Here is a 114568-nt window from a genome sequence, read left to right on the forward strand (position 1 = left end):
CAAAAAACGGTTTATCTCTGTGTCAGTTAGAAATGTCAGACTTAAAAATTATTTCTTCAAAGTATCTTTGAAGTACTGTTTTAGGTAACTATGTTCTCTAGGTACTGTGTGTGTTGTTTGCATGCACATTTTCCAAAGTTGAGAAACCCTAGGAGTACAAGGGATTTTCCTCTATTTTCACAAAGCATCAGGCATCAAATTAAGCTTTACAGATATAGGACTAGCAATTATCTTTCTTTGGGAATAAGTCAAGAAAATATGAATTTGAAATTTCAAAACATCCCTTATTTGCTGACAATTGGAGAAAATCTTATTAGAGAAAACCAAACACATCTTGGAGATTCCGGATCACTGCAGTACAGCAACACCACGTTCTATGTCTGTCCTTCACATGGAAAAGTTGGGTCTGCTAGACAAGCCTGTTAACATGCAGAGGCATTGTGTCTAATAAAACATGCACACATTAAAGTGTTTCATTCTTTAAAATTCTAACAACCTCTAGCATATTAGTAAAAATACTAATAAAAAAAAAACAGTATAGCTTAATGGCACAGCCCATGCTCAGCAGTGGATGGCTAACAAAAAAATCAACTCAATGGTGTTTTGGGAAGATTTTTGTCTCAGAATGCCCTGTCTGGGCCTTTTCTTTTTCTTTTTTTAAAAAAAGGCTTATTTAATTTATATGAACACCTTGTGCCACTGTCACTGTCTTCAGATCACATTAAAGATGGCTGTGAGCCACCATGTGGCTGCAGGGAATTGAGCTCAGGACCTCTGGAAGAGCAGTCAGTGCTCTTAACCACTGAGCCATCTCTCCAGTCCACTTTTTTTTTTTTTAAACCTTACTAGTCTTTTGCTTATATGATTATGATCTCCATTTGCTTATGGGATTTCTCTGTGTTAATGTATGGGTTCACTTTATGATTCTTGTGCTTTTTCTTTTGGCTCCTTTTTTTCTGTTTGTTTTGTCATATTTTGCTTTGTTTTTATCATTAATATTTTCTAATGATAGAAAGAGTGTGGATTTGAGTGGGTGAGAAGGTAGGGAGGAGGGTCTTGGAGGGGCTAAGGGAGGCAATTAGAATATATTTTATGAAAAAAATGTTTTCAGTAAAAATTTAAAAAGAAAACTGGTGACTGTATTTGCCTAAAAGAGTTACAGCCTTCAACTGGAAAATGCAGTACCTTTAAATTGCAATAAAATCAGGTATGGAGTACATCTGCACGTCACTGTGAGGCATGTCGTAATCATACTGAGAGAGTGGGTACATTTGAACTAGCTCAACAATTCACTGCATTTCCTGCACTGAATTCAGTTGTACTGCTATTATTAAAATGCCACTCAAAATGCAGCCTAGAAAATTGGCCCAAGCTTTCACTCTGTACTTACCTCATAATTTACTGTTCCCCAATAATTTCCTGCACCCTCTTTAAAATGCAAATTCTAGAGAGGCAGAAATCTGGATTGGGATATTGGACAATTTTAAGAATGCTTACAACATCGACACCTAGGAGCACTAGATATTTACTCATTGAGAACCTTGTGGGGGAAAAAAAAAGAGGTCAGCTGAGGTAACAGGACATAACTGGGGAACAGTCTAGCAGTTTTTGGGGGCTTAAGCTCTGAGTGAAAAGGGAATCCAATCTAGGATATATGATGTCTGTGACAAATTTTGAGAGGACCATGCTGGCTGCTCTACTAGAGATGCTATGGTAAGCAGGGATAGAAGGCAAGAGATGTGAGAGCATGGGTCAGGGCTCAAACTGTAAATATCTTGAAGTGGCTGCACTTTGGATTATTTAGGGAGAGCAAATCACATTTCTTGATAGGCTGGGTGTACACAGGCTGAGAGAATGAAGAGTGGCATAGTTGTTTGGCTTAAGCAGCTGTCACCAACTGATGAAAGACTGTGGAAGACCGGCAGGCGAGGGAAGGTTAATTCAGTGGTGGACATGAGTTATAAGATATTTTCTAGGGTAATCATGGTTAACGTCTGAGTGGTGTCCCAGATAGGACACATAAAATGAAAAGGTCACTCACTGTATGTCAATGGAACCTAAAGTAAACAGAAAACAGAAGCAATGCCTGTTGGTGGTTAAGGGCTTTCTAAGGAGTGGAGTGTACAGAAATGGAAAGAATCTCATGCTCTTCTCAGGAAATTAAATGCTCTGAAGTGAGGAAGAAAATTATCAGGTATTATTTTGTAAAAGACAGATTAAAAACAAGCAAATTATAAACATAATTTAAAGATAGAATTTATTCTCTGATGGTTTAGTCATGCAAACTGTACATAAAAGAAAATAGTACAGTTTGTGTAACATTGCAAATATAAGGACTCAAAATGCTAGGTACAGAAGTAGTGTGACATCCTGGAATTCAAAATGTAATTTTTGTGTGTTTATACAACTAATATTGATTTTTATTTGCTGAGTACAGACTGATTTAAAACGAGCGCTGTCCACCGTGGAAGGTCATTCCCCGTCACATGACTTCTCACATCTATGCACTTCTACTTTACAATTGCAAGGATCTGTTACCAAAGAACTGAAGCTTGCACAAATCAGAAGATGAAAGAAAAATGTTGAGAGGGTGCAGAGGGTGACACATGGAGGCTCTGACCAACCTTATCCATCTACAACAAAAAGCTTGCATGGGGAATTCATGTTTTGTGCCTTTGAGATCAACTCCTTAGCATAACTATGACAAAATTGTGATTTAAACTGATTAAATATGAGATCAGGTGAAAGTAATAGATACAAAGTAGAATCAGCAACCAAAATGCTCTCATTTTTAATAAGCCATGTAATAAAATTCCTATTATCTTCATACTCAAAAGTCGTGAAATGTCATTTATATAATTTGCATGTTTCCCAGATTGGAACTTAGGAGGCAGGTGGGGTGGGTGTTCCCCTGAACTCTCAAGGGCATTCCATACGGCTTTGGAAACGTCAATCTCTTTAAGAGATGACACTGAGACCATAGCAATAATGTAGTATGGATGCAGAACAGACTACACAACTTATTATAAACACATTACAGGTATTTACAGAATGGAATCCTGCTTGAACGCCAGAAGTTGCTACTGGGTAGGACTCATAACTATTTTACAAAGTTTTCTTACACACATCTACTACTTTTTTTTTAATTTTTATGTTTAACAATTTAGTCTATTTAAAATATTGTACTGTATTTTTAACGTAACTGCAGAATAAAAATAGATAATGGCACATTAGAAAACTCAGTATTCCACAGATGACTGGAGAATGAGCAAAGTGTAACTACAATCATTTCATCAGAACAAGCTACATCATGGAATGTTAGTTATCCAAGCCTGCACAGTAATGGCATCTGAAACTGCAGTCATCTATTGCCAGCATCACACTGAAGGCATCGTTAAACATTCAAGCAATATCGCTGGCATAAACTAGTGGAAGATGCACACACACGCGCGCGCGCGCACACACACACACACACACACACACACACACACACACACACACACATACACATACTCATTCTCTCACTCACATTCCCACGTTATAATTACATTGTTCTAAAGATAGATACTGATTTTTTTCCACGAGAAACATTATCAAAATTGGCTACTAAAAGATGACAGTGCTTTCACAAGAATAAGTACAAGTTAGCTCGCAAGTACAAGTACGACAATGGGGGAAACAGTCTTAACGTTTCTAAGTCATAATTTTAGGCTTTTCTGGCAACCACATCACACTTCTTTATGCATAAGCGTCTCACTTTGTTACCTGAAATCTGCAAAACAAAACAAAACAAATCACACACAACAAAATCCCAAACAAAACAAATCCCAAATGACAAGAGCAAATTTTAAAAATTACTATCTGATAACCCTGTATCATACATTATATAATTTCATAGTTTTCAGCCTCAAGAACACAGGTTTAAAATACTGAATTTAAGACTTAAAAAATCAAGTCATTTTTTGAAATGCTCAAGATTCCAAAATTTTTGTTTACTTAATCTTAAAAACATTGCAGGGCGATGGATGACCTTGATTAGTCTAAGAAGTGCACAAAGCACTAACCGTCTTACCATACTTTCACTCACTTAAAAAAAAGTGTTTCTAATATTCTTCCTTTTGCATAATGTGCAAAATAAAAGGCAAAAAGATTAAAAGGAACTTTCCGTCTTTCTTTCTCTTCCCTAGTGTCTTACAACTTTGTCCATCTTACACAGACAATAGGGACTCTGCAGAACTTTGGTATAAATGATAACAAGACTACCATCACATCTCAGGGTGAAGGGGTGGGCAAAGAAATGGAAGTGGGAAGAGTGATTCAGTAACACCCCCATTTATTAAGATGCCACTAAATCAAAGTGAAATCAACCACAATGAGTTATGATACAATTTACACATTGAGCACAGGAAAATTAATAAATCTTAACAATATGTATAAAAAAGGAAAATCAGTCTTCCAGAGACTAAAAACATATTCAGTCTGATCATCAACTGCTGCTATACCAACTCCAGAGACAAATTTAACTTCAAGTAAAAAAAAAAAAATTTACAACCACAGATTTCGCATAAATGCAAACTGGTCTTTCCTTGATTTCCCTTTGAAGTCACTAATCAGTATCTAAAACTGTTGCACTGCAGGTTTTAATCAACTTCCTGAGGGCTGTGCCTGGGAGGGAGGAGCCATGACAATCTGTGAAAGTGCAGGCTCCGTGCTCTGGTCCGCCATCTGGGTGAGGACTGAAGTGGCTACAGCTTCTGCTTTTGATGTTGAACTGACTCCATTGGATGTGCTGACAGAGCTGTGCTGGATCGCTTCTGTATGTGGACTGCTTGGCACAGAAAGGTCTTCTGAACTGTCATCTTTATCAGCAGCTGAGTGGTAAAAAGAAAAACACAAGTATTGACCAAAAAGCCTTATTGAGGTGAATCCATACACAAAGCTGAAAGGTGTTTTAAAGCACTGATTACTCAGGACAAGCTGTACAAATGAAATAAACTGAATAGTGGCTCCAGTCAGGAAGTAGCCAACTGTGTCTGAGATAGGCTAAATGAAGTCACAGGTGTGTACCATGGGGTCATGAGGGTGTGCATACTTGCTAAATAGGGTCAAAGAAAATGAGGCAGAGCCAGATGTGTTGGTGTAAGCCTTTAATCCCAGCACTCAACGGGTAGAAGCAGGTAGATCTCTAAGTTCAAGGCCAATCTGGGCTATATAATGAGACCCTGCCAAAAAAGAAAAGCACACACAAAAACCAACAAAAAAAAAGAGGCAGGATGAGGTGGCAGTACACATCCACAATCTCAGGACTCTCCAGAGGCAGAGACAGAGAGACTGCAAATTTGAGGACAATCTGGGCTATTTAGAGTTTTAGGCTAGTGTGAGCTACAGAGCAAGATCAGGCCTTAATACAACAACAAAGTGAGGTAGGCCTTTGGAATATAGCTGTTCACAGATAGTTGCTCAAGAATATACTGAGCAACACATTTACAAAAGCTACTCTATTTGCCTACCTGTCACCCTTATTAAAATATAAAAAATAATTTATAACCACATGCATAAACAAAATGAATCATATATACAAATTATATTTTCAATGATTCCCTCTGCATTTGCCAGAACTGTATTTTTTTCTGCCTGAATTTCCATCTACGGCAGTCATGGATGATTATGACACCAGAGTCTAATGATGCATACACATGAGAAGTAATATTCAAAGACTAAATGTCACCAGCTGCTAGAGCTATTCAAATATATATCCATACAAAACTTAAGATATTGAAACTGAAGAGACCTTCAGAAAAGGGGATTCTAAATATTTATGGAAACAAATTTACAATATTTAGACCTGAACAACAAAATCTCTTATATCTTTATTTCAGTAGAATAGAATTTTATTTGGTAAAAAAATTTAATACTCCACAGAGATAAATATTTGTTAAATCTGCAAGTTCTAGGCACCATGACAACACACACAATGTGGTCCCAGCATTCATATTCATTGAGAACACTGTCAATGATACTGTTTTTTTTCCTTTTTCACATGCAGTTACTCTTTGGATATTTCTTTAGATTTAGATCAAAATGGTATGTAATCTCTAAATGATACAGCTTAGTCTTGTCTGCTGTTACACAACATAAAATACCATTATACTAGACATTCTTATTTTTCTTTCTTCTTTTAGGTTTTGAAACAGGGTCTTAATGTGTAGCACAGGAGGACCTTAAACTCATGGCCAATCATCTGCCTCAGCCTCCTGGGTGCTGGGATTACAGGTATGTAATGACATGTCCAACTTGAATGCTTTCTTTTCCATGTGACTTGTTTCACTTGGCATTAAAAATAAGTTTTATTTAAAAATAAAAAGTAATTAAAATTAATAATGTTTAGAAAGTATGCAGGCTTTCTAGTAATGTGAGGATACCGACCAGTCTATTTACTGATGGGCAGACGCCATGATCTGTTATGTAGAGGCTGGGCAGTGGGTATCTTGTGGAGGGGAAAATACTTGGCAACTATAATGAGTATAAATAAAATTCCTTATTTTGAGAATTTCTGAAATACAGTAGTTCTTACAGAATTTATACATTAGCCTCAAATCCATGTATTTTTGAAAACCAGACTTTAAAATAGATTAGTGAGATGAAATTCTATCTTTTCCATAATGTGCTCTAAGAGCAAAAAATGCTTCCCTGAATCAAATCTGACCTCAAACTACAACTTAAATAAAATCTCAATCAGAAATCTAAAAAGAATATAAGAATCAGAAAAAATATTTTGAGCAACAATGAATATTGTAACATCCTTATAATACTACTCTTTTGCCAATGTAACAATCATATTTGAAGAAAACAATGCCAATGACAATTCAAATGGAGAGGATACTAAAGAGCTGTTATTTTGCTACTATTCCTCAGCAAAACAAGCAGCTAACCTTTGTCTGAATTGTTAGGTTCTCTAAAAACATCAGACAGGAAGGCTGGCTGGTAGTATAAGACAAGATACAAATACATAGGAGAGCATGATTCACAATGAAACACAGAAGGAGTGCTTAGACTCACAGAAGGCAGTACAAATTATCAGTTATAAATTAGGTAATTATAATTCACGTACATAAAATAACTTTACAATGAGTTATATTTGAACATATGTCTAGTTCTTGTAGCTGAGGGGAGAAAATGACCAGAATAATTAAAACACTAGAAAACACATGCTGCACTCAAAAGAAGCACTTTTAGCTTAAAGCACTTCCAATGTTTGAGAATTCAACCCTCTCCCTCTCTGATGCGTGAGTACACATTACAAGACAAGATACCCTGTTTTCAGAAGGTGGAAGGAGAAAACCAAATGTAACTAACTACTTTCCAAACAAAAATCTCTTTCTTGCATTTTCATAAGAGAAGTTTACTAAGAAGTTATGAATGTAGGTTTTCAACCTATTCAACAACAGATACATTAACACTTCTGTATGCTTAAAATTATATAAAACAATCATTAATCACTGGTTTGCATATAATATCTACATAATAATTAAAAGTTAGGATTATCCAATTAGTAATAAGATTTTAAAATTGTAGATTATTGTCAATTAGATACAATGTAAGAGTTAATTTTTTTCTAATTTTAACAAAATCATCACATATTTCCTTTTAAGCCATCACAATCCAGTGCAGCTTTCTTGCATAATGTTGAACTCAGTAGCATCTACAGGAAATTAAGCTAAGTCAGATGGGAACCATAGTGGACTAATCCCTACAGCAATCACTGATATATAAATCCCAAGCATATTTCTGTATGGTTCCAATTTATTCCACAGTGTGTTTCACTGTCCTGTCAAAATGACTAGATATCAAATAACAGAGACTTATATACTCAAAACAGACAAAAATAAGTATTCTAAATAGATATGGCAATTGAGAATAGCTATGTCTACAGAATTTTTTAAATTAAAAAATATTGCTCATTTTGATGAAACTGCTTACAATAGACTACAAGTAAAGATGGTGGCCATTAAGTTTTATTGTAAGTACCTGAGGAGCTGTTTGCATCTAACACAAAATGTTTCCTTCTTTTGAATTACTGACATTGGCAAATTAAAATGAAGTGGTTACATATGGTTGAAACAATCTTCACATTTACAAATATCCTGAAATATCACTAAATCATAAAAAAGAAAACAAGGCCGTGGGTTATGTATTATGAATGTAGCCTAATGCATCCCCAGCTCTTTTATTTGTTATGAATTTGTGTGTGACCGACAAACTTGGCCATTTACTCAGGAGTAACAGCTGGTTCCCAAACTGTGCATCTTGTCAAGAAGGACATCAGAGAATGAAAAAGCACAACTAACCTCTACCAAGCTCACAGAAGAACCTCATTTTAGGAGAGGAACACATTTACAAAGGAATTTATAAGCAAATCATTTCAATACAGTTCTGCTTTAGCATTTTTATGGCTGTGACAATACCACATAAAAGCTCAAAACCACACAAATACAGTCCAATGCTGACATTATCTAAAAAGGATATGATACTAGAAATGGAAAGTATATGGTTGGATGAAGATATTGATTAAAAAGTTCTCCTCAGTACTAAATGGGGCCAGGAAGGGAAGAGCTGGCTCTGGTAATGCAAGACAACATGGTACCCTGTGAGATGAATGACCACTGACAGTAAACAGTGCACTTAAAATACGTTTAGCTACCAACCTGTGAGCCATACTAATGCCTAGAAAAAAAAAAAAAGCTAGAAATAGGAAAACTTTTCTTCCTATCCCAGACTATAATAATCTTGCATAAATTCTGATATTTAATCTTATGTACTAGAACTGCAGCTTGCACATTTTTCTTTTTACTGGTAGCTCAGCTCACTCTGGCAGTCTGTCACTGATGTAGCCTACAGCTGTAGGTAATGGAACATTACTCACTATGATAGCCAGACTTCTTCTGCATGGCAGTTACAGGGCAATCTTTATGAGCCAGAAGAAGCTGTTTCAGCTGGGCCACTTCATTTCTCAGCAGGGTGACTTCGCTCTGGAGAAGAAACAACTCACATGCTTTAGCAGCATTAGATAGACACATATTTTACTATTTAAAGAAAGCAAGGCTTACAGGATGAAAACTGGATCTCTTTGGCAGAACAATAAGGGACATATGCTGTTTAAATAAATTTAATCAGTATACACTGGTTTGCTTAAGCATCTATGTAAGTCTTTTAGTTTAAAAACTAAAATCATATGAATACCATAACTGGGTAGCCTTGCTCACTACTTGCCACGGGAATCGTATGCATTATAGGTTACTCACTGAAGAGCTCTTTTGTACATATGTCATATGCTCTTCTGATTATTTGAAAACTTAAAAATATCAATAATCAATGAATTTTCATTGATTCCATTCACCTTTTAAAAATTAAAAATGTATCCTGGAAATGTAATCATGCAAGTTCATACTTTAAAAAAAGAAATTACACTTATTCAAGACTCACGGGTCTTTATACTTATTGCTGAGCACTGTGCTAGGCACCAGAACCAGTGACAGTGCTGTTAAATGGGTTTGTTGCCTGTGATATAGGCATCTAAATTTTAATATCAGTGCTGCTCTGTCTTATTCCTTACAATAGAATGACTATTTTACCAACATTCATGAGTTAAGAAATACTATGGACCTAATAAATTAGTAACATTAAAAAAGTCACTATGAATATTTCTTCTCATTTAGATTTACATTAACTATAACCATCTAGGTTTCACCCATGAAACCCAAAGTATTAACAAATGCAAATATTTAAGAAGCTGGCATACATAAAATTGTAGGCACACAGTCTACTGACATCTCACTTTTTGAGACAGGGTATCAGTGCATCCCAGGTTTGCCTCTAAACTGTAGCAATCCTCCTGCCCTAGACCCAAGTGCTGGGATTATAATTCAGTGTGCATCACCAAACCCAACCTCTACCCTACCTCTTAAACTAGAAAGCTGAATGTGCTTTTAGCAAATTAGTGTTTAGGCCTTCCTAAAGACAAAACCACGAAAAAAAAAAAAGTCAAGCAATCTAAAAAATCAAGTACAAATAGTTTTCTACAGCCCAACAAAACTAGCAACACTGTATTAAAGCACAGAACACAATTTATGCTAGCATATCCCTAATCAGTAAGAGGTTAAAGAATCCTTAGACTACTGTACTTCAAAATTGATGGTAAGAGCTGGAGAGATGGCTTAGTAGTTAAGAGCACTGGTTGCTCTTTCAGAGGACGAGGGTTCAATTCTCAGCATCCACATAGCAGCTCACAACTGCATGTAACTCCAAGTCCAGGGTGATCTAACACTCTCTCATAGACAATATATGCAGGCAAAACACCAATGCACATAAAAAAAAAAGTATAGGTGGTTGTAGAATTCTCTCCAATAACCATGAATTCACTAGCACCGAGCTAGGTTGCCAGTACCTCTTGATCTCCCTCTTAAGTCTTAAGTCAAATTAGAGAGTAGTTGGTTACTACCAAAGTATGCATGTCACTACTGCATGATCAGGGTTATTGTGTCATGCTGTGGTACACAGGTATCACAGCTGGGTAAATTGTTGGTTGCCTCCTTCCTTTGGCAGCATGCATGGCGATTTCTGATATGAAAGCTAGTCTTCAGGGAAGGGGCACAGGTCAGTCCAAGCTGAGGGATCTCTGGGCCTTACTTCTTTTTTTTGTTTGTTTGTTTTTATGAATTATGTATGTGTGTGTGTGTAAATGTATACACACACACACACACAAACACACACACACACACACACACACACACACACTGTAGCTGTCTTCAGACACACCAGAAGAGGGCATTAGATCTCATTACAGATGGTTGTGAGCCACTATGTGGTTGCTGGGAAGTGAACTGAGGACTTCTGGAACAGCAGCAGTCAGTGCTCTTAACCACTCAGCCATCTCTCCAGCCCTACTTCTAAAGTGCACGGTGTCTTAGCAATACAAACTTACCTTCTACCTCTGGGGGCTTATCAAGGGCAACAGCAATAGATTGTATGTTTTGTGAGTCTCTTGGACAACAACTAAAAAGAGAGTATCTCATGTCTGGCATTGGAGGTTTTGTTAGGTGGTCTTTGGCTCTTGGAAGAAGCTTCGTCTGCCCAGATGAGAAAGGTTCATTAAAAGTGTATGTATATTCATGCATGGAATATTATAGTTTTTTAAGTTAAATTTTGGAAATAGATAATAGTATGACCAGTTGTGGCTTTTTCAGACATCTTTGTTATTTTACCCACCTTTCTTCTTTTGTATAGACCTGCCTCCCCTTTACTAAAGAGCATCCCTTTCCCACTTCCCCATCAGACAGCTTGTACACTGCTTTTTCCTTTCCCCTCCTCCTCTCCACCCGTTCTTCTGTATCAACCTCTCTGCCTCTCCTTAAGGAGCCCCCTTCTCTTTTTCATTTCCCTGATCAGATAGTTCACCTGTACTCTACTAATTCCTTCTCTTATCCATAAAGTCTCACCAACATGATTTTGTCCAAATGTGAGCTGAACAGGAATGACACCAATGAACATGCCAAACTAGATGGCTTGACCCCAAGGCCACAACCCTATATACACCAAGAACTACAGGTAACTGAGGTAAACTGGGAATGGGAGAGATGGTGTTCCTCAGGGAAGAATATGCCAACTGGTTGTCTAGTGTCAAAGAGTCAGTCTCAGCTGGGTGTGGTAGCGCACGCCTTTAATCCCAGCACTCGGGAGGCAGAGGCAGAGGCAGAGGCAGGCGTATTTCTGAGTTCGAGGCCAGCCTGATCTACAAAGTGAGTTCCAGGACAGCCAGGGCTATACAGAGAAACTCTTGTCTCGAAAAACCAAAAAAAAAAAAAAAAAGTCAGTCTCGAAACATACATACAGGTAGTATTAGACAGACTCAATAGGTTATATTTAGGAACATCTATGCATATACATATATGCATGAAGTAGTAATTTGTTGAAACAAAAAAAAGGTCATGAATTTGAAGGAGAGTTGGAAAGGGCATTATTCTGGATTTGGAGGGAGAAAAGGGAGAGCAAAGTATAAATAAATTATAATTTCAAAAAATTTTTAAAAAAGTTTTATTAGTTAAGAACAATAAAAAGAAACATTTAAATCACTTTGTTGATATGTAAGTAATAGTAATTGATATTCTATCAGGTTTGCAAAGAATAGTTTTCATGGTCTACACATAAATCAGTATATGTACAATGTTTCATTTCACTTAAATGAGAAATGAATTTTATTCTAAGTTTTTTAGTAAATTCATTTGTTAGGATGATAACGATAAAATTTGTAACTAAATTCTAGTATATATTTGAAGTTTATGTTGTTTAGTAAGTCATGAATAATCATTTTTTCATATTATAAGTTAGATGGCTAAAAATAAGTTTTGTAAGAGGCAATCAGTTCGTCTTAAAATAACCAAAACAATATGCAAAATGCAACAAAGGCTTCTAAGAATGTCTGTCTCACATATGAAAACTTGCTATAAAATTTAGTTTGGGTAAGTGCGATACAGGATGTTAAAAAGAGCTTTCTAAGTATTTTAACAATTTTATTTGTGACACTTTTAAGATAGATTTAAGAAACAAGTGCCCTGTTGTGGATAGCCCTGGGGGTAATTATATTTGATGTTAATCCCATTCTCCTGTAGAGGGGCTAAGAACAAGAAACAGGTCAGCACTCAGGTGATTTCCTGTAAACCTGCTTCCCGCCTTAATTTGTAAAATAAAGGAGAGTTGATGGTTGGGCAGATAAAAGGGAAGGTGAGGAGAAAAAGAAGAAGAAAATGGAAGAGGGAGAGGACGCAGAGGAGGAGGAAGAAGAAAAGTAGAGCAGAAGCACATGGCCTGGAGAAATCTCAAGTTCTAAGGAGTCTCATAGACGTGGAAGATGGAGGGTAGTGGTAGATCTGCCTAATCTAGGCGCACAGCATATATTCATAATAACTGAGTTTTGTTTTCACTGGAAATGGGTAATTCAAAAGATTGATCTACTCATATGTTCACAATACCAGCTACTTGGAAAGCTGAGACCGGAAGATCTTGAGTTTGAAGCAAGTTTGGGCAATTTAGCTCCCTATGCTAAAACTCAAAATTACTAAAGGAGGCACTAGTGGTAGACCACTGAAGCCCCAATTTCAACTTCTAGTCCTGTTGTTAAACACACAAAAACTTGACCTATATTAATAAACAACTACAATTTATTAATTTCTAGTTACTTGTTAGTTCAAAAGCTACTACTGGAGAATATTCACAATGTCAAAAGCAAAATGATGAAAACAGAATGAAAGAGATAAAGGAAGGAGGAAAGAAAGAAGGAGAGAAGGAAGGAAAGAAACACATTTGATGCTACCTTAATACTTTTATTAAAAATCTTACCCAAGACTTGAATGGAGCCTTAAAATCTTTATAACACATGAGATCCTAAGAAATGTATTTGAGGCACATCGGCAGGGCAGTATGAAATAATTTGTTATGCCACTGGCCGAATATTACCTATTTTGTGGATAATTAGAATCCTTCAGTTTCCAAAGCTGTCAATCTGGCTCCTTTCACATGTGCTAGTTACTTAAGAAAGAACAACAGAATTGTAATTCAAAGAAAGAAAGTAAAAAACTGCCATTGGAACAACTTTATGGTTAATATAAAGGTAAAATGACAAATAAACAGAACAAATAAACAAAAAATAGCGATTTTTAAAAAAAGTTTTGAACTTTATAAAGTTCAAGCAAGGTTATTACAGTATTTCTGTACCACACAACTAAACAGTTACACATAAAATTTCTTCATTGTGTCAGGGTTGAAAGTTTGGTATCACTTCAGGTCAGAATTCACAAGGTTTAGGAAACCATGGCTTACTACAGAGTCTACATATGTGTCGTATATATCATGTCCTAAAATACTTGCAGGATCATCTAGAAAAAACTATGTTCCTAGTCAGACAGCAGTGGTGCACACCTTTAATCCCAGCATTCAGGAGGCAGAGGCAGGAGAATCTCTGAGTTCGAGGCCAGCCTAGTCTACAGAGTGAGTTCCAGGACAACCAGGGCTACACAGAGAAACCCTGTCTTGCAAAGCTACACACAAAAAACCAAACCAAACCAAACCAAACCAAACCAACAAACCAAGCAACACCTATGTTGCTAACTAATAAATAGAAGCAAACTGCTTGTGCCCATACCTGCAGCTGGCCATTTAGTGAACTCAAGTCTTCTGCTTTCTTCTCTAAGGACTGAACCCACACTTTCCTTTTTTGTCGGCATCTTGAAGCTGCTGCTCTATTTCGTTCTAGAAACTTCCTCCTTTTCTCATCAGGATCTTCATTAGCTGCTCTTCTTCGACGGCCACTTGTATTTTGGGTCTGAGGAGTTGTGTGAGCTGGAGAAGCCTATGACAATATGGAGAGAGCTTGCCTGTGAGTGTGGAATGAGTAAATTGACAGGTGCAAGACACAGTATTAAAAGGGAGGGTTGCTAACTTCATGATATATGCCTTAATGACATCAGCACTCTGGAACAAAATTCACCCTATGGCTGAATCCCTTTTAAATAACTGTGTGATAGTGAAATGATCAATGCAATAAACAGTGAATGTCTTCCATAAAATATGTGTATTTTTAGTGTCTTGTTAAAGAAATTCTACTATATTCATAGATGCCTTTTTCAGTCATTATCAGACAAGCTTCCTTCTGCAGCAGATGGGGAAAAAATAGAGAAATAATAGCTAAACAATAAAAGGAAAAAAGAGTATGTGTATTTTGATAAACTATTTTTACAAATGTTATTTTTAACTGATTTTATATCATTAATTCTTTGAAAACTAATCTCTATAAGTTTATAACTTTTTAGCCCGGTGTGGTGGTGCACGCCTTTAATCCCAGCACTTGGAAGGCAGAGGCAGGTAGATTTATGAGTTCGAGGCCAGCCTGGTCTATAAAGTGAGTTCCAGGACAGCCAGGGCTACCCTGTCTCAAAAAACCAAAAAAAAAAAAAGTTTATAACTTTTTTCAATTTTGTTTTGAAGAAAAATTTATTAAATATGCCAGTTGCACTAAAATAGTTACTTCTATAATATTTATTTTTCAGGTAAGGAGAGCCCCGTAGGGGCCTTGGTTTTCATTAATGGATCAGTTTGGTTATCTTTATTAAGCCCAGGACAAATCTTATTCATTAATCAGACTGCCCAATGTTAGGTACCCTCTTAGTCTTACAAATCCCAAACCGTGCCATAAAATATGGCAGTGTGGGAGACAAAACAAAACCAAACAAAGCTCTTGGAAGTGATGCTGAGGAACAACAACTTCTGACTACTAGCATGGGTTCCAAAGGATAAACTTGAAAAATTATTCCTTATCAACACAAAACAAATATCAAATTAAGATGGCTATATTTATACTCTATAAGCCTATAGGTTATAATTATATAAAGAAGTCACATAAGCTACACTGTATTTTCTTCTTAAGGATGACCAGAGTGATGAATAATGAAAGCAACACACATACCGGAGTTTCTGTAGTGGAGGTGGCTGGCTGCTGCAAGGACTGTGGGCGAGACTCTTCTGACTGAGTCCTAACCAATCCACTGCCATGGCCTTTTACAGTATCACCATTGGTAACTGGAGGGTGTTGCTGGGTCAAAGCAGCTTTTAATCTCTGAAATGCAAACGCCATTAAAAAAAAAAAAGGTCCCTATGTTATATACAATTTAATTCTCAAAGTACTCTTTGTTTAACCCAAAGACAGTGCTTGCCAAGGAACACTAAGTACATTGGCCTTTCCATTGCTTTCATTTACTTTATTTCACTGGATTACAGTAAACATCAACATGACAACCTGAGGTTTGGAAAGCTTCTCCGATGCGCTATCTGGTACAACTGTAGGACTTTATACTTTGTGTACTTATTTCTAAGAAGACCTAAAAAATGAAAATACAGTATCTGAACATAGCTAGCCTTGTTAAACTAAAAGATGTAATGTTAACTACTATGTATGTTTTGATGCGTACCCTAAGCCCATACCTCTTATCAGGCTTTGCCCAGATTCGACTTGGCTTTATCTGACCTCTACTTTCATGTTTTTAATGTCTACTTGTATGATAACTTCATGTTCCACTTTAAAACTTATTTTATTTATTTTGTGTGTGTGTACTTGTCATATAACTCAGAAGGAACAGGTTTCCTCCTTTCACCATAGATTCCAAAGTTGAAAACACTTTAACCAGATGAGCTATCATAGCAATTTGATGCCGCATTTTTTAGGCTACCATTAGAATCTGTCATACTGAAGAACTTAAAAATTTAAATCTATGGTCTTCCTCTTTTCTACTAGGAAGACCACTCCCTCTATCCTTTAGGATTTATTTATGTGTGTGTGTGTGCACACATGCCTGTATGTATGTACATGATGTTGTGTGCCTAGTACTCATGAAGGACAGAAGAGGGCATTGGATCCCCTGTAATGGAGTTACAGGCTAGTTGTAAGCTGCCATGTGGTTGATGGAAACCAATCTAGGTCCTCTAAAAGAGAAGCAAGTGTTCTTAACCACTAAGTCATCTCCCTAACTCTGGAAAATCTTTCCTTCTACTTTATTTTGCCAGTAACTGAATTAGACCTCATGAACATTGATAGTATGACAAATCCAGTATTATTGATACATTCTTTATAAAGATACAACGTGAACTAGGCTAGGTAGTACATGCCTTTGATCACTAGGGAGAGTCAGAGACAGTTAAATTTCAAGGCCTCCCTCGCTTCACACACACACACACACACACACACACACACACACACACACACACGCACGCGAGCATACACACCACCAATGAATGAATGAATGAATGAAATTTGAATGAAGTTTATTCTATAGTTGCATGCCATCATTTTATCTACTAATCAGATAATAAGCTCTTTAAAGCAAGGGTTATCTGTATCCTTTAAAACAAACTAGTTCAATGATTAATAGAAACATGATTATATATATATGGTGACCTCAGAGACTTGGAGCCATTTTTGCTGACATTGTTCTCAGTAACTGCAATCTAGATAAGCCTCAAATATCTGAATCAGAGATATTTTTACTATCCCTCACTCCCTTCCTCCCCCCAAAAAATAAATCCAGGGCTTTATGAATGCTACATGTCCATTCTACCACTGAGCCCCACCTCAGTTTCTACATTTTTCTTAAGAAACTTAATGCATGTATTTGAAGAAAAAGAGTTCTTTATATACATGTGGATCTGTGTGTAAGAGTCATGTAGTTGATCTAGTGCTTTACAAACTTGCTAGATGTAAATATAACTGTATAGGATGTTAAATGTTAAACAGATCATTGGCAACTATTACTCAGTGCTCTCTCTGAGGATCCAGGCATAGATGCTCAAGGAGAGCTTTTCAAAGAGGTTCCTAAATAATTCAAGAATTGTTTTCATTTTTTCCAACTAACACAACTTATAAAATTCTACAAAGATCCAAAACTTAGCAATTTCTTCGTTATATATGGACCATAATCCATAATAACAGATATATAAAATGTCACCAGACTTCACCTGAGATCATTATATATGTATTTTAGTAGGCATTTCCTCTTTAGTTGGATACCAGTCCCACTTTTACAGATTAGATAACTAACCATCATTTGACTCAAGGTCATATAGCCACTAAGTTCAATTACTAGGTCTCAACAGACCTAGTACACCATGTTATACCGTCCTCAGTATCACTAGAAAACACAGAGAACAGAAAAGATCACCTGAGACTACATAGTTTAATTATTCAAATAAAAACATTGGGGACTGAGAATGACAAGCATTAACACTGCCAACTGCTGAACCACATCACCCAGATCAAGTGTGTTTCTTTCTCTTTCCTGGCTGATTTAATGAATGTCAAAAGCACAATGTTGCAAGGTTCCAGCATCTTCATTGGTCAGCACATATAATAATGTATTATACAACAAAACCACAAATTTATATTTAACTCCCTCAAACTACAACCTTATGCAAATCATCAATCTTTTAAGTCTTAAATATCTTCAATTAGAAAATTAGTGATAATTTACTTGTAGGAATTGAAGCAAAAATTAATTATAATATGCAAAATTAGCTGACCTACAACTGGATTTCTTAAATTATTATTTCCTTATTTCTTTTATTATTAAAATTATGTTTATTTATTTTGTGTGTATGCACATCCATACCATCGGAGCACAGATGAAGGTCAGAAGACCACTTGTGGGAATTGGCTCTCTCTTTCTAGTAAGTGGATCCTTGGCATCAAACTCAAGTGGTCAGGCTCAGTATTAGGTGCCTTTATCCACTGAGCTACCTCATTAGCAGGTTTCCTTATTTCTTATAAATAAATAAATAATAAATAAATAAAGCTACAGAAGTCTGCAGGTTCTCAGCATAGGGGCAAAGAATTGGGAGAGTTGAGTTTATACAAATGTTTGTTTTCCAATGTACTTGGAGATCATCGGAAGCACTGGTCTGGCCTAACAGTCTGCACATAAATAATGTCCAAACCATGAATCTAGCTGTGATCACTGGTCCCCTCCCTCTTCTAAGCAAACTGAAATAACATTAATAACAAATACACAAAAATAAAACTAATAACAGGCAGGATAATGCTAAGTGGATGGATTAAAACAAAGCAGATAACTAACCAAATTAGTAACGGACAGAAGTGTTACAAATTAGTAACACTTAGGAAAATGTTCAAGAACACAAGGCAGAAAGATAAAAGCTGGAAAACAGCAGTGTAGGTTACATCACATAAACAGAGCAGAGAAGACTCTGGGGAGATGGTCAATCTTCAGATTTATGCCTTGCAACAGAATATTAGACATTAAAACATAAATATGAGTAAATAGTCTAATTTATGCTGGAGCTTCATTTCTGGATATAAAATGTATAATGTATTCAGAGGTTGAGCTTACTACTAGATTTTGTAATGGCAAAACATTTTTAAAGTCCTTAGGTAGAAAACATCATAGAATTTAAGAGCATTTAAAGTTTTATAGTGAAGAGCTTAACTCAGAATTAATGAAATACAGTAACTACACATAGGGGAGTGTGAAGTACATAAACACCACTCTCTTGAATAATCTTTAGTAGGGCAAGTTACTGCCATCTGAGCATTTACAGCAGCATCAGTATTCATTCATTATCCTCTCTGACTGCCCTAGGGTATACAGTACTCATCCAGTGAGGAAGCACTAATGTTTGCTCCATGCTGTTACATTGATTACAATGGGACTGACTTATAAAGTGTGCCATTGGGTATAGAATACAAAAAAGAGATTTAAGGGTTAATTAACATTGCTCTCAACTGTCGATTTTTAAAATTACACAAAAGTGCATGTAAGCTTAAAAAAATAGATTAAGCAAGGTGATGAAAGTAGTCAGTAAACTTTCACACCAACTGACAGAGATATCTAAAATTTACCCATATTCAATTGTTTTGATATTTTAAAGGCCAAATACCTTTGCTAAAAAAATTAATGCAAATCTAAATATAATGGACATTTGATTTACAAACAGACCTTTGGGATGGGCAGAGATACAGAAATTAATCATCATAATAAAAGTGAAAAAACTTCCTGAAGACTGAAGTTTCTTCTCAAAAAATCACTGACTGAGTTAGGATAGAGATAAAAGGAGAAATTCCATTGACTGGCAATTCAGTATTTTAAACAAGAGCTTTGCAAAAAGAATTTTAGCCTAGTATTAAGTATTCAAAGTATATCTGCAATCAATTAAGTTTCACATACTGCTAAGTACATACTAAGATCACTATTTCTCTCAAAAGAGAAGCTTAATATAAGTAAATAAAAAGTGAGTATCTAAAGAAATAAAGGTTGATCACTTAAATAAGATTTAAAATTCTTATAATCTCCAATATGTGCAATAAAACCAGGGTATAGTTTTAATTTTAAGGTAAAGGTATTCACTGTTTCAAAGAATAAAACATTTTTAAGAAGCAAACAAATGTGTGTTTACAGTTAACTTTTCATGATATAAATTTCGATTGCTATACTTAAAAGTTTTTTTCCTTAAGAGACAGATTAGACCAATTAAAGGACAAATAGCTTGCTGCACAGACCCACCTATTTTACACACTCATTCAGAGGTGTCTGCTTTAAAAAAAAAGTTATTTATGTTCTATGTTTATGTAGCACCTGAAAATAAATGTTATCACATCTGTCAGAATTCAAAAGGAACAAACTCCATCATAGTTCAAAGAAAAAAGATAATGTGCTCTCGGAACAATGTATGAACAAGTCAGATCCATATTTCACAAGTGCCATAGAAGCTCATCAGAGTGATAACCCTCCTCCTCTAGGGTGTTATCCTACCATCTGCTGCTGTATTACTTATCTTTATTTTGCAACTAATTAACAGCATAATCTTCTAAATTCAGCAAGTTAATTATCATTATTGTAGTCTTTGCAGTATCATCAGTCCTCATGAAGTCTTGTCTTCCTACCCCTAGAGAACACATGAAAATGAAGTCGGTAGGGAGAGGGTCTGTTTCTTCAGTGTGGGCTCATTAGGTGTTTGCTGATTAGCTCTGCATGCAGAGACAGGTCAGAAGAATTCTGCTGAACATGAGGTTCCATGCAGGGCCCAGCTAAGTTTATGTAGGTTTCTGAACATTTGCCAAGATGCCCTCTGTCAGCTTTTAGTAGAAACCCCCTGCAGAAAAACCACTGTGTGCAAAGATATTTCTTGGTTTGTCACACAAGTCTTAAAGAAAACACAGTGGAAGAACTCACTTTATAAAACCTGAACAGAACTCGAAGGTGATTAACATCTTACTCTAAGGAGTGTTTTTTTTTTCTTTTTAAATTATAAACATTCAGGAAAGTTACATTTATTAAAAGAGTAATATAAAAATAATTATTTATGGTTTATGGAGTTAGTGATAAATCCCTTAAGCCTAAATTTCATGAGACCTAGTTTAATTTTGTAGAAATTCATAGATTCTGAGGATTCTTCTACAGTGTTTAAAAGTACTAGATAAACATAGATATTTGTGAGTCTCTACTTATTTCTATATCACATTTTTAGTTTGCTAGAAGACAAGAAGCTTACTAAACTGGAGACTGAAATTTATGCTTTAAGAAAAATTATTACATTTATTTACTTATTGTCTTTGTGTGTACATATGGATGTGTGGAGGTCAGAGCTGGCTCTGTCCTTCTCCTAGGTAAGTCTCAGGGATCAAACTCAGGTTATCAGTTTTGATGGCAAACACTTGAGTCACCTGACTGGCCTCTGTGGTCCTTGAAAAGTTAATTTCAGAAGGGCTTGGTGGCACACACCTTTAATCCCAGCACTCTTGAGGCAGAGGCAGGAGGATCTCTGAATTGAAAGCCAGCTTAGACAAGCCAAGGCTGAATTCCAGGACAGCCAAGGCTACACAGAGAACCCATATCTTAAAACACACACACATACACACACACACACACACACACACACACACACACACACACCCCGGAAATTTCAAATAGGCAAATTATACTTTTTTGGTATCACTGAGAACCAGGCTATCCTTGAATTTTTTTCCTTTCTTTGCTTCACATTTGGCTACTGTGGGATTTCAGGTTAAAATGTTTAGACCTAAGACCGATTTAGTTGTATTATTTTATTGTCAGCATTAAGACAATTTTAATTAAGCTTTAAAATGATACTAGGATTTTTAAGAAAAATCAAGCCTTGCTATGTTGAGCAGAAATTAGAGAACTTAGGAAAGTTTCTCAGATAACTAAAGTAAAACATACTGAGTTTATAGAAGTACACTAAGTTTTAAATTAATTACATTTTAAAATGCAGTCATGACATAATTGTGCTTGGAAGTTACTTTGAGAACTTTTAGAACTGTTTTCAAAATAATGCAAACTGTTTTACTGTATCTTAGTATAAATTGTTTTTAGTCCCTCAATAATTTTTGTGCATAAAAGTCATCACTAAGTAGTAGCAACACACACCTTTAATCCCAGTGTTCAGGAGGCAAAAGGCAGATGTCTGTGAGTTCAAGGACAGCCTGATGTACAGAGCAAGTTCCAGGACAGCTAAAGGTACTCAGAAAAACCCAGTCTCAACCAACCACCAACCAACCAACCAACCAAATACTTACCTGAATATAACAAAACAACAAAATCCAAATATCTGATTCATAGAATATAAGTCTAATGCTCTGGGTTTTGAAAACAAATCAAAATTCCATTCTAGAAGACAGACCTCTTGACTGTCTCATTATTACCAGAAATATATCCAAGAAAAAAATTTTCATAATTTATGATCTTCCTAGATGAATGTCTTAGTACCTATAAAATGTTTGTTACATAAATAGTAAAGGACAGAAATTGCTGTAAATCAAATGTCTGAAGTTCTCACAACAAAATGGGAAGTTCTCACACCATGATCAGAATAGGAATCAGTAAGAATTAAGTTGGAGGTCCCCAAATATTTGAAAATTACATAATATATTTCCACTTGTCAAAGAAATCAAAGTGAAAATTAGAAGATTCATCATGATGAAAATGTAGTAAATCAAACTTGGTGAATACAAGAAAATGTATAGCTATAAGTGCCTATAGTAAAAAGTAAAACATTTTCAATAAATGACATAGGCTTCTACTGTAAGAAGCGAGAACAGAAGAAAAACTTAAAAGAATATAAATATAGCTTTATGAAAAATAAAGTGAGCAGCTCACACTAGTGTCTGGTGTCAAAGGTAGAGACTGCTTCAAGTTTGAGGTCAACTTGCATTTTAGGCCAGCCTGGTGAGAACTTATCTCAAAAAATTCAAGCTGTAGATTAATAGAAAAACATTTTTTAAATGGATGGGATGGAGCTCAGTTTGTAGAGTGTTTGCCTTACATGCATGACGTTCTAGGAATGATTCTTGGCACCATATAAAGAACATGATTGCTTTTCTAGTGCTGGAATAATGTTTATATGTACTGTGTGAAGATATGTTTTCCTTGCCTGCCTAAGGCACCTTCCGATTGGTCAAAATATAAAGTCTATGGCCTATAGCCTATAGCCTATAGCAACAGGCAAAATAGTAATGTGGGACTTTTGGACAAAGCGAGGAACTCTGGGAAAGTCAGGTGTGGCAGGATTCACCATCGAGATGAGGAGGAAGACGGACATGTGAAACTGAGGAGAGGTAACTCTTCATGTGGCAGAACCTAGATTAATATAAATGGATAATTAAGTCATGAGCTAGTTGGGAGCCAGACTAGCTTAAGGCCTAGGTATTCATAAATAAAAACCAGTTTTTGTGTCATTATTCAGAGCATGGGCAGGCATAGAAAAGCCCTTATGGTCACATTGAACACTTAGGTGGTAGAGGTATGAGGATTAGAAATTCAAGGTCATCCTCACCACATAAAACCAGGAAAGAGTAAATGTGTATCAGACTCAGCAATTGTGTTCTTCAGGTATTTTGTTCACTAAGCATTTGTGAGGCAGTGGATTCATTTTCTACCACTACAGATTATATTTCAAGACAAGAAAACAACAAAAGTTTACTCATAATAGCTCAACACTGGAAACTAAATGTACATCACTGAAAAAATGGACAAAAAAATTGTAATACGATCACACAATGAAATATTACTCTGCAATAAGATGAAGTTATGATATGTTTATCAACATGGATAAATCTCAGATATATATATATATATATATATATATATATATATATATATATGCTGAGCTACAAACGAAACAGTAAATAATTGAGTCTATTTATACTAAATTAGAATTTTTGGTGCCAAACCACAAAACAGAGATAATTAGAAAACTTTCTGGGGGCTGGGGAGATGGCTCAGTGGGTAAGAGCACCCGACTGCTCTTCCGAAGGTCAGGAGTTCAAATCCCAGCAACCACATGGTGGCTCATAACCATCCGTAATGAGATCTGACTCTCTCTTCTGAAGTGTCTGAGGACAGCTACAGTGTACTTACATATAATAAATAAATAAATAAAAATCTTTAAAAAAAAAAAAAACAAAGAAAACTTTCTGGGTATATGTTCATGGTCTATATGATAACAAAAGCATATATTATACAAATGGACATATTTATCAGAACTTTGTAGTTACAAGTCACTTATTTGAATATATACAAAATTTGCATTAAAATTATGAAACAATTAAGTGGAGGTTAGGTACAGGTAAAACCTAAATGACAGTATATAACAAATGAAGCTGGGTGAAAGGTACATGCTAGTCTATTATATTTCTTGCTCACTTTTATATATCTTGCATATACAAAAATTTCCATCAATAAAAATGTAAAAACCAGGCTAGAGATATGGCTCAGCAATTAAGAGCATGCAATGTATGTTTTCCCATAAGATAATTTTCAGCACCCAAATCAGGTGGCTCACTAGCATCTGTAACTCTAGCTCTAGGGGATCTGGTGCCTCTGACCTCCAAGGCATCTGCACAAACACATACACAGACAGACACATACACACAATTAAAAACTAAATAAATACTAAAAAAAAAAAATTAAAGCAGGAGTAGTGGGGGAATGCACTAACGAGATGGTTCGGTGGATAAAGTACTTGCCAGCGCCTATAAATCCAGGCTGGGGCTGTGGGAATAGGTGGACTCCAGGGCTTGTTGGCTACTAGTCTAGCTCAAACACCCAACTCCAGATCTAGTGAGAGGTCTTGTCTAAAAACAAGTGTGGTGGAGAGACACAGGACATGCTCTCTGGCCTCCACACATGCATGTGTGCATGGGCACACACATCTACTTATATGTGAGCATACATAAAACTTAAAAATAATTTTTAAAAAAATTTAATCAAAATTAAGGGTATACGTAAATAAAAGCATATTTACTTTTCCAACGAAAATTCTAGTAAGAAATTTAATTGGATTGTTAAATTTCAGTGGGTCATTCTGCCTCCCCCAATTTTTAACTAATGATTTACTGTTAACTTTAACAGACGACAGAATTATAGTCTAATAGCCAAAAGAATTTCTTTTAGTGTCGGGTTCCTCTTGGATCAGTTTGTGGGATAAAAGCTGCACTGATTGTGTGCATGTGAGCATGTCCTGATACATGCACCTCAACAGACCCTTTATTCCTATTCTACACAACTTTTATTTTCTGCATGCATGGCAAATTAAACACACTTTCTCATCATTAACACTCCATATTTAAGTAGAAAACACATAACAGAACACAAACAGAATACATCCCCAGTGAAGGTCTTCTGTCATTAAATACAAAAGATTTAACTCAGTAATTTAACAGGATTGACCTAAATGTTCTAAAAATGTGAAAACTTTTGTCTCTTCAGCTTTTGATTTCTTCTCTCAGCACAATCAGTATCTAGATCATTTATGAACCTCAATCATCCTTTATCCTTGTAATATACAAGTTTTACAGAAAAGTTATCATGTGCAAATTTCAGATGATTTGAATGAACAAATAGCATATAAAAAAACTAAGCTGTATAACAAGAAATATTCTTATGTGTGCAAATTGTTATTACCATAGTACTTAACAAAGAATTGAAGTAAATAAGAATCTAGCAATGGGCTGGGCAGTGGTGGTGCACACCTTTAATCCCAGCACTCGGGAGGCAGAGGCAGACGGATTTCTGAGTTTGAGGCCAGCCTGGTCTACAAAGTGAGTTCCAGGACTGCCAAGGCCACACAGAGAAACCCTGTCTTGAAAAACCAAAACCAAAAAAAGAATCTAGCAATGGTTATCTATTATTTACTAAGATGTATTAATTGATATTAAGAAAAATTATCACTGAATCATTAATAGACTACAGATCGTCTATCACACTGATTTAGATAAATATGAGACATTTTTTTATGCCCCCCTCAAGAATGTTAAGACAGTTTATGGGATCTGAATTAAGAAAAAATTCTAGGAATGAAAGCTTATTAATCGTTTTACTTTACAGATAAGAAAACTGAATTTCAGAAAAGTCCAAGCCATGCTGGGCCTAGTAATACAGACCTAAGTTGAGGCAAGAGGATCCCAAGTTCAAAGCCTATATAGGCAACAGAGTGAGGTCAAAGCCAGCCAGGGAAACTTAGTGAGACCCTGTCTCAAAACAAAACAAAAAGTCGGGGGTTAAGATGTAGCTAAGTAGCAGAGTACTTGCCTAGCCTGTATGAGGGAAAAGAACCAAAGGATGGCAAATACAGAATTAGGATTAAAATAAAAACTTATCTGATTTCTAATCTATAGCTCTTTTTTAAAAAAATATTTTATGATTTAATTATTTTATGCATTCTGATGTTTTGTCTAAATGCATGTCTGTGTTAAGGTGTTAGATCTTCTGGAGCTGGAATTACAGACAGTTGTGAGGTACCTTGTGGGAACTGGGAACTTAACTTGGGTTCTCCCTCCATGACCTCTGCATTAGCTCCTTTCCCTTGCCCTGCTTGAGTTCCAGTCCTGACTTCTTTGGTGATGAACAGCAGTATGGAAGTGTAAGCCGAATAAACCCTTTCCTCCCCAACTTGTTTCTTGATGTTTGTGCAGGAATAGAGACCCTGACTAAGACAAACTGGTACCAGCAGAGTGGGGTATTCCTCTGACAACCTGACCATATTTTGGGGAGGACTGTGGAAGGACTTTGGAACTTTGGCCCAGAAGATCCATTTGCTGTTAAGAGCTCTGTGAGATGTTGTGTAGGAGCTTGGAAGATAATGTTGACAACAGTGCAGAAAAATGGAGGCCTGGTTTGTGAAATTTCAGAGGGAAAATTAGAAACTCTTTTCAGGGCCATTGCTATTTTGGATTGTGAAGATTCTGTGGTTCTGGTTAGCTGGGGCTGAAGAATCAGCTGTGATTAACAAGATACCAGAATGTGTTCCAGAGATAGCCAAGGTTGTACTCCTGCTGCAGCGGGGCTTGGTAATATGTAAGGGTAACCCAGGGGGTACTGGCTTTAAAGGCATGAAGGGGTCGGGTCATGCAGAGCAGCTGAGGCTCGGCACTGTGAGAGGCCATGGAAGGCCATTGGTGAAGGTGCAGCCTCAGTTGCAATTGAGGGCCCAGGACTGAAGGGGTCATGCAGTGTTTTAGAGATGCCAGTACCATGAGATGACCACCAAGAACAGCAGCAGTGGAATACAGGCATCTGGAGCCTAGAGGAGGACGCGTGTGCTACAAAGGGCATGGCTGGAGAAGTGACCCAAGCCCTTGGAGGTGCCCAGAAGATTGTGAGTTGGATCCCAGACATTGGATGGTTGGAGATTGATTTTTGCTTTTGATTGTGACTGTGCCCTGATATTTTCACTCTTGAAGGAAGAAACTATTTTTGTGAACCCCACAGTTAAGAGACTTTTAATTGTAAAAAGACTTTGGATTTTAAAAGAGATGGATATTTTAAAGAGATTGAAATTTTAAGACTAAGTAAAGACTGTGGGACTTTTAATGTTATTCAGAGCCAGTGCCTTAACCAGTTAACCATCTTTCCAACTCCTTTTTTTGTTTGTTTTTTGTTTTTGTTTTTCGAGATAGAATTCTCTGTATAGCCCTGGCTGATCTGGAACTTACTCTGTAGAATAGGCTGGCCTAGAACTCAGAAATCCGCCTGCCTCTGCCTCCCAAGTGCTGGATTAAAGGTGCGTGCCACCACCGCCCGGTTTGGCCTAACTTTTTAAAGAATACAAATACCATAATGTTGAAAGCACAAAAGAAAAATAAGGTTTTCCTTTTAATTGCATGTATGTTTTCTAACTGGCATACTAGTTAGAGAACTTTGTGTAAGTGCTCAGCACTGCTATCAGAGCGCCTGCTTAACTTCAGCTGTAGTATTTATTTAGAACCTCCACCAGGAGTTTAACGCATAGACCAAACCACAAGCAACAGACACTAGAATTTTATTTCCAGCTCACCCTTTATACTTAAAGTATCATAAGCCAGTCACTACTCTAATGGAAGCTTTTCTTTTCCAAATTTCTGGTTCTTCTATAGTGAAATATAGCCCACAACTTTATAAAATGGTGGCCTTAATTTAAAAAAAAAGAAAAAAAAGAGAGAGACTCAATAAATGTTCAATAAAAAATCTGCTTACCATTTTTGCTTCTGACTGGACTGGTTGAGGAGAGGAAGGGCCTGGGATTCCTGGAACACTAGGCACCATGGTGACTGGCCGAACAAGCTGTGAAAAACATATTTAAAATAACTTTGATTCAGTATTTATAAAACAAGATGTACCTTTTTTATTACATATGACTCTTAATTTGTAACTTTGGATTTAGAAAATTTATCTTTCAAAAGTTGTCAATTTCTCTGAAATAATAATCTCCATGTTTTAACCTTTCTCAAAGGATTGTATTCTCCTTCCCAATCTACCTGCAAGGATCAAAACCAAGGTCTTGGGCATATGAGTCAAGTGCTCTATTATAAAGCTCTATCACTACCCACTTTTGTTTTTTTGAGATGGGATTTCATAAAGTTATTTTGGATGGCTTTGCACCCACTCTGTAGTCCAGGTTAGCTTGTCGTCTTAGCCTGTTAAGTAACTGGGGTAAGAGGCCTGTGTCAGTTGGCCTGGCTTTAACTTCCTTTTTATAAACCCATAATATTCAAAGTGACTGATACAAAAATGTGTAGATTATCTTTTACATTCCAATTTTGCAATTAAAAGGACTACCAAATCTGTGACAATAAAAATTAAAATAATTTCAACACAAACTGTAATTTATTAAAATAAGTACATGAATTTTCTAAAATGTATGTGCACTGATGTATTAATGTACTGTGTACTAACATAGAAGCCGGTGCCCCCTGATAATGCCTCAGGTGATACTTTAACAGGGTTTGCCACTTTCGCTTTTCACTTTAGAAGAGTAAGGTTAATTAATCTCTTTTTTTCATTACAAGTTGCCGTTAATACAGGCACATTCAAAAGGATAATCATTTTATCTCAAATACAAAGCAAGAATGTTTCCTGCTTTAAAAATATCTTCAAAAAAGAGAAAGCAAACCTTTCCCCGAGTCTTCACTAAGACTTTTAAGTAATGCAATTTGAATAACACGGTTCTGTTTAAAGAAGAAAAATATTTTGGAAATACCTCAATCAATGATAATTTGGACATTTAGATTACTTAAAAATTCCAGCACTCATGTGGAGAGGCAGGTGGATCTCTGTGAGTTCAAGGCCAGCCTGGTCTACATAGTTCCAGACCAGCCAGTGCTATATAGTGGGATCCTGCTTCAAAACTGGAAGAAAGGAAGGAAGGAAGGTAGGAAGGTAGGTTGGAAGGTTTTTTAAATAAACTTAATACTTAATATGTTACTAATTTTGTTGAGGAGCATATCCAAACCACAAATTTTAGAATGTTGCTACAAGTAAGCTTTAAAAAATAATCTCAAAAAGCTATATACTGGGCTGGTGAGATGGCTCAGTGGGTAAGAGCACCCGACTGCTCTTCCGAAGGTCCGGAGTTCAAATCCCAGCAACCACATGGCGGCTCACAACCATCCGTAATGAGATCTGACACCCTCTTCTGGAGTGTCTGAAGACAGCTACAGTGTACTTACATATAACCAATAAATAAATTTAAAAAAAAAAAAAAAAAAAAAAAAAAAAAAAGCTATATACTAAAGGATTATACCACATGAATCAACACTATTTATCCATGTAATAATAAAATTTTTACATTTCTTTACTTTGCATATATGTTTCCACATACATGTCATGGCACACATATGGAGGTCAGAGGACAATTGCTGGCATTGGTTCTCTTCTTTTGCCATGTGGGACATGGAGACTGGAACAAAGGTTGTCAAACTTGGTGACAAGTATCTTTATCCACTGACACATCTCACTAGTCCCGGGGGGGGGGAAAAAAACAACAACAAAACCCTCCAACTATATTCATTACATGAATGACTAAGGCTTAAAGTATTCTTTAAGAAAGTTTCAAATTATATATGTATCATAAATAATTTAGGGAAAATGAAAATAGTATGTTTTAGACAACTTTGCTAGATATCTAAAAGTTCTTTTCAGGATGAAAATGTAAAATGTTGGAAGACTAATTTGAAAGTATGAATAAAACTATTTTTGTGAAATATGATATGAAAAAGAAAATTTTCATCATTTCAAATACAGTGCTTTTACATAACAATTTAATCTTTCCAATTGTGTGTACATGTATTTATCTATGGGTGGGCATGTGTGCCAAGTTCTCACATCTTCTATGGCAGGAGCAATAGTCAGTTGTGAGCCATCTGCAATGGGTGCTGGGAACTGAACTCATGTCCTCTGCAACAACAGTGCAAGCTCTTAACCACACAGCTCCAGCATTTTTTTTTTTTTTGGTTTTTTCAAGACAGGGTTTCTCTGTATAGCCCTGGCTATCCTGGAACTCACTCTGTAGACCAGGCTGGCCTTGAACTCAGAAGTCCACCTGCCTCTGCCTCCCAAGCACTGGGATTAAAGGCGTGCGCCACCACCGCCTGGCCCAACATTATGTTTTTAAATGTTCACTAGACAACTCAATATAGTTAATTACTTTTTCTTTATTTCCCAAAATTTGAGTATTTAGTGTGTTTCTCATAAAACTTTTTTTTTTGGATTTTCTCACAACAGTAACCCAGGCTGGCCTAAAATGTATTATTTAGCTGAGGCTAGCTATGACCTTCTTCTGACCCTATCTTTATCTGTTGACTATTGGGATTCCTGGCATGTGTCATCAGGCCAAGATATGAATGTTTGGACTTTAACATGCCTGGGCCACTAAACTTCATGTAACCATAAAGGACAAGTGTGTTTTTTGAAGAATTTTTATAACTATAAACACCATAGCTATTTGCCAGCATTCCAAAACAAGTATCTTAAGAAATATTTGAATTTCATAAACCTAGTCAAACTGGAGTGAGGTGAATCAAGAAATAATGCAATAAGAATACAGAAAACAAGAGTGGGCTGGGGGTAAAGAAAGGTTTCAATCCAATTATGTTTGCCTAGAATATTATAGTCGATTACAGGTAATGATGAATAAATACTACTCCCAATTAATAAACACTTGATAAATTCCATTTTGTAAGCCAATCAAGCAGTTCAAATATATTTTCTGGTTATTTTACCCAGACCAGTTTAGATACAAAGACTTAAATTTAAATGGTCTAACTTTCCAACTTACTGGGACTGCAGCTGGAACATGCACATTAGAACTTGTAATTGATGCAGGAATAGCAACGGGCATGGTTTGTCCATTAGGAAGATGTAAGAGAAGAGGAAATGGGCCTGGTACAGGACTAAGAAAAACAAAACAAGGGAAAAATGTAAAGATCCATACCAACCACCTCTGCAAAGTAACAGTCTTTTCCCTCCTATTGCTTAAAAATAAGTTTTCTAACCTTAAAAGGGCAAATTACAAAACTTAGATATTTTTAATTGCATCTTAAATGCATAATCTATGTAAGAGTGTTTTTTTTAAAAAGCCTGGGGAAAAATCATGGATTTCCAATTTGTGAAATGAGAAAATTTCTCATCAGAAAGGTCTTGGGAGTTACTTTTAAGAACTGAGACAAATGTCATCTTGAAATGGAATAGCTTTGTTTTGTGTCAAAAACCATAAAAGTAAGACCATCTTAAACTTATAGTCTATTTTCATTATTTTAGCTAAGATTTAGATATTTATTGTCCAATGTGTTAGATAATATTATTTTTAAAATATTAAAAGTTTCCAAAACCCAAGACAGACAGATCTCTTTCTCCTTTTTTCTCTCGTGTAGCGCGCGCGCGCACACACACACACACACACACACACACACACACACACACACACACGTTTTAATTCAAGTAATTAAATATCCTAGGGAAAACCATAAAAAAACAAAACAAAACAAAAAACCCTAACAACTCATGTACAGTCAGTGAGTGACTGGAATCACTTACACAATTGGCCTGTTAGAGGATGGTGCCTGGGTGATTACAGTACTTGAGGTTGGTGAAGGTACTGCTTGTTGAATAATTACACTTGAGTCAGAACTTGTGAGCAGCACATTGGGAACCTGTAATGATGCTGGACGAACGATAGCTGATGTGGGCTGTGCAGTTTGTGCCAATGGTACTTCCTATTTAATTTTAAGATAAATAAAGGGTAGTATTTAAAAACGCAAGTTAATTCATGTATCCCAGTGAACAGAATGTAACACATTTATGAAAGCAACCACTAGATAATACTTAATGCCTCTACAAGTAAATTAATATCTAAAGTTAATTGAAAATATCTAAGCAGTTGTAAAGTTCAAATGTAATTCTTAAAATTTAAAAAAAAAAACCCCAAATCTGTGTTTTTGGTTCAATGTGTTTATTACTCTAAAATAAATTAGGCTGGGCTACTTGGCAATGTTTCTGTGAGAATTTCAGTAAGAAATACAAATACAATTTACTGTCAGTAATCAAAAATCAAAACCTGCAAGGGATTGTCCTATCCTATTTGCTTATTGTATTACAAAATCAAGAAACTGATCCAGCAAGATAGTGCTATGACTTAAACAATTTGGTGTTCAGATGTGGTGGTGATGCACGTCTTTGATCCCAAGGAGACAGAGGCAGGTGGATCTCTGAGTTTGAGGCCAGCCTGGACTATAGAGCAAGTTCCAGGACAGCCAAAGCTACACAGAGAAGTTCTGTCTCAAAAAAACAAAACAAAACAAACAAACAAACAGAAATGTTTTAAGACATTTTAAATTAAGAAAAAAAAAAGTCTGCTAATCTCAGGTAGTTTTTCATTTGGTAACATTAATTTTCTAGTATCAAAAGACCAAGTGAGTCATACAAAATTAGCAGGTAGAGCTGAGAGCTTTCCAAACTAAAGAGAAATAGAATTTATGAATCAGCCAGGATGATTGTTAAAATATTTCCTATTTTTTCAGATTACAAAAGAGATGAGGGCCTTACCCAGAACTCCCTAACTATTGTATCCTTTTGAACTGGCCTTTATATAGCTACTTTCAGTTGGAGTCTTAGTAAGATACTAGGAAGGAGAAATTAGTAGCATTGTAACTACAGTTTTCAGCACATCTAAAAACTTCCAACTCAAGAACTAGTGAGCAGAATGACAATGAGTAAAACCATCACAGAAACTTCCTACCAGAAAGGACATTAAACATTCTACAATAAATAATGATTTAGCAGAGGGTAAGGTAGAGCTGGGCACTGTAATAGTGAGGAAGAAAACCTTGCAAAAAGAAATCTGATCTGATATTGAAAGAATCAAGAAGAGGCAGGCTATAGAGAAGGGGGAATGCTAGGCAGGAAAACCTTACAATATTTGATGGATAGAGAGAGCAGGAAACGAGGATGGATGAGTAGACAGTCAAATCAATGAGGCTTTTCCTAAGGAATAAATATAAATTATCTTCAAGAGCAAATTGCTAGAAGATTTTCAGCAGAGAAGAATGACTCAATAAATTTTTAAGTTCCCACACTTAGAACTAAGAGAAGCAGATCAAAAATAGAAGCAGGTTTGAAAGGAAATTTAGCCTGGTATGGTTGGCATGCATACAGTCCCAGCAACCTGGGGAAACTCACACAGAGGATTATTAATATGAAACTAGCTTGGGAAACATAAAGAAACTTTGTGTTTTGCAAGAAAAATAGAGGGAAGGGGAACCCTCAGTAGTCTTAAGTGCGTGCTTGGGGCTCTCATGCCATTCTCAGCACTGGAGTAGGGAGAGAGAGAGAAGCCGGGTAGTAGTGGTACAACTGATAGATGACAGCTAAGACAATTACACTGAACACAAAAGTGGTATGAACCTTATTCAAAACATGCTTGGTAAATGAAGATTTGCTATTGGTTTCAAAGTCAAGGTAGAAAATATAGAACTAAAGGTGACACCTAAATGCTTTGCTTAAATAAGTAGATAGATGCACATTTCCCTTTCTTTTTTTTGTTGGAAGGTGCAGGAAGGGTATTGGAAATGAGAGGCAGGTCTTGCTACATAGCCCAGAAAGTTTTAGCAGTACAGGCTAGCCTTGAATGTGCAATACTCCTGACACTACCTTCCTAGTGCAGGAATTACAAGGACATACTACCACCATGCATGGGTAGAGAAAATTTTCTCAGAGGAGAAAAATGAGGACAGAATTAAGGGCTTAGTTTCAGACATACTGAGATGTTCCCTAGACAAAGTAAAGGAGATGACAACAGAGAAACTGTATTCAGCAATCAGGAGAGATACCTTGGCTGATGTAAATTTGGGAATTACTAATTTATAGTTTCTATTACAATTCTTGATGGAAATCCCTAAAAAGAAAATTAGAACAGAGGAGGTCCCGAACTGATTTTCCACAACTTAGTGGATCTATGTACTACCTAAAAGAAATTAATGACTAAGGAATGCAGAAGCAGCACCCCTAGAAGGTGATAAACTAGCCACAAGAATGAAAACTGGAAAATATAAAGGGAAAGGGATGCTCTGCAGGGAAATAAGGCTGTTCTCAGGATCCTTAATAACTATAATAAATGTGGAAATGACCGTATGTTAAGAAATAAGGGGATAATTAAATATATCTAAGGCAATAATCAAGTATAACCATTAAAAATTGTGATTTTGGGAAATCTAATGAAAGGGAGTATGTGCCTTTGCTTCCAAGAATTCTACCTGCCCAGAATTTCAATTCTCAATATTGGGAGAAAGAGTAGTATAGAATAAGGATAAAATAAAGTATTATTATATTCTTATACCATCTATTTGTGATTTAAAATAAATGTTATTAGAGATGAAGTTAAAAAATGAACTTTATAAAAGTTACAATAAGCCAGATTAATTTGTTACTGGAAGAACTGAAAAGAAACATTTAGTATTGTCTACATATAGTGTATAGCCAAGAGCAGTATAAAGTCATGTCCCAGGCCTTCACACTCACTTGACACTCATTCACTTAGTCCTGAAGTATAAAACTCCACTCTGTAAGCTTTACTCATGGTTGGTGTCCTTTAAAGTATACCCTGTATAAATGTTTATACTGGTGGTCAGTCAGGCGGTCTGTCTGTCTCTCTTTCTCTGTGATTTGAGTATACCTGTATGTGTACATGTTTGTGTGTGGGGATGCAGGCATGCACATATAGAAGCCAGAGGACAATCTTTGGGTATGAGTCTTTACCTTTCTATCTTGTTTGACACAAAGTTTTCTTGCCACTGTGTAAACTAGGTACCAGACCTAGGATTTCTGGAGATTTTCCTCCTCCTCCTCCTTTCATCTCCCCTTAAGAGCATGAAGGGATTACAGGCACTAGTGCTACGGCATCTGGTTCTTATGTGGGTTTTGGGGAATCAAAACTCAAGTTGTCAGGCTTATGAAGCAAGTTTTACTCAATGAACCATCCTCCCAGCCTGCATTTTTAATTGTGCCTTTTCTATGTTTAAATACCTGTGTGCTATAATTACCTACATGGTCAATATAGTAGTATCAAGTAGTACAGGTTTAATCTAGGAATAATAGCTTGTAACATACTAAGTATATAGTAGGCTACATTGTCTACATTTGTGTAGATACACTCTGCTTTGGAAAGAATGATGAGATTGCTTACTGAGACTTTTTTTTAAAAAAAAGATATATTCCTGTCAACAATAAATGACTATATTCTCATTGTAGAAATCTATTCATCTTATGATTTTATAATAACATTAAAAAGGAACACTATCACTGTCTCTTTATGTATAGACATAGTGCTCCTATATAAATTTGCTCATTTTATGTGTTTTTCAAGTGAATATGTGATGAAGTACACATCATGATGTAACTTAACACTTAACAATAGCCCAGAAAACCTAAGTTAATGTACTTAAGGAAATATCATTCACCGTTGATATCAAATATATACTGGAGTAATAATTACTCATTCTTAGACATCCTGTTTCAGCTGTATACATTTCCATATCTTCAAATAACACCTTTTCTAAATAAGTTGTTCTCTCTTTTAATATCCAGTTTAATAAAAATAATTATGAAGATGGAATTTTCCTAAAGTATTTACACGGGTTTTTGTATATAAAACCTATAATCTTCTATTGGATTATGTAAAATGTCATACCTTAATGTTTCCTTCAGATTAAAACTAACCAAGTTTGGGACAGTGAAACAGCACAGCAGATAAGGTGCTTACACCAAGCCTGAAAATCTGAGCTCGATACCTCAGGCCTATATAGCGTGAGAAGAAAACTGGCACCTACAAGTTGTCCTCTGACCATCACATGCCATGCATACCCACAAATTAAACAATAAGGCATTAAATTAAAAAAATTAAATTTCCTGAAGTATCTTTTTCATAGTTCTAACCTTTTCATCACTGGTAGTCGACTCGGGGTGAGGTAAAGGGCTGTCCTGGTGAGTTGTTTCTACAACAGAAGGCTCCTCAATTTTGCTTCTTATGATGGGTGTTGCAAGAGGGGACAAATCTAGAGGCATCTAATACAAATGATAAAAAAAAAAAAACTTTGTAAAAAGTTTATAAAAAACAGCCAAGCAAAATGTTTAAGAAACCAGGAAGTGAAAAGCATCATTGTATTCCTAATAGAAGTATTCTTTTTATAATTTCATGGTTAACAACATACTTTTTTAATGTCATCTTCGGAAGCCTTCTTGAATTCATTTTCAAATGGACTTGCCAACTCATTGAACAAACCCACTTCTTCACAGTTTTTTAGGAATCTTGTTGGCGTTGGAGTCTGATCTGAAATAAATGCCAAGAAGTACTAAGCATACAAATGCAAATGATCATGTGAAGATTCTAAAACGCTGCTAGGAATGAACAGGTCAGTGGCACTGCTCAGTCAATGTTATTTCTCTCTTTAAAGAGATGCTTTTCTTTAAAACAAACAAAATTTGATTAAGCTCTATTTTATATCAAGATATTTTGTCAACTTCACCAAAGTTCTTTTATACTTAGTGTACTACTCTGAGTAAAATAAGCATACTTTGGAGAAATAATTACTATTCTATAACAAAGTGTTAAGAATTTTTCAAAGTTACATCATTAAAAATTCTGATTGTTAGATGCATACAATTTTAGGGAAAACTAATGAGAGCAAATACATATTTTAACTTTGTACATTCACTATCTGTTCATAAAAGTATTATGAAGTCAAGCTTAATATACATTTTTACATCAAAATAATGAAAGGGGGAAAAAAGTGAAAGCAAAATTTTCCCACCCCCTAAAAGAAGTGGTTTAGCCTAATTTAATAATGATGTGAACTCAACTTTCTTACAACCTAACTATTTCAACGATATCTCAATATATATATATATACTCAATGACATGTATATTAGCATTATACTGAATATTCATGTATTGTATGCAGAACAAATGAATGAATGACACAAACCTTACAAGTCTTTCCAATTTAGTTTTATTATTTTGAGGGATATTTGTTTATATTAGAGTTGGTAGTACATTAAATATTTATTCACATTTTATGCATTTTAGGGCAGCAATTTTAGAAGTTATACACAGAATCTAGTCTACTTAGTACAGCACTGGTTTAAGATAAAATCTGTTTAGCTGATAGTCAGATATCTGTTAATTACTGAGTTTCTACAGTGGGTATTTTAATTTTATCTTTGCCCTCACATGTACTACTTACAAATATTTTTAGCAAAAATAATTCACTTATCATTCACGCTAGACAGAAGGTAGGCTTGTCTCAGACAGTGAAAACAGTGTCAGAATTACTGCAGGGTCCACTTACGTCATAATCTTACCCATTATTTAATCTTTAACTTATACCCTCATTTTTAGACCCAAAGACTTTCAAAATAATATTTTAATATGGGTTTTAAGTATACATATCAGCTTAAGTCTATTTTAATTCAAATTAGTCAAATATAAATGTGAATACTGTTCACACCCAAAGGATTTTTCTAAGCTGATCATGGATGAACACAACTGACATTAGAGAGGAAAACATCCAGAGATGTACAAGCCCACATCAGTTTTATTGATGATTACTACTGGTACCATCAGATTCGAGAAAAGTCATCACAGGCACAACTGGTTAACATGCAGATTGCTTAAGGCTGCTGATCATCATGCATTCTATTTACAGTTATATTAAACTATTTCAATGTTAGTAAAAATGCTGTGGTTGAATGTGCTCTATTTTTATATATACTGTACTAAAAGTAACATCTAGGAACCAAACTAAAAACATTCTTGAGATCAAAGTTTATAGAGACTGTCTTAGACAGTAAGTATCAAGGAAACAAAGATCTTCATACCCAGGAAAACACTTTCTAGGTAGTTTATAGTTTTCCTTAATTACTGTTCTTTACTTTTTTTATTGTGGTTCTCCTTGTTATTTACACATTCCAAGAAGTGCATACTTCACTCTGTTCCATGTCCCTTTTTCTTACAGTACTGAAGACTGTTGAAAGTTCCCCTCCATAAGTTGTTTTCAATAAATCACCAACTTTTTGCTCCCTCTCATTTATTCATTACAAAAATTACAGTACTAAAAGCACAGAAGGAACCATCTGATACTGCCTTAACACCTCTCCAAAGCACTGCACATGGTGTTTAGACTAAGTTATAATTTAAAAGTACTACCAGTATTCTAGTTAAATTCTAGAATTATAGATAGGATAACAAGTTTCACTTAATAAAGGACTCTAGACTCTATATTTATGACATGCATATTTGTAGTTCTGACAGAGAGCTAAAATTCTGACACAGAACTTATCACAATGTTTATTTAGAAAAGAAACAAATATACTTAAATTATACATCGTATATATTATTCAAGTACATAGCTTATGTGTTATAAAAAAATAAAAGAAAACAGCTAATATGGGATAGGGTGAGAGTAAGCTAACATATGAACTGGGTTCCTCTGTTTACATATGAAAAATAATAATCTGCTCAGGGTGATTCCATATGGTTATAGGGTATGCACACACACACAAGCACACACAAATACACACATACTAACTGAACTTAGGTTTTCTTTATGAAGAACATTTTGTTTTATTTTGCAGTGCTGGGGATTAAAACCTTAGTCTTGTGAATGTCAGGCAAGCATTGTACTATTGATCTACATCCCAGCTTTAGAGTATTTTGTTAATAAAACATTTCATTTGAGACATTTTTAAACAAAATTATAATGACCAAGTTTAGGGAGTGCTTGATCATTTTCTATCTTCACAACGTTTTGAAAACTAGGTGTATGATAACTGAAAGAAACACTAAATACCAATGAGTTCAGTTATCAGTTAAACATACTCTGTAGAAGTCATGAATGCTCCAAGGAGTCTAATTAATTTCCATAAAACCGACTTCAAATGGGTATTCGAAAAGCACACAAAAAAGTGAAATGAATGATCAAAAGAACATATAGAAATGTAATGGGTAAATACATGTTGCTAACATTTACTGTAAATGAAGCAATTGGACTATCACCAGACTATAGTATTTACAGAGAATACACAAAATTGTGCACATTCTGGGTGAAATATTATATAAGCCATTAATAAAAGCATATACTAACCAGCCACAATGACACTGTCATTACGTGCTGGACCAAATTTCAGTGTCATCTCATGTTTATGTTTATGGACAGCCAAATGATCCTCGTTGGTAAAACGCTGTGGCAAAAAGTTTTAAAATATAGTTAAGATTTTCAATTTGATCAAAGAAAACTGATAAAGGATATCAATTTCCACAACATGTAAAACCACCATTAGCAGTGAAACACCAGCTTATACTATAAGACAATCAATCTACTGTTAGCACACAAAGACACAGTAGTTTTCAAATAATCAGAGAAACCCACTATTAAAGGATAAGAAATGATAGTATATAACTCATCTGAGCGACCTGAAAATAAAACCTGAGGCAAGTAAAATAATAAAATGGACTACTATTCTTTTATTATGTCAGAGAAATATGTACTCTACAGTTCAAAGACTTTAAGAAAATACTGTATTTACTTAGATGTAAGGTTACTTACCACTTTTTAACTGAGAATATTCTAAAAATGACTCCTGTACAAATTAAGAAATTAATCTGAGGCTAGGCGTGGTGGTGCACACTTTTAATCCCAATACTAGGGAGACAGATACCTGTAAATTTGAGGCTAGCCTGATCTACATAGAGATTCCAGGTCAACCAGGGCTATAAAGTAAGATCCTGTCTCAGAGAGAGAGAGAAGAAAAGAGAGGAGAGGAGAGGAGAGGAGAGGAGAGGAGAGGAGAGGAGAGGAGAGGAGAGGAGAGGGGAGGGGAGGGGAGGGGAGGGGAGGGGAGGGGAGGGGAGGGGAGGGGAGGGGAGGGGAGGGGAGGGGAGGGGAGGGGAGGAGAGGAGAGGAGAGAAGGAGGGAGAGAAGAGAGAGGGAGAGAGAAAGAGAGAAAGAGAGAGAAGGAAAGAAGTAAGTAAAGTCTGGCTTTATATTACAATAGTAAAGAATATCTGTGTTATAATCCAGCAAAGAATCAGTAATCACAATATAATTTATTTTAAACTGTTTTAACCTAAAAAATTGATTTTTAAAATCATAACTCATGTTAAAATGAATATATGTGTAAAGCTATTTATCAAGCCTCTGCTCACCTTACACTGTAAGTACCACATGCGACCGGTGATACTTATGACTGTGACAAACACACTCGTGTTTAAAGTCTTACTGGAAATCAGCCTTAGGAAGAGCTCCTTCTCAAGAACCACACTATTCCCCAAATAGGAAACCACTCATTTATTTTGCCTGTTTCCTAGTTTAGAAGTTAAGTTAACCCTTACTCATTTCCACTACTTTACAATCGGGGTGTTAACATTTTAGTGTAACTGTTAAAGTCTTATACCTAGTACCTACTAGCATCCCATGTCCAGCACAAGAATCCCAGCTTCATATTTTATTTTATTTTTTTATTTATTATTGTTATTTATTTATTTTGGTTTTTCGAGACAGGGTTTCTCTGTGTAGTGATGGCTGTCCTGGAACTCACTCTGTAGACCAGGCTGGCCTCGAACTCAGAAATTCGCCTGCCTTTGCCTCACAAGTGCTGGGATTAAAGGCATGCGCCATCACTGCCCGGCCCAACTTCATATTTTAAAAAAGATTTTATTTTTATTTATGCTCATGTGTGTGTCTATGGATGCTTAGAAAATCAAGAATACTGGAGTCCACAAAGTTGTGAGTCACTCGACGTGTGTGCTGGGAACCAAACTCCAGTCTTCTGGTAGAGCACAATCCCTCTTAACTACTTGAGCCCTCTCTCTGGCCCTCCAGCTTCAAGTTAAAAGACCTCCCATCAGTGTCCATGGTACTCTGAAGGCTCCTTATTGAGCCTATTGACTATTATCTTCATGTCTACCCTCCCAAGTAAGCTGAACACCCATGACCTTCAAATCTGCTGTAAGCATTACATAAAGACTAATGGGGGAAAAAATGAACTCCTTAAATTAACAATTGATTCTTAAAATCTGTAAAAGGCAAAAGAAAATCATGCTTTACTTTATTTACAGACACCAATAGAAAGTAAACCACTATTTTATGAGAATAACAAGTACTTCTTCAGAGCCTGTTTGTATCTTCATAATGAGGAACTGTCAGTGCTTCTGCCCCTTGGTTTACTCCATCATTATCTACTCACCTGTGGACACTGAGGACAATCTAACTTTTCCCCACTCGGGCTATCTTCCTATTACTTTCTCCTTTCAAAAGTCTCCCCAAATCTGGTGAAATTAGCAGTGGTGTTTTGACAAGCACCCTTAGAAACAAAGCTCTCAAGTCAATGAACACATTGCAAAGCTTATTCACACTGTTGCTCTTTATCCTTATAGTAAAATTACATTCCATATTAAATGGATCTTCATGTAAGATTCATTTTAGGTTCTAGAAAACCTCCCAAAGTAACTTTTGTATAGAATGCAATCATTAAAGCATTTGATTATAAACGATCTTGCTATAAGTGGTACTCTTAAAAGACTCTGAGTTGTCAAAATTAAAAGGCAAAAACTCGGGAAATTTCACCAAAATGTTTATTCAATTAGTGCTCTCTTTTTGGATTAGTTTGGCCACAAATGCTAAGGAGCAATAAGAGCTGGAAGCATAGTCTAGTGGTAAAATGCTATGTAGAAGGCCTCAGGTTTGATGTTTGGCAGCAGCAACAATAAACAAAAACAAAAAACCCCTATCTGCTGTATAATGTGAAAATGAAAGTAAACTGTCTTCAGAGAAAAGGAGTGACTAGCTAAAAATATAAGGGTTATATATTTATAAACTCTCATGCAATATCCAAAGATCAAATTAACCATTAGTTACAAAGATAGCAACATTTTTTTTTAAATGTGAAGGACACAGGTCAATCTGACCTTGAGAAATTATCTGAGAAAATTTGAATTAACAAGAAACTTTGCCTTTTCTACTCTAATCCTCTAAGTTTCTACTGACTAGTTAAAATGAGAAAAATGTTATGATGTACGTATATATGTATACATATATATATGAATTGTTTCCTAGATAAACTAAAAAGGATTTGTTTAAAAAAATAAACTCTGCAGACTAATTATAATCATACTACTGGCAGTATTAACATATTTAATTAACACAATTTCTTCGAGACAAAGCCCAATTTGAATGCACAATGCAACAGGTATGCACAAAATTCAAGCATTTCTGTCAACAAAAACAAGAGCCTGAGCATTTATCTCAATCAACAATGTTGGAAGAAAATGAAGAAAAGTTTTTTGGACAGGATCTTATAAGGTAGAAAAGGGTAATGGGCAGACAGTAAACATGCAGAGTCCACAGTAAATTAATATAAATTATAGTAGGTAAGAAATCTGTTTCCAAGGTTTGGCCATATTTTTCAGATTTTGTTAATACTGGGGTGGGGTGGAGTGTTAACGCACGACAGAGTACCTACGTGGGAGGAGTAGAGGACTACTCTGTGGTGTTGGTTCCTGTATGTACAAAGGGGCTCTGGGGACTGAACTCAGGTTACCAGGCCTGTCTGACATGCTTGCTTTAAATGCTAAGTCAGTTCTTACAGAGCTTCCTACGAATCAGCCATCTATGATTTTACAGTTATTTCCAACATATATTATTACTACTACTATTTAATTTGAATGGGTTGAAATAAGTTTTCATGTAATCAGAGCTGTTTTCATGTAAACAGCTCCTTTTGCTACTTTTTGCTTAGCTGAAGAAGAACTCTATTCAATAGCAGAAACTATTAACTCACATACACTCCACTAAGACTTGGGCTAAGTAGATATTGTATTCCCTCTCCCCTCTGAATCAGCTTATGATATATGATAATTTACCACAAAGTAGAGTCAGTTAAAGTGACACACAAAGATATAGCCAACAAGAAAGAGTATGTAAATGAATCTTTTACTATGTATCTAATTTTGTATCTTTTATTCAATTCAATACCACTGTATTCCTCTAAAAACAATGAAGTTAATAGGAATCTCTACAATGTCTAAAAGTTACCTAGGCATTTACATGAGCACCATAGTAAGAATCTTCAAGTAAACTCTGTGCTAATTTTTATAGGCCATTCTTACGTGACACTATCAACAAAGGACATTTGAAAATGTGATAATCTACTGGAAAATTTAAATTAAGTAGAGCAAAATTTAGAGCATTCCATAGAGATGAAAAATATAATTTGCATTACATCACCGAATTGGTGTTTCTAAAATCAATGATCAATTATTGCAGAGTATTGTGATGCATATCTTTAATCCCAGCACTCAAGAGGGCAAAGGCAGATCTCTGTGAGTCTGAGGCCAGATCTACATAGTGAGTTCCAGGACAACCAGAGCTACATAGTGAGACCTATCTCAAACAACAACAACAACAACAACTAATAATAATAAGTACCTTCAACATCCTAAGAAATACTATTTAATATAAAGGGAGAATAGGTCACTGCTAATTTCAGCAAGATATAACTCATGAAGCTGACATTCACTGGGCTGTGTTGGGCAGTGATAGTATACAATATAAATATTAAGTACCTCACAAAATCATTGCCTGAAAAATGTAATACCCAAGACTGAAGTGTTTATAACAAAAATAGTTTATTATTAATGAGGACTAAACTATTAATTAAAGCAAAAACAGAGCGAGCTTCTATTTCATTTCTTTTTTTTTCTTTTAAGTGTGTATATCTGTGGAAGTTAAAAAACAACCTGCAGAGATCAGTTCTTTCCTTCTACTATGTGGGTTCTAGGGACTGAACTCAGGTCCTTAGCCTTACAGCAAGTTCCTTTTTATCCAGAATGCCATCTTTGTGGGCCAATATATAACTATACATTTTATTTGCCAATTCATTCATTCATTCATTCATTCACCCACTCATCTGGAATGAGAATAACTATATATACATTTTATTTATTTGTCTATTAATTACTTAATTTGGAACGAGAATTCAATCCAGTGACTCTTGCTTCATTTTAGCCCTTGTTTCTTAAAGACAACTTCTTATAGTAGTCTTGAATTTGTCATCTACATGTTTAGCCACCACAACCACTTAAAGATATATATTGAGCTGGTAATAGTTTAAGAAACTAATTAGAGATACACACAAATATTTGTGTAAAATGATACTCATCACGATGCTGTTTATTATAATACTAAAATTAATTTCAGAGATCATAATAGAAAAAGGAGCAAATGATAGGACAAGCTCTAGTAGAACACAACAACTTAAAACCATGCTTAGCCATGCATAGAGGCTCAAATGCATAACTTACTAACAAATACTATAAATTTAATGTTAGGAAATTCTCTTAAATAATTTCTTATGGTACACATACAAACATATATTCTAATTTTTAGCTACTGACTCTTTTTCTTCTACTTAAACAAACTTAAATACATTGCTTTTTATTTAAAACAAAAGAAGACAAAAAAACAAAACAAAACAAACTCACTCAGTTCCAGGATATCTTTTGGTTTCTAAGACTGCAGCATGTACATGTTGCACATAATCTCAAGCAAGCACATACATAATACACATAAAAATATATAAATTAATTCTTTTTTAAAAAGACTTTTTAAAAATCTCATGTGTTAGTACTGCAGGTATGATGGCACACACCTTTAATCCCAACACTTAGGAGGCAGAGGTAAGTGGATCTCTGTTGACTTTGAAGCCAGTCTAGTAGTCTATAGAGTGAGCCCAGGCAAGGTTGGTTATATATGTATGGAATTAAGATCATGTCTAAAACTGGGTGTGGGGTAGAGATAGCTTATAGTTTAAAAGTATTTAATGCTGGGGCTGAAGAGATGGCTCAGTTGTAAAGAACACTTGATATACTTGCAAAAAACCCAAGTTTGATTCTCATCATTCATGTGGCAGATTACAACCATCTATAACCACAGTTGCTTCTTCTGACCTCATTGAAGAAGGCATACAAGTGGTTCACAGACAATCCACTAATATACATAAAATTAAAAAAAAAATTAAAAGTGCTTAATGCTCTTGGGGAAGACTGAGTTTGGTTCCTAGCAGGTTGGATGGGTTAAACTGTCTCTCACTCCAGCTCCAGGGAACCCAATGCAGGTTTTTTTTTTGCTTCCAAGGACAATGTACTAACAACCCAACCCAATCTCCCCACCCCCGACACATATACATGTAACTAAAAGTAATACTTCTAATTTTTAAAAAGTGTATATTAAGAAGGGATCACACACAAAATAAGAGCAGCCATTCTATTTTAAGCAGAAAAAAAGTTAGGGCTTTTTTTGAGGCCGTTTCCAAGAATGACTTATTGAACAATATGGCAAAGCTGGTTACTTTCCAAAGACTGCTTCTAGAAGCAATGCGTTATCTGTAGTTATGGTTTAGAGTTCCAATATCCCTAAAAAAATCCAAAGGATTCTTCTCAGGGTGTTAGCATTGGAAATGGTGGAGCCTGAGTCATACGTGGGCCTGGAGAGGTCCCTCAGCCATTTGGGGTATGACCTTGAAGGGGACTGGGTGTGTCTGCATTCTTTGATGTGAGTAGTTAAGTTTTGCTCTAGCTTCCGCCTTCCCTTTCAATACTGTCTTGTTTTATACTTCCCTTGATATACAGGCTCTAAGAAACAGGGTTAACTGAGCATGGAGTAAAAGCTTCTAACATTATGAGTCACCAGGGAAAAGTCTTTGCTGCCAAGTCTGACAGCATATGCTAGAAGAGCCTGACTCCTATAAACTGTCCTCTGACCTCCAAATGTGCACCATGACATGCAGGTGCCCACCCACAGATAAGCACACGAAGTCAATTACTACCCATATCTCTTCTTTAACTTTGTACCAAATCCTAAAAAGTAAATTTGGTTTACCAGAGAGTAAATCTAGTCAGTGGGAATGAAAATCATACTCTAAATTTTAGTTTCAAAGAATTTAAGGTTTTACTTTTTACTCTTAACTTTTAAAAAATGTGTGTAAACTACAGCTCCAAATCAGATATAAAAGTCTATTTCTTGTGCGTCCATCTTTCATTTTGACCATTATTATCTTCTAGTTTTCTTGCTTCATATTGCTCTGTGAATAAACCAACATACATTCTACAGTTAAGATTTTTTCCAGGGGCTGGCAAGATGGCCCAGTGGTTAAGAGCACTGACTGTTCTTCTGAAGGTCCTTAGTTCAAACAACCACATGGTGGCTCACAACCACTGGTAATGAGATCTAACACCCGTGCACCTGAAGACAGCTACAATATACTTATGTATCATAATAAAAAATTCTTTGGCCCGGAGCAAGCAGGGACTGAGCAAGCACAGTCGACCAGAGCAAGCAGAGGTCCTAAAAATTCATTTCCCAACAACCACATGAAGGCTCACAACCATCTGTTCAGCTACAGTGTACCCATATACATAAAATAATCTTTAAAAAAAAAAGATTTTTTTCCCTATCTCTCTGAGCTCCTCATTAATCATTTTATACTTCAGCCACAATAGAAATATGTAGTTTCTTTTTTTTATTTGTCCAATTGTCAAATTTGATCCAACTGTCACACGACCAGAAACATTTCCTCACCAAGCTACTTTAAATGGCATCTGGGCAGGGGAAATAAAGGAACTTGCTATGAAATGAATTCCATTCTCAGAAAGCACATGCAGGTAGTTAGAAAAAGATACCAAGTCCTATGTCCTAACTTCCACACATGTACATGACACATGTACCTCCTACAATAATGATAAATAAGAAGTAAACAAGGGGCTAAAAAAAAACTCTCAGTGATTAATAACACTTGATGCTCTTCCAGAGAATCCAGGTTCTGCTACCAGCACCCTCATGGTGACTAACCATCTGTCACTCTTGTTCCTGGGGGATTTGACACCCTGTTCTTGCCTCACTACTCTGGAGGTTGTAAGGTCTAAAGTTGTGAGATCCTAAACACTTCACAATGGCTCCACCTCCTCAAGTATATTAACATATTACTTTAGAGGTTAAGTTTTCAATACATAAATTTCGGGGGGGGGGATCCAATCAAATCACAGCATTCCTGTTATATAATCAGCATTTTCTTTATAAATTTCCCAGTACCTAATCTAAAATATTAGTTAATAATCTTAGAAAGTAGATAAAAACAATTGAGAAATCTTATATTGTGTTATCAAAGAATCCAGAAAAATTTGTATATGCTATGAATCCACTTATATACAGTCTGAAGAGTACAAACAAGTAGTTAGTAGCCACTGAGTTATCATCTGAGTTATCATTTTTACAGTAATGGAAGGCAGATCAGTAGTGGACAAAGGCCAGAGAACTTACAAATGGGTACAAGGAAACTTTTGGAGTGATGAGTAATATTCACCCTCATGACTGTTGTAACAGTTCTATAAGTATATGTATATGATAAATTATAACACTGGGTAAGGTGATGTACCCCAGCAGGTATATCACTTCTAATGACCTGAGCTTGATCCCCACAAAACCTATCAGGTATGAAATGAGGGAACCAACTCCTGTAAGTTGTCCTTTGACCTCTACATAGCTGAAGTGGCACATGCACAAATAAACATACACAAGCACACATATAACTCACACACATGTGAACAAAATCAATAACTGTAAAACAATAAAAATCCAAATGTACCAAACTGTGACTTATTGTGCAGTTTACTACATGCTGATTATATTTTAATTTAAAATACCAACTAAAAATAAATAAAAACCAACAAAGTACTTTAATGTCTCTGACTTATACTCTATTAAGTATCTGTAAGTTTACTATCCACTAAAAATCAAATTTTCAGGCTGGAGAGATGGCTAGGTGGCTACGAGGACTCACTAGCAGTGATTCCAGAGGTCTGGGATCTGATGCCCTCTTTGGGCATGTCACTGACAGCATATTTATATTAAAAAAAATTTTTTTTTCTAAAAATAGATTCTTTGTTAGTGCTTGTAGTTAAAAGATTAGGGTAGTGGTGATAGTATTAGATTAATAATTTCATAACAATTAAAAATTAAAATATCTCCTGAAAATGCTTCCACACATGCTTTAAAGGTGTTAGACTTCAGAACATTAATAGATTAGTGATGTCTGATGTAGTTATTAGTTTATAAGAGTTCAAATAACTAAAATAATTTCTAAATACAGTAGTAGTACATTTTTGATTTCCAACTAGGTAGTTTAACATTAATTTTCAATGAACATAAATCAAATAATATAACTTTAAATCTTCGGTTTCTGTCTATAGTTTTGACCTTTATTATAAACTACTTCCATAATACCACACTGTCTTTTCTAGAACTAGAAGAGATTATTAAAGAATTTCTAAATGTTTTTGTTTTGTTTTTATCTTAACTCTAATCATAAAGAAAATCACTGTAGTAAAACCTTAATGACAATATATTCTAGCAATGATTTAATGAAAAGAAACGTACAAAATTATTCTAAGTAATGGATATGTTACCTGGCCACACCCAGGGGCAGTGCATAGAAAGGGTTTGTCATCACTCATATTCCACAGGTCCGTGTTTTATCTGTAACAAAGCACAAATCAAGAATGAGGTGTTCTGTGGTATGTTTCTGAATGTAGAACAATTTCAAATATAAATCCTAAGATCCAATTTCCACCAAACACTTCTGTTTTCTGTGGGAGCCCATGTAAGAAAGCTGTGAACTTACTGTGAACTATGGATGGGGTAGAGTGCAGAATATTTTTCCCACAAGAAAGAATTGCAGAAACTATGATGATTCAATGTACATGAAAGCATGAACATGGAGGGAATGCCCTAGAGGCAACACCCATATTATCTCTGGAAAAGACAAAGCCCTGGAAAGAATATTCTTGGCTCCTTCATATGACCAAAGATGGTAAAACCTAACACCAGGTCTATTCCCTCACTGTAGTTGCTTTTGATTAAGCTAAAAATTACCCCATGCTTTTCTTGATTTAATAATAAAAACTAGAGATGCTTTGTTTACACCACTCTTGAGCTCAAATGCCTGGGGTCCTCCTGGCTCCCCATACAGGTTTTTGGAATAGCCTTTGATCTGCAGAGACTTTTAGCTTCATGGGCTACAGGGTGGGTCAACAATCTTCCACTTTGAGAGTAGATACTTGTAATATGCAAAAACTCCACTCTAGAAAAGGGTTAGGACATTCTGTCTGGATCTTTTTTGTGCAACAGTGTAAAAGTCATTCAAAAAGAACAACTTCCACATAGTAGATAGCCTTCCAAGGGTCAGATTACAGAGTTGTAGAAGTCACAAAGCAAGACCTATTCTAAAATACTTTTTTTTAAAAAAGATTTATTTATTATTATATCTAAGTACACTGTACCTTCAGACAGCACCAGAAGAGGGCATCAGATCTCATTATGGACAGTTGTGAGCCACCATGTGGTTGCTGGGATTTGAACTCAAGACCTTCAGAAGAGCAGTTAGTGCTTTTAACTGCTGAGCCTTCTTTCCAGCCCTATTCTGAAATTCTTGCCAAAGATTTCTTTAGTCTTTTGGCTACTAAATATGTCTTGTCTGAATATCTTTCTAAAACACCAATTAATTATAAACAAACTCATTACTTTTTCATGTGAGCAAAGTACTATAGAAAACTCTCAAAAGGAAAATATGATATAAAACTATATTCTGGCCTCTAGGTACCTCTTCTCCCAGCAGAGAAGCTAAGGTGTGAGGGTCTTTTCCAGTATCTCTTGCAGACAGATAACCTGCAGATGTTCAAGTACTTCACATAAAATAGTTTAACATTTGCATAAAGTCTGAGCCCACCTTTAGCCAATTAACTAGAAGACAGAGAGAGAAGACATAAATTAATAAAATTAGAGACGAAAGGGGGACATCACAACAGGCAGCAAGGAAACTCAGAGAATTATAAGGACATGCTTTAAAAAATCTCAGCCTAGCAATCTGAAAGAAAAAAAAAACTAAAAGAAATGGATGGATTTCTTGATGTATATGACCTGTCCAAGTTAAAGATTAAATAATCATTTAAACAGACCCATTACCCTAGTGAAATAGAAACAGTAATTAGAAGTCTAACAAGAACAAGAACAAGAACAAGTCTCCGTCCAAGGCTAGATGGATTCAGCACAGAATTCTACCAGATCATCAAAGACTTAACACCAACACTCCTCAAATTATTCCACAATATAGAAACTAAAGAACATTTTCTATGAGGCCACTATTATTACCCAGGTATCAAAACCACACAAAGATCTCACAAAAAAAGAAAACTATACACCCTTATCCCTTATGAATATAGATGCAAAAATTCTCAACAAAATACTTGCAAACCAAATACAAGAACACATCAAAAGTATCCACATGATCAAGTTAGCTCAATCCCAGAAATGCAGGGAAAGTTCAACATATGTAAACTGATAAACATAATCTACCACATAAACAGACTGAAAGACAAAGATTACACATCATCTCATTAGATGCAGAAAAGGCCTATGAAAATTACAATATCCTCTCACAATAAAAGTCCTAAAGAGACTAGGAATACAAAGGATATGCCTCAACATAATAAAAAGACCATTTCAAACAGGCCCACAGCCATATCAATCTAAATGGATTAAAACATAAAGCATATCTACTAAAACCAGGAACAAGACAAGGATGTACCTATTTAATACATCCATTAAGTTTTAGCTAGAGCAAATAATTGAATGAAGTCAAATTATCTTTATTTGCAGAATATGAATATATATATGTATATGTGTGTATATATTTATATACACACACATATATATATGCAGAACATTATAAACAAATAAATATGCAGAACATATATATTTGCAGAACACCCTAAAAACTCCCACCAGGAAAATTTACAGCTGACCAAAAAATTCAGCAAAAGTTGCAGGACATAAAATTAAAACGCAAAAATCAGTAGCTTTCTTATATACAAATGACAGACTGAGAAAAAAAATCAGGGAAACAGTACCTTGAAAAACAGCCTCAAAAACTAAAATAAAATATCTTGGGATAACTCTAACCAAGCAAGCCAAAGACCTATATAATAAAAACTTAAAAGAAACTGAAGATATTAGATAATGGAAAGATCTCCCATGTCATGCATGGATTGGTAGAATATTGTAATAACTGTGGTAATGGCTATCCTATCAAAAGCAACCTATAAAGCCGGGCAGTGGTGGCGCACACCTTTAATCCCAGTACTTGGGAGACAGAGGCAGGCGGGTTTCAGAGTTTGAGGCCAGCCTGGTCTACAGAATGAGTTCCAGGACAGCCAAGGCTATACAGAGAAATCCTATCTTGAAAAAAACAACAACAACAAAAAGGCAATCTATAATTTCAATGCAATCACTATAGAAATGTCAACATAATTCTTCAAAATAACTGAACAAAAGATATGTTCAATTATATGGGAACACAAAAGATCCCAGATAGCGAACACTATGAGTGAAAACCTGCTTTCATTAAACAAATGAAAAAATAAGAAAATAACAGAAGAATGTCTTATTTAATAAAAGCTGAATTTTATTTTATTTTTTAAATTAGCAAGATACAACACCAGAGAGTCTGGGAGCTCAAAGCAGCAGTAGCAGCAAAATGAGTGACAAAAATTAAGACCTCGGCATACCATATTTAAACTATAAGAAAATTAAGAAACTGTATCTTGTCAGGTATGTCAGTGTACACGTTTATTCCAGCACTTGGGAGGCAGAGGCAGGTGGATCTCTAAGCAAGTTAAAGGACAGCCAAGGCTATACAGAGAAACTCTGTTTGGGGGTGGGGGGAGATGGAGAAAGAAAAAGAAAAGTATCTTGAAGGAAGATCAAGAACTGAAAAAAAAAGAGGTAAATATTGATGATCTAAGAATTATTTCTTAGCCAGGCAGGGAGCATGAAATGAGGGTCATAAAGCAATGGCCATGGACTGAAAAGACTCACTTTAGTAACAACAAGGTTATGGCACAAAATGTTGACAGAATGAACAAGTATTGTTTTAATAATTATTGCTTTACATAGTAAATAACTCAATGTAAACAATATTTTAGTTCATCAAACTTCTTTTGAAAGTTGTTAAAATACAGCTGCAAATTCTTTGCAGTGCTTTTCACAATGAGTTTATGTTCCTTCCCTTGACTCGAGGTGGGTTCATAATTATTTCAATTAACAGTGCTGTGGAAATGGCACAAGGTTAGGTCCCAAGTCTTATACCCTCTGCTTGGTCATGCAGAACTTGCTTGGTCTTCAAACACTACTACTCAGGTCATTCATTCTAGGTTAGAGTCTTATCATCATGATGAAATAGGGCATTCAAACCTCCCACATGAAGGTTGATTCACCAAGAAACAGACAAATTGCCTTGCTATACTATGTCAACTTCTTGATCTATATAATCTGTATTGTTTTGTCACAACTAGGTTTGGAACATCTCTGTATAGGTATGACTTATCTTAGTAATAATATATCCTTTCAAGCTTAAAATTTTTACAAACCAGGGATAGAGATACAGTGAGGTGAAAAAAGTGATTTGTTTGCAAACCTAATATCTGGCTCAACAGAATAAGATGGTTGAATTTTCATATTTGCTTCTGATACTCAACCTGCTGTGACATATTCAGACAGCTTATGGAGAAACTCTTACTTGTTCTTTTTTTTTAAGAGTTATTTATTATATGTAAGTGCACTGTAGCTGTCTTCAGACACACCAGAAGAGGGCATCAGATCTCATTACAGATGGTTGTGAGCCATCATGTGGTTGCTGGGAATTGAACTCAGGACCTCCGGAAGAGCAGTCAGTGCTCTTAACCACTGAGCCATTTCTTCAGCACCCACTTGTATGTTCTTAAAGAATGAAAGCAAAATAGGGCAAATAACAAATTAGTACTTATTATGACAGTGGCTTTTACTGCAGACTTCAGTCAGAAAGGACATTTGGGACCCATATAAATTCTCGAACAACTTTATAGAAATTGATAGTACAGTTTTGTTTTTTAAATACTGCACTCTCAAAAAAGCCAGATTTTTTTAGACACACACTGTTAAGTAAGACAGTTTCCCTTGCCTTGAGCATGGGAAACCCAGAGGCCCACCTGTCACAAGCCACACCTAAGCCATGACTACATGTACAAGTACATGGTAGACAGATGGGAAAGACAAGTGGAACAGATTGAAAATTATGAAGAGGCCGCCCTCTCGCCTGTCACGTTGAACGCACGTTCGTGTGGAACCTGGCGCTAACCCATTCGTAGACGACCTGCTTCTGGGTCGGGGTTTCGTACGTAGCAGAGCAGCTCCCTCGCTGCGATCTACTGAAAGTCAGCCCTCGACACAAGGGTTTGTTAAAAAAAAAAGAATTATGAGAGAGGTAGAACTAGAGGGTGGAGAGGAACAGTCTGATGTGAGTAGCCTGTCCTACCACCTGAGGCCATGGTGAAGTCCCAGCCCATGCTGCTGCTGAGGGCCATATTTGGGTCTGTGGCCAGGCAGCATCAGGGGTCTATGTCAATGTTTGTGGGGTGAGTAAGCTGGCCAGGAGGGTATAAGAGCTAGTCTTGCCACTTGGCTGGTTGCACTAAATGAGCTAGCTGGGACAGTGCTGAAGAGCTCCCCCTGGTGTTATGCGTGCATTGGTTGGGGGTGGGGTAGCAGGAGAGGTGGTGGACTGACCAACTCAGCTACCACTCAGGCCCAGATTCAGGGTTAGCTTACTCCAGGCATCTACCCCATTTATGAGCTGCTAGAGAATGTGAAAGGGCCAGAGCTGCAGATCCAAACCTAGAGGATCTCCACAACAGAGGGCAACAACAGAATATCTGAGAGGAGTTCCTGTGAAGATCCAGTATTGACAGTATAGCAGAAGCCAGAGGCCTCGAATCAGATCAATGACTCATTGTGGATAAACAGGTATAGTGTATGACACACTGTGACACACTGTAGGTTCTAGAACAAAATTTTTTTTTTTTACGTTTTGTTTGTTTTTCTTTTGGGGGATGTTGTAAGGGCAGAGGACAGATATGAAAGGACAGAAATGAGTGGGATTAGGGTACATGATGTGAAACTCACAAAGAATCAATAAAAAGTCCATGATCCATGTTCCTGCTGACTGTAAAGGGCAAGGAAGCTAATTTTGCTGTGGTACTGATGACTGTAGACTCATAGTTGAGAAAGACATAGAAGATCTATACCTTACACTATTACTCTGCCCCCCAAAGTAACAGCCTACACAGAAAACCAAGGGAGAGAATTCTTAACAAATGTGGTAAGGATGCTGAAGAGTAGCTCTCCACAGCTGAGGAAGGACTCAGTTTTAAGGAGCTGATTATCAGGAGTCTGATCACGCTCCCATGAGTATAAGCGTAACACAAATTGGGGGGGGGGTTTTCTCTCTTTTCCTTTTTTTTGGGGGGAAGGGGTCCAGAAAGATGGGGAGTGGACCTTGGAGGACTAGGAATTAAGTGTGATCTGGGTTCCTAATGTATATAAGACTTAAATAATTAATAAAAATATTATGGAAAGAAAAATAATGTCTGTACCTCAAAATCTACTGTTATAAGTATCGTTCTGTTGTATTTTTTTTGAATCAAGGTCTCATGTAGACCAGGCCAGCCAGCTTTGAGTGCCTGATGCTGACAGCTTCTTTTATTTACTTATCTTCTTTCTTTTCTTTTTTTTTGTTTTTCTAGACAGGGTTTCTGTGTATATCCCTGGCTGTCCTGGAACTTACTTTGTAGACCAGGCTGGCCTTGAACTCAGAAATCTACCTGCCTTTGCCTCCTGAGTGCTGGGATTAAAGGCATGCACCACCACGTCCGGCCATTTACTTATTTTTTTAAGTGTATATATTTTTTTCTTTCTTTTTTGAAACCAATGTAGACCATGCTGGTCTGGAACTCATGTAAACTGCCTGCCACCACGTCTGGTCCTTATGCTTATTTTTAATTTGATTCTTTTGAGAACTGGAACACAAATACTGTATTTCACCCTTCCCCTAACTCTCCTCTAACTCTTTCTGTTTTCACCCCCACTTCAAATTTATTTATTTATTTATTTATTTATTTATTTATTTATTTATTTATTTTAAAGATTTATTTATTTATTATATGTAAGTACACTGTAGCTGTCTTCAGACACTCCAGAAGAGGGCGTCAGATCTTGTTACAGATGGTTGTGAGCCACCATGTGGTTGCTGGGATTTGAACTCCGGACCTTCGGAAGAGCAGTCGGGTGCTCTTACCCACTGAGCCATCTCACCAGCCCCCAAATTTATTTTTTTGTTTTTTTGTTTTTGCTTTTGCGAGACAGGGTTTCTCTGTGTAGCCCTGGCTGTCCTGGAACTAACTCTGTAGACCAGGCTGGCCTCGAACTCAGAAATCCACCTGCCTCTGCCTCCCAAGTGCTGGGATTAAAGGCGTGCGCCACCATGCCCGGCCAAAGTTATTTTTTTAATGTGGTCAATCACACTGAATTATTCTCACTGATAAACAAAGTAGAATGTTTGGAACAATCTCATCTTGGAAATATAAATAGCCTGATTTTACTTGCTAATATTTTGTTTGGAATTTGTTTTACATTCATGTTCATCAGAAATACTATGTGTTATTTTGTGGCAGTTTTATAATTAAAGTTGGGACATGTTAATTCTTTTTTATTTTCTAAAAGAATCTGTATAGAGGCTGGTATTAGGGCTAGAGAGTTGGCTCAGTGGTTAAGAGTATTTGATGTTCTCTCAGAGGACCCAAGTTCAATTCCTAGCACCCACAAACTCACATCTATAATTCCAGTCCAAGCGAGTCTGGTGCCCTCTTCTGGCTTCTGCAGACACATTAGCCACACACACACAGACACAATTATACAGGCAATACATAAATAAATAAATCTTTATGTGAAAAGAAATGTATTAATTCTTCCTTAAATATTCGAAAGAACTCACCAGTGAAGCTATATGAGCCTGGGATTTTCTCTGTGGGAAGGTTTTAAGTCATAAATCCAGTATCTTTAAATAGATACAAATTAAAACATTTATATTAGTTTTATTTTCCAGGAATTTTTCCATTTATGCTTTCAAATATATTGGCCTAACTATTAATAACATTTTCTCACTTTTTTTCATGTCCATTAGATCCACAGAGATTTCCTCTTTAAATTAGTAATAGTCTTACTTTTTTCTTTGTCTTTAATCAGTTTTCACATCCTTACTTTAAAATTTTGGCTTTCCCATTTACTCCATTGTATCCCTATTGTCTAACTACCCAATGCCATTGTTATACTAAGTCAAATAATTAAAAATAAATCTAATGAAAATCATAAACTATACGTCTGAAAACAAAAACCTCAAACCCCAGACCAAAAATATATTTCCACAAGTAACAAAAGAAGGTCTAGGTAAATGTAACCTATACCATATTCACACACTATAGATAGTAGCTCTGCTCCAAGTAGTATTTTTCAGATCAAGGTCAGTCACAACCAAAATTTCAGCAGGTTTTGAAGGGGGAAGGGGGGGGGAGGAGGAGGAGGAGATTTGATTTTAAAATTTATAAAGGGCAAAGACCCAAGAACAAACAAGCTAATACTGAATGACAATAATCAAGCTTTAGAGTTTATAAAAAATTGGATATTATTATATTAAGACCCACTATAAAAAGCAATAATTAAGATAGGTTAGTTATCAGTCAAATAGCAAACATATAAAGCAATAGTAAAGAAATAGAGTCTAGAAATAGATCAACACATCACTTGACTTGTACAAAGGTTTCACCCTTAAGTACATTTCAGAAGGAGAAGAAATGATCTTTTCCAAATTTGGTTTTACAATTTTATATCAAAAGTATCTGACTTCACTAGTAGTTGGCTAATCTAGACAAATCCTTCCAAATACTTTACAGGAATATTAGTAGTTACAGAAAATAGATTATAGACAAATAAATATAGGACATGTTGTATATGGGCCTCAGTTTTCTATGTTCTTTGAGAATTTTTAAAGCCATGTTGAATCAAGAAAAAAACCCTGCACGTATGCGTACTGTTTGTGTATGATGCCTGCAGAGACCAGAAGAGAGCACCAACCCCCCTGGAGTTACAGTTATGGGTGGCCATCTAGATGCTGGAAACAAAACCTGAATCCTCTAGAAGAACAGCAAATACTCAACTGCTGAATCATCTCTCTAGCACCACAAGTTTCTTAAAAAACTTTTAAATCTGAGAAGGTTACATACCATCAAAGAACCATTTATTTAAAAATCACTAAGTAGATGGAGAGAATTCAAAGAACACGAGCTAGAACTAGATAGTGAGACCCTGTCTCAAAACAGTACAAGATTGGGAGAAAGATGATGGGACATTTACAGTGTTTAGATCAAACTGACAAAAACACATTGGATGAACAACAAAGTTGAAATAAAACATTCTTGCAGAGGATGAAGAGAGGTATCAGAGCTGAATCTTGTAAAATGTCTCTATCCCAAGAACAAGAATACACAAAACATATGAAACATATCTAACCCATCAACAGCAAGCAGTCAGCCCAAGTCAATACCTGGAAACATCTATTAAGACACTACCCACTCTTTTCAACAAGTAAATTCATAGGTAAAGAGGAATAGCAGAGGGAGGGACTTTTTTAAAATTGTATTCTTATTTAGACAAAAATTGATAGTATGGTATGAAGTTTACATTTAAACATCTAATATATGCTTAAAAAGATTTTACGATATAATTCTAGATGCAGGTCTGAACAATATTAAAAAGTGATGGATCTTATGATTCAAGACAGTATTTTGGACATCAGTTAACCTAAAAATTGTGTCTTCAATATGAAAGTTAATTTCCTGAGACCAGGGCTTGTGAAGTCATTCAACCCTTGAATTGACCTAGTGAAAATTGTGCTGTTGATAACTGAACCTGCCACAAGCAGTAAAGGTGGGGAAAACAAAGCCCTACATACACACAGACATGCACGCATGCATGCTCCAAGGAGCACTCATCCTCCTCTCCCACCTCTCTCACCTCTCGCAGGCCCTTCTGCAATACTTGAGCCAATGGTTTGGATAGACAAACTGATATTTATAACTTTGTAATTGGAAAAAGTTTTTTTTCCTCCAATTTCAGGAATTAGCACTTCTAAGGCAGAAAGGCCTGCCTGTATATATTGAGAGAGGGACCTTTTAAGCTTAAATGACTTACTAACAAACAATTTTGATCCAAATTCAAATACAACTATGAAGTAACATATCTGGATGGAGATTACCTTCCTGCTTCAGAATTTCCACTTAAAGATCCAAGTGAATCCTTTTAACAACTTGTAACATGTTTTAAAGCAGAGCACTGGTATGACCTCCTGATCCTAGTACCTGGGAAGCTGAGTCAAGAGGACTTGAGTATATAGCATTTTTAAAAAAAAGATTTGTTTTATGTTTATGAGTACATTGTAGCTCTTCTTCAGACTGTAGCTGTCTTCAGACACATCAGAAGAGGGCATTGTACCCCCATTACAGATGGTTGTGAGCCACCATTTGGTTTCTGGGAATTAAACTCAGGACCTCTAAAAGAACAGTCAGTGCTCTTAACTGCTGAGCCCTCTCTCCAGACCAAGTATATGGCATTTTTTAAGAGTTGCCATTTGAACACTTCCTCACTTCTTTTATCAAGAACTCGTTTTAGAAAACATTAAAACCATAAAACATGTATTTAGATGACTGGCTCTTTTTTATTTTTTATTTTTTTGAGACAGGGTATTGGTATCTAGCACAGACCTTGATCCTATCTATGTAATGGGATTACAGACCTGTGCTATTACACCAGTTATTTTAATGCTCTTAACTTGATAATTTAGAAACAAGTATCGACTGAAAACTAGTAAGAGGCTTCAGATTTAAGAAGAATCCAAATAGTAATCTAGTAAATACAATTTATGAAAAATAAGTTTCATAACCTATAATATGAAACATGGTGCAAAATATTATTATATCATGTACTTACCTGGCAGAATTCACATGCAACTTGAATTTCATTAAGGTAAACAGTTTATCATGTCCTCTGTTTCATGGCAAAGACACTGAAAAACAAAAACGGTTTTATACTGTTAGAAACAGCCTTGAAACACTTCTTGAAATGCACTGCTTTTTGCAAATGAAAGCACTCAACCAAATGAAATCAACATGTCTTAATAAAAAAACAAGAATCTTTATAATGATAAGGTACTTTTGAAATATAAAAACTCACATAGATGAATTAATTAGATGTAGTAATCCATCCAGTTCCATCAAAGAGTTAAGAAGGAAGAAGTATTTAATTTAGCCCCTAGGGCACAGTTAGTCAGCAGTCATTAAAACAGCAATTTTTTTCCTACCTTTGAAGTCTGAAAAGAAAAACCAGGCTTAGTGGTATGTATCTAAAATCACCACTTAGGGAGGCTGAGGCAGGAGGATTGTAACCATCCCTGGATTACACAGAAATACCTTGTTACAAAACAAAACAAAAAAAGAAATTCTCATTCTTTTTCTCTGTACTTCAAAAGTTCTACTTAGAAATCTTTTAATTAAAAAAAAAAATAAAGAAAATTGACCTGTAATCAGGTTCTCAGCAGAATTCATCAAAATTTATTTATTCTTGAAATAAATATAAATTCTCTATAAATTTTTCTGTTCTCTAATGTTACCACTTATTTAATGTTAGTTTAAATATAAACAAATCATATTGAAACTAGTAATGTTAATGGGCCATTTAATAAAATCTACCAACTCTTGAGCCAGAGAAGGTGGCACACACCTCTAATACCAGCACTTGGGGAAGTAGAGGTAGGTGGATATCTGAGTTCTAGAACAGCTGGTCTACAAATGAGATCTCTGTAATGAGATCTGATGTCTTCTTCTGGGGTGCCTGAAGACAACTACAGTATACTTACATATAATAAATAAATAAATCTTTAAACAAAAATGTAGGCCGGGTGGTGGTGGTGCACGCCTTTAATCCCAGCACTTGGGAGGCAGAGGCCAGCCTGGTCTACAGAGTGAGTTCCAGGACAGCCAGGGCTATACAGAGAAACCCTGTCTCAAAAAAACAAAACAAAACAAAACAAAACAAACAAAAAAAAAAGGTACAATATATAAGAGAATTTTTAAAGTTTAAAAATCTACCAACTCTTTACATGTATGAAACATGTGCATGCAGATATACATGAATGTAGATGTATGTACACTTTGCATGTCATATCTTTTTTAAAAATAGTTCTGTCACTGAACTTGGAACTGAGCTCAGAACTCATTCACTGGGCTAGGCTGGCTAACCATGAACTTTAGGGATCAACCCTTCTCTGTGCTCATCCCATCCCCAGTACTAGGGTTAGAAGGGTGATCCTGCTTTTACTAGAGGTACTTTACTGACTGAGCCATCTCCCCTATCTCAACTCTCCCTCTTTGTCTCCCTCTCTGTCTTCTGTTAAAGACAGTAAACAGTATTCTCACATCAAATAAATTATGTAAAGGAAAACCTGTATTTTTCATAATTTATGTGTGTTCAATGTCTTGCTCAAAAGAGATAATTCCATGCAGAAATGTACAGTTGGCTACCTAATGTTGAGTCCTGGAGCAAAGGCTATCCTCGTTTAGGAGATGGGAAGAAGAAACTGTCTTCCTTTACCCGAGGTAAAACTGATAAGGGAAGAGAGGAAGAACACTAGAATAATCCAAAGAACATCTCATCACGTTTCTGTCATTACCAAAAGAATGTAAGCTCAGGCCAGGGCAAGGCAGTTATCTGTGGGTTAGCTACCTAAGGCAATGCTTCACTCAATAAAATACAAAAAACATGTAAATATTAACTATATACAGACAAATTGATAGTTCTAAAGCTGCTTCTTAAGGAACTGACCCTTGGTACCTCCGGTACCACGGTTTTCCTCCAAATCAGTTCCTTACCTACACAGCTACTTTCCTAGCCAACTGACATGAATACCCATTTTCTTTTATTACAATTATGTAAAACCTAGTAGAGATTGCTATAAATACTACAGTTCAAGCATCTACAGACAGAAATGCTAACATTTCTGCTAAGAGATTCTAAGTTGGTAATCTAAGTGAATCTCAAACCTCTAAATCTGGGTTCATCATGTTGTCATAGCAAGGTTAAAAATATCTTTATAACCAGAAGCTGCCAAGGGAGCTTATAAGTGGCTTGTGAAGTGCATGGCTTGAAGTTCAAAATATGAAGAATCCAAAATATAGTATTCTCATTCCTAAGGAAATTGTAAATAGCTGCATTCTGATGTTTCAGTACTGGTGAAGACACAAATACCTGGTACTTGTGTAGGTCAGTGATTAACCACACCAAGTAGCAAAGAACTACATTTAAAGTTTTTTAATATTAACTAAGTGTTGTTATGTGAGAAAGACAGTAGTCCTACAGATCATACATCTAAGTATGAACAGACTATTTTCTGAGTCTAAGCTTTAACTTAATCATAGTGTGGCTTGATAAAAGGGGATAGCTACAATATACTTTCAAGAGTAAAGTAAAAAATAAGTCCAATGATTTGTTTACCATAAGCACTCAAATGGAAGTCACTGATTTTTTTCTTTAAAACAAAAGCAAGATGTATAGTAGAGATGGTTTCAATGATAATGTGGTATTACTTCAGGCTTCCAATTCCTCACTTTTGTTACAGAGACTCTAGTTCTCCAGACCAGCAATAACTTAAAGAATATACAAATTTATAGCTACTAGAATATATAAAGCAATATAATTTCAAGTGAAAAGATTTTTATAAACACTGGATAATAACTCCATATTAAGAACTCATTAATATTTTTCCACTGATATATTTCTAAGTTATTCTATATGTAAAAACATGAAGCATCACTTTATTCCCATCCGACTGATGTAGAAATTGGTATAAAGTTAGCTATTGTAGTTTATGGAGGAAGAACATCCTGAGTTTAAAGTTGGCTTGGGCTACACCGTGAGTTCTAGGTAAACTTGGACAACAGTGTAAGACTTGTTTCAAAACAACATCCAAACAAAACCAGCCAAAACCTGTGGTATAGGTTGAGTAAGGTCTCATATTTTTTTTTTTGCTTTTTCAAGACAGGGTTTCTCTGTATAGCCCTGGCTGTCCTGGAACTCACTCTGTAGACCAGGCTGGCCTTGAACACAGAAATCCACCTGCCTCTGCCTCCCAAGTGCTGGGATTAAAAGCGTGTGCCACCACTGCCCGGCAAGGTCTCATCATCTTACTCTTACTTGTTCAATGGTTCAGTATATAATAGATCGAAATCTAAGGTATATTAACCAATGCTATCACTAAACTGCTGAAATATATTCATTCATGAACATAAAATAAGATGATGATTAAAGCTAAATACCCACAAATGTAAGCTAAAATTAAAGCTCCTTACCAGACCATGAAAACCTAAATAACAAACTTCTTTGAGAATAAAAAACTTCTTGAAATTATCCTATATACATCATTCAAAAAGAACAAAACAAACACTTAAAGTTAACATCTTAATTGTGTTTTCTGAAAATCACATGTTCCTTCTGAAAATACATACTAAATTGCCCCTGTTGAACTTAGAGAATTTAAATTTATTCCTACTAGAGCAAATATGTGTGGAAGGGGCACACAAGAATCACCTAGAATATCAACATTTCAACATTCAGAGACAACTGCTATCATGAGTCCACAGCAGCATATATTTCAATCTTGTCAATATATGAAAATATATAACTTTTAAAATCATATAGTTTTATAGCTATAAAATATAATTATGTAAATTTTACCATAGTACTCAATAGTAATGGTACTAAACATTAAATGGCACTTTCTTTTCTTTATTTTTGAGATAGTATCTCACTATCTACTTCTGGCTAGCCTGAAACTTGCTCTGTAGACCACGGCCTCGAAACTTTGAACAATTCTCTCACTATGCCTTCCACATCCTAGAATTATAGGCAGGAGCCACAATGCCTATCTTAGATATCATTCTCAACAGCATATTTTATTGAATAATATAGGTATGATATATTTATTTAAGATGTGAGCCCAAAATTCTCTTCAATATAGATGATTATGGTGTGTATGTGCACGTGCCTGTGAGTTAATCAGGACCAAACCCAGGGATGTGTACATGCTAAGCAAGTGCTCTACAACTGAGTTACACTCGTAGCCATAGACTTTACTTATTATATGGATTTTGGACCATGTGACCCAAATTTAGTTGTCTTTCTAAATTTATTTTTAAACAGTTTATCTGACGTTGTTTCTATCCCCAAAGTACCTAGCCAGTTCTGGAGATGGTCTAGGAAGACTACCAAAGGAAGTGATGCATGACTGAGCCTTTTCAAAGGAAAATACAAGCTAGTTGGTTATGGTATTTCACACAGAAGAGGTAACATACTGAGCCAAAATAAAACAGATGTCTGAGTGGGCAAAGCGCTGGCTGTGTAAGAAGATTTGAGTTTGAATCCACAGAATACATGTAAAGCCAGGCAAGATAGTAGTATCCATCTGTAACCCTAATGATCCTATAGAGTGAGACAGGAGGCAGAAAGAATGAACCTTTAGAAGCTCATGGGCCAACTAGCCTTGCATTCCCAGTTTGTGTGTGTGTGTTTTGGGGGTTGAGGGGTGTTGGAGGGGAGCGTGAAGCTTTATTTCAAACAAAATAAAAGGCAAGGACCAACAACTGAAATTGTCCTCTGATATTCACATGAGGTGGTGGCATATGCACATTCATCTTATAAACATGTGTGCCCATGTATACATCATATATCACACACAGCAATGATAACAACAATAATACACTGAGATCTAAGATCTTCTGATGGCTGATATATGGGATTTCAGATTAAGTGAAATAACATAAGTCAGAATAATCAAATCCTGGGGGTCTTTAAAATCACAAAAAGAGGTGATGGAGAGATGGCTTAAGAGGACCTGGGTCTGGGCTGGTGAGATGGCTCGGTGGTTAAAAGCACTGACTGCTCTTTTGAAGGTCATGAGTTCAAATCCCAGCAACCACATGGTGACTCACAACCACCCATAATGAGAACTGATTCCCTCTTCTGGTGCGTCTTAAGTCAGCTACAGTATGTATAGTAATAAATAAATCTTTGGGCCTGAGCAAGCAGGGACTGAGCAAGTGGAGTTGACTGTAGCAAGGTCCTAAAAATTTAATTCCGAACAACCACATGAAGGCTCACAACCATCTGTACAGCTACAGTGTCCTCACATACATTAAACAAACAAACAAATAAACGGACCTGGGTTCATTCCCAGCACCCACATAGCAGATTACAACTGCCTGGGCCAGGAAGTGGTGGCACACAGCTTTAATCCCAGCACTTGGGAGGCAGAAGCAGGCAGATTCTCTCTTTGATTTGAACCTCAAGATTCAAGAAGAAAACATATAGATCAATTTATGAATCTTCATATATCAGACAATGTCTATCATTAATTCACCGTGTCTAGAGAGATTCTGCAAAGCAGATTGCCTTCATTACATTGTTATTTTTCTTCCATTTTTAGGAACTACATAAACAGTAAATTGATTGCACACAAAATTGCCATACTTCATTTCTCTAATACCTTTCTAGTTGGCATGTACATGTTCAAAAAGGTATGAGTGACAAACTATGCAACTTCAACTTGATGTTTCTGGATTGGCTGGCAACAATCATAAATATAAGCTTTAATAATTCAAAGCAAATAGGTTTACACGGCCATAGAAAAATCAACTTTTTGTCAAAGTGATTCTGCAACCCACGAAACACTTCCTAGATTAACTTGTTACTACAATTAAATTTTTTAGGTGGATTAGGACTTTTATTTTTGGACTCTTTGCTGAAAGCTAAGTAAGTTTAAGAACTTTTGGATTAAGAAAAATTAAAGAATTTAAGCCCTCAGTTTGTTCTCGCATCCTATCTCCAAAAGGCCATTTCTAAATTTACTAACCCTCCAGATCTGACCCCATCCCCACTGAACACTATCAATATAGATTGTTGGAGTTTGTGAACTGCTGCATAGAAACTGCTATTATTTTCATTAGAGACCAATTATTATGATATGAAAAGAACAATTTTATATTCAAAGCTTTACTTTGAGAGATGGAACAGTTGGTGAAGTGCTTTCTGCACAAACCTGAAGAGATCCTCAGAACTTATGAAAAAGAAAAAAAAAAGACTAATACTGAAGAAGTAGAGACAGGCAGGAGAGAGCTTGGGACTTGCTAGTCAGTCAGTCTCCGTGAGTACCAGGTATAGCGAAAGATCTTGCCTCAAAAAGGCAGTGGTGGTGCATGCCTTTAATCCCAGTGCTCTGAGCTGGATACTGAGTTCCAGAACAGACAGGGCTACACAGGATACATAGAGAATACCTCCCCCCACCCCCCATATACAAAGAAAGAGAGAGAGAGAGAGAAAGAGAGAGAGAGAGAAACAGGCAGACAAACACTTGACATTGACCTCAGGCCCTCAGGCCTCAACATGTATGTGTACCCATATGAATATGCATTTACACACACACACACACACACACACACACACACACACACACACACACACACAGGTAGGAGGGGGGAGAAGCTCAAATTCCCTTACCTTTGTAGCTGGTGGGCCATGAGTTTTACTGTTAACAGGAATTATCCCTAAGCTCTTGCTAAGCAAGCAATACTTCCCAAGTTGCCATCTAGTATCTCTAGAGAAAAGGAGAAAAGCAGAAGAGAATAAACTTATCCTGTTTAATATACATTTTATAATTAAATCTTGCCTATTCCTATTATAGAAAATTAAAATTTCTTCCAAAATATCAAATGTTTCAAAAAGATGTTCACCATATAGCCCCCAAATTGCCAACGTATTACCACCTGTAGGTATAAAACAATTTTAAGGATGGAGGAAAGGCAATAGAACTATGGTGAAAGTAAGAAAACAAGATTTTTAACAGCATATACCTGAAGGACAGGTAATAGGTGAAATGTCAGAGTTGAATCAAAGCATCAAACGTTGGAGTGAAAATTAATAAATTTTATGTTGTTGCTACACAATAAAATTTATGGGCCCTAGTTTAAATGTGTCTCTTACATGGAAATAGCTTGTTATTTCTCACATGCATCTTAGAATAGGATTCACTAAGAAAACTCAATCTTGTATTGTTCAGAGATCTAGTCATTTCATGTGAATACAATCATAAGGGACCCGGGATCCTCTGCTGCTCTGCTGTTATCTTAATTCCCTTCCTTTTAAAGGAGTGTAACAAATGCTAAAGTTCTAGCCGGCACAGCTGTGAATCAGGCAGCAAGGGAAAGATAAATGAATAATGGCTTCTCTTTAGGGACTTTTCAGAACTCCAAAGGAAAATTCTACTCACATTCTATGGAACAGAACTTAGTCACTATTGGCCAAAAATGGCAGGGAGGCTGCCCAGATGAAAGTAAACTCTTACAGGCAATCCACAAACTTATAAATGATCACACCAATCTGTTAAATAAGTACTAGATAAGGTGGACAGGGAAGAACTTGACAGAAGGTTCAGATAGATAGCAAGTATGTTAGGAAAAGTTAGCGATTTCCAAAGAATGATGTTCAAAAGGAAATAAATGTTCCTGTACCTTGTGAGTTAACTCCCATTATTACAGACTACTGGAAAGAAGAATAACACTTTCCTTTAGGATCAGTCAAGGCTTCATATTTTTTTTTAGATTTTATTTATTTATTTATTTATTTATTTATTTATTTATTATATGTAAGTACACGGTAGCTGTCTTCAGACGCACCAGAAGAGGGCATCAGATCTCATTACGGGTGGTTGTGAGCCACCTTGTGGTTGCTGGGATTTGAACTTCCGACCTTTGGCAGAGCAGTCGGGTGCTCTTACCCACTGAGGCATCTCACCAGCCCCCAGTGAAGGTTTCTTAATGTTTAATAACTTAAGAGTAAAAGACCAGAAACTAGAAAGTATCTTAATTCAAAGTTGGAAGAAAAAGTTTTAAATGAAAAACTATTCTTTATGGAGAAAGGACTCAAAGGGTATATTTAGTGACACAAATGCAAACTATGGCTATAAAAGGAATAATAATCCAATGGACAGTTTTGTAGATGGTCTATATGAGCCTACTCTTCAAAAGTACAATTCATTTTTCTTTGCGCTTACATTGCCATTCTGGTACTCATAATTGTCCCTTCTTCTTCTATCACCTGCAGATTGGCCTTATAAATTGGCTCTGTGTGATGGTATTGAAAACATGCTCATGTATTTCAGGCAGAGACAGATCCTTGCAAACTATTTTGTTTTTCAAAGAAATGTTCATTTTTACAAGCATGGTTTTAGATCTGCCTATCTGCACAAGATGTTTATATTCTTATTTCAGCAGTTGGTCAAAAAAAAAATCTAGAACTAGCATCTTGAAACATAGCAAGGCAAGTATCACTTAAAGCAACAAGGGTAATTAAGTTAAATAGCCATACTTGTCCTTCAGAGCTTGACTTATCCATAATCATCTTGACATTGATAAGCATTAAAAATAATACCTCTTATAAAGCTTGGAAAGCACAGATGTAGGGAATCTCTCCTTCACCAATATTACCCACTTCTTGTATATTTATACACTTGAACTTAAGTAACCTATGGGAAGAGGCAGTATCTCCACACAAAGCTACCAGGACTGCCAACAGTAATCACTCTATGTAGAGTCAAACATTACCAGAAAACATAGCCTAAGGGATTGGTATCATTGTTAAAGAGAAACAATCTTTTCTTAGTCACAAACTCAAGTCTTATATATCCAAAAGAAGTCCTGAGTGGTACTTAGGTATGAAGATACTATGTAAGCAGGTTTGGGGCAACTTTACAAAGTCACAACCTTAAAAGGCTTTGTATTGCCTTTTACATACATATAAAACACATACACACATATATCGTCTTGTTGTATTCAATAATGTTTGGAATTCAGGTAGCTCTGTAGTTGATAACAGAAACAATAGTTTTTAGTTAATGACTACTTCTTCCACTTTTGGAATACTATCTGAAAACTCATGGTCCTGAGAGAGAGTTCCATGAGAATGAAGAAAAGAAATTTTAGAATTGATAAATTAGGTATGGTGGTTTATATAGAACTGGTTCCCACAGACTCCTGTGTTTGAATGTTTAATTCATAGGGAGTGGCACTATTGGAAGGTGTGGCCTTGTTGCAGGAAGTGTTACTAGGTGGTGGGCTTTGAGGTATTAGAAGTTCAATGTAGGTCCAGTAGCTCAGTTCACTTCTGCTGCCTTCAGATCAAGATGTATTGTGAACAAACAAACTAATAAAACCAGAAATTAAAGTCTTCAATAAAGTTTAAGGAGTCAATTTGTAGTAGATGAAATGGTCCCTAAAAATGTCCATGTTCCAATTCCTAGAACCTGTAAATAGGTTCTATTAAAAGAAAAGGGAACCGTGCATGTATATAGAGATTACAGATTCCCAAGTAGAATGTCCTCAGGCATCCATCCACGTGAGCTAATCTAGAGTACACTGAGACATTCAGCGTAAGACATTCATCCAGAAAGAGAAGTCAGCAGGATTAGAAAGAGAAGACCTGGATCTGCCATTGCCAGAGATGGCCACGAGGAAAGCACTTCAGCTTCCCCATATGAAGAGCAGCCCTGGGCAGGTGGGAAGCAACAGAAGGGGGAGGGCAAAGCCAACAAGGTGAGTGATCTTGCAAATGGATTCTTTCCCGAGTCTTCAAATTGCATGTAACATTGTCAACACATTGATTTTGGCTTTAGGATTCCAAACATACAATAAAATCTGGTCATCTGTGACAACATGATTGAACTAGAGATTACTTTAAAATACTACATAATCTGTATACACAATGAAATATCATACAGAACTTTATTATTAAATATGTTTTTATTTTTATGATTTAGTTAAAGTGGAGGGTTCTCAGAGGACCCAGATGAGGCAATCTAAACTTCCTGACCTACAAAAAAACCTTTGTACTATCTTAAGATGTCAAGTATATTTACCATATACTTACCATATATTTATAAGTATATCTACCATATACCATATAAATTGGTTATAGAAAATCTTTATAGTGAACAAAAACGTTAAGTTACCAGAAAGATGGACTTAGGCTCTCTTACAATGTCATTCAAGGGAAGCAGAACTACACAAATAGGCAGAGTTTTCTTTGTCACAATTTCTTTGTGACTTCACAGGTACCACAAAGTACAAGATGATCTTAGAACTACCCTGGAAACAACAAAATGTTCCTAACAAATCTAAATCTATGAGTCTAAAAACCTATAGCTATAACCTAAAAACAATTTATTACCCATTCAATGTTAAAAGTATCTTTAAGTTACCTTATTAGGAAAATTTAAATACTATTATTTTACAATGATATGTCAATGAACAATGAATATCAAGAAGAATTAAAGTAATGTGGCTGAGTGATGGTGACACACTCCTTTAATCCCAGCACTCAGGAGGCAGAGGCAGGCGGATTTCTAAATTTGAGGTCATCCTGCTCTACAGAACAAGTTCCAGGATAGCCCGAGCTTCACAGAAAAAACCTGCCTTAAAAATAAAAATAAAAACAAAACCCCACCCTCCCAAAAATATTAATAATAGTAATAATAATGTATAAAATACAGACTAGAGCATGAACTCAAGCAGTATTAAATTTATGTAAGTTTGTAAGTTACACTGCATTTTACTTTGACTTTAAATAAACATTTTCCTAATGCTTAATACTAAATCATACATTACTTTTATGGCTAAAAACTTGAGCAGTACACATAAAATGCCAAAATCTACTATAAGAGTTAAACTGATCTTTAGTTTATGGATTTGATATTATCCTTGAGTATAATGGATATGGAATGCTTAGTTCATCAATAGAAAGAAATTAAACTCCTCAAAAGTGAGAAATGTATTCCCAATCTCAATGAGGGAAGCAGTAGTTTTAATTTTTTCTCAACTTACAACATATAACAGATGGTTTCCAGGCATATTGTCATCAACCTATACTGAAGCGTTGATGAGAAGCAACTCAAGAAATTAGTATGTAAATAGTGAAATCAGGCGAGTATCACAATACTTTTTTTTTTAAGTAATGCTGGATACAATGTCTTTAATTTCAGCAGTCAGAAGGTACAGAAAGGCAGATCTCTAGGAGGGGAAAGTCAGCCTGACTTACATAGTAAGTTCTAGGCTAACCAGATCTACATAGAGAGACCCTATCTCAAAACAACAACAAATTAGGTTAAAGTTTAAAGTTAAACTTTATTTTAAATTATTACCAGACCACTGATCCTGGGCTAAGTAGGCAAGTTCAGGTTTCACAAAACTCACAGACTAACAGTGACAAATATGAAAAGCAGTAGATTAAGGTTTACTAATAACTTGGTTTTAGATTTGGTACTGGAATAATTATATAATACTGGGTTTATAATATAAACATGTGAGTATAATATACTTATTCTCTTCCCCTAACTAATATTTTAGATTTTTTAATACAATTTTTTTCTGGGTCAGTATGGTGGCATACCCCTTTAACCTCCACACTTGGGAGGTAAAAGAAAAGAGAATCTAAGCCAGTTCTAAGCCAGCCAAGGTTGCCTTTTGTTTTGGGAGGTAAAATCTTGATGACCTAGGGTGGCCTAGAACTTGCTATGTCACTGAGAATAACAAACTTCAGCTCTTCCTATTTCTACTTTCCCACTACTGAGATTACATACCTGTACTACAATGTCTGGTTTATACATACACACATCACACACATACAAACACTTTAAAAAAGAAAAGAAAATTGGAATTATTCAAGAGCTAGAGAAATGGCTGTCAGCATGGCTACCTGATATACAGAAATGATGACCTGAGTTTGATCCCAGGTACCCACATAAAAGCCAGGCCAAGAACAGAAATGTAAGTTTGTAACCACAGTACCTCAGGGAGAGGAATAAGGTGGATCTCTAGAGCTCATTTGCCAGCTAGCCTCACTGAATGAATAAGCTCCAGGTTTAGTAAGAGACTCCATTTCAAAAACTAATATGAAGGATAGACTAAGTGGGTAAAGGTGCTTGTTGTACAAGCTTGACAACCTGAGTTTGAACCTTGTAACCCATGCAAAGGTAGACAGAGAGAACTGATTCCACAGAATTATTTTCTGATATCCACACACGTGTTAAGGTAAGCATGCCCACGGACACACATCATGCACAAAAAATATACTCACAATAATAATAATAATAATAATAAATAAAAACTAAAAAAATTAAGGTAGAAACTAATCTAGGCAAACACATGTGAATGTACAACCATACACACATGCACATACCCTCAAAGATATGTAGGTACACCACAAACACATCTTTCTCTCCTCAAAGTATATTCAAGTTCAGGAAAGTGAAAGCCCAATCCAAACAATATCCATATTTCACCATTAAAACATAGGAAGCTGGAGAGATGGTTCAGCAGTTAAGAACACTGTCTCGAAAAACCAAAAAAAAAAAAAAAAAAAAAAAAAAAGAACACTGTCTGTTCTTCCAGACGTTCTGAGTTCAATTCCCAGCAACCACATGGTGGCTCACAACCATCTCTCCTGGGATCTGATGCCCTCTTCTGGCATACAAGTATACATACATGTAGACAGAGCACTCATATACATAATATAAATAAATAAATCTTTTATAATCCATACCTGACAAATGATAAACAAGCACAAGCAACTTTTAACATTGTGACTGAGACTTGATGGTATAACCATGTTAACTAAATTCTTGATAAAGACTTCAAAAAAGCAAATATTAGAACTGTCTTATTTTAATTTCATCAAAAGATATGAAAAGTCTCACTAGAATGTTAATGAGATTATTAAAAACAATGGCATCAATTTTTATCATCTCGAAATTTTTATATGCTACACTACAACATGAAAAAGGAAGTCTGACATAGAGAAAGGGTGCATAGGGAACAATATAATATTCTCTGAAATGGATTTATAGAAATCCTAACATAGTAAGTTCTACCACAAATTATAAATTCCTAGGGAATTTTGTTATCAAAACTACGAAATAAATGACAGTTGTACTGTCTTCAAGTCACATCATAAGTATGCCTGAAGGGACCATAGGAGACGAGAATTTCTGAATGAACTTTCATAGTAAACACCATAACATTGCATTGAATAAACAACAACTGTTAGCATTCTGTCTACACCCCACTCCACAGTTACTTGTCAATAGTCAGGTATGCTCCTCCCCACAGTTACCTGGCAGCAGCCAGGTAGGCCTGACCCACTATAAAAGGGGCTGCTTATCTCCTGCTCCCTCTTACCCTTGCTCCCTTTTGCTCCTCTCCCTCTCCCCATACCCTTCCCACCTCTCTCCACATGGTCATGGCTGGCCTCTACTTCTCTATTCTCTCCTTTTTGCCTTTCTCTGCCTCTACTACCCTCTTAATTCCCCTCCCCATGCCCTGAATAAACTCTAATCTATACTATACTGTCATGTGGCTGGTCCCTCCAGGGGAAGGGATGCCTTGGCATGGGCCGGCTGAGATATCCCCTTCCCCCATACCTCACTACACTCTCATAGAACATATCTTATATCTCTTTATCTTTTTATAAACACATCAACAACTCCCTGATGTAGCTGTGAGCACTGATATACATTAATCAAATGAGCAAAAGGTTAAGTGTTATTCTCCTTAAAGAAAACTGAGACACCAGTGGTAGATGACACTTTTGATTCCAGCCCTCAGGAAGCAGAGGCAGGTGGTTCTCCAAGTCTGAGGCCAGCCTGGTCTACAGAGTGAGTTCCAAGACAACTTAGGCAACTCAGAAAAACCCTGTTGGCAGGCAGGGGGAAACTGAGGCACAAAAAACCAATTTGACTAAGCATAACACAGCTCACAATTTGGGTACTAACAACTACCCTAAAACAACATTCATTGTGCCAGAATATATGAAAGAAAATTTAGTAGTAATTCCTTGAAATCTGTAATTCAGAAAGTGGTCCATAAATTAAAACTAATAAATTCAATGAGCAAAGTATACAAAATTTAAGTAGTGATATTATTAGGCTTTTGTAAACAAAACAAACTGATAAATGACAGAAAATATAATAAAATAGGTATTTGTCCAAATACATAGGTCATTGTTCATAACTATAAAATTATATGGTCAACTATATTATGATTTTGAAACTACTGAACAATATAACTTTTTTCCAGTAATAACTCGCAGTCAAGTAATCATATCATATTGAAAATCATAACCACAAGTTAACAAAATGATGGCAAAGGTAGCACACTCACACTAAAACACCAGTGTAAGTAAGCCTCCTTCTGGGAGAAAGCAAAAGTCCTGGCAACTCCACAAATACTTATATTCTCTGATAAGTATTTCCACTGAGCTTATTATATTATAGAATCAACTCAAAGGAAAAAAACGGTAGCAAATACTACAAAGTTTATACAAAAGAAAAATACAGGAATACACACACAGTGAAACATTGTCTCAAAAAAACCCAAAACCGTTCATTAATTCAACGTTAAAATCAGAAAGGGGAAAAAAAAGCAGAGCAAGCTACATGAGATTCTGTCTTCAAAATTAAAATTATTAAAAATTAGCTAGACAGGGTGGCTAATGGCTGTAATCTCAGGACTTGGAGGCTGCTGCAAGATTGCCATAGGTCTGAGGCCATGAGTTCCAGCAGCCTGGATTACAGAGTGACATCCTATTTCAAATAAATAACAAAAATTTAAATCAATTTTCTTCCATTTAGGCATTTAATACTGAGAAATTTATTAAGTGGCTTAAGTGGCTCGGTTAACTACATAATCAATCAAACATCACAAAACGAATATAATAGAAAACTATAAAGCTAGAAAAGGTAAAACTAAATGAGTAAAGATAGAAAACTGGTATGCAAAGTTCCATTAGACAAAATGAAAACATGTTAGAGAACATACTGAAAAAATCAAAAGTGGCGCATGCCTTAAATCCCAGAACTAAGGAGGCAGAGGCAGGCAGATCTCTGAGTCTGAGGCCATCTAGTCTACAGAGTGAGTTCCCAAACAACCAGGGCTACACAGAGAAACCTGTCTCAAATGAACAAAAACAACAGAGTAACAAAACAAAAGGTTAGAAAGAAAAGCTAATGGTACAGATGAATGTAAACATATACTACGAAAATTAACTCAAGTCCATTTACTATTTGCCAAGCATAATTACTGTTTTTCTAAGAACCTTCTAAAGGATCACAAGTCACTCACTACTATATTTCAAGTGTTTTTGTTTTTGTTTTTGATTTCTTGGATATTAATGTGGGGAAAGGCTGACAATTAGCAGTTAAAATATGGACCCAAGTAAATATACCTACACTCTCAAGATACAGTCATACCCCATGTTGTCCCCTGACCCCAAAGGAGCAGGATGAAGAGAAGAAATAATTATTTTAGAGGTAGTGATATGGCTCATCCAGCAAAACATTTGCCATGCAAACCTGACAACCTGAGTTCAATACCCATAATGCATGTAAGGTAGAAAGAAAAAGCTACCTCCATAAAGTTGTTCTGTCCACTAAACCCAAGTTGTAGCATGTACATGCCAATACAAGCACATTATACACATATACAATAGCAAATAAAACATACATTTAAATCCCTTTATGATTATAAAAAAGAACAAAGTAAGCATCATAGACTATCTTAAAATAAAAATATGTTTGAGGTTTGTCAATAAAAAATGAGAAGGTATATATATCACATACAAGTTTATAATTGTATATTTCATGTAATATGAAACACGTATTACAATTACCAATGGCCTTAAAGACTCATGCATTCTTCTATTTTCTATGAAATGATACCTTACTTTAACTCTTTAACTTTAAGAAACATAACAAAGAAAGTGTTTTTCTGCCATTTCCCCCCACAGACAAAAATAGTAATAGGGATCACTATATCTTCAACATTAGAGTTACATATAGGGCTAATGAGATGGTCCAGTGGGTAAAGCTCTTGCTGTTGAGCCTTATGACCAGGGTTCTATCCTCAGAACCCATGTGGTGGAAAGAGAACATTTACTCTTCAATGTTGTCCTTTAATCTCCATAAATATGCTATCATCCACACAGGCAAGAAGGCAGACAAGCAGTTAGACACATATAACTGTAAAATAAAAAAATTACATAAATAGATTTTGAGAAATGTATATCTCAATAAAAAAGAGCACACCTTTTAGTCCCAGTGGTCAGGAGGTAGAGGTAGGCAGGATCTCTGTGAGGTGGAGGCCAGCCTGGTCTACAAACAAGTTCCAGGATAGCCAACTACAGAGATAAGCCATGTCTGGAAACAACAAAATAAAAAGAGCTTTCCTAGCACGGTAGAAAAGCAAACAAAGGGCTGGAGAGATGGCTCAGCAGTTAAGAGTACCTGTTGTTCTTGCAGAGCAGCTGGGATAAGTTCCCAGCACCCACATGGTGGCTCATAATAATATGTAACTCTAGTTTTAGAGATTCAGGATTTAAGATGGTCTCTAAGGGCACTGCCCATAAATGGTACACATACATATATGCAAGCAAAACACAAAAATAAATAAATCTTAAAAACAAACATAGAACATGTTCCATTTCAGACAAGATTTCAGTCTATAGAAATAGATGTGAATATAAGATAGTCACAAAATGTTAAAACCATTGACTATATGACAGGTGGTTTTGTAGGCTACAAGTTAATACAGGGAGTACTATATGTATTAATTTCATACAGGTCAGTTGAATCATCCAATCACTTTCATTGAATTATCTAATTACTTTCATTGACTTCTAATCAAGGAGGGTTCCAATACAAATTTTTTTGTTTTGTTTTGTTTTCGAGACAGGGTTTCTCTGGGTAGCCCTGGCTGTCCTAGAACTCACTCTGTAGACCAGGCTAGCCTTGAACTCAGAAATCCGCCTGCCTCTGCCTGGGATTAAAGGCGTGCGCCACCACGCCCAGCTTCCAATACAAATTTTGCTTTAAATATAAGACTTACTTTTCTAAGGGCATTTCAATAAGAGTAACAAAAGAAAGTGATACCAGTTCACAGAAACACATATCATTTTGGAAGAGACTAAAGTCAAAAATGAGTGGAAACAGCATGTAAGGTAAAGTTATTTACTAGATCTAGCAATATAATTGATTAGGAGAGTACAGATAATAATTAAAACTCAAGTTTTCAAGTTTTCTTAAAAATAAAAAAAAACAAAAACAAACCTAGATTTCTTGACTTAATGTTAGTCATGAAATATTTAATGGATAGTATCATTTCAAAACAATATAGCTTTAAAATTTTAAAATACCCATGAAAACATCTCTAAACATCTCTCCAATTATTTATTAATGATTTTAAGACCTAGAACCTTAATTATCACTCAACTATCGATGGCCTTAAAGATCCATGTACTTAGTTTTCTTGGCTTATATAGGATATGTTTTTAGCATACTCTACAAAATATTTCTATACTTTTGAAAAAAGTTTATTGCAGGGATTCTTCAAATAGGTTTAGCAAATTTAAATACAAGACTCTTATTTCATCTAGAGTTAACTGTTTTAAAATAAGCCTTTATAAAGTCTTACCATTTGGGTGCTAGAGACCCAGGCCATTTGGCGCTAAATGAGTAGTATTCCTGGAACGGTTATTACTTGACAATGGCCAAGGGTTAAGAATTTCTTCAAACAGGACAAACTGAGCTCAGAACAGTCCGTGTTTGGTCAGATGTTAAAAACAGCATTACCTGCATCTGGTGTGAACGTGTCCCTAGTTTATAATCCCCAAGAAACTGTGACTTCCACAAGGTAAACTAGGTATTAGTCGATGGGCCTAGAGTCTATCATGAGTATCCCTTTTACTCAATTATACTGGTGGTAGTTTTACTCGACCTTCCCAGTTTAAGAGTCTCCATTAAAGAAGAGACAATTTTATAATACCTATGTGCATAAAAATAGTTCCCATCTCCTCCAAGGTCTGGTTCAATGAGTGAGCATCCCGGGGAGACATACACACATCTCTCCCTACCTCTCTTCCTTGTCCCTGGGGTAATAAAAGGCACAGATTATTTTCCTACAAAAGCTCTGCAGAACACCGGTCGAAGTAAATGGGGTGTGGGGGGGAATAGCAGAATCAACCTGCACCCACACCTCAGCCCCGCCCCACCTGGAAAGGGGGGGGTGGCGGCGGCGGGAGTGTGAGGGCGGCAGAAAGGACAGAAAAGGCCGAGACCACCAGCAGGTTCTCCATTACCATTGGCTCCATCACGTTCCACCGAGGCCAGAGACCCTTGCTTCCCAATCCTTCAACGCACCATCCCAAACCCTCGATCGCCCGAGTCCCCGGTGGGGAGCCCAGCGTGGGCCCTCTGGGCAGCGCGATCAAGGACTAGCGGCGGGGGTCTCCCCGACAGATGGGCGGATCCGAAGGGCGCCTCGGGGACCTCTCAAGTGACCACACCAGAGGAGAAGTCGGAGGGAGGGGTCGGAGAAGAGCCGTTATTCCTTCTCGCTCAGGCTTGGGAAAGCGCGCGAGGGAGGGGCCGGCCGGAGCCGCAGCGCGTTACCTAACGGTCCGGTCGCTCCGCCAGACCAGAGGCGGCAACGCGGCCACCGCCGTCCGTAGGGTTGGGGTCCACAGCAGGGGCGCAAAAGGGGTGGGAGGCGGGGGGTGGAGACTACAGGCAGCGACGTCGCCATGTTAGCACCTTCTTCCTCTGCATCCCTACAACCTCCAAGCCCGTGGCCCTTCCACCATTACTCACCTTTCCAGGTCACTAATTCATGGTCCTGCCAGCCACCCGCGAGCCCGGAGGCCGGCCGTGTTTACAAACTAGCCCCGGAGGAGAGGGCTGAATCGCACTTTAAAGGCCACGGGCTCCCACAGGCTTCCGTCCTCTCTCGCGAGATCCGACTGACAAACCTTCTCCCCGCCCCACTCCCGGCATCCCTGCCGCTTTCTTCTTGCGCCCCTCCCCTTCACGCACACGCCCCTTCCTGCTTTCCACCGAGGGAGCGCCCGCGGGTCAGGTGACTCCGTCGTGCCTCGGAAAAAGGGCGGGTCTTCAGGAGGGCGGGGGCGGGGAGGCGGGAACCAAAGAACACTCGGACGCGAGTGATTGGGCGAAAAGCACGAAAGGCGGGAAGCAGGTCCAAAGGGGCGTGGCCAAGGTGCCCAAGGACCGTTGTTTCGGTAACCAGGGAACTGCAGAAAGCTGTGATTGGCAGCCGTCGGGAGGCGGGCACGAGAAGCTGCACCGGATCTGGGGCGCGCGCGCAGGTGGCGGAGGAGCGAGCAGGAGGGCGTGGGCGGTGTGAGAGAAGAAAGGTGAGGTCGGGGAGCCTAAAGGAGCCCAGCCCTGGCGCCGGATGTCTCTGTCGTATTGGTTTCTGACTTCGCTAGGGATATGAGACTATGAAGGGAGAAGCGCTTCTGGACCACTCTCCGTGTACCGAGAAGCCAGAGCTGGAGAGAGAGCTACGCTTAAGGTTTTGGAGAGTCGGGGTTTGCCAGTCATCACCTCCGCCCCCATGTGCACACTGAAGCAAAATAAGTCAGCCCTGCGTAGAAAATAGAAACCTTTTCTTAGAGAGTTCTTTGTTCGGATTTTACTAAGCCAGAACTGGAGCCGATCTTCCCCACCACCCTATGTCAAGTATATGGTATATTACATACGAGTATGTTCAAAGGCAGTGATCAAAAGGAAATACACCGTCTTCCACCCCCATGTCACCATATTTTAAAACAAAGCAACGATCTTTTTCCTAGAGAAAAATTCTTGTAATTATGAGTGTTTCTTTTATCAAATTTCCTTTACTTAGTTAGATATAAAAATACAAATTTCAGGGACCGAAGAGATGTCTCAGCGGTTAACAGTACTGGATGCGAGCCGGGCGTGGTGGCTCACGCCTTTAATCCCAGCACTCGGAAGGCAGAGGCAGACGGATTTCTAAGTTCAAGGCCAGCCTGGTCTACAGAGTGAGTTCCAGGACATCCGCAAGTAACCCTTAAGCCGTCTATAACTCCACTTCCAGGGTACCTGACGTAGAATTAAGAAATTAATTAAAATTATTAATTTCAATAGAATCACTTCATTCATTTAAAGCTTAAGAGATCGGTATTAATTTTTTTATTTTTTTAAATTTTCGAGGCAGGGTTTCTCTGTGTAGCCCTGGCTGACCTGGAACTCACTCTGTAGACCAGGCTGGCCTCGAACTCAGAAATCCGCCTGCCTCTGCCTCCCAAGTGCTGGGATTAAAGGCATGCGCCACCACGTCCGGTTTGGTTAATGTTTTAAGGAGGACTAAAGGACGCCAATGAGAACCCAGCAGAGAAGAGGCATTCTTCCCACAATATTTTCCTTTGCTCTATAAATTGTAGTGCCAAAGAAATGCCTGTTAATGTAGGAAGTAGGTTTCAAAAAAACTAGGGGGCGGGGCGGGGGAAGGAACTGGACAGATGGTTAGGAGTGCTTGCTGATGTTGCAGAGCACCCAAGTTTAGTTTCCTATCACCACATACCTGCTCAGCTGCTCATAAAAGCGGGGTGGGGGTGGGGATCGGACAACCTCTTCCAGCCTCCGTGGGCATGTGGTGCACATTCGTTTATGCAGTCAAACACTCATACACACAAAGTAATGTCCTTAAAATTGGGGGCAAGAAGAAGGACGACTGATTAGTGTAATGACAATGAAAGAGACAGACCTTTACAGACCTTTACAATTCCATAACTGGTTCAGGTGCACTACTCCTAAACATACTTATTCCTACTGAAGATTTTGGTGCTTATTTTAGGGATGTTGGTTGTCCAATAAATATGTACAAGTTGCAAAATGTGATTAAGGCGCCTGTGAAATCTTGCACTGATTTTTAAAAAGCAAGCCTTTTTTTTTAGTATCATGCTTTTCCATTTGTTAAATGCGTATTTCTAATTTAGATTTATGAATACAATTCGTGTCTTTACATAAAATACACCCAATTTCTCCACGCCAAGTGAATCTAAAATTGTAAGTTTGTCTGGAATAGTATCTGAGAGTTAATGAGCCTGCCGTCTAATAATGATGCCTAGCATGAAAGTGAAATTGTAATGTCACTGGACCTTCTAATAGGTTGCTGGCCTGTATACATGTACGTGAGCCAACTCAATCTTCCTTTAAAACTAGCTTAATTACTTGAGAAACCTGAAAGAAACCAGATTATTAACACTGTCGGTTCTGAAGTTAGAAAGAAAGTACCATCTTGTAAACTTAGTAACAGTGCAGTAATGTCAATAGACTTGAACACTAATTATATCAGCAAGGTGTCAGCTGCTCATTACTGGTTGGAAGGCTAACAGACAAGAATATAGGCCTGCCAGATCATAAGTTGCTAGGTCCAGATGACTGTCTCTAAGATGCTGCTTTCCTCCAGCCGACAATATCTAACCCAAGGGGAAAAAAACCTAAAAATGTTAAAGCACTTCAAAAGAACTTTGTCCATTAGAATTGAGTTTTTACATTGCTTTTTCACCATGTATATTAAAACACTTTTTGTTTGTTTCTGTTTTTTACTATGTAGTCCTAACTGTCCTGGAACTTGCTCTGTAGACCTGGTGAGCCTTGAACTAACAGAGATCTGTCTGTCTCTGTCTCTGCCTCTGCTGGGTTATAGGTGTGTGTATACCACCACCAAGACCACCACCATCACCTGGGTAAAAATGGAAATTCTTGTCTCCAGATTGATTTATTTTCATCTCAAGTGACAGTAGCTTTGGCATTAGATTTTCTGCTATCAAGTTATTATCTATATCAAGATATTATCTATATCAAGTTATTATCTATATCAAAATAGTATCTATATCAAGTTATTATCTACACCTGGTACTGTTAGATCTCAAACCCAGCTCTCCTAAGCTAAATGTCTCCAGTCTAGGGGCAGGGCTGCCCTCCCCTATATAATCCAGCCAAAGCCTGTGGCAGGTAGGGACTGAGGGATACTGAAAGAGCATGGTGGCCAGGTCCACTGTAATATGTTACATAGGCACCTCAGTTAGCTCTCTGTCCTAGGTTTGATGCCTAGAAGTACTAGAGGAACATGTGATTCTAAGGAAAATATTTTCAGAATTCTTTTATATAAGCAAGGAATGTGATTTTTTTTCTTTGTTTTGAACTTTCGGTTTTAGCTAACTCTAAAGATGCCTAAAGTGAGAAAAAACAAACAAAGGAGATCTACGTGGAGAGCAGATCCAGTGCAGTGTCCTTACTTAGGCCTGGTGGCAGGCCAGAGGTACACAAAGGCACTCCTTTACCTCTGGGCTATAACAGCCCTTTTACCATAGCTTTCCTACAAATGGAAACAAGCTAAGTGTGGATAATTACTATCTTCAGTTCTGATCTTATGTACCAGCAGCTCTCACTGTTTCCAGCCGAATAAAATGTATGCTTCCCCATTTCCCCTCTCAGATTCCCATCTGCCGTAAAATTCATCTTTGGTTACAAATGCAGGGAACTTCCTGTAGGGCCCTTATTTTCATGGTTTTCTTGTTGCATACATTATCTACCTCATCTCCAAGGAGGGTTAGTCTCCTTTAAGAACTTGATACAGAGGCTGGAGAGAGATGGGTCTATGGGTAAGAGCCATGGCTGCTGTATCGTGAAAAGCAGATTCGCGGCTTGTCAGGTGGCTCAAAAAGGACTGTGGTAACTTCAGCTCCAAGGGATCTGACACTGTTTTTTGGTCTTTAAGAGTCCCTACACACACACACACACACACAAACACAGGCACTCACATGCGTGCACAAACATGAAAATAAAAATATTAAAAGGAATTTGAAGTGAAATGCTAAGTCTGGAAACCTGTATTTCATTTTATTCCATGTGTTATTTTACATTTTTCTTATTTGGTGCATTGATACATAGGGACTGTCTGAAATGTCTTAGTGTCCTTTTGTGTAAATGCCTTACAAGCATCTTTACTGATGAGGGTTACAATATCAATGTATATTTGTCCCTATATGCAAGATACATTTATTAACCAACAATGACTTTTTTATTTTATATGCATCGGTGTTTTGTCCGCATGGATGTCTGTGTGAGGGTGTCAGACTCCTGGAGCTGGAGTTCCAGACCGTTGTGAGCTGCTGTGTGGGTGCAGGGAATGAGTAGCTAGTACTCTTGACTGCTGAGTATCTCTCCACCTCACCCCCACAGCTTTTAGTTTTGGATTTTAGAAATGGGGTTTCACTGTGTAGGTGTGGCTGTCCTGGACTCAGTCTGTAGTCCAGGTCGGCCTCCAGTTCACAGAGATCCAACTCCCCCTAACTCCTGAGTGCTGGAATTAAAGGTGTGTGCCACCACCCGGTAACAATGATTTTTTTTTTTTTTTTTAAAGACAAAAAGGGAGCACAGCTACTGAGCAAAGTAATATCATTTAAGTACAAGAATAGGTTGTTTGGGGCTGGTGAGATGGCTCAGTGGGTAAGAGCACCTGACTGCTCTTCTGAAGGTCCAAAGTTCAAATCCCAGCAACCATATGGTGGCTCACAACCATCTGCAACGAGATCTGACGCCCTCTTCTGGAGTGTCTGAAGACAGCTACAGTGTACTTACATATAATTAATAAATAAATAAATAAATCTTAAAAAAAAAAAAGAATAGGTTGTTTGGGGAACACTCTTATCTATCATAAAAGTGCTCTTTTACTAAATGCTACAAGAGTCAGCTGTTAATGCTTTCAAACTTAACAGCTGTCATGGATGTGCTATTTCAGCCTTGGGATGGGGCTATTTTAATCCCCTAGTCTGTTATTGCTCATTTAAAAGTCTACTAAAAGGTGTATGGACACACATACGCATACATGGGAGGGGGTATTTAACTGATAAAACACCTTTTGTATGTTTAGCTAAGCAAAACAGAATACTCCAGCAGCTCTCGTGTCTGTCTTATACAACTAACTTGAAGCTCATGGAAAAAGCTTCCACATTCTCATGGTATCAACATACATCCTACTAGAGTGGATTAGCTTAGACTTTGCCAGTTGGGCCAAGTGGGATGTGGCTGATGTGATGTAAAAAGTATGGAGAAAGTGGGGGCACGTACACTAGGCCAATGTCTAAGGTGGCACAAAGACAGCATGGCCTCAGATATCCCAGTCTCTTCCATATCGTGGCAGGTCGTCTTTCCCATCCTCTGACGGCCCAGGGGTTTCCTGCACATTGCTGAAGTGTTAATGTTTTAATTACCTCTTAGCATCTGTCTTCACCATAGAGGCTTCTATTCAGAACGTTGTAAGTACAGAGTTGTCCAAGTGAAACCAAATCCTTGGTTTCTTAAAAGAATGGTAGCTAATGTTGTGTGACATTGCGGGGGAAATTAAAAGGCTATGCTTCATCTTCAAATCATAAAAGTTAGCTTGTGAGAGAAGAAAATGGATATTCAGAGCTTTGTTTTTATCCTTGACAACTAGTGTCTCCTCTTGTCTCCATCTGACCTGATAGATGCCATATTCCACCCTCTCAAGTTAGCAATAAAAGTAGATGGGACTATTTTCTAGCATAGAAAACTTGGCCCTGATTCTTGGCAAAAATGTATACTTTCCTTCCCTGAATGACAAAATGTATCTTAGGTAGTTTGTCTCTGGGAAATTTAAATACTGAGGAACAATAATGAATTTTCCAACCATTAAGAGACCTAGCCAACCTTGTGTAGCTGTTTGAGAAAACAATTCCATTACTTGTCCTTAATGGTCCCCCACAAGTCTGTCTGTCTGTTAACCTGAGGCCTACATAATACCAAAGCCATGGATTTCTTAGCCCAGAAACTTAGGGAGGCCTCTTTGTCCCTACTGTCCCACTTAGATTCTTAGACTAATATACTGTTCATTCCAGGGTCCTTCTTACCTTGGACACGACCTGTAGGATCAACTGTCAATCAAATTCTCTAGCTCTTTACATGTAGAGCATCAATGCTTCTCAAGAATGAACATTCTAAGCACTGCTCCTGCCTGAGACTACATCCCTGGAGAAACTCCCTGTGGGCCAAGTGGACCATGCCACGGGTCAGAAGAATTAGTAGAGTTGAGTGAGCTCAAACTCCGTAAACCTCAGAGTTGAGAATGGTAGGAGTGGGGCCAACCCCCTGCCTAACTCTACGTGCCCTGAATCATGATGCCCCACTGAGTACCATGGCAATCAGTCAAGTAGCGTACAGACCTGGAGTTCTCCATGCTAATAAGGTATCTAGGTAGATCCCGAGCGCTCCACCAGTGAGCTTTCCTTTTTGGCCATTCTTTCCCACAAAAGGTATTTAATCCTTGGTTCACCCTGAGTAAGGTGTATGCATTACATCCATCAAATAAAGGTTTGGACAAGCAAGGATGGTCTCTTCTTCAAGGATTCCAGATAAGGCCTTCTCTCTTCCAACCTCTCTGCACACTTGGCAATCACTCAGCATCAAACATGGTTCTACCCCCGTCCCAGGCTCTTCCTTCCCTTCCTGCCTGGCATGTGGATGCTCTGAGGGAAGTATGGGCCGAGGACCCCATTCCCAACTCCAGGTGCTTTACTTGGAAAGCATCAAGGCTTCTCAAGAAAGAACATTCTAGGCACTGCTGCTGGCTGAGACTACAATTCCTGGATAGACAACCAGCAGCGCCTGGGTACACAACAATCAGCCAGACTCTGCTGCTTCCCACCCAGGAAAACACAGACTGGGAGCCCCCATTATGGACTGTGTTGTCTCCCCTACGTGGTGGGCTGGTGGCTCCAAGCACTCTGGCAGCAAGGCAGACACGCAGCCTAGCAACTACCTGATAAGACTCCTGTACGAAAGCATACTGCATAGGTTATGATTTTATGCTTTATTTTTTTAAGACGAGGTCTCTAGTGGTTTGAATGAAAATGGCCTCCATGGGCTCACAGGGAGTAGCATTATTAGAAGGTGTGGTCTTGTTGGAAGAACTATCTCTAGGCGATCGGCTTTCAGGTTTCAGATGCTCAAGCCAGACCAGTGTCATTCTCTTTTCTTGCTGCCTGTTAACCCAGATGTAGAACTCTTAACTACCTTTCCAGCACATTTCTACATACATGCCATCCTGTTTCCTGCCATGATGACAATAGACTAAACTGTGAGCCAACCCCAATTAAATGTGTCCATTACAAGTTGCTATGGTCACGGTGTCTCTTCACAGCCATAGGTGCCCCAACTAAGACACACACTCTCTCTATAGCTCTGGTTGTTCTAGAACTCATTATCTATACTAGACTAGCCTCAGACCTAGATATTTGTCTGTTTCTTCCAAGTGCTGGGATTAAAGGTGTACACTACCAGGCCCATTAAGTTAGATTCTTTTTCCCAATAAAATAAGTGTAGAGATATAGCATGCAATGTAACAAACTCGCTATTTTTATATAATTTCAGAAAGCTTGAGAGTAGCAGATACTTTAGGTATCTCTTGAGAGATGGGAAAATTTGCCAATTCTCTGCTAAATACAAGACTTGAGGGAATAATATTGAGTTGTCCAGAAGCCAAGAGACCCAGCCAATCTTATGTAGCTGCTTAAGGATGCAGTTCTTGGGACTGAAATGCAAGAAATGGAATCACTATGGCTGGAAAGTGCATATTTATGCCACTGTTGAAAATTAGCTGTGGCCAAGGCCTATAGGTTCCCTTGGGAGTCTCTGCCAACATCAGCAGAATGCTAGCTCTTGCTAACAGGAAGAACAAACAAAGGTCTTTGGTTTATGAGTCTCTCTTGATCTTAGGTCAATTTTTTTTTTCAGTATTGAAACTCCCTGGAGGGGAAAAAAAGAGTCTAAGTTACTAAATATCTCAGAGGAGATAACATTTATTTATGAGATTCAGGTGGGAAAAAATATCAGTTTCTGCCAGGCAGCAGATTAGGAAGTATAAACAGATTAATAGTCGAAAGAATGTAACCTAGAGAGATAGGGTTACAAAATTTACAAAACTGAGTTGAACAGCAGACTCAGCCAACCTGTGTACCTCTCTATAGAGTTCTAAGTAAAGTGTAAGTGAAATGGCTACAAAGTTGAAAGTGAAATATTAGAGTATGTTTCTCACTGATATTAAATCTGTGGTTCTCTACATTTTTTTGGTTTGATGTCTTTGAACACCAAATAATACACAACATAAATAAAAGTTTTGAAAAACCTTGTTTCACTATGTATTCAAAGCTCACAGTTCTGCCTGCTTCTACTCATGGGCCTCTCCCTGGCACATTTTCTTTTCTTTCCTTTTTTTTTTTTTTTTTTTTTTTGTTTTTTTTATTTTTTGTTTTTCAAGACAGGGTTTCTCTGTGTAGCCCTGGCTGTCCTGGAACTCACTCTGTAGACCAGGCTGACCTCGAACTCAAAAATCCACCTGTCTCTGCCTCCCAAGTGCTGGGACTAAAGGTGTGCGCCACCACTGCCCAGCCCCTGGCACATTTTCATGATTGTAAGTTATTGTGCCATGATTAATTAGAGGCAGGAGGATTCTTACATCTGCTCCTGTGGTGTCAGTTGTGACATATTTTGAAGTATATAATGAAAACTTGGTCTCATGGGGTAGGTGAAAAGGGACACAGACTTTGAGCCCCAGAGGTCATCAGATCAGACCATTCTTGGAGCATCAGTGGGCTAGGAATACATTCCAGTGAAGGGAGAAAAATATCTTCACTGAATGAGTTGACAATGTTGAAAGCTATGAAGTCTGAGTCATTGCATGAAGAATTACAGTACTGCAACATAGTGCTACTTGAAGTTTCACATGTCAGTGACATGCATTCATAGCTGAATTTAGCACTACAAATTTTGGGAGTACTTTTTGTGTATATCTGTTGTGCTGGGAGCCATGGCCTCAGCCATGGCCTTGTGGAAATTTTCTAGCTTACATAAACAGCCCTGAGAGAACATTCATGGTCATAACAGAAAGAATATTTGTGGGTAGAGAGGGCACTGTGACCATTGGTTCCAAGAACGGAAGATTGCCACCTGACCTTCAGAGAGCCCCCGGGCTCTTCCCCCTCTTTTGAAGCCTCCTCTTTCTTACATTGCCATCCCAGAATAAAATTTTTCAGGAAACTTTCTTGCTCTCATTCTTTGTGTTTCTTGTCCCTCCACTCTCTCTCCCTTGCCCTAGGTCCTTGCTGATTGTCCCTGCAAGTCGAGGCAGAAGTGATTCTATGCTTTTCTTCTTTCACTGTGTGTGTATGTAGGACAGAGGTTGGTGTCAGGTGTTTTTCTCTGTCACTCTGTATCCAGGTCCTTGCCCAGTTTTCTCTCCACATTCTCACCCACTCAACATCTTTTGTTTCTCTTTAAAAAACAAGAAAAATAAGAAACATACCCCCACCCAAAAGTGGAAACCCAAATACACAAGTTAAAAACCAATAAGATTTAAAAATGCCCAAACAAAGCAGTATAAGACAAATAGTGTATGAAAACATCATTGAGTTAGTTTGTGTTGAACTGGGTGGGCATGGGGCCTATCCTGAAGTGTGGTTAACATACCCAGTATATTTATGATAGACCACAACTACAAGCTGAATAAACCCTTTTCTCTCCAAGTTGCTTTTGGTCATTAATTCTTTTTTAAAAAAAGCTTTATTTATTATTATATGTAAGTACACTGTAGCTGTCTTCAGATGCACCAGAAGAGGACATCAGATCTCATTATGGGTGGTTGTGAGCCACCATGTGGTTGCTGGGATTTGAACTCGGGACCTTCAGAAGAGCAGTCGGTGCTCTTAACCACTGAGCCATCTCGCCAGCCCTTGGCCATGGTTTTTATCACAGCAATAGAAACCAGACTAGAACCAGTAGCTGCAATGCTTGCTGTGTCCTTGTGGGTACACAGCAAGCATTTCACCCACTGAACTATCTACATAGCCAGAAACCACAATTTTGTCAACTCTAAATCATCTCTTAAGTTCTAAGCTCTAAATTGCTTGGTCAGCCTGTAGCTCTTACTGAAATGGTTTTTCAATGTTACTGAAGCCAAAGGCTTTTGAGCTGTTGTAGTTTTTCTCCCTCATTGTCTTCCATTGTTCCTTACCTTGTTCAGTTTTACAGGTCATTCAATTAAAAAACATATTTATTCACTTTCTTTCCACAGCTTCCTTGACTTTAAAAAAATATTTATTTTCTTTACTGTGCATTAGTGTTTTACCTGCATATATGCCTATGTGAGAGTGTTGCATCCCCTGGAACTGGAGTTACAGTTTTGAGCTGCCATGTCAGTGCTGGGAATTGAACCCAGGTCCAGAAGCACAGCCAGTGCTTTTAACTGCTGACTTTTTGTTATTTCTTTTGCCAGTGACCACCTTCTCTGCTCTTCATAACAGTTAACATGATTCTTAACACTGTTGCAGTTCACAAAACTAGGGTAATTAAGTTTGTTAGAAATTTGTTACCAACCTCTGTAGTTATCTTCATGGAGTAGGTTCTGCTACTGTGATGGTTTTTATATCCTTGGACCAGGGAGTGGCACCATCTGAAGGTGTGGCCTTGTTGGAATAGGTGTGACCTGGTTGGAATGGGTGTGGGTATAAGATCCTCACCCTAGTTGCCTGGAAGTCAGTCTTCCACTAGCAGCCTTTGGGTGAAGACATAGAACTCTCAGCTCCTCCTGCGCCATGCCTGCCTGGATACTGCCATGCGCCCACCTTGATGATAATGGACTGAACCTCTGAACCTGTAAGCCAGCTCCAATTAAACGTTGCTTTTTATAAGACTTGCCTTGGTCATGTTGTCTGTTCACAGCAGTAAAACCCTAACTAAGACAGCTACTTAAAAAAATGGTGGGTGTAATGGCACATGCCTTTAATCCCAGCATTTGGGAGGCAGAGGCAGGCAGATCTCTGTGAGTTCAAGGCCAGCCTGGTGGACCTAATAAGTTCCAGGCCTGCCAGAGCTACACATTCTCTCTCTCTCCCTCTCTCCCTCTCTCTCTCTCTCTCTCTCTCTCTCTCTCTCTCTCTCTGTGTGTGTGTATGTGTCTCTGTGCACTTGAGTTCAGTACCCGTAGAGACCAGAAGAGGGCAGGTGTTGGAGCCTCTGGATGTAAGTAAGAAGCAGTTGTGAGCAGACTCAAGTGGAAACTGGGAATTGTACTTAGGTCTCCTCTGAAAGAGCAATAAATTCCCCCTTCCCCTACCTCCCTGCCCCCAGAAAACAAGATGCTTTCAATATTTCTCAATAAAAAATAAAACCTCAGGCTGGAGAGATGGCTCAGCGGTTAAGAGTACTGACTGCTCTTCCAGAGGTCCTGAGTTCAATTCCCAGCAACCACATGGTGGCTCACAACCATCTGTAATGGAATTCAATGCCCTCTTCTGGGGTATCTGGAAATAGCTACAGTGTACTCATATATATAATAAATCTTAAAAATTATTTTAAAAAAGCTGTGGCAGTGTATGCACACACAAAATTAAGACAAAACAAAAACAAACCTCTATTTAAAACCATGGTTCTCCACCTTCCTAATGCTACGACCCTTTAATCGTAGCATGTTATGGTAACCACAACCATAAAATTATTTTCGTTGCTATTTCATAACAGTAATTTTCTACTGTTATGAGTCATAATATAAATATCTGATATTCAGAATATCTGATCTGTGACCTCTATTAAGGGGCTGTTGAAACCTTAGAAAGGGGTCACAACTGACATTTAAGAACCACTAATCTAAAGTATGAAAAAGTATTCACTAGCTAGTGTCCAGTTATTTTATTATTGAATGAGTTCTGTAATAAAAGTCTTAGAAATTTCAATTCTACCATCCCCTTTCTGTATTAAAAATTTTTTTGTTTGACTAAAAGCTGTTTTTTTTTTCCCTTTTTTAGTCAAAGTTGACCTGGAATCCCTAGAGATCCACCTGCCTGTCTCCCAGGTGCTGAAATGAAGTGTGTGTCATTTATAAATGCTTAGCCCTTCATTTGCAGTTTTCCTGTATGTAAAATATGTTTTACACATTAAATATCTTTCCACATTCTCTTTGGACAAATCACTACTGGCTTCTAATTCAAGTCATAATGAGCTAACTTTTGGAGAGAATTTTGACAGGCACTGAATGCTGTTTAGGAGAAGTCAAGAGAAGCTCAGGTGAACAAAGACCAAGTGTGATGGTTTGTATGTGCTTGGCTCAGGGAGTGGCACTGTTGAGAGGTGTGGCCTTGTTGGAGTAGGTGTGGCCTTGTTGGAGTAGGTGTGGCCTTGTGGTGTGAGTTTTAATACCCTTGTCCTAGCTGCCTGGGAGTGAGTATTCTGCTAGCAGCTTTCAGATGAAGTTGTAGAACTCTCAGCTCCTCTTGCACCATGCCTGCCTGGATGTTGCCATGTTCCTGCCTTGATGATACTGGACTGAACATCTGAACCTGTAAGCCAGCCTCAATTAAATGTTGTCCTTATAAGGATTGCCTTGGGACTGGAGAGATGGCTCAGCAGTTAAGAGCACTGACTGCTCTTCCAGAGGTCCTGAATTCAATTCTAGCAACCACATGGTGGTTCACAACCATCTTTAATGGGATCCAATGCCCTCTTCTGGTGTGTCTGAAGATAGTGACAGTGTACTCACATATACAAAATAAACCTTAAAAAAAAAAAAGGGCTGGGCAGTGGTGGCACACACCTTTAGTCCCAGCACTTGGGAGGCAGAGGCAGGTGGATTTCTTGAGTTCAAGGCCAGCCTGGTCTACAGAGTGAGTTCCAGGACAGCCAGGGCTACACAGAGAAACCCTGTTGGGGGTGGGGTGGGGGGAGGATTGCCTTGGTCATTGTCTCTGTTCACAGCAATAAAACCCTAACTAAGACACCAAGGAAGATGTCATGAAATTAAATCCTACAATTATTGCAAATGAGATTCAACATCATTTTCTCAAATAATGTGCTTTATTCTACTCTCTACTCCACCTTAACAATCCTATCCCTGTAGACAAATCTCAATTAGTCATGAGAATGAAGACATCAAAAACGCAAGTGGGTTTTCTTAGTGTCCTTATTTATAGCAGTCACTGTAGCAGTTCTCCCAAGAGAACTGACTGTGGAGCCAGTTGTTGGCTGAGCCACACATTCTGAACTGAGCCACTTCTCAGACCCTGCACTCTGACCTTGTATTCACAGCTTTTAGGCACACTGCATTGGTCCTCTCTATACAGGACCAAGTCTACTTCTAAGATTCTCATATTTAAAATTATACAAAAATCAAAATTCTTTATTTCCCCAAATTAATTTCTCTTTGGCATCCTGGACATAATCATATTGAAAACCCTAGCATGGGTTCTGAAACCCAGGGAGTTATGAACTCAGATCTGGGTACTACCAAACAATGGCCAAATAATTTGGGAAATGAACTGATTTTTCCTAATTTTGCAGGCTTGTTTTGAGTATTGACAGTATATGTGTGAAGCCTTTCTTCTCAGGAGTAGTAGGGAATAGACACCCTTGTCTTTTCTGACTGGCCCTAGAGATCTAGGCAGGTCCCAATACTTTTAGAGATTCCTTTCTTTTCTCTCTTTCTTTCTTCCTTCCTTCCTTTCTTTTTTTTTTTTTTTTCTTTCTTCCTTTCTTTTCCTTTTTAAGATTTATTCATTTATTTTATGCATGAGTACACCACCATTGCTCTCTTCAGACACACCAGAAGAGGGCACCAGACCCCATTATGGATGGTTGGGAGCCACCATGTGGTTGCTGGGAATTGAACTCAGGTCCTTCAGAAGAGCAGTCAGTGCTCTTAACCGCTGAGTCATCTCTCCAGCCCTGAAATTTTCTTTTTAAGAATTATTTTTAAAATTAAAAAAAATTAGGGCTGGAGAGATGGCTGGGCTGGAGAGATGGCTCAGAGGTTAAGAGCACTGACTGCTCTTCTGAAGGTCCTGAGTTCAAATCCCAGCAACCACATGGTGGCTCACAACCATCAGTAATGAAATCTGATTCCCTCTTCTGGAGTGTGTGAGGACAGCTACAGTGTACTTACATATAATAAATAAAGTCACCCAAGTGAAAAAAAAAATTAATCTTATGTGTATGTACTTTTGCCTGTGTGTATATGTGCACCACATGTGTGCCTGGTGTGGGCAAAAGTCAGAAGAGGACTCAAATCTCCTGGAGCTAGAGCTACAGATGGTTGTGAGCACCCAACTGAGGCTGGGAATAGTGCTCCAGTCCTCTGCAACAGTAGTAAGTGCTCTCATCCACAAAGCCATCTCTCCAGTCCTGTGAAGTTCCTTTATAATTATCGTGGCCACCATCCTAGACTAAGGCCTCTGTGTCTAACAGTTTCCTTGGGGACTGCAACATTCCATCCTGTAGGGAAGTTTCTTAAGCATGAAGGTAAACTCACAAGCTGCAGTGTGCTCTAGGTTTCTAGATTTGTGAGCTGTCATGGGTGCCAGAGTGGGCTTTGGTGATGCGGCTGCCTTTGAGACATCTCTGCTACAGTAACCCCTCACTCATATACGTGTAAATAATCCCAATAAAACTCATTGGTTCAACTTAGGGTTTGGTAGTATCCATACTTGTTTTGCCATGGGTCCCTTACCTGCCATTTCCCCAGGAAATTTCTTGCCACACAACATCCTATTTATCACTAGAAGATCTGCTGTGGTAGCCACTGGTACTGCTGACTTCAAGCCATTCCACACTGGTCTTTTTCTGACCATTCTGGAACTCTAAACTAAGCTGGCCTTCAACTCAGAGATCCAGAGGCCTCTCCCTCCCAGACTAAAGACACGCACAAGCACCAGACCACCTTGGTCTCCTTAAATAATTCTAAACATAGCTCCAAGGGGTTTTGTTTTTGTTTTTTCGAGACAGGGTTTCTCTAGCCCTAGCTGTCCTAGAACTCACTTTGTAGACCAGGCTGGCCTCGAGCTCAGAAATCCGCTTGCCTCTGCCTCCCAAGTGCTGGGATTAAAGGCGTGGGCCACCATGCCCCGCTGTCTGTGATCACATGATAAAACTCATTTATCTGCTAATTTGTGCATTTGTGTGCCAGCCTACCTTTCACCTGTAGCTCACACTGTTTCCTGGCAATGTTTCATGTGCCAGTGCTCTTCTGTTTTTAAGTCTGCAGTTGAGCCACTCACTAGGTGGTCCTCTTGCTACTCAAGGTTTAGCATAAGGTGGAGACAAGCAGTGTTCTCAAGTGATCTCTTCCCTGGAAAATGACTCCCAGCCCTTCCAAACATCTCTGTATGCTTACTCATAACAGTAGGAAACTCACCTACTGGTTTTCTTTCTTTTTTTTCTTATTTTTGGTTTTCGAGACAGGGTTTCTCTATGTAGCCCTGGCTGTCCTGGAACTCACTGTGTAGACTTTGTAGACCAGGCTGGCCTCGAACTCAGAAATCCGCCTGCCTCTGCTTCCCAAGTGCTGGGATTAAAGGCGTGCGCCACCATGCCTGGTTTATGGTAACCATGTAATGAGATGGTTTTGTGCATTTATAACCTTGTTCAAGCACCAATCACCCAAAATGAAACTCCACAACTAACAGTCAGTCACCCACAGTTCCATGCTCCTAGAGTTCCCAATAACTTCTAATTGGCCTAGTCTCTACAAAGTTACCTATTTTATACAAACAAAATCACACTATGGGTCTTTTGCTTGGTCTACTTCACTAAGTGTTTTTCAATGTTTCATATTCATCACTTTTTCAAAACCAGGGTAACTGCTGTACCTTCCTCTGACTTGGACAACCACCTACCTCAACAGATCATCTTTATGATGATCCACACTTATATAAGTACAAATCACAGCAAGAATTAAAGTTTTCATCTTTAATGAAATGACTGTGGAAATAACATATATTTCCATGACACCAGTACTACAGTCTTCGGAGTCACAGCAAGATACACAGAATTACATCCGTAATTACTATGAATGCCAACATTTCAGGCAGTAATTTCTGTTACATGGCAAACAAGATCAAGAACGCAACCATCAAACAAAAGAGACCCATAGCTTCAGACAAGGCAAATCCCAGGATAGCATATGAGAACAGCTGCTGCTTCAGTGAAGGGTTTCTAAAAGAGACACAACACAGATGACTGTTACTGTGAAGCAACGTTGATGTCAGCACATTGGGTAAATGGTAGAGTCAGATATCTAGTATGGGGATCTTTGCAAGTCTCATGGGGGTGCTATCTCCTATACCACTTTGCTTTTGTCTCTCAGAGTATTTTACCCACTCCTAATCATGTGGCATAAAGTCAGGGAGCTATCTTCGTATGCAAATATAAATCCTCAGTTTACACCACCTTGAGGGGTCCTGACATTTGTGATCTCCTTGACTCTCCTGACTGGTTGGAGTTATAGGCGTGTTCCCTAGCCCCTAGCTCTATCCTCACTTATTTAAGTGACCAGTGCACACACAGCTCAGAATATAATGCAAGACACAGCAGACACTTCATTCAAAAGGGCTACCATTATTTCATCATTTCCCTCTTTCCACGTCTACTTTCCCACTGAGTCTTCACCTTACTCTGACAGACATGATTACCTGGCATAACCAATGATAAGACTGCCAAAGACTGTTCCAATACCAGCACCAGAACCAGCAACTCCTACTGTTGCAGCACCTGCACCAATGAATTTGGCAGCAGTATCAATGTCTCTGCTGATTACACTGGTCTGAAACTCCCTTCGGATCAGCTGACACACACCATTCTGGGCCCCATTAAAAACTGTAGAGCCCTGGGAAGAGGAAATAAGGCAAAGGTCAATTCAGTAATCACATTGATTTTAACTACTATAGTGCCAAAACCAGTAACTTCTTTATACTATAGCTTGGTATGAATAAATAATTGTATGGCTCAAGGAAAAAGAAAACCAAGAGCTTGATATAATTCTTATCTCGTATAAGATAGTTAACAAGACCTATACCTCTTAGGATTTTTAAAAGTATAAAACAGAATAATGAATATGCTTTTCAACAAAGCAGGCTTTTTTGGATAACCGTGGCTATTTTAAACACAGATAACTCAAAACTATAAATACAGCCTAAAATATTTATTTGCTAATTCAGAAGGTTGTGCTGGCCAAAAGTTCCTCTCAGTGGCTCACCTTCTATGTATTATTTAATAAAACTGGAAAGAAACCACCCATTAATACACCCCTTCATGATAACAACTCTGTAAGACTTATTGACAGTGTTTCCTAATTTCTGTTATTAATACTCACCTCTCCAGTCCTAGTCTCTGGCCGAGATAACACTGATGCAGAAATTGGTCTATATGCAACTCTGGATCCAGCTCGGATCTATTAATGGAAGGAAAAGAAAGAATTTCAAGTACTAAAGAGTACACATTAGTCTTCAGTGACCTCTTGTGCAACTTTAAACTCTAAAGGAGAAAGCAGAAGAGAACGAACAGATTTATTATCTCTGCAATTAGCATGGCCTTTGGTCATTGTGCATACACAAAGCCAACCTAAAATTTTATGCTAATGAACCATGGAATGTTCTATTTAATCTATCTGTAAACAAAAATCCTAAGACCAATTAGTTACCAAGTGACTGAGTGTTGTGGAAGTTTCAGTAACTGTAGTGCTGTAAATTCAAGTAAGTTATGTGGGCTCATAAGGGTGTCGCTATGATTTTGATCATTTACAACAGTCCAGCAGCTAATGAAGCTCCTACAATTTTCAAAGGATTCCTAAATACCCACTAATTCTAAATTTACTATAGAGTTAAGCATTTTGATGTCAGCTTAACAGCCGTTGCAATACTCTCACTATAAGGACATCTGGCAGTCTGGCTTCTCTGCCCTTGAGTGTCCACGGACACTAAGGTCACAGAAAATCCCTCCAGAACCAGGACCCGATTCTCTAGCACAAATCTTTTAGATTCAGACTTCACTTAAAGCCTCCAAAAAAGCAAGCTTCGGGGCTCCCCAACACCTTTCTCCGCCCACACAAGGAAGCAAAGTCCCTCCCTCTGCAGCGGCGAGTTTGACCTACAGACGCGCACGGGAAACGCTGTGCAGGCAACTAGGCCTCAGCTGCCCCTTCCTGACTTCTCAGCACCCCGACCTTCGCGTCGACCCCAACTCCATAGGGACCGGGCGGTGGGGGAGGGGCGCGCTCCACGAGCAAGGAGGCTGTGACCTACGCCCAGAAGGCCTGTCAGCTAGGCCTCGGGGGGGACACATGGCCGGGAACTGTCTGCGGGCCCCAGGGTTGGGAGGGAGGGAGGGAGGAGAGGACATCGGGGCAAGGGTGAAGGAGAGCCGGTCCCTCGGCGTGAATGCTGGGCCGAGGCCCGGGTTACGCACCAGAGCGGGGGTGCGGGCGAGCTTGGCGCAGGCGAACATCTTTCTTCCTGGCGGCGCGGCGTGGATCTAGGTGACAGGCGACGTGGGCTCCTCTCCCGCTTCCTCTCTGCGGAGCGAAAAGAGGCTTAAGGTCAAGTGTCCCCCCCAGGGGCCTGTCCTTGCCACCCCGGCCCCGAGGGGCCCCGCGCAGGCGGTCAGCGTGGCCGCGTGCCCGGGAAGCGCAAGCCCGGTGGACAGGGCCGGGAGACCCGCTCCGCCCCGGCCCGGGCCCCGCGCCCTCCGTTTACCTTCGCTTACCTCCCGAGGCGGCGGCAGTGGCGGCGGCAGAGGTCGAAGCAGTGGGGCTGGGCGCGCAAGCGCGGTGCGGCTCTTATCCGCGCCGCAGCACCCGGATGGAGAAGGCGGGGGAAGACGCTCAAGGTCACTTTGTAACAACTTTATTGGTAACTCTCAGAGGAGGACAATGACAGGCCCCCTCCGTGACCGGCTGGCGGCCAGTGAAATGAAAAGCACACTGAAGACGACTCTTGGCTTTGTTAGTGTTACTAACGGTGCAGATAATTTTTAGTTGTTGTCGCTATCGCAGACTGAGCCTCGCTCCTTGCACGTGCCAGGCAGGGGTTCTCCCAGGGAGCTACAAGCCGACCCTGATTTGGCTTTTATTTCAAACAGGGTGAGTTGCTCAGGCAGGCCTTGAGCTCAGTATGTAAGTTAGGGAGAACCTTGATCGTCCACTTTCACCCTTCCAAGTAGTTAGCTTCTTCATAACCAACTCCAGCGGGATTATTTCTTTGTAAGACTCTAAAACAGGGTTTTTTGTTTGTTTGTTTGTTTGCTTTTGTTTAAGACGACAAATCTTTTCTCAGAAGACCTACCTAGAAGTCCTGGGAAGAACAAATGACGGTTCAAGAGCTTTGCAACTCTGTAGACTAGGCTAGCCTTCAACTCACAGAAATCCTCCTGCCTCTGTTTTCCAAGTGCTGACATTAAAGCCATGTACCACTGTGTTCTGCTGCCTTCCACCATTATAACTGGGAGAATTAAGAGATAATAATGTATCATCATTTCGGACTAAAAAAGTGCCTGAATAGTTTTCAAAATCTATTCAGCACCCAGTTCTGATAACTTTGAACAAACCAGATGGATGCAGAAATGTCTCAGATAAATGGCTGTAGTTCAACGTCTGGTCTTCTTATTGATTTTTTTAAAATAGTTTTTTTGAGATAATATAATCTCATAGGTTCTCCCCTGTTTTAGGGTTTTAATGCTGTGAAGAGACACCACGACTACCGCAACTCTTAGAAACAAACAAACAAACATTTAATTGGGGCTGGCTTACAGTTTCAGAGGTTTAGTCCATTTTCAGCATGGCAGGAAGCATGGCAGTGTTCAGGCAGACACGGTGCTGGAGACAGAGCTGAGAATAGCTGAAGGAAGAAGGCAGGCAGCCAGAAGAGACCACTGTTAGCCATTATGCTTGCCTTATGCTTCTGAAACCTCAAAGCCTGCACCCCCCCCCCCCCCAGTTACACACTTCCTCCAACAAGGCCACACCTCCTAACGGTGCCATTCCCTATGGACCCGTGGGGGCCAATTTTTTATTCAAACACCACTCCCTCCCATTTCCTCCCCCCTCCTCCTCCTAGACACTTCTTGACTTTTCAAATCTGAGGCCTCTTTTTCTTTAGTTTTATATACATATTTAGTTGTATGTATATATGATATGTTTTTAGATATAAAATTATAACTTGCTCAGTCTGTTTGTTTTAACCATAGCATTTTCTCCAGCCTCAGAAAATCACCATTGTTTTTGTTTTGAACTTGACTATTCTAGATCCTTCATCTAAGTCCTGCATTATTTGTCTCATTGTAACTAGCTGCTGTTTCTTTTAGTTCATTACATTTATTTATTTATTCTGTGCATATGTGAGGGCAGACAGATGTGTGTATAGGTGCATATGCCACAGTGTGCATGCAAAGGTCAGAGAACAGATTGAGGGAGCCAGGGCTCTGTCCTCACCATGCGGATTCCAGGGATTGAATTCAGGTCGACAGGTGTAGGGCCAAGCAAGCACCTTGACCCACTGAGGCATCTCACAGCATACTCCTGCTTTTCTTTTTTTATTATTTCTTTAATGTATATGAACACACTGTAGCTGATTTCAGATATACCATGTGGTTGCTGGGAGTTGAACTCAGGGCCTCTGGAAGAGCAGACAGTGGTGCTCTTAACCCTCCAGCCCCATTTCTTGGTTATTTTTGAGACAGGATTTCTCTCTCTCTCTCTCTCTCTCTCTCTCTCTCTCTCTCTCTCTCTCTGTGTGTGTGTGTGTGTGTGTGTAGGCTTGGCTGTCCTAGAACTCACTTTGTAGACTAGGTTGGCCTCAAACTCACAGAGATCCTCCCGCCTCTGCCTCCCAGGTGTGGGGATCAAAGTTTTGTGCCTCCACAGCTAGACAGTTGCCCTTTTCTTAAGGTCAAGTTTTGGATTTTGAGATTGGATCTAGTCATACAGTCCATGCTGGCTTGGAACTTTGTATTCTCCTGCTTCAGTCTTGAGAGTCCTGGGTCACAGCACCTAGTTAAAGACTGATGTCTTTCACACAGCAGATGTTTTTATTGTTTATCCAGGTTGAGACATGTGTCAGAATATTTTTCTTTTCTAAGGCTGGATAATGTCCATATGTATGTATGTATGTATGTATGTATGTATAGATGCATGCATCACACATGGATTAACCATTCACTGGTGAAGGACACTTGGGCTGCTACTACTCTTTGGCTATTGTGAATAATGCTACTATGATCATAGTTGTAACAATACATCTGAGTCCCCACCTTGAATTATTTTGGATACATAGCACAAAATACTGGATCATATAATAATTATATTTTAAAAGGACATGCTGTCTTTCACAGTGGCTATACCATTGTATATTTCTAAAGTAAATACAAGGTTTCCAGTTCCTCCATATTCTTACCACCATGCACGCTCACTCCTGCTTTTTCTCTACTCTCTTTTCTTTTCTCTTCTCTCCCTTTCTCTCTTCCCTTTTCTATCTCTGTCTTTCTCCTTCTCCTTCTCTCTCCTCTTTCCCTCCCTTCCTTCCTTTCTTCCTGACAGGGTCTAATGTATCCCCATCTGGCCTGAAACTTGCTCTGTAGCCAAGGGTTACTGCGAACTGCTAGTTATTCATAAAGGAGACAGTATGTTGGAGGGAACAAGAACAGAAACTAAACTTGGTTATTGTTGTTGTTGGCACAGGGTCTCCACATAGTTCTGGCTATCTTGGAACTCACTATGGAGACCACAGCTGGTCTCACAGGTGTTCATCTGCCTTTGCCTCTTTTTTTTTTTTTTTTTGGTAAGATTTATTTATTTTTATTATATGTAAGTACACTGTAGCTGTCTTCAGACACTCCAGAAGAGGGAGTAAGATCTCGTTACGGATGGTTGTGAGCCACCATGTGGTTGCTGGGATTTGAACTTCGGACCTTCGGAAGAGCAGTCGGGTGCTCATACCCACTGAGCCATCTCACCAGCCCCTGCCTTTGCCTCTTAAATGCTGAGATTAAAGTCATTGGTCACCATGCCCAGCTCCAGAAAATAGACTTTATGAATACTGCTCTGTAGATATGAATTTGGAACCATAGAAATCACTTACAAAGTTAATGTTTTGAAAATCCCTAGAAATTGAAAATATGCAGAATGAATGAATTTAGTTATATCTACTTGGTAGTCCCAACTACACAGGATAAATGCGGAGTTTTAATACAGGCCTAAGAAGCCAGCTCCTGTTCAGTCCGTTCTTGCACACTGGCTTCCTTGATTTTCAAAAGTGCTAAGAACACTGCACTCCAGAGAGCTGCTTTATTGTTGCCGTTTCTTTTGTTTGGAATAAGTTTTCTTCTGATAGCTGCTTAGCTCTTCTTTCCGTATTACTCAGGTCTTTGGTCAATTGTTATGTCTTAGGACTTCCTGGATCCCTTACATACATTTCTTTCTTTCTCTTTCTTTCTTTCTTTCTTTCTTTCTTTCTTTCTTTCTTTCTTTCTTTCTTTCTCTTTCTCTTTCTCTCTCTCTCTCTCTCTCTCTCTTTCTTTCTGTTTTGGGAGAGGAGTGTTTCAAGACAGGATCTCTCTCTTTCTTTCTTTCTTTCTTTCTTTCTTTCTTTCTTTCTTTCTGTTTTGGGAGAGGAGTGTTTCAAGACAGGATCTCTCTCTCTCTCTCTCTCTCTCTCTCTCTCTCTCTCTCTTTCTCTTGATTTATTTATTTATTATGCATAAGTACACTGTAGCTATCTTCAGACACTCCAGAAGAGGGCATCAGATCTTGTTATGGATGGTTGTGAGCCACCATGTGGTTGCTGGGATTTATACTCAGGACCTTCGGAAGAGCAGTTGGTGCTCTTGACAGCTGAACCATCTCTCCAGCCCCAAGGTTTCTCTTTGTAGCCCTGGCTGTCCTGAAACTCACTATATAGATCAGGTTGGCCTTGAACTCAGAGGTCTGCCTTCTTCTGCTTCCTGAGTGTTTTTACCACCAATGCCTGGTTGTCTTTTTTCATCTTAAAACATGTTTATTTTGTATTTATTTTAATTTAAAAATACTTATTTTTATTTATTATGTACAAGTGTTTTGCATGTGTGTGTGTGTGTGTGTGTGTGTGTGTGTGTGTGTGTGTATACTTAGTGGCAAAGGAGGTCAGAAAAGAATATCAACCCCCCCTGGAACTGGATGGTAATGAGACATCATGTGGGCACTGGGAATGAAACGTGGGTCTTCTGTAAGAACAGCAAATGCACAAACTTAGCCACTGAGCTTTCTTTTTGTTTTTACTTTTATTAATGTGTCTGTCTGTATGCCTGGGTGAATTTCTGCTGTGTGTGAAGGTACTCGTGGAAGTCATTGTAGGGTATTGGATGCCTTGGAGCTGGAGTTACAGGTGGCGGTAAGCCGCTGACATGCGCGCTCGGAAGAGCAGGAGCCGCTGACAGGCGCCCTGGGAAGAGCAGGAGGCACTTCAGAGCTCCCGTTCTTCTCTACAGATCCTCTTTCTTCATCTTCATTTATTGCTTGCTTTTTTGGTTCTCACAGAGCATGGGTCCCCAAGAGATTTTGTTGTGCTTATTGCTGTATCCACAGTTAAAAAACAAAAATGCTTGGCTTACTAATCCATTAATTAATTTGAGCAGTCAGCAAATTATTGAGCAATAAGGTTGAGGAATACAGAAATTGTTTATCTTTTATTTTCATCTGTCTGTATTATTTGATATATAGTAAAATGGACAGCTTAAAAATGTAAAAATCAGTGTGTTAGGAATTTTTCAATAATTCACAGTGATCAATAACATATTATATTCTCTATTGTGTTTACATTAATAGAAACAAAGGTTAGCGTGATGAAATAAATACTAAATTTCAGGTCTTAGTGATGGACTTGGATATACTTTAGGCAGTAGCCCTACTCAATATTCTTTAACTTATATTCAAACTCCTAATAATGTATATAGGAGTAAGCTATCTGTGTTTGAAAATATCATGTGTCTGTTTGCATGGCTTCTTTATGTTGGTTAGAAGTATTTTGTACACAGGGAGGTTTTACATAAATTTCAACGGGTTTGTATTCTATTTTATTTTATTTTAGTTTTTTGAAAACCAACTGTTAGTGTAAGTTCCCATTCTTCCTTGAAAAATCAAGACCATTTTTTTTTAAAAGAAGACTTGGATATTTAACATATACTTAAGGTATGAGAATTTTTATAGCACTAACAAAATATCTGAGAGAGTCATTTCTTCTTTTTTAATTAAAAATATTTTCAAATAGGGTGTGTGTGTGCATGTGCATGTGAATGTATGGTGGGAGGGTGTCTGATGAGGCTCCAAACATGGGGTCCCCCTGGAGCTGCCTGATATGGGGGTATTAGGAGCTGAATTCTGATCCTCTGGAAGAGCAGTACATATTCCTAGTCACTGAGCCAGACCCAAGAGAGTTCTTTCCGCCATTTTCCCCTATCTAGTCCCTGGGAGGTATTTATGGGTACATTACCAGCCCCCATGTTATGTGATTATAGAGCTACTCTATCAATTAAGGAATTCTGGGGCTTCCATATTATGCAAATGCCTTATGCTGATTAATGTTCATTTTTGAATCCACGTCTGGATCATTATGGCCTTATAAAGGGGTAACATGGTTACACTGCACTAACCATGCTTTTCTTGGCACCTTTTCCCCACTACTAATTTAAAAAAGGGTGTCCATTATATAGATAATATACTTTACACTACCCATTTCACCTTTCTAAGAATTTCTAATCTAAATAATGAGATTAGTTTTCGATGGCACAGCTCCAAGTCAGAGAGCCTGGCTTAAAGTCGTGATGGATATGTAATTTTAAAGTGTATTTTTCAGAAGCAAAGCATTAAAGAAATACATTCTACAAAATAGAATCTCTAAGTGGAAACATTAAGATTTGCTCATATGTTAAATTAGGGCTTTGCTGAAATTGCCTCCTTCATTGGAAATAGGCAAGACCAAGACTGTCAATTTTTGCCAACACTGGAGATGAACTTGTCAGATAAACACTTATGATCAATAAATACAGCAAAGCCAAGAGTGAAACTGAATGGATGAATGAATGAATGAATGAATGAATAAAGGCTTTGATTAGAGAGGTCTGGTTCTTCTGTGAGATGAACACATTCTGACTTGTAAAGCTGCGCATGGGAAAACATCCTGTCCTGTTTTTGCTTACATAGCAGGTCAGTCATTTAAAGAGAATGGCCAGTGTTCATGTGTCTGTGTGCACATTCATGGGGACCACATGTTACTTAACTGCAAATTCTATCGTTGTTCTTGGTTAGTCTTCTGTCAGATTCTCTTTCTTGACCACTTATAAGGGAGTCTTTTCAACTTCATTGACCAGAGCTCATATCTGCACAGAAACACAAACACTGAGCATTTATCCTTCAAGGACCAGTGAAACTTCCAAACAGTGTACACTGTTGTGCATCTATGGTCCCAGATATTGAGAGACAGGGACAGGAGCATCACCTGAGTTCATAAGTTTGAAGCCAGCCTAGACAACATAATGATACTGTGTCTCCAAAAAGCCAAGCCAAACTAAACCAGAACAATTCCCTTAAACTACCTCAATAACAAATATTCAAGTCATTTAAAAAATCATACAATGTTTATATTTTAGACTCATACTTTAATGTAATTTAAATGTTTTTGAAAAAGGTTTCATTTTATGTGTGTGAGTGTTTTTCCTCAAAGTATGTAAGATCACTTTGTATTTGTCTGGTGCCTAAGGAGACCAGTAAAGGGCACCTGATCCCCTGGAATTGGAGTTAGGGCTTAGTGTGAGCTGCTGTGTGGTGGTGGAAATAGAAGCCAGGTCCCCCATAAGTGCTCTAAACTGGTGCCATCTCTCTAATGCCTAAATCAAGTGACCAATTAAATTACTTAATTCTTTCCCATTTTATTCTTCAAGAGGCACGCCATGATTTCCCTGCCTTTCTTCACCTTTCCCCCACCATCACCTACGTAAAGGGTATGAGGATCTCAGCTCTAGGTACACAAGGAGATTTATTATTTATTACCTTTCTTTCTCTGCTTTGCAGCTTCTTTAGATGAGTTTTGGAAGGCTTTTTTTTTCCTTTAAAGACATGATATCATATTGTCCAGGCTGGACTAGAACCCACTGTGTAGTCAAGGTTGACTCTGAACTCCCGATCCCCTTGCCTCCATCTGGCCTACACTGGGATTACAGGATGGGCCACCATGCCTGGCATGGAGGGAGGGTCCTTTCGGTAGGTAGGATGCTGCTTCAGTTCTACCTCCTCTGTGAGATGCTTATGCCCTAATCCTCAGAGCCTGTGGATGAGCCACCTCACATGGTCTAAGGGACCTCAGAGATGAGATTAAGGATATTGAAATGAGGAAATTACCTTGTATCTGGATGAACACAACGTAGTCACAAGAGCCTTTATAAGTGAAGCAGAGGAGAGTCAGGGGATGCCGTGATGGAAGCAGAGTTAGAGTCACACAGTCTGAGCAAGACTCCACTGGTTGTTACAAGCACTGAAAGCAAGGAAGAGGCCACTAGCGGAGAATGGAGGGTGGTTTCCAGGACCTAGAAAGGGCTCAGAATAGATTTACCTGTACAGAAGGAGCATAATGCTTCCTGCACATGGGGTTTAGTCCACTGAGACCCAGGTCAGACTTCTGAACTCCAAAGCTATGAGATAGCAAATCTTGCTGTAAGTCACTAAGTCAGCGACAGTTTGTCAGAGCAACATCCCGAAACTGAAAAAAGATGTCAAGCTCTTGTCAGATTCCATTTATCCATGTTCGGTCTATTCATATGAAAGCACAAATCAACCGGGTGGGGCCAAGGTCTTGATTTGGGATTCAGGCTGTTGAGTTACCCATTGTCGAGTGAGAGAGGTCGTTTGTTACGGGTCTTACATTTGTACAACGCCATAGTTATGAGCAGCGGTAGCAGGCAAATGAGGACATGATCCAAGAGGGCAGTGAGACCAGGCTGACTCAGGACACTAAAAGGTTTTTGTTTTTTAAAGGTTTTTGAAACAGGGTTTCTTTATGTAGCCCTTGCTGTTCTGGAACTCTCTCTGTAGATCAGGCTGGCCTTGAACACACAGAGATCTGCCTTTCTCTGCCTCCTAATGTATTCCACCACCGCCTGGCTTGGGTACTTAAAGTTTCGAGAGATACTTTGTAACTGTGCCTGCTTTGGTTCAGTAAAACTCACAGGGATCCAAACATGTGCCGCCAAAACTCAGCCGGAGAGTAAAACCCCAAATCCACAGAGCTCGGGTGTGTGGGTGTGGTGCTGGCAGCAGGAGAGAAGTTAAAATCAGACCAAACGCTTTTACTGTCTCCCTTTGCTGTTGCCAGACTATCTAGACAAACAGCATTGCCCCTGAGATTTTCTAATTCCTTTTAGAGATCTCTTGCCTCAGCGTTTTTATTTAATTTGGATCTTTAGCCTGCCAAAATACTGGCTCTCAGCCTCACTGGCACATGCTTTGATATCTGACCAACTTCTTTTTTTTTTTTTCTAAATGTAAAATGATCTTTTAAAAACTATAAGTAACTAATGCCTGATGTTGGGTTTTTTGTTTTTGTGTATGTATGTATGTATGTATGTATGTATGTATGTATGTATGTATGTATGTATTTGCTTGTCTTTGTACCTGGTGGAAGCATTGTCGGCCCAAATGGGGGAATTTCATTAAATTTTGTCTGTCTGTCTGTCCATCCATCTATACATCCATTCATATATTCACACAAGACTTACCTGCATTATAAGTATTTATATATAGAGTTAATAGTATTGTGGGAACTAAAAGGGGCCGGGGGAAGGAGTGGGGAGGGAGGATAGACAGAGTTCCTCCTGTGCTCTGGGCAGGCAGACGCGGGTTGCCCCAGGTGGGCATCTAAGCCTCTGACCCCACTCGACGGGGGTGGGGGTGGACAAGGGGCAGCCCCCGACCTGGGGAGCCCCTGGGAAACACCCTGTCTCCCTGGGGTTATGGGAGAGAGGTTCCCACACAGGTAAGAGTCTAGGCAGCAGCCTTGAGGAGCAGAGACTGTCTATGGTTTTAGAGCTTTATTATAGAAAGGCAGGGGGAAAGAGAGAAGGTAGAAAAGAGAGAAAGAGAGACCGGCCATGGCCAAGAGGAAAGAGGGGGGAAAGGAGAGAGAGAGAGAAGAAAGGCTAGAGAGTAAGAGGGAGAGAGGAGTGAGAATGAGAGGAGTGAGAGAAGTGAGAGAGAGAGGAGAGGCCAAGCAGCCCCTTTTAAAGTATGCTGCTATCTTTTCTGTTGCTAGGTAACTGGGGAGGAGTTTAGCCTGAAGGTCAGAAGCTTGGGACATTGCCCACATGACTTCTAACCATGCTTCTCTTGTGGGGGCTGTGGGGCGCGGTAACTTAGACAGGAACCAGATTTCCAGGAGACTTGAGAGAACTTCCGTTCCATGTAGGTAAATTATCACCACCTGGTCCCAGAGTTCAGCATCTCAGCTCGACTGGAGACCAGCCTGTCTGTGCATAGCCCAATGCCCCACAAGTGCTATTTGTGCCTTTAAAGACATTTTCATTATTTACCCTCCTATCTTCTTCTGTATTTATCTCCTCCCATTTTCTATATTTATCTCTCTGTGTCCCTTAATTAGAGTCTCCATTTTCCCATTCAGATCACGTGTAGCCTGCTATTCTCCCTCGATTGCCCCCGCCCCGGCAATGGTCCCTTTTTACTTTCCTGATTTCTGCAATTACTCCAGGATATGTACTTACATAAAGAGTTTGAGTTAGGAGCCTCAGATGAGAGAATATGTGACATTTGTCTTGAGACAACTCTTTTGAGTTGTTGGTCAGGGTTGTCCAAGAGACTCCCGAAACATTATAGCTTTTGTCATTGTCTTTGGTTGTCCCTAAAGGTGGACAGTAAATCCTTACTGTTGAAGACACCATGCATTTCAGACACAGGGTCCAGAGACTCCTAAAATGGAACTGAAAGGGAAGTCTCCTTCTTGAGGAACACAGCTACCAGAAGGTACCATGCAAGCATCCAGAGAAGGGAGGTAGCCAACAGTCCTGCCCAGCTTTGACACCTATGAGCCATGGCAATGGCCAATATGGCACAGTAATCCTAAAGCTGCAGTCATGATATCGGTGTCTTGGCAGTAATAACAGCCCTCTGGTTGGACTTAAGATCTGCTCAACAAGAAGGAAATCATGCCTGGAACTTAGCCGACTATTCAGAGCTAGTGAAGTCATGGATTCTGAAGGAGAACCTACAACCATTACTTTACTAAGCCAGCATTAACTTTATTCCAAATATCTGTCCTTATTCCCACTGATAGGTGTAGTCCTCACACCTCATCATAAAAGTGTATCATCATCAGGCATAATAGAAAAGCCAATAAAAACCACATTGGCAAGCTGTGTGTGATGGCACATACCTTTAATCTCAGCACTTGGTAGGTAGAGACAAGAGAGTGTCTGTGAGTTTGAGGCCAGCCTGGTCTACATAGAGAGCTCCAAAACAGCTAGGAATACACTCATGCACACACACACACACACACACACACACACACACACACGAGTGTGGGGGGAGAATGAGAGAGAGAGAGAGAGAGAGAGAGAGAGAGAGAGAGAGACTGAAACAGTGGATCATATGTTTAAGACTGTCTCAAATAAAGGGGTTGGAAAGAACTTAAGAGTAGGAGGACGTAGATGGCTGTCGCTTCCTGAACATGGCGTGTCCATTGCATTTTTGAAATGACATCAGTGTTGGTTACCCACACAGGACCTTCACAAGACTCGGGTTACCTGGATGCAGGAGAGACTCATGGAACCCCTCCGTCTCCTGAGGACCCATTGGCAGTTAATGACTATCCAGCAAAAGGTGATATAGCTACTGACTGACTAGTTGTCCATGCTTCAGTAACTCCTCTACCTATGGCCATGCAAGCAATGCAGATTAAACTCAATAGGAAACACACACACACACACACACACACACACCCCTCTCATACACAAAGAGGTGTGTGTGTGTTTCCTTGTCTTTTGCTATAGCCCTGGCTGGCCTACAACTTTAGCTCAGGCTGGCCTACAACTTTAGCTCAGGCTGGCCTACAACTTTAGCTCAGGCTGTCCTACAACTTGTGGGGATTCTTCTGCTTCTGCCCATTGACCACTTATGAGAACTAACCACGGTTGCCTCTTAGTGGTTTTGTATTGGGAAATTTAAAACATAATCACAGTTAAGAGGGATTGTGTTAAATTTCCATTTATCTCTTGGCTTCAACAGCAGCAACACATAGTTTTGTGTGTTCTGTTTTCCATTCCTTTTCCTACTATCTTGTGTTATTTTGAAATAAATTCATAAAATAATAACATTTAAAGTATAAATGTTTGAGTGTGATCTCCATAAGGACTCTTCTGAGAGATTATAATCTCAATGGCATTGTTACATTTAGAATATTTAGCAATAATTCCATAAAATCAATATGCAGCTGATATTCACATCCCTCATGTCTTGTAGTATATATTTAAAAACAAGTTTGTTGAACTTAAGGACCTGGCCAGGCATAGCAGTGGAGAGACTGGAAGGGTGCAAATTCCAGGCCAGTCATGATATAAGGAGCCGCTGTTTCAAAAGTAAGCAAACGGGCTGGGAACAAGCATACGTTCTACAGCCAGTTATTGACCGTTTCTCCTGGTCTTCAGGTTCACCCTCGCTCTTCCAAATGTAGTAACTGTAGAAATGGTGGTCATATAGCTTTCCACCTTCTGAATCTGGACACTTTTATCTTCATGACATCACTTAACACTCTCACCAGAACTCCTTGCTTCCTATAAATTGGTAAATTGCCCTATAGGCATGGTCAGATTGGATTTTTACTTTCTTTACTTTCCATGGGTACCATTTAAGAGACATGTTATATCTGCTTGTCTTTCTTCTGATGGTAAAATTGACCAGTGAGGTCAGCTTGAATTTATTCACTGTCTTTTGCCATTGGCTTCCCACCTAGTGACTCTAGTGTCTATAATAATGATACCTCCCAGATGCTTCATTCTTTAGAACGGAAAAAACGACAGTGTTCTTCTTTGTCATTTCCCTTTCATTTATCAGCTGGAGTCATTTTACAAAGATTTTTTTCCCCATTGCCAACTATTTTCGTTGTGTTGTCTTACAGTTAGAACAAAGAAGATATGATGAACTGCTGATTCTCTCTTACTTACCAGTTGCCTGAATGAAACATATATGGTTTTAAGCTTGAAAGAATGCATGCATGTATGTATGTATTTTTATGTGCATATGTGTGTGTCTGAGTATATTATGTGCACTGTGTGTGTAGAAGACCATAGGAAGGCAGAAGAGGACACTGGATACCCTGCAGTGACGGGATTGTGAGCTGATGTGGGAGAATTGGGAACTAACCTTGGGCCCTCTGAAAGAGTAGTGAGCGCTCTTAAGCACTGAGCCATCTCTCCAGCCCTGCCACATGCAATGTTATTTATAATTTCAAGAACTGAGTCAGGAGTGATTATTCCTACAAGGCAACAGCAGGTGATAAATGCTGAAGTTGGGTTTTGGGTGATTTTCTGTGTTTAAAAGAAGCCCAGACAAGGTGCAGTGTAAGGGGCAGTCACAGATCCACAAGAAGACCCATAGAGTCAACTAACTGGGGAGCACGGGGACTCACAGAGCCTCGGCCACCAACCAGGGAGCATGCAGGAGCTGGACCTAGACCTCTTACACATTTGTAGCAAATATGCTGTCTCTGTCTCTGTTCCCTGCCATTGGGTCCCCTTCCCCCTACCTGGACTGCCTGGTTGGGCCTCAGTGGGAGAGGATGTGCCTAGACCTGCTGGGATTGGATGTCCCAGGGTGGGGTGATACCCAAGTGGGGCTTCCCCTTCTCTGAGGGGGAGGGGAGGGAGCAGTGGGGTAAGGGATTTGTAAGGGTGGGACTGGAAAGAGAGGAGGGGATGTGATCAGGAAGTAAAGTGAATTAAAAAAATAAAATAAATAAATTTTAAAAGGAAGATTCATATTTTAAACATTTTCTTTATTTTAATCTTTGATGTACATTGTTTTACCTGCATGTATGTCTGTGTGAGGGTGTTGGATCACCTGGAACAGAAATTAGAAACAGTTGTAAGCTGCCATGTGGGTGCTGGGAATTGAACCTGGGTCCTATGGAAGAGCAGTCAGTGCTCTTAACTACTGAGCCACTGCTCCAGCCCAGTTCTCTCATATTTCATTATTTCTCAAATCCATATAAGAGCAAGCATTATACCCGCTGACATTTCTGTATATGTTTCTTAAGGACCAGAAGACTATCTATATAACCAGAGTACTGTAGCAAATTCAGGAAAGAATTCATTGATATGAAACTTTTGTCCACTGTTTCATATCCCATATAATTTTATGAGGTAAATTTATTTTTCAGCGCTCCTAACATAATTTTAAAAATGAGGCGACCATGGATTATGGAGGTTAAGAGGTTGCCCAAGTTCACATAAGACATAACTTGTAAACCTTTCTTTAACATATTTGCCAGAAAGTAAGTGCTCTGTGATAACTTGGAACATTATATTAAATATCGGCTCTGTTGTTATGCAACAGTGAGAGATGTATGATGAAAAACATAGATGCTTTTTAGCTTTTCCCTGTTTCTTAAAGCACTGTACACTCATGCTAATGGCATTGGCTGGAAATTCTGCAGTGTGCACCTCAGAGAGTACCCACTTGGGGGCACCCACAATGCAGCTTTTCTCTCTGTTCTCTTGCCTAAAAGCTTCCAGCCCCGCAGAGCTGGAATAAAGCCAGCCGACAAGCTCAGTCTGTTCTGGAGAACTCAGACAGCCAGATCTGATGTCGCCAAAAACCGGCTTCCTTTCTCTTCAAGTCCAGGGGGTAGCTCAGCTTGTGACCCACACATAAACCATGATGTGCTGCTTAAAACAATAATTAGTACATTTGCTACAAGCCAAATGTGCTGCTATATATATAATGGTAAGATTTAAGACCAAAGACTAAAAATAATTTGCTGATAGAAAAGATATATTTGTGTAATATTTTTAAAACTTATGCTCTGCCAAAATTAAGAACACAATAATCTAGCAATAAGAAAGGTCAAGCCAAATCTACATATGTTTTTTGAGGCAAGGTCTCATGTAGTCCAGGTTGGCCTCGAGCTAGTTATGTAATCTAGAAGAAGTGAGTGCTGTGTTCACACACGGTGTATAAGGGATGGGACTTTCTCATGAAGACAGTAGAGGGGGCTAGGCAAGCACTATACAGACTGAGCTATAGCCTCGGCCCCCAAACTAGGTGTTTTTAAAACTTGTTCTTGTCTTGTATTCTCACCTTACTGGCTCTCCAATAGGACTGTATTATTGTTGGTCCCCAGAGCAAGGGAGGCTCTTTGGAGCTATAGCTGCAGCTGCCATCTCCTGGTCAGTCATCTGGTGTTCACCTCTACCAATAGTTGAAGTTCTGATGGGATAAACTGATACCAAAGATGCTCCCGGCTCAGATGTTGTTGCTGTGACCATGCAAGGAAGCGGTCCTTACTCTGGAGCAGGAGTGGGACGGTATGGAGAAGAATGAGGTTCACTAGACGTGGTTGTACCTTGTCCCAACTGGAGGCATTTGAGGGTAATTGTTTTGTTTTTTTTTTGTTTGTTTGTTTTGTTTTTTGTTTTAAAAAGATTTATTATTATATCTAAGTACATTGTAGCTGTCTTCAGACACACCAGAAGAGGGCGTCAGATCTCATCACGGATGGTTGTGAGCCACCATGTGTTTGCTGGGATTTGAACTCAGGACCTTTGGAAGAGCAGTCAGTGCTCTCAACTGCTGAGCCATCTCTCCAGCCACGAGGGTAACTGTTTTTTTGGTGCCATATAAATCTGCCTTTCATCCCCCGACGGGAGTAGGGGGAGCCAAAATATAAGATCAGAGAGCAACTGATGAGGTGACATGACTCAAAAGACTCCATTAAAAGAGGAGCAAATTGGACCAGTCATCTGGTCATTTATGAGAATCCGATTTGGGAAGTAGAGTATGTGGTGGGTAACAGTCATTGATATGGGAGGATATCTACAAATATGGTACCACAGGCTAGAGATCAAGAGCAAAGCCAGGTTTCTGAGGAGGCCACATTCTGAAGAAAGTAAGATGCTAATTAAGCCTGCTGTGAGAAGACCCAGGTAAGAAAGAGGGACGGATCTAGTTCTAGGGGGAATGCCAACAAGACAGGAGGGGGAGGGGCGGGGCTGGGTCTCTGGTAGAACACCTTGCAGAGGGTTCAGCTCTCACTCTTGAGTCTCTGCTTCCTTTCCTGCTCTGGGCCCTGCTCACTGACTGCCCTAAGACCTCAGTTTTTACCCTAAGTTTTAGAAAGAAATGACTTGGAGAACTGGCAGTGAATATCTTTGTCCTTATAAGCAAAGCAGTGTAATAAAAGAGCCATATAAGGGCCATTGACATGACATCAACTATTTATAATTCACCAGTGGTTACCTTGTACCTTCAAGAGATCTATGAGGATGTGAGGATAGGACCAGTAGTTTGGGCTCAGTAGATAGACATTTGCTGTAAACCTGGCAACCTGAGTCCAACTCCCAGAATCCACAAAAAAGATGGATATGGAGAACCAACTCCACAAAGTTGTCCTCTGACTTCTAGTACTTCTCCAAGCCTTCAGCTACAGTTCCTGCTTCCAGATTCATGCCCAGGGTTTTTGCTCTGGATTCCCGGTAATGGACTTAACAAGCTGTCAGGTGAAAGGAGCCCTCTCCTCCTCACAGTGCTTTTGCTCATGGTGTTTTATATAACAGTAATACCTTAACTAAGACAAAAGATATGGCAGTCAACTGAAGCTTTATGAGACAAAAGTCCAGGGGATTGTCCTAACCAGTGGCTAAGGGATTTGAAACGAATCACAAACTTCAAATTACAGTGTTAATTAAAGTGGGCAGAAGATATCCAGAGGCCTGCCCTCCATGTGGCCCACCTGCAGCAGGGCCACTTGCTATGCAAGCAAGTGATGGAGAGGTGGGACAGAAAGATGAGCAGCACAATTTGAGCATTATGGGAAGAGGTAGAGCTAGAGACGTGAGGGTGAAGAAGAACAGTTCGCTGTGAGTAGCCTGCCCTGTCACCTGAGGCCATGATGAAGTTCAAGCCTGTGCTGCCACTGAGGGCCATGTCTGGGCCTGTGGCCATGCAGAATCAGGGGTCTGTGTCAATCTGTGTGACCCACATTACCACTAAAGGCCATGCAGATCTCCCTGGTTTGGGCTGCCACCTAGGAGCTTGTTGATGTTCAAGGATTGTGAACACTGACCATGGCCTTCACTGGCTGTAACATTCTGGAGAGCTGGCCCCACCCCTTGCTGACTGCAGCAATCAGGAGAGTGGGCCCTGCACCTCACCTGGACAAGCACTGTAGAACTGACCTTGGTGGCATGGGGGTGGGTGAGCTGGCTCCAAGGACATGAAAGCAGGAGAGCTGGCCCTGCCCCTTGCCAGCTGCAGCATTGAGTAAGCTATCCAGGGCAGTGTTAGAGAGCTGGACCTGGTGGTGTGGGTACAGGGGAGTTGGCAGGCTGACCAACTCAGCTACTACCCAGGTCCAGATTCAGGGCTTTAAGTTGGTCTATCCCAACATCTACCCTATGTATGAACTTCTGGAGGGCACACAGGAGCCAATTCTACAGAACTAAAGCTATCAGATCTTCATGACACAGAGCAACAATATGATCCCCAGTGAGGATCCAGTATTGATGGTGTAGCAGAAGCCAGAGGACTTGAACCAGACCAAGGACTCATTGCAATGTGCATTTGCAAGTAAAGATGTGTACCAAAAGGGCATACTGTGTAGCACACTGTGATACACTACAGCTTCCGCTACAACATGGTTTTTATTTTTTAATTTTTTATTTAATTATTTTGTTTTTTTCGAGACAGGGTTTCTCTGTGTAGCCCTGGTTGTCCTGGAACTCACTCTGTAGACCAGACTGGCCTCGAACTCAGAAATCTGCCTGCCTCTGCCTCCCAAGTGCTGGGTTTAAAGGCATGTGCCACCAATGTCCGGCTTTATTATTATTATTTTTTTAAATTTTCTTTTGTAGGGGAAGTTTCAAGCTTTGGGGGTGGGCATGAAGGGATGGGGAGATTAGTGGGATTAGGGTTCATGATGTGAAATCAGAAAGAATAAGTGTCTTAGTCAGGGTTTCTATTACTGTACAAACATCATGAACAAGAAGCAAGTTGGGGAGGAAAGGGTTTATTCAGCTTACACTTCCACATTGCTGTTCATCACCAAAGGAAGTCAGGA

General features: G+C 38.4%; 2 protein-coding genes and 1 long non-coding RNA gene across 28 annotated transcripts; 1 reads left to right on the forward strand and 2 right to left on the reverse strand.

Annotated features, from left to right (window-relative positions):
* Positions 1–2231: 2231 nt before the first annotated feature.
* Atf2 (activating transcription factor 2) lies at positions 2232–78400 on the reverse strand. Of its 22 annotated transcripts, XM_030246843.1 has the most exons (16): positions 78198–78316; positions 66008–66104; positions 59393–59468; positions 56346–56408; positions 50085–50224; positions 48892–48961; positions 39518–39614; positions 36587–36705; positions 36312–36440; positions 31920–32098; positions 31162–31276; positions 28083–28169; positions 15515–15664; positions 14195–14401; positions 8924–9029; positions 2241–4871 (listed from the first exon to the last, which is right to left on the reverse strand). In XM_030246843.1, exons 6-16 carry the CDS (start codon positions 48937–48939, stop codon positions 4645–4647), a joined length of 1464 nt encoding a protein of 487 aa, XP_030102703.1. In that variant the 5' UTR covers positions 48940–48961; positions 50085–50224; positions 56346–56408; positions 59393–59468; positions 66008–66104; positions 78198–78316; the 3' UTR covers positions 2241–4644. The 22 variants fall into 22 exon arrangements, with proteins under 22 accessions (NP_001271305.1, NP_001020264.1, NP_033845.1 ...); NM_001284376.1 differs by lacking the exons at positions 39518–39614; positions 50085–50224 and adding an exon at positions 30292–30299 and having other exon boundaries at positions 2232–4871; positions 28083–28140; positions 78198–78362; NM_001025093.2 differs by lacking the exon at positions 50085–50224 and having other exon boundaries at positions 2232–4871; positions 78198–78362.
* Positions 78131–84781, forward strand: Gm10822. The gene is made up of 3 exons (XR_003953852.1): positions 78131–78462; positions 78634–78760; positions 84296–84781. It is a non-coding gene; the product is annotated as a predicted gene 10822 (long non-coding RNA).
* Positions 84782–94169: 9388 nt separating this feature from the next.
* On the reverse strand, positions 94170–98187 carry Atp5g3 (ATP synthase, H+ transporting, mitochondrial F0 complex, subunit C3 (subunit 9)). Of its 5 annotated transcripts, XM_030250178.1 has the most exons (6): positions 98017–98187; positions 96975–97561; positions 96678–96783; positions 95587–95664; positions 94907–95100; positions 94170–94430 (listed from the first exon to the last, which is right to left on the reverse strand). In XM_030250178.1, the coding sequence occupies exons 3-6, from the start codon at positions 96714–96716 to the stop codon at positions 94316–94318; spliced, it is 426 nt and encodes a 141-aa protein (XP_030106038.1). In that variant the 5' UTR covers positions 96717–96783; positions 96975–97561; positions 98017–98187; the 3' UTR covers positions 94170–94315. The 5 variants fall into 5 exon arrangements, with proteins under 5 accessions (XP_030106038.1, NP_001288651.1, NP_778180.1 ...); NM_001301722.1 differs by lacking the exon at positions 98017–98187 and having other exon boundaries at positions 94950–95100; positions 96975–97049; NM_175015.3 differs by lacking the exon at positions 98017–98187 and having other exon boundaries at positions 96975–97049.
* Between the last annotated feature and the right edge of the window lie 16381 nt (positions 98188–114568).

This window comes from Mus musculus, chromosome 2 (assembly GCF_000001635.26).
Source record: "Mus musculus strain C57BL/6J chromosome 2, GRCm38.p6 C57BL/6J".
In the NCBI taxonomy this organism is placed as follows: domain Eukaryota; kingdom Metazoa; phylum Chordata; class Mammalia; order Rodentia; family Muridae; genus Mus; species Mus musculus.

Bases quoted from the DNA above. Each gene is read 5' to 3' on its own strand.
- Atp5g3 (XM_030250178.1), bottom strand. From the start codon at position 96,716: ATGTTCGCCTGCGCCAAGCTCGCCCGCACCCCCGCTCTG. The intron at 95,101-95,586 runs GTGAGTATTAAT...TCCTCTTCCCAG, and splicing joins CAGAGACTAGGACTGGAGAG to GGCTCTACAGTTTTTAATGG. The intron at 94,431-94,906 runs GTAATCATGTCT...TGTCTCTTTTAG, and splicing joins CTTATCATTGGTTATGCCAG to AAACCCTTCACTGAAGCAGC.
- Atf2 (NM_001025093.2), bottom strand. From the start codon at position 48,939: ATGAGTGATGACAAACCCTTTCTATGCACTGCCCCTGGGTGTGGCCAG. The intron at 31,277-31,919 runs GTAAGTGATTCC...TGTTTTTCTTAG, and splicing joins TCCTCTAACAGGCCAATTGT to TCCTGTACCAGGCCCATTTC. The intron at 14,402-15,514 runs GTATGTGTGTTG...ATATTGTCATAG, and splicing joins CCTCCACTACAGAAACTCCG to GCTTCTCCAGCTCACACAAC.